The sequence below is a fragment of the Homo sapiens genome, chromosome 1, assembly GCF_000001405.40.
Source record: "Homo sapiens chromosome 1, GRCh38.p14 Primary Assembly".
Taxonomy (NCBI): Eukaryota; Metazoa; Chordata; class Mammalia; order Primates; family Hominidae; genus Homo; species Homo sapiens.
In genome coordinates, this window is record NC_000001.11 from 203790803 (window position 1) to 203932269 (window position 141467).

At 41.8% G+C, this 141467-nt stretch overlaps 4 protein-coding genes and 4 pseudogenes across 51 annotated transcripts, besides 9 other annotated features; 4 read left to right on the top strand and 4 right to left on the bottom strand.

The window, feature by feature from the left end:
- Positions 4522 to 4941: an enhancer, noted in NCBI's record as "active region_2357". NCBI's record gives its function as "activates an Ori minimal core promoter by ATAC-STARR-seq in GM12878 lymphoblastoid cells {active_cell/tissue: GM12878}" and the evidence as "EXISTENCE:reporter gene assay evidence [ECO:0000049][PMID:35858748]".
- ZBED6 (zinc finger BED-type containing 6) lies at positions 4821 to 63322 on the top strand. 2 transcript variants are annotated; one of them, NM_001395895.1, is made up of 17 exons: positions 4821 to 12214; positions 26124 to 26322; positions 27768 to 27887; positions 37497 to 37620; positions 38649 to 38852; positions 38978 to 39094; positions 39321 to 39401; positions 40859 to 40969; positions 42989 to 43051; positions 47164 to 47262; positions 49504 to 49572; positions 56382 to 56885; positions 57529 to 57605; positions 58909 to 59224; positions 59713 to 59879; positions 60255 to 60322; positions 61339 to 63322. In NM_001395895.1, the coding sequence occupies exon 1, from the start codon at positions 6721 to 6723 to the stop codon at positions 9658 to 9660; it is 2940 nt and encodes a 979-aa protein (NP_001382824.1). In that variant the 5' UTR covers positions 4821 to 6720; the 3' UTR covers positions 9661 to 12214; positions 26124 to 26322; positions 27768 to 27887; positions 37497 to 37620; positions 38649 to 38852; positions 38978 to 39094; positions 39321 to 39401; positions 40859 to 40969; positions 42989 to 43051; positions 47164 to 47262; positions 49504 to 49572; positions 56382 to 56885; positions 57529 to 57605; positions 58909 to 59224; positions 59713 to 59879; positions 60255 to 60322; positions 61339 to 63322. The 2 variants fall into 2 exon arrangements, with proteins under 2 accessions (NP_001382824.1, NP_001167579.1); NM_001174108.2 differs by lacking the exons at positions 26124 to 26322; positions 27768 to 27887; positions 37497 to 37620; ... (11 more) ...; positions 60255 to 60322; positions 61339 to 63322 and having other exon boundaries at positions 6721 to 10272.
- Positions 4821 to 63322, top strand: ZC3H11A (zinc finger CCCH-type containing 11A). 43 transcript variants are annotated; one of them, NM_001376356.1, is made up of 21 exons: positions 4821 to 4992; positions 5491 to 5552; positions 5649 to 5799; positions 10773 to 10826; positions 12155 to 12214; positions 26124 to 26322; positions 27768 to 27887; positions 37497 to 37620; positions 38649 to 38852; positions 38978 to 39094; positions 39321 to 39401; positions 40859 to 40969; positions 42989 to 43051; positions 47164 to 47262; positions 49504 to 49572; positions 56382 to 56885; positions 57529 to 57605; positions 58909 to 59224; positions 59713 to 59879; positions 60255 to 60322; positions 61339 to 63322. In NM_001376356.1, the coding sequence occupies exons 6-21, from the start codon at positions 26269 to 26271 to the stop codon at positions 61595 to 61597; spliced, it is 2433 nt and encodes an 810-aa protein (NP_001363285.1). In that variant the 5' UTR covers positions 4821 to 4992; positions 5491 to 5552; positions 5649 to 5799; positions 10773 to 10826; positions 12155 to 12214; positions 26124 to 26268; the 3' UTR covers positions 61598 to 63322. The 43 variants fall into 43 exon arrangements, with proteins under 43 accessions (NP_001363285.1, NP_001363291.1, NP_001306167.1 ...); NM_001376362.1 differs by lacking the exon at positions 5491 to 5552 and adding an exon at positions 11491 to 11524; NM_001319238.2 differs by having other exon boundaries at positions 5491 to 5799; positions 11850 to 12214.
- LOC128031836 (uncharacterized) lies at positions 11292 to 11390 on the top strand. The gene has a single exon (NM_001414738.1). It carries the CDS (start codon positions 11292 to 11294, stop codon positions 11388 to 11390), a length of 99 nt encoding a protein of 32 aa, NP_001401667.1.
- Positions 12423 to 12924: an enhancer, noted in NCBI's record as "H3K4me1 hESC enhancer chr1:203772353-203772854 (GRCh37/hg19 assembly coordinates)". NCBI's record gives its function as "activates a minimal SCP1, AML or CMV promoter by ChIP-STARR-seq in naive H9 embryonic stem cells {active_cell/tissue: H9 hESC(naive)}" and the evidence as "EXISTENCE:reporter gene assay evidence [ECO:0000049][PMID:30033119]".
- LOC100420338 (charged multivesicular body protein 5 pseudogene) lies at positions 14630 to 15490 on the bottom strand (annotated as a pseudogene).
- Positions 44700 to 45181, bottom strand: RPL35AP5 (ribosomal protein L35a pseudogene 5; annotated as a pseudogene).
- Positions 50525 to 50725: a silencer, noted in NCBI's record as "peak661 fragment used in MPRA reporter construct". NCBI's record gives its function as "represses an SCP1 promoter by STARR-seq MPRAs in K562 erythroleukemia cells {active_cell/tissue: K562}" and the evidence as "EXISTENCE:reporter gene assay evidence [ECO:0000049][PMID:32103011]".
- Positions 50740 to 51240: an enhancer, noted in NCBI's record as "H3K27ac hESC enhancer chr1:203810670-203811170 (GRCh37/hg19 assembly coordinates)". NCBI's record gives its function as "activates a minimal SCP1, AML or CMV promoter by ChIP-STARR-seq in primed H9 embryonic stem cells {active_cell/tissue: H9 hESC(primed)}" and the evidence as "EXISTENCE:reporter gene assay evidence [ECO:0000049][PMID:30033119]".
- Positions 70579 to 70873: an enhancer, noted in NCBI's record as "tiled region #5904; HepG2 Activating DNase unmatched - State 1:Tss, and K562 Activating DNase unmatched - State 1:Tss". NCBI's record gives its function as "activates a minimal TATA promoter and a strong SV40 promoter by Sharpr-MPRA in HepG2 and K562 cells {active_cell/tissue: HepG2 | K562}" and the evidence as "EXISTENCE:reporter gene assay evidence [ECO:0000049][PMID:27701403]".
- Positions 70579 to 70941: a biological region, named in NCBI's record as "Sharpr-MPRA regulatory region 5904".
- Positions 70682 to 70941: an enhancer, noted in NCBI's record as "active region_2358". NCBI's record gives its function as "activates an Ori minimal core promoter by ATAC-STARR-seq in GM12878 lymphoblastoid cells {active_cell/tissue: GM12878}" and the evidence as "EXISTENCE:reporter gene assay evidence [ECO:0000049][PMID:35858748]".
- On the top strand, positions 70797 to 80350 carry SNRPE (small nuclear ribonucleoprotein polypeptide E). 5 transcript variants are annotated; one of them, NM_001304464.2, is made up of 5 exons: positions 70797 to 70941; positions 71380 to 71420; positions 72861 to 72923; positions 74239 to 74317; positions 79075 to 80350. In NM_001304464.2, exons 1-5 carry the CDS (start codon positions 70926 to 70928, stop codon positions 79128 to 79130), a joined length of 255 nt encoding a protein of 84 aa, NP_001291393.1. In that variant the 5' UTR covers positions 70797 to 70925; the 3' UTR covers positions 79131 to 80350. The 5 variants fall into 5 exon arrangements, 4 of the variants coding, with proteins under 4 accessions (NP_001291393.1, NP_003085.1, NP_001315566.1 ...); NM_003094.4 differs by having other exon boundaries at positions 70797 to 70911; positions 71394 to 71420; NM_001328637.2 differs by lacking the exon at positions 70797 to 70941 and adding an exon at positions 71045 to 71153.
- Positions 71327 to 71902: an enhancer, noted in NCBI's record as "NANOG-H3K27ac-H3K4me1 hESC enhancer chr1:203831257-203831832 (GRCh37/hg19 assembly coordinates)". NCBI's record gives its function as "activates a minimal SCP1, AML or CMV promoter by ChIP-STARR-seq in primed H9 embryonic stem cells {active_cell/tissue: H9 hESC(primed)}" and the evidence as "EXISTENCE:reporter gene assay evidence [ECO:0000049][PMID:30033119]".
- KRT8P29 (keratin 8 pseudogene 29) lies at positions 82334 to 83461 on the bottom strand (annotated as a pseudogene).
- Positions 97483 to 98682: an enhancer, noted in NCBI's record as "P300/CBP strongly-dependent group 1 enhancer chr1:203857413-203858612 (GRCh37/hg19 assembly coordinates)". NCBI's record gives its function as "activates an origin of replication core promoter dependent on BRD2, BRD4, P300/CBP, MED14 and CDK7 cofactors, with strong dependence on P300/CBP, by STARR-seq in HCT116 cells {active_cell/tissue: HCT116}" and the evidence as "EXISTENCE:reporter gene assay evidence [ECO:0000049][PMID:35650434]".
- HSPE1P6 (heat shock protein family E (Hsp10) member 1 pseudogene 6) lies at positions 112799 to 113259 on the bottom strand (annotated as a pseudogene).

The window sequence follows — 141467 nt, forward strand, 5'->3', positions numbered from 1 at the left end:
CTACAGATGCATGCCACCACACCTGGCTGATTTTTGTATTTTTAGTAGAGAGGGGGTTTCACCATGTTGGCCAGGCTGGTCTTGAACTCCTGATCTCAGGTGATCCACCTGCTTTGGCCTCCCAAAGTGCTGGGAATACAGGTGTGAGCCACTGCACCTGGCCACACATCTAAAATTTTATTTTTTTTTTATTTTTTTTTTTCAGATGGAGTCTTGCTCTGTTGCTCAGGCTGGAGTGCAGTGGCATGATCTTGGCTCACTGCAACCTCTGCCTCCCGGGTTCCAGCGATTCTCCTGCCTCAGCCTCCTAGGTAGCTGGGATTACAGGCGCATGCCACTACGCCCGGCTAATTTTTGTATTTTTAGTAGAGACGGGGTTTCACCATGTTTGGCAGGCTGGCCTTGAACTCCTGATCAGGTGATCTGCCCGCCTCGGCCTCCCAAAGTGCTGGGATTACAGGCATGAGTCGCTGTGCCTGGCCATATCTAAAATTTTAAATGGACGAGTCAGTTATCACTAACAGCTGGCATGGTAGCAAGCCTCCAAGAAAGACCCCAATGATCCCTGGCTCCTGTTACCATGCCCTTGCTTAGTCCCCTCCCACATAATGCCAGTGTTAATCTGTGTGATCAATAGAATACAGAAGAAATGGTGGTATGTAATGCCCAAGGCTAGGTCATAAAAGGCATTGCAGCTTATAGTGTCTATCTTTACTATTTCTCTCGTCATTCACTCTGGGAGAAGCTTGTTGCCTATATCCTGAGCAGCCCTACGGAGAGGCCCTCAGAGTGAGAAACTGAGGTCTCATCTCCTGTTAACAGCTATATGAGTTGACTTGGAAATGTATCTTCTAGCCCCAGTCAAGCCTTCAGATGACTGCAGTCCTGGCCAACTTGATTGCAAACTCATTAGAGACTCTGAGTCAGAACCATCCAGCCAAACTGCTTCTGAATTCCTGACCCACAGACACGTGAAATAACAAATGTTTGTTCCTTAAGCCACTACATTTTTGGGTGATTTTTTACATAGCAATAAATAATAGATTTAGTAAAAATGGTAGCTCTTGCCTGGCCAAGAGGGTATTAAATAATTCAATAAAGTCTTAGTGCTTATATATATCTAAGAAACTTGATAGAAGCTGTACCAAATTTGACAATAATCATACATATATATTTTTTTTTCTTTCTTTTTTTTTTTTTTGACTGAGTCTCACTCTGTCGCCCAGGCTGAAGTGCAGTGGTACACAATCTCAGCTCACTGTAATCTCCACCTCCCGGGTTCAAGGGATTCTGCTGCCTCAGCCTCCCAAATAGCTGGGATTACAGGTGCACGCCACAACATCCAGCTAATTTTTGTATTTTTAGTAGACATGGGGTTTTACCATGTTGCCCAGGCTGGTCTTGAATTCCTGGGCTCAAGTGATCCACTGGCCTGGGCCTCCCATAGTGCTGGGATTACTGGCATGAGGCACTGTGCCCAGCCACAGTTTTTTTTTTTTTTTTAATGTGTAATTTGTTGTGATTTCCTTTTCTAGTCTAAATAAAGATTCTCTTGAACCTAATTTTGTCTCAATAATTTTGCATTTTTTCCCCAAACTTTTGCTCTCAAAGCAAAAACACACTGAACGTCCCAAAAGGTTTTGTCATTCACTGAAGAGGTCTAGATATGTTTAAAATCCATTTAGAATTTGAAGGGCAGTATGAATAGGGGGAATCTGGCATTGTGTCCTTGGTTTAGATACTTCACCCCCACTTATAACATACAAAGGGCAAGCCCAGCCCCACCCCTGAGAATTCTGTGTGTATATATGGGGGGGTGGGGAAGGTTGGCATGTGCACTCTCCTGACTCTTAGAGGGTTTCCCAACTAGTTTTCTCTCTCTGCAACAGCCTTAGGCTTTTTCTCCTGCCTTTTTTTTTTTTTTTTTCTGTGAGACAGGTTCTCTCTCTGTTGCCCAGGTTGGAGTGCAGTGGTGCAATCTTGGCTCACTGCAAACTCTGCCTCCTGGGTTCAGGTGCTTCCCTGCCTCAGACTCCTGAGTAGCTGGGATTACAGGCGGGTGCCACCACACCCGGCTAATTTTGTATTTTTAGTAGAGACAGGCTTTCGCCACGTTGGCCAGGCTGGTCTTCACCTCCTGACCTCTAGTGATCTGCTGGCCTGGGCCTCCCAAAGTGCTGGGATTACAGGCGTGAGCCCCTGCCCAGCTTGCCCTCTTCAATGTCCTTATTACCCTATTATTTTTTCTTTCCCCCCCTTGAGAGATACTAATGGAAAATGAAACATGATTGTTTCCATCAATAAGGGACTGGTGAAATAAATTGTAAAAAGAGGCTTACAGAGAGCGGGATGGGAGCTATTAAAAAGAATGTAGGCCGACGTGGGCAGATTACCTGAGGTTAGGAGTTCCAGACCAGCCTGGCCAACATGGAGAAACCCCGTCTCTACTAAAAATACAAAATTAGCCTGGCGTGGTGGTGCATTCCTGTAATCCCAGCTACTCAGGAGGCTGAGGCAGAAGAATAGCTTGAACCCGGAAGGCGGAGGTTGCATTGAGCCGAGATTGTGCCATTGCACTCCAGCTTGGGAAACAAGAGTGAAACTCTGTCTCAAAAAAAAAAAAAAAAAAAAGAATATGGTAGGCCTCTAAGTGCTGATGACCATTAAAAGATATTCAAGATATATTGTAAAGTGAAAAAAGCAAATTGCAAAACGGTATGTATAGTTTTAGCCTGTTCATATTTTCATTCATTCTAAGATGTACATCCTTTCCTAGCCTGTCACCTAGGCTGGAGTGCAATGGCGTGATCTTGGCTCACTGCAACCTCCACCTCCCAGGATCAAGCAATTCTCTTGCCTCAGCCTCCAAGTAGCTGGGATTACAGATGCGTGCCACTGTGCTGGGCTAATTTTTGTATTTTTAGTAGAGGCAGGATTTCACCATGTTGGCCAGGCTAGTCTCGAACTCCTGACCTTGTGGTTCGCCCGCCACAACCTCCCAAAGTGCTGGGATTAGAGGTGTGAGCCACCCTGCCCGGCCGGCCTGTCAGTTTAATTGGCAGTTGTTGGTTTTTTTCTTCCACTTAGAGGCTTGTAAAATAAAAGTGTATCTTACAATCAATGATACTTTAGGTTTACTGAAATATAACTATAAACTCTATATAGCACACTAGTCAGGCCAGGACTGCATCTTGGAGAGTCCTAGGTTGGAAAACCCTTAAGCTATGTGGAGAGCCCTCTGGTAAATTTTAAAAACCCTAGGTGTCGTGGCACAGACAGAAATTGGTTACCAGTAAGAGTCACACAGACCAAAAAAATGAAGACCAAAACAAAAGAAAAAGAAAAAGAAAGAAAAAAAGAAATTGGCTACCAGGAACTTGCTTATTAGGTCTGTTGACATGGCAATGCCAGAGCACTGTCACGTAAGGCAGAGATTGGAGCTAAGATTCTAAAGTTGTGGTTCTTACTTTGAAAGGAGATAAAAGCCCAGATATGAGGAGGCTCAGGACCCCTCTGCTCTGATAAATTCCTAGTCTTGGGCTGCCTGGGACTCGCACATCACCAACCCGGCAGCTGGAAGAACAAGCACACGAGGAAATAAAAGGTGCCTGAAGTCCCATCTGCTTTATCATCAAGTGTTTCCTTTCTTAGTAGCACAACTATATCCTTTACCCAAGTTAGGTAAAATGTTGCCACCTAATTAGAGTTCTGCTGAGCCACTACCCCAGGGGGACCTTGGGCTCCTATTATATGTGTAATATATTTAAGTATATTTTCAGTGTAAAAGCCAGAAAGGATATATGGTAAGTTAATGAGAGCTATTTCTCAAGAATGAGATTAATAGAGATTTTAACTTTCTACTCTCTATATTTCTGTATTGTTTCTAAAAAAACTTACGTGTATTAAGTTTTTTACTTTTTTTTTTTTTTTTTTTTTTTGAGATGGAGTCTTACTCTGTCGCCAGGTTGGAGTGCAGTGGTGCGATGTCAGCTCAATGCAACCTCTGCCTCCCAGATTCAAGCGATTCTCCTGCCTCAGCCTCTCGAGTAGTTGGGACTACAGGCGCGTGCCACCACGCCTAGCTAATTTTTGTATTTTTGGTAAAGATGAGGTTTCACCATGTTGACCAGGATGGTCTCGATCTCTTGACCTTGTGATCCGCCTGCCGAGGCCTCCCAAAGTGCTGGAATTACAGTCGTGAGCCACCGCACCGGCCACGTGTATTACTTTTATAACCGGGGGAAAAAGTAAAAACATTCAAAAGGGAAAATAAGGGACAATGTTAATAATGAAGCAGGGATGAGACTGCTGATTGCGACCTCCAACTAACTCTCCTGAATTTTGTCACGAGCATGAATTACTTTTCCAATACACAAATTTGCTTTAAGAAATCAAAGAAACACCCCCCCAAAGCCCAATCTCACTTCTTCAAGTAAAAAATAAACTAACAAATCATTCTACATTGCATGCTTAGGAAAAGTACAGTTTATTTCTAAATTAAATGTATACATGGTTTGGGAGATTTACTCATTAAGCAAACACTTTGGTAAGAATAAATTGAGCGCTTACTGAATGGCAGTCTCAGTTCCTGCGGCCCTCCCGCTTATTACCTCATTTGATTTAAAAACAAAAACAAAACGTTATGAAAGCCGGCTTCGAGGCATTCCTCTGAAGGGAAGGGACTCCCCGACCCAGCGCCTCCCCCGTCACGTGACCCTGTGACCCGGAGCAGCCATCTTAGGCATCGCCTCATAGAGGAACTACATCTTCCAGAATCCTCGCGCCCTGCGTCGTGCTGGCACTTTTACCGGCCGGGCCTTAGAGCGGAGCCTGTAGCCAGGCGCCATCTTTGACGCTGGCAGTCTTGGTTTTCTGCTAGTGCTGCTGCTGCTGGGAGGACGACGGACGGCAGCGGCCAAGCAAGAAGAAAGACGTGGCAGCAAGCGGGAGTCGGGGATAGTGTCATCGGTTCGGTAAAGTTTCTGTTCTCTGGTAACTAGACCCGTTTTTTTGATTCCCGGGTGGCTTGGGGCCGGGGAGGTGGGGGAGAGGGCGAGGGGAGTGGCAGCGGCCTCCCCTCGCCCCTGGGTCGCGGCCTATCCCGGGAAGTCAGAGCGGATCCTTCAGCTTCGCCGTAACGACCCCTCCCCCCCACCTCCCGGTCGCGGCCCTCGCCGGGGCTGGCTGGGAGCCCCAGGCTCCCGCTCACTTTTCCCATCCTCCCCACCCCCACCCCGTTCACCCCACCCCCACGGCGCCTGCTCCTTTCCCAGCCAACCTTCCTCCCCTCCCCCACATCCGGTGTTCGCTAATCTCGAGGAGCCCGGAGCAGCCCCGAAAACCGACTGTTCCCCCGAATCCCGAAGAGAGAACTGACACTAGATTGCTTTCTTCGGGGCAACAGTTTCTCTAGTTGAGCGGACCCTCACTGCCTAAATCAATCAGACTGAGTGCCGGGCGCTGAATTTACCTACTCTCATTCCTCTCCAGGGTCCCGGTACTTTGGAGCTTGTCTCAAACTCCACATACAGAAAGCCACCGACCTTATTCCGGTATCCTACACCCATTCCCCACTCTCATTACACTCCCACCCCTGGCCCTCAGCGTCGGAGTCAAGAGCAACAGGGACACTTCCGTTCTCCTTGTAGGACTGGTGAAACCGTAATGAAGAACACCCCTAAACTCCCATAATCGGTGCGGATTCCTATGGGGAAGGCCTATATTGTTGACATCTTCCAGGCCTTGGTTCTGGACCTTGAGAAAGAGGCTGTGGAACTAGAGATAGCGATGCTTTTTAGGGTAAATGTATGTAGGTATTGGGGGAAGGGGAGGGATCAATCGAAAAATGGAAGTGGTTTAAAGTTCATATTTCACTTTTTGCTATCTCTATAGCGTACAACTTGTGAGTTACTTACAGGCTGTAAAAGCTTCTCAAGTCTAAAAATATCTGAAAACTAAACTTGAATTAACTCTTAATACAAACAGTACTTTGAAAATGCAGCATTTAACCTTGTTTTAAAATTTTTTTCTCAAAGCATTTTTTTCCAGCCACTCACATTTTAAAAGGTTGTATTACTTTTAGTTAGAACTGAAAGGGCTCAACTAGCATTTGCTGTGACCAGTATGCGGAGTCTGTGTTGGCTTTCCAGAATTGACTTTTTGGGTTGTATTGGCAAATCACAGTCCTAAATGATGAATGTTGAATGATGCACTATGTTTTTGTTTAAATGAGATTTCCTGAAAATAGTTAATTTCAGAATTAAGGGAAATTGATGTCGCTATCATGAGGCATCATAAAAATATGTATTTTACAAGGTGAAGGCATTTCAAGTAGATATAGTTCTTGATGAAGCAGGAAGAACATGGATCTGGGATTTGGAAGACCTGGCTTCTAGCTGCTACTAACCAACTCTGTGACTCTGGGAAAGGGGGACTCAGTTCTTACTTCTGTAACATGAGGACACTGGACTATTTGAATTCAGAACTTAGAAAATTGGAAGGGACCTTAAAGCCCTCTAAGAAAGAGTTCGGGAATGTTCTCCATTGCTGTCAGTTTTCCTCCAAAAATAACCTGGCTTGGAAGTTATTGGTCCAGTGGGAATTTGATTCCCCATAGAAACTGGAGAAAAGGTAATGCAAGTAGAGAGGAACAGCTGTATTTCTGCTTGAGTAATAAACCCACTAACAGATTCTGGTACGAATTGTGGAGACATAAAGAGAATGAGTGTATGTACTCTAAGTGTACCAGTTTCTTCACTCTCTCCTGGCAGAAGATGCAACACTTTTAGTGATTCTGGGATTCTGGGATGTGTTCCTATTAATTCTAATACAGATGAAGAAGATGTGGTAGAGGAAAAGATGGTAGCAGAAGGAGTGAATAAAGAGGCAAAACAGCCTGCTAAAAAGAAAAGAAAGAAGGGTTTGCGAATTAAGGGGAAAAGGCGTCGAAAAAAATTGATTCTTGCCAAAAAGTTTAGTAAGGATTTGGGATCTGGGAGGCCTGTTGCAGATGCCCCTGCTTTGTTAGCTTCCAATGACCCTGAGCAGGATGAAGAAAGTCTTTTTGAGAGCAATATAGAAAAACAGATCTATCTACCTAGTACTAGAGCCAAGACCTCCATTGTGTGGCACTTCTTTCATGTTGACCCCCAGTACACCTGGCGGGCCATTTGTAACCTCTGTGAGAAAAGCGTCAGCAGGGGTAAACCAGGTAGCCATCTTGGTACATCTACTCTTCAACGACATCTGCAAGCAAGGCATTCACCTCATTGGACCAGGGCCAACAAGTTTGGAGTTGCTAGTGGAGAGGAGGACTTTACCTTGGATGTGTCTTTATCTCCCTCTTCTGGAAGCAATGGAAGCTTTGAATATATTCCTACTGATCCATTAGATGATAATAGAATGGGCAAGAAGCATGATAAATCAGCATCTGATGCCCTAAGGGCAGAAAGAGGGAGATTTCTCATCAAAAGTAACATTGTCAAGCATGCTTTAATTCCTGGAACTAGAGCCAAGACATCTGCCGTTTGGAATTTTTTTTACACTGATCCTCAGCACATCTCAAGAGCTGTGTGTAATATATGTAAAAGAAGTGTGAGCCGGGGTAGGCCAGGGTCCCACTTAGGGACTTCAACACTTCAACGACACCTGCAAGCCACACATCCTATCCATTGGGCTGTTGCCAACAAAGACAGTGGTGCTGTTGCAAATGGATTAGATGAAGCTGAGACTGAGAGAAGTGATCTCTTGAGTGATACCTTGCATGGAGAAAAGTCTACAGGCAGCCAAGATTTAACAGCTGAGGACCTTAGTGACTCTGATTCAGATGAACCTATGTTAGAGGTTGAAAACAGATCTGAAAGTCCTATTCCCGTTGCAGAGCAAGGCACTCTGATGCGTGCGCAGGAGAGAGAAACAACATGTTGTGGAAATCCAGTCTCAAGTCACATAAGTCAGGCAATTATCCAAATGATTGTGGAGGATATGCATCCTTACAACTATTTCTCAACCCCAGCCTTTCAGAGGTTCATGCAGATTGTGGCCCCTGATTATAGGTTGCCATCAGAGACTTACTTTTTCACTAAGGCTGTACCTCAGTTATATGATTGTGTCAGAGAAAAAATTTTCTTAACTTTAGAGAATGTTCAAAGCCAAAAGATACACCTGACTGTTGACATATGGACCCATGACCCATCCACTGACTATTTTATTGTGACTGTACACTGGGTTTCTTTGGAAACTGCGTCTTTTCTCAATAATGGCAGGATCCCCGATTTTAGAAAGTGGGCAGTGCTTTGTGTTACAGGTTTGGCTAAAGACTGTTTGATAACCAATATTTTACAAGAATTAAATGACCAGATTGGTCTGTGGCTTTCTCCAAATTTCCTTATCCCTAGCTTCATTGTTTCTGACAATTCCTCTAATGTGGTACATGCAATCAAAGATGGTGGTTTTACCCATGTGCCATGCTTCCTGCATTGTTTAAATATGGTCATTCAGGACTTTTTCTGCGAGCACAAAAGCATTGAGAATATGTTAGTGGCTGCCAGGAAAACTTGTCATCATTTTAGTCATTCGGTCAAGGCCCGTCAGATACTGCAAGAGTTCCAAAATGATCACCAACTTCCATGGAAGAATTTGAAGCAGGACGAAACTGGCCATTGGATTTCTACTTTTTATATGTTAAAATGGCTCTTGGAGCATTGCTACTCAGTTCACCATAGTCTTGGTAGAGCCAGTGGAGTTGTGCTCACCTCCCTTCAGTGGACTCTAATGACTTATGTTTGTGATATTCTTAAGCCATTTGAGGAGGCTACCCAGAAAGTGAGCGTGAAGACCGCAGGATTGAATCAGGTGCTACCCCTAATCCATCATCTACTCCTTTCCCTGCAGAAACTCAGAGAAGATTTTCAAGTCAGAGGTATTACTCAGGCCCTCAATCTGGTGGATAGTTTATCTCTGAAACTTGAAACAGATACCCTACTAAGTGCCATGCTTAAATCCAAGCCCTGTATCTTGGCTACTTTGTTAGATCCTTGCTTTAAAAACAGTTTGGAAGACTTTTTTCCTCAAGGTGCTGATTTAGAAACTTATAAGCAGTTCCTTGCAGAAGAGGTCTGTAATTATATGGAATCTTCACCAGAGATCTGCCAAATTCCAACTTCAGAAGCTTCTTGTCCCTCAGTTACAGTGGGAGCTGATTCATTTACCTCATCTCTAAAAGAAGGCACCTCCAGTTCAGGTTCTGTTGATAGCTCAGCTGTAGACAATGTTGCCCTTGGAAGCAAAAGCTTCATGTTCCCTTCTGCTGTAGCAGTTGTGGATGAGTACTTCAAAGAGAAGTATTCAGAGTTCTCAGGAGGTGATGACCCTTTAATTTACTGGCAGAGGAAGATAAGCATATGGCCGGCTTTGACCCAGGTTGCCATCCAGTATCTAAGTTGCCCCATGTGTAGTTGGCAATCTGAATGTATCTTTACTAAAAATAGCCACTTTCATCCAAAACAGATCATGAGCCTGGACTTTGACAATATAGAACAACTGATGTTTCTGAAAATGAACTTGAAAAATGTTAACTACGATTATTCTACGTTGGTTCTGAGCTGGGATCCTGAGCAGAATGAAGTTGTTCAAAGCAGTGAAAAAGAAATACTGCCTTAATTTCTTTTTCTCCATTTAAAATGGGCAACTTTTTGCTGTGTTACTGTATCTTAATAGCTGTAGTTGTTAAATATAATCATTATCTTTATAAACACATCTGGGGAAACCTGAAATCACACAAGGGCTGAAAATTCCTCAGAGGCAATATAATTTTGATAAAATGAAGATTAAAGATTTCATAGCTATAACTGTGGCGCTAGCACTTGAAAATTTTGCTTATACCAATGAGAGAGAAGATATTTTTAATTAAAAAAAATATAGTGCAGCATTGAAAGGCCTTAGGCTTTCTTCCTGGTAGATTGAACTAGTAATTGGTTTTAAGTAAAACTTCCCCCACCATGGGAAATTTTATTGCTCTGAAATCAACGAAATGAGAAAAAAGTACACTGGCTGGCATTCCTCCTGCCCCTGTTTTTCTGTTTCCTTAAAAACCCTGATGCTTAATTACAACTTGGCAAAAAGAAAACCCGTGAAATTGTTTTATATTTGGAAATTTCTAATTGCCTCCTCATACTGGTCAGCTTTATAATTTCAAATTGTTGAGTGTGATAGTGTTACCCTTTAGAATTGGATCTTATATAAAAGGGAAATATTAGAAAACAATTAGGAAAATATACTTTTAGTCTTTGAAATGCCTGTTTTAACCTTTATAAAATATTATAAAAATAGATTGTGTAGGTACTTTCAAATAATTTATGGGTAAAAACAGACTAAAATGTTTGCAAGAATTGGAAAAGGTTGAATGGGAATTGTAATGAGAGCCCTTTGAACATGCTTGGAAAAACCCAGTAGACATTTCCCAAAGATTGTTTCTGTAATTTTAGGTAATCTTTTTAAAAACATACTTAATGACCCATTATACTGTATTAACTGTGCGGTTGTTTTGGCCACTGAATTCTTAATGAAAACTAAGCAGTCGGTATTTTTATGTGTTAGGAATCATTGGTGAAATGAGTGAATTGATCTCATTTTAAGATCCCTTTCTACTCTGAAAGTATGTTTCTGAGATTGAGTAGGAGGCCAGAAAATGATGACTTTTAGTAAAAGTCTATTAAAAGTTTCAGACTGAATAACTAATGTGAGATCCCAATTTTTCCTTTTTTTCATTTTAGATTTGGGGATATTCCCTGCCCAAAAAATTCCTGGAAAATTGACTAGTATTAAGTGTGAGTAAAAGGTGTCCACTTTTTTTTAAGTTTTGATTTTAGTTTTGTCTTGGATAGTATTTGGCAAGATTTAGCCTAGAAATTATGTAGTATTTATTACATAAGAATCAAAATTGCTTTGTTACTGGGCTGGTTTCAAAGTTTAGAACTCATTTCTATGTATCAAAATCGGGTTTTTTTTGGTTTTGATTTTTTTTTTTTTTAAATTCTTAAATGGTAAATATGCCATTGTGAAATGAAATCTCAACTCCAAAAGTTTACCCTTTTACTAACTGGAGTAAATGTATACTTACAAAGTCTTTAGCTGTAGCCATTAGTAGTAAAGAATTTGGACCTAGGCTGCGTAAGCAAGCCTTTCCAGGGCCACTATTTAATGGCAAACCAGTGATACTGGTGTTGATACAAAATAAGAAATAAATTTTCCCTTAGATAAAGCTTTCTGTGTTTTGACAGTGCCAGTTTAGAATGGCTATAATGCTGCTCTGCCTTCTACAGCTTGCTGCACCACTCTGTAGTTACTCTATTACCATACGTTTCTATCTTTTTTGGTTAAACACTCCCTGATGACGATGATGGATATATATACATACATCCATATTATACATAATGATATATGTGTAAGGATTTACCTTCGTCTTTATTTTGTGGGCTGGGCAAAATTTAGTGTAACAATAACTTCATGATACTTTGGTATAAGAGTAAGTTCTTTATTTTTATAATGAACCCAAATCTAAAGTCTTTTATAGTGCATTTTAAAAGGGGAAACTTATCCAAATGTTATATTTCTATACATTTTTGTGTATATGTGTGTGTGTATAAGCCAGTTAGTATATATCTGTATGTATATTATATACATAAAACACTATATTTTTACATACAAGTATGCTTTTATTATACAGATAATAAAGATGGGGGAAGGTTTCTGTTTTTTTCTTAATAGGTGAAGAAATCTTGAAGACCAGAAATTGGATCTTACTGAAAAACTGATGTTTTTTTGTTTTTTTTTTAAATTATATTGTTCAGCTATGGAAGATGGAGTTTTTTTTCATGATCCTTTAACTCTCAAGTTCATCTTTAAATGAACTCTTTTTTTTTGTTTTTTTTTTGTTTTGTTTTGTTTTGTTTTTGAGGAGATAACTAACCCTAGCTGTCTCCAGTCTGACAAAGGTTATTTGAATGGACTTAATCTCCCAGTAGTTGGGAGATGTTTTAAAAACACATGCTGTGTTTGAATTGTGGCTGAGAGGTTTTCTTGGCAATGTGAGGAGGAAATTTTTTTCTGCCTCATTATTATTAATTCATGGATTGAGTGTTGGTTCGACCTACAGGCGTAATAGATTGGAACTCAGTGAAGACACAGATGTTCCTGTTCAGAGCAACCAGCTAATGTAAGTGGGGAAGCAGGCATTTTTCGCATGAAAGGAGTGAACATTCTTGTCATTTAAGGCATAATTTTCATGGATCAGTAAGAAATTAAAAGGCCATTGTTCAGACATTTTTGCTTGTACATAATTGTTTACAAATTTTTAGTTTTGGGATGGAAACATATTTTTTTCTTTCTTTTCTTTTTTTCTTTTTTGGAGACGGAGTTTTACTCTTGTCCCCTAGGCTGGAGTGCAATGGTGCCATCTTGGCTCACTGCAACCTCCTCCTCCCAGGTTCAAGCAGTTCTCCTGCCTCAGCCTCCTGGGTAGCTGGGATTACAGATGTGCACCACTACACCGGATAATTTTTGTATTATTAGTGGAGATGAAGTTTCACCATCTTGGCCAGGCTGGTCTGGAATTCCTGACCTCAGGTGATCCACCAGCCTCAGCCTCCCAAAGTGCTGGGATTACAGGCATGAGCCACCGCCTCTGGCCCATAGTTTTTCTTTCTTTGTTTTGATAATATATGTACATTGTAAAAAAGGTAAAAACAGCATAGCCAAAGTGAAATCTTCCTGTAATTCCATCTCCTTGGAGAAAAGCACTGGGTTATTTTGTTTCGTTTTGAAACAGGGTCTTGTGCTCTGTCACTGAGGCTGGAGTGCAGTGGCATGATCATAGCTCACTGCAACGTCAAACCCCTGGGCTTAAGAGATCCTATTGCCGAAGCCTCCTGAGTAGCTGGAACTACAGGTGTGCCCCACTGTACCTGGCTACTTTTTAAAACCTTTTGTAGAGATGGAGTTGCTCTGTGTTGCCCAGGCTGTTCTCAAACTCCTGGGTTCAAGCAGTCTTCCTGCCTTGGCCAACCAGTGTTGGGATTACAGGTGTGAGCCACCATGCCTGGCCTCCCATTCCTTTTTAAATAATGATTCTAGATGATTTTATAATCAAGTTCCAGTAATAAACTCTAATTGGGATTTTGACTTGAATTACATTCGATGTGTGCATTATTTTTTGGGGAGAAGTAATTTCTTTAATCCTCTATTTATTCATTATCCAGGTCTTCTGTGCCTTAGTAGTTTCATAGTGTTTTGGTTTTGTTTTTAATTTAATGTGGGTCTTGCATACTTCTTCATTTTCTTCCTGTATATGTGTTTTTTTTTTTTTTTTTGAGACAGAGTCTCGCTCTGTCGCCCAGGCTGGAGTGCAGTGGCGTGATCTCGATTCACTGCAAACTCCGCCTCCCGGGTTCACGCCATTCTCCTGCCTCAGCCTCCCGAGTAGCTGGGACTACAGGCACCCGCCACCTCGCCTGGCTAACTTTTTTGTATTTTTAGTAGAGACGGGGTTTCACCGTGTTAGACAGGATGGTCTCCATCTCCTGACCTCGTGATCCGCCCGCCTCGGCCTCCCAAAGTGCTAGGATTACAAGCATGAGCCACCACGCCCGGCCCTTCCTGTATATCTTTTTATTGTGAATGGTCTCTTCCTGTATATCTTTTTACTGTGAGTGGTACTCTGCCATCATCTGAATGATTATTGCTGGTATGAAGGAAATTTACTGCTTCTTGTAGATCTTACATTTTTATTATTTTCAATTTGTTTTAGTTGATAGATTTTCTAGTTTGCAAGCATGTAATCTGCAGGTTCTGGATTTTTTTCTTTTTTGCCTCATCTTTTTTTTTTTTTTTGATATGGAGTATTGCTCTCGTTGCCTAGGCTGGAGTGCAATGGTGCTGTCTTGGCTCATTGCAACCTCTGCCTTCCAGGTTCAAGTGATTCTTCTGTCTCAGCCTCCCAAGTAGCTGAGATTACAGGCGCATGCCACCATGCCCGGCTGATTTTTGTATTTTTAGTAGAGATGGGGTTTCATCATATTGGCCAGGCTGGTCTCAAACTCCTGACCTCAGGTGATCTGCCCAACTCGGCCTCCTAAAGTGCTGGGATTACAGGCGTGAGCTATTGTGCCCGGCCTGTCTCGTCTTTTTAATATATGTTTGTAATTTATGCCTTTTTTTCCTTTTGAAAAAATTGAGTAAATAAATGTCCTATTCATCAAATATCAAGAAATATTCATTATTGATTTCAAGATGTAGTATTAAGGAAACCACAGAATCAAAATACCCACTTCTGATACAGTAGTGATTTTTTTTTTTTTTTTTGAGACAGAGTCTTGCTCTGTCGCCCAGGCTGTGGGGTGATCTTGGCTCACTGGACCTCCGCCTCCTGGGTTCAAGCAATTCTCCTGCTTCAGTCTCCCGAGAGTAGGACTACAGGCGCCCGCCACCACACCCGGCTAATTTTTTGTATTTTTAGTAGAGATGGGGTTTCACCATGTTGGCCAGGCTGGTCTCGAACTTCTGACCTTGTGATCTGCCTGCCTCAGCCTTTCAAAGTGCTGGGATTACAGGTGTGAGCCACCGCGCCCTGCCAGAATCAAGTTTTAGTACAAAGAAAGCATTTCCCAAGCAATGAGTCTCAAAGGAAAAAAATAGAAGAGCAATGTAATTAAACTTTCCTTCAAAGAAAGGACAGAAACGTATCTGTTACGGTAAATTTGGAAAGATCAGTATTTCATAGTCCCATAATATGTTTTACATGATGTACTTAAATGCAAATGTATGAAGCAGGGATCTGTGGCAATCCAAATTCATCCACCAGAACTCCATCCTTGTTTTTGTGACAGTGGGAACACCTTCTGGAATTGCAGGTGCAGATGCTGGCTCATCTAAATAGAACTCTTGGTCAGCCACAAGCTCATCACCCAGTGTATCCAACTCTGCTTCTAGGTTGTCTTCATCTAATTCTGGGCCGCCATAACTGCGACTCAGTGCTTCTTGGATTTCATTTGCATCTTCCATCATGTCCACTAGCTGGTCTTGTAAATTCTCAATCTGGTCAGTTTTCACTTGCTTGTCTACCTTCATTTCCTTTGCTCCCAGTTTCATAGCATCAACCGTGGTCTTGGTATCCTTCAATGACTGGATGGTGTAATTAACTTGTTTCATGTTGAATGACTCTTGGGTGCGATTGTCCTGCTGCTGCTCATACATCCGCTTTTGTTTTAAAACTCGCAAGGCTTTCTGCGTAATCATATTCTTTGTAGGACCCCCTCTCATCTTGATCTGGTCCTTATACTTCACTAGCTCAGCATCCAATCTAGAAATCTTGTCAGTGGATTCTGCCCTGCTGTCCACCATGCCAATGCAGTCATTCAGGCTGGGCAGCGGAGCCTTAATTTCACTTTCCTGAAGAATCAGTTTATCTTGAGTGGCTGTAAAGGAACCCATACACCTTTTTTTCTTTTTCCTTTTTTTTTTTGAGACGGAGTCTCGCTCTGTCACTAGGCTGGAGTTCAAGTGGCATAATCTTGGCTCACTGCAGCCTCTGCCTTCCGGGTTCAAGCGATTCTCCTGCCTCAGCCTGCTGAGTAGCTGGGATTATAGGCATCTGCCATCATGCCCGGCTAATTTTTGTATTTTTTAATAGAGATTAGGTTTCACCATGTTGGCCAGGCTGGTCTTGAGCTCCTGGACTCAAGTGATCAGCCCACCTAGGCCTCCCAAAGTGCTGGGATTATAGGCATGAGCCACCGTGCCCGGCCTAACACCTTTTTTTCTTAATGCATATACTAGAACATCTGGAACAGTGTTGAAAGATGGTGAAGACTGTTGAATGGGTGTCCTTTTTTCGCTTATCTTGAGTTAGTTTACCTCTAGTGTTTTACCATATTGCATATGCTGATGATTTCTGGTGATTATGTGCATTTATGCTAGGAAGTACCTTACAATTTACCAAGTTTTTGTTGAGTGGATATTGCACCTCAGGTTCCTTTTTTTTTTTTTTTTTGCTATTTTACTTGATAAAGACTACTTCAAGTACTTTTCTTCACTTTTTAACCATTTTTTCTTTTTTGAAGTCTTTCAAAAATTACTACAGGATTTTTTTTGTTTTTTACCCCTTTTACTCTAGTAAATATAATGAGTTTCCTAATGTTAACCCATTCCTAGTCCCAGAATAAACCTTTTTGATTATGTAGTGTTATTTATTTTATTTCAATTTTTATTTAGAGATGGGGTCTCATTGTGTTGCCCAGGCTGGTCTCAAACTCCTAGCCTCAAGTCAGTAATCCTCCCAAAGCTCCGGGATTACAGGCATGAGCTACCATTCCTGACCATGTTACTATTTTAATATACAGCTGGTTCAATTTGCTAATGCTTTATTTAGGATTTTTTATCTGTGTCATAAATCAGATGTCCAAAGCAGCTGTTTTAAACATTTTTAAAATTTTTATTTATTTATTTAGAGACAGTGTCTTGCTCTTTTGCCCAGGTTGGAATACAGTGATGTGATCATAGCTCAGTGCAACCTCAAACTCCTGGGCTCAAGGCTTCCTCCAGCGTCAGCCCCCTGAGTAGCTGGGATTACAAATGTGACTCACTATGCCTGGCTATTGGTAAAAATATTATGACTGTTTTTTGGGTTTGTAATATATGTGACACAAAGTTTTGTTTTGTCTTACTGTTTTTTTTTTGTTGGTTTTTTAGAGATAGAGTCTCGCTCTGCCTCCCAGGCTGGAGTGCAGTGATGTGATCATAGCTCACTGCAGTCTCAAACTCCTGGGCTCAAGTGATCCTTCCAGCTCAGCCTCCCAAGTAGCTAGGACCACAGATGTATGGACCATGCCCAGCTAAATTTTTTTTTCTTTTGGGAGAGAGACATGGTCTCACTATGTTGCCCAGGCTTATTTATTTATTTTTTGAGAGAGGGTCTTGCTCTGTTGCGCAGACCAGAGTGCAGTGGGGCAGTCACGGCTCACTGCAGCCTCGACCTCTTGGGCTCAAGCAATCCTTCTGCCTCAGCGTCCCAAGTAGCTGGGAGTAAAGACATGTGCCACCATACCTGGCTAATTTTTTAATTTAGTGTAGAAACTAGGTCTCATTATGTTGCCCAGGCTGGTCTTGAACTCCTGGGTTCAAGCAGTCCTCCTGTCTCGGCCTCTCAAAGTGCTGGCATTACGGATGTGAGCCACCATGCCTGGCCTGTTTTGTTTTTTTTCTACTTTTATTGAGTACTTTTTTGTAAGTTCTTTTTCTTAAGTTAGAATATTTTCTTGAGTATTTTTCAAAAGTATAAGTACATAGGTGATATACTTTTTGAGAATTTTTGTATCTAAAAACTTCTAAGTTCTGAGCTATTTGTGAAATGTAGTTTGAAATTCTAAACTTAAAGGTCATAATCTCCTTTACATTCTGGATGAATAGCATTTTGTCTTTTGGCATTTAGAGATTCAGATGAGAAGTCTAATAATGTCAAGTCTGATTTTCTTTCCTTTGTTGTCAATCTGATTTTTCCTGAAAGTTTGTATGATTTTGTCTTTACCATTGGAATTCAAAAATTTTACCATGTCTGTGTATAGCAGAGATGTCTTTAAAGAAAAGTTCTGCCTGGCATTTGATGATCCCCTTTAATGTAAAGACTCAAGTCCATCAAATTTAAGGAAATGTTCTTATATTGTTTCTTTCATAATCTCTACAAATTCCATTCCTTTTTAGGATTTCTATTTATAGAAATTGAGTTTTCTGGAATTATTTTCATTTCATATACAATTTCCCTCTTAGTGACATATGTTGGCATTTTTGGTTTGGATTCGTGGAGATGTCGTGTCAGTAATCTCTTGTAATTCAGTTATTATGTTTTTCATCAGTGTTTATTCTGTTCTTTCCTCTACTGAAATCTATTTTTGAAGGTAGGGGCTGGAAATTAGAGTCTTCATCTTCGTCGTCGTCATCGCCATCTTCTTCTTTTTTTTCTTCATTATTATCATTATTTTATATATTTATTTTCTTGAGAAGGCGTTTTTCTGTTGTTGCCCAGGATGGAGTGCAATGGCACAATCTTGGCTCACTGCAACCTCCACCTCCCGGGTTCAGGTGATTCTCCTGCCTCAGCCTCCCAAGTAGCTGGGATTACAGGCATTCGCCACCACGCCCAGCTAATTTTGTATTTTTAGTAGAGACAGGATTTCACCATGTTGGTCAAGCTGGTCTCGAACTCCTGACCTCAGGTGATCCACCTGTCTCGGCCTCCCAAAGTGCTAGGATTACAGGCATGAGCCACCACACCCAGCCTGAGTTTTCTTATTATTTTTGAAGCTTTGTTTTCTTCTCACTGTTTTTTTTTTTTTTTTTTTTTGAGATGGAGTCTTGCTTTGTCTCCCAGGCTGGAGTGCAGTGGCATGATCTTGGCTCACTGCAACCTCCGCCTCCAGGGTTCAAGCGATTCTTCTGCCTCAGCCTCCCGAGTAACTGGGACAACAGGCGCACACTACCGTGCCCGGCTAATTTTTTATATTTTTAGTAGAGGCGGTGTTTCACCATATTGGCCAGGCTGGTCTCAAACTCCTGACCTCGTGATCCGCCCATCTCCGAAATCCCAGGTTGCTGGGATTACAGGCCTGAGCCACCGCACCCAGCCCCACTCTTTTTTCATAGTGGTATGTTCATTTGTAGCAATGCTATATCCTTTAAAACTTGCTGAGAGCATGAAGATTTTAAAATAATATGTCCTTTTTCCTACATTAACTTCTAGAGAGTGGGTTGAGAAAGGTCCCATTATTTTTCTTGGCTTCATATTTTCAAACGGTTATTTTCTGTTGAAAAGTAACCAGGTTAACCGGGTGCGGTGGCTCACGGCTGTAATCCTAGCACTTTGTGAGGCTGAGATGGGCAGATCACTTGAGGTCAGGAGTTCGAGACCAATCTGGCCAACATGGTGAAACCCCGTCTCTACTAAAAATACAAAAATTAGCCAGGCATGGTGGCAGGCGCCTGTAATTCCAGCTACTCGGGAGGGTGAGGCAGGAGAATTGCTTGAACCCAGGAGGTGGAGGTTGCAGTAAGTCAAGATCACGCAACTGCACTCCAGGTTTGGGCAACAGAGCGAGACTCTCTCAAAAATAACAAAACTAAACAAAAAAAAGTAACTGGGTTTTTCTTGGCAACCTAGATACTTTTTTTTTCCTTTTAAACTTAAGAAATTTATGGATGTGCATCTTTGTTTTGTGTTTTTGCATGGGATAGTATTGATTATAAAGTCATTGGAGCATCATTTAAAAGCTGGAGTGGTGTTTTTTTTGTTTTTGTTTTTTGTTTTTTTTTTAAGAGATGAGGTCTGTCTGTTGCCCAGGCTGTTCTTGAACTCCTGGTCTCAAGTGATCCTCTTGCCTTGGTCTCTCAAAGTGTTAGGATTATAGGCATGAGCCACTGCACCTGGCCTTGCCGTTTTCTTGAATGGCAATTATATTTGTTTTTATCCTAGTGAAAGTTACAGAAGCTTAGTGTATAAAGATGATATATAAAGAAACTTTTCTTTTTTTCTTTATCTCTTATTTCCTTTTTCTTGTTTTACATTGTAGCTGTTAGGTTTTTTTTTTTTTTGAGACAGAGTCTCACTCTGTCGCCCAGGCTAGAGTGCAGTGGCGCGATCTCAGCTCACTGCAACCTGCACCTCTGGGGTTCACACCATTCTCCTGCCTCAGCCTCCAGAGTAGCTGGGACCACAGGCGCCCACCACCACGCCCAGCTAATTTTTTGTATTTTTAGTAGAGATGGGGTTTCACAGTGTCAGCCAGGATGGTCTCGATCTCCTGACCTCGTGATCCACCCGCCTCGGACTCCCAAAATGCTGGGAATACAGGCGTGAGCCACCGCGCCCGGCCAGCTCTTAGATCTGACGAAGGAGTTTTTTCTGTTGAAACATTAGTAAGGGAGTGTTATCTACTCAGGATTCCATTTCTCCACACTCTGCCCAACTTTGAGGGCTCTTTGCAGAAAATGATTTGAAAATTAGTTGTGGGCCAGACGCTCACGCCTGTAATCCCAGCACTTTGAGAGGTTGAGGCGGGCAGATGACCTGAGGTCAGGAGTTTCACACCAGCCTGGCCACTATGGTGAAACTCCATCTCTACTAAAAATACAAAAAAAAAAAAAAATTAGCAGGGTATGGTGGTAGGCGCCTGTAATCCCAGTTACTTGGGAGGCTGAGGCAAGAGAATCGCTTGAAACCAGAAGGTGGAGGTTGCAATGAGCCGAGATTGCGCCACTGCACTCCAGCAGCCTGGGTAGAAGAGTGAAACTCTGTCACAAAAAAAAAAAAAAAAAAGCCAAGTGTGGTGGTGGGCACCTGTAATTCCAGCTACTTGGGAGGCTGAGGCAGGCGACTCACTTGAACCCAGGAGGTGGAGGTTGCAGTCAGCTGAGGTCGTGCCATTGCACTTCAGCCTGGGCAACAAGAGCAAAACTCGAAACTCCGTCTCCAGATAAATAAATAAATAAAATTAGTTGCCAAAAAATTGTAAATTCTGCTGTGTCTTTGCATTTCATAGCTACCATTTCATTGTTTCAATTACTTTGTTGCTGGTCTTTCTAAAACCGGTAACAGTTTCAAATATGTTCTTTGGAATATTGATTTTGTGAGTGAGATTGACCTCTAAGCCTTTTATTCCCCTTAAAAACTTTTTTTTTCTGGAGGCAGAATCTTGCTCTGTTGCCTAGTCTGGAGTGCAGTGGCAAGATTGTGGCTCACTGCAACCTCTGCCCCCTGGATTCAAGCGATTCTTGTACATTAGCCTCCCGAGTAGCTGAGACTACAGTTGTGGGCTACCACGCCTGGCTAATTTTTTGTATTTTCAGTAGAGATGGGATTTTGCCATGTTGGCCAGGCTGGTCTTGAACTCTTGACCTCAAATGACTTTTTTTATTATTAAACTTTTTCCTTTGTTGCATATATGTCTGAAAAGTATTCAGATAGCTTTGTCTTTTTCTTTTTTTTTTTTTTTAGACAGGTCTCACTGTCACCCAGGCTGGAGTGCAGTAGTGTGATCTTGGTTCACTGCAACCTCCACCTCCTGTGTTCAAGTGATTCTCACACCTCAGCCTCCTGAGTAGCTGGGACTATAGATGTGTGCCACCATGCTTGGCTAATTTTTATATTTTTTGATAGAGACGAGGTTTCACCATGTTGGCCAGGCTGGTCTTGAACTACTGACCTCAAGTGATCCACCCACCTCGGCCTCCCAAAGTGCTGGGATTACATGTATGAGTCACCACACTGGGCCTTAACTTTCATTTTAAATTCAGGGGTACATGTGCAGGATGTGCAGGTTTGTTACACAGGTAAATGTGTGTCGTGGGGGTTTGTTGTACAGATTATTTCATCACCCAGGTATTAAGCCTAGTATCTATTAGTTGTTTTTCCTGATCCTCTCCCTCCTCCCACCTTCTACCTTCTGATAGGCTCCAGTGTTTGTTGTTCCCCTCTATGTGTCCAAGTGTTCTCAGCATTTAGCTCCCACTTATAAGTGAGAACATGCTGTATTTGGTTTCCTGTTTCTGCATTAGTTTGCTAAGGATAATAGCCTCTGGCTCCATTCATGTCCCTGCAAAGGACATGATTTTGTTCCTTTTTATTGGATGCATACTATTCCATGTTTTGTGTTTTTTTCAGACTTCTGTCTTGTTGCTTCCCATCCTCACCAGCATTTAGTGCTTTCAGTATTTTGGATTTTAGCCATTCTAAATTTTTTTTTTTTTTTTTTTTTGAGACGGAGTCTCACTCTGTTGCCCAGGCTGGAGTATAGTGGCATGATCTCGGCTCACTGCAGCCTCTGCCTCCTAGGTTCAAACGATTCTCCTGTTTTTGCCTCCTGAGTAGCTGGGATTACAGGTGTGTGCTACCACGGCCAGCTAATTTTTGTATTTTTAGTAGAGATGGGGTCTCACCATGTTTGCCAAGCTCGTCTTGAACTCCTGACCTCAGATGACCCACCTGCCTCGGCCTCCCAAAGTGCTGGGATTACAAGTGTGAGCCACTGTGCCCAAATGGATTTTAGCCATTAGAAAAGGAATTTGCAATCCCTAATGATGCATGATGTTGGGCAAGATTTCAAATGCTTATTTTCCATCTGTATACCTTCTTTGGTGAGGTACCTGTTCAGATCTTTTGCCTTTTTGAATTGGGGAGTTGTTTTCTTATTTTTGAGTTTCAAGAGTTATATATTTTGTATATCAGACCTTATCAGTTATGTTTTGCAAATATTTTCTCCCAGCCTGTGGCTTTTTCATTCTTTCTTAAGCTTCTTAACAGAGCTTTCACAGAGCAGACCTTTTTAATTTTAATGAACTCCAATTTAATGTTTTTTTGTTTTTTGTTTTTTGTTTTTTTTTGGATGGAGTTTTGCTCTTGTTGCCTAGGCTGGAGTGCAGTGGTGTGATCTCAGCTCACTGCAACCTCCGCCTCCCAGGTTCAAGCAATTCTCTTGCCTCAGCCTCCTCAGTAGCTGGGATCACAGGCATTCACCACCATGCCTGGCTAAATTTTAATGGTTTTTATTGAAAACCAATTTATTGGTTTTCTTTTGTATTTAAGTTGTTATCCATGTTATTTTTTGTGAAAAGTATAAAGTCTGTGTCTAAAATTATTTTTTTATATGTGGATATCCATTTGTTCCAGTAACATATGTTGAAAAGACTATCCTTTTCCCCTTTGTCAAAGGTCATTTGACTATGCTTGTTATCTGTATTAGTTCCTAGGACTTCCATAACAAAGTATCACAAACTGGGTAGCTACAGAAGTTTGTTGTCTCACAATTCTGAAGGTGAGATGTCTAAAATGTTTTCAGCAGGGCCATTCTCCCTCTGAAGCCTGTAGAGGAATGATCCTTACCCATTCTGGCTTCTGGTGTTTGTTGGCAATCCTTGGCATTCCTTGGTTTGTAGATGCATCACTCCAGCCACATGGTCATCTTCTCCTTGTGTGTCTTCTCATCACATTCCCTCTGTACATGTCTGTCTCTTTCATTTTAAGCTGGCAACATTTTTTGCTAAGATGGTTGCCTGAATCTAGTCACACACCTAATCTCCAACAAACTGTTGCCCACCCATACCCTTTTCTCTACAGAGCATACATTCTTGTTTTTTTTTTTTGCAATATGGATAGAGTGAGAATTTTCTAAATTTTCAAGTTCAGATTCTTTATTCCTTTTTGCTTCATAGTTCTTGCCTCAATATGTCTCTCTCCTTGCATTTCACTGTAAGCAGCAGGAAAAGCCCAGGCTGTTCCTTCCACACTTTGCTTAGAAATCTCCTCAGCTAAAACCCAAGTTCATTGCTTCCAGGTTCTGCCTTCTGCCCAACACAACCCAATTCTAAGTTCTCTGCCACTTTTTAACAGGAATAACCTTTCCGGCCAGGCGCTGGCTCACACCTGTAATCCCAGCACTTTGGGAGGCTGAGGTGGGAGGATCATCTGAGGTCAGAAGTTCAAGACCAGCCTGGCCAACATGGCGAAACCCTGTCTCTACTAAAAATACAAAAATTAGCCATATGTGGTGGTGCAAGCCTGTAATTCCAGCTACTTGGGAGACTGAGGCGGGAGAATTGCTTGAACCTGGGAGGCAGAGGTTGCAGTGAGCCAAGATGGCACCATTGCATTCCAGCCTGGGTGACAGAGCAAGACTCCATCTCAAAGAAAAAAAAAAGAATAACCTTTCCTCCAGTTTCCAATAACACGATCCTAATTTCTGACTGAAACCTCACCATAAGTACCTTAAGTACCTTTAACGTTCATATGCTTTAGCAGCAGTTTCTTCTAGGCCTTTTCTATCAAGTACCTCAAAAGTCTTCCAGCCTCCACCTATGACCCAATAACAAAGCTGCTTACATATTTTTAGATTTTTTTGTTTTTGGTTTTTTACAGCAGCATTCACTTTCTGGTATGAAACTCTAATGGCTGTATATTGTCACATTACATGAATATACCGTAATTTTTTTAAATCATTTGTTTATTTTTGAGATAGAGTCTCACTCTGTTGTCCAGGATGGAGTGCAGTGCATGATCTCGGCTCACTGCAACCTCCACCTCCCGGGTTCAAGAAGTTTCCCTACCTTAGGCTCCTGAGTAGCTGGGACTACAGGTGTGTGCCACCACACCTGGGTAATTTTTGTATTTTTAGTAGAGATGGGGTTTCGCCATGTTGTCCAGGCTGTTCTCAAACTCCTGACCTCAAGTGATCCACCAGCTTCCACCTCCCAAAGTGCTGGGATTACAGGCATGAGCCACCGTGCCTGGCCATATATCATAATTTTTAAAAATAGTCTCCAGTTTTTGAACAGTTAGGTTTCTAGATGTTATTTCATTATTTTCTTCCTTTTCTTTTCTTTTTTTTTTTTTTTTGAGACAGTGTCTCGCTCTGTTGCCCAAGCTGGAGTGCAGTGGCGCAATGTCAGCTCACTGCAACCTCTGCCTCCTGGGTTCAAGTGATTCTTGTGCCTCAGCTCCCCCGTGTAGCTGGGATCACAGGAGTGTGCCACCACACCCAGCTTTTTTTTTTTTTTTTTTTTTAAGAGATGGGGTTTTGCCATGTTGTCCAGGCTGGTCTCGAACTCCTGGACTCAAGCGATCTGCCCACCTTGGCCTCCCAGAGTGCTGGGATTATAGGTATGAGCCACTGCACCCGGCCTATTTCATTATTAAAACAAGATTGTGATAACATTTATTGTGCATTGTTACCTTTAATACTTTTACATATTATAATACATTCTAGAAATGGAATTGTCGAAGGGTATGTAAACTTTAAACATTTGGGTACATGTTTAGTACCCATGTTCAGTGTCAGACTCTTAATCCAGGTTGTTAACATCAAGGTGACTTTTCATCATGGCATACCATTCTTGCATTAGGAATTATTAGTGGGAGATATGACTGAATTTGATTTAATTGATTTCAAGTTGTAGATCACTATTTCTGAAACCTGATCTTCTGGTATGTACGTTTGTGGAAACCCTTTCCATATTCTCGTATGTGCTTTTGTTATATGCTTTTGTAGAAGCTTGCTTGGACGTTTTAGTGTGGAGATCAGGGTATGCCATGGACTAGGGGAGAAAATATTTGTTGTTTTGTGGAATCACTATTATGGAAAGCCCCAAAGACTACTTTTGCGTCTTGTTTGTAATTGGTGTACACCTCTAGTCGTCTTCATTAACGTAAGCTAGATCGATAGACCTTTTCAGAAGTAATTGTTTTCATCAGTTATTCTAGCTAAACAGGGTTTTCTCACCTAGTTATGATTATATACTTTTGGAATAAAAATGCTTGTGAAAATATTTGAAGTTTTTCATTTAGATGAAACATTCTACTTTATCATATTTTGTTAGCAAGTATTTTGTGTTAGTAACCTAAGTCCCATTAATAATCTAAAATGTATGTAGTCTTTTGAGACTTTCAAATTAGTAGGCAAAAATACATATATACATACATATATACATATATGTATAATGTAGATCAGGCTGGGCGGGATGGCTCACACCTATAATCCCAGCATTTTGGGAGGCCAAGTGAGGAGGATTGCTTGAGGCAGGAGTTCAAGACCAGACTGAACAACATAGCAAGATCCTGTCTTTACAAAAATTTTTTTTAAAAAATTAGCTGGGTATAGTGGTATGTGCCTGTAGTCCTGGATACTTGGGGGAGGCTGAGGTGGGAGAATCCCTTGAGCCCAGGAGTTCAGTGTTGCTGTGAGCTGTGATCACATCATTGCACTCCAGCCTGGGCAACAGAGTGAGACACTGTCTCTAAAAAGAGTTAAAAATAAAATGTAGATCTTTAGTTAACAATGCTTATTTACAATGCTGTAACTGTGTAACAAGCATCACAGAGAATATAAAAGAAGGGCATGGCCTTTCTAGTCAAAATTTTACATTGTAGATGGGAATGTACAGTATTCGCAATCAGTGTGTTTACAAGGCTCTGTATAAGCAAGGTCGTATTAATAAAATTTGACTCTAGCAATACGATCTCATTAGCCATGGTGATTTGAAGGAGGAAGAATTTACCTGAAATATTTTAATTCATTGTCTCCTCATTTTAGGATTACAGTTTAAAGACAATTTCTGTGATCAAGTTGTCATTTGGAAGATTAAACCCATTTCACGAGGACTTGGAGCCTGGTCCTTGCTTTGAGGAAGCAGTGGCTTGTTTCAAGAAGCCACTTCTGATCTAAGAATCTACCCAGCATGCCTAATCAAGGAGAAGACTGCTATTTTTTTTTCTATTCCACATGTACCAAAGTAAGAATTGACATCTTTAAATCAGTTCTTTCTACAATTTGCTTAATAGAATTGGATAAGATTTTCCCAACATTTTAAGTTGTTTTTATTATATATATATTTTTTGCCCAACTTTATTATTGGCTGTCAGTTTTTTAAAGGATAATGTATTTAGGGTAATTCAGTGTTTTTTTCTTTTCATTTTATATATAACTAATTTTCCCATCTTGTACAAAAGTGAAAAGGCACGTGGCATGTAGTCATCATTCAGTGTTCAAAATTAATCTGTTCAGGGTGCCTTTGGAAATGGGGCCACTTTGACCTATGCCTTACTAACTTTGATTTTATATACTTCATATTAAATGAGTGAGTGAATAGTTAGTGAATTGTGTTGTACTTCCAGAAACTGTCATGGGTTGAATTTGACTTCTTTCTTCTCCCAGATTTCCTGCTGAGTACTAAGAATATAGAGTCATCATACTAAATATGCTTTTGCAGTTTTTTGGCTTAATCTTTGTCAAAACTTCTGTTTTTCTCCTTGATTCTTTTGCAGCTCTATTTACATATACCTATTGCTTTCTGTGATTTTATGACTAATTCTATAAACGTATATGTTAAAAAAATTTGTTCTTCAGTCATCTTGATTTTTTTTTTATTTTTATTTTTTGAGACGGAGTCTAGTTCTGTCACCCAGGCTGGAGTGCAGTGGTATGGTCTTGGCTTACTGTAACCTCCGCCTCCCAGGTTCAAGCCATTCTCCTGCCTCAGCCTCCCAAGTAGCTGGGATTTCTGGCGCCTGCCACCACACCCAGCTAACTGTATTTTTAGTACAGACAGGGTTTCACGTGTTGGCCAGGCTTGTCTTGAACTCCTGACCTTGTGATCTGCCCGCCTCGGCCTCCCAAAGTGCTGGGATTACAGGCGTGAGCCCCCACGCCCGGTGATATTATGTTTTAAATGATGAGTTTTGAGCAAAGCTGTGATAATTTTATCTTACCTATAGCAGTTTGCACAACAGTAGCGTTTTATTTCAGATATTACCGTTGCATAAAGTATGCAGTGGAGCACAGTTATATTGTATATATGTTAATTATATTTAAATTCTATTTACTTTCTGATTTTCCATCAAAAGCTAGAGTTACACAAGGCGAGATGTCAGTTTTGAAGATGAACTGTAAAATACATTTTTAAAGAGGACCTAACACTCCTACTTGTCTTTTTCAACTCTTTTTTTCAGCTTGTGTCACTCATGCCAGATCAAACGAAGGGTACTGTCAAGAAATAGGTTATAGGAAATAATTTGTTGCTCTCGGTTTGTTCCTGTCATTCCATGTCCATTGTTTTTTACCTTACCAGTCCTTTCTTACTCATTTGTGCTTGTCTAAATTCCAGGAGCTCTTGTTATGGATATTTTACCTAGGATGTATTTCAATGCTACAAATAGAGTGTTCTCTATTTGTTTACAGGGTGACAGCTGCCCATTCCGTCACTGTGAAGCTGCAATAGGAAATGAAACTGTTTGCACATTATGGCAAGAAGGGCGCTGTTTTCGACAGGTGTGCAGGTTTCGGCACATGGAGATTGATGTAAGTTTTTTATTTCCGTTATCATAATAAGTAGTCTGGAGACCTGGTGGGCCAATAAAAAATATAGGGACAAAAGTGACTTTTAAAAAATATATTAAGGCTGAGTGCAGTGGCTCATGCCTGTAGTTCCAGCACTTTGGGAGGCTGAGGCGGGTAGATCATGAGGTCAGGAGATTGAGACCATCCTAGCCAACGTGGTGAAACCCCATCTCTACTAAAAATACAAAAAATTAGCTCAGTGTGGTGGCATGTGCCTGTAATTCCAGCTACTCGGGAGGCTGAGGCAGGAAAATCGCTCGAACCAGGGAGTTGGAGGTTGCAGTGAGCTGAGATCGCACCACTGCACTCCAGCCTGGTGACAGAGCAACACTCCGTCTCAAAAAAAAAAATATATATATATACACACACACACACACACACACACACACACGTGTATATATACATATGTATATGTGTGTATATACACACACGTGTATATATGTGTGTGTATATATATACACAACTTTCCTCTATGCAATTTTTTTTTCTTTCTTTTTATTTTTTTTTTTTTGAAACGGAGTCTCACTCTGTCGCCCACGCTGGAGTGCAGTGGCGCAATCTCTGCTTACTGCAACCTCCACCTCCCAGGTTCAAGCGATTCTCCTGCCTCAGCCTCCTGAGTAGCTGGGATTACAGGCACCTGCCACCATGGCCTGCTAATTTTTGTATTTTTAGTAGAGACGGGGTTTTACCACGCAGGCCAGGCTGGGCTCGAACTCCTGACTTCAGGTGATTTACCCACTTTGGCCTCTGAAAGTGCTGGGATTACATGCGTGAGCCACCGTGCCCAGCTGACTCCAATTTTTTTTTTTTTTTTTTTTTTGAGACAGAGTTTTGCTCTTGTTGCCCAGGCTGGAGTGTAATAGCATGGGCTCAGCTTAGTGCAACCTCCACCTCCCTAGTTCAAGCGGTTCTCCTGCCTCAGCCTCCCGAGTAGCTAGAATTACAGGCATGCACTACCATGCCTGGCTAATTCTGTATTTTTAGTAGAGATGGGGTTTTGCCATGCTGGTCAGGCTGGTCTCGAACTCCTGATCTCTGGTGATCCACTTGCCTCGGCCTCCCAAAGTGCTGGGATTACAGGCATGAGCCACCGCGCCCAGCCGACTCCAGCAATTTTTTTAAAAAGATTAACATTGATATATTACCATCGTTTAATCCTTTGATCTCACTCAAATTTTGCCAGTTTTATTTTAATATCTTTTATTTTAGAAAGAGCAAGTCCAGGCTGGGCTCAGTGGCTCACGCCTGTAATCCCAGCACTTTACTAGGCTGAGGCGGGTGAATCATGAGATCAGGAGTTCGAGACCAGCCTGACCAACATGGTGAAAGCCCATCTCTACTAAAAATATAAAAATTAGTTGGGTGTGGTGGCACGCGTCTGTAATCCCAGCTATTCAGGAGGCTGAAGCAGGAGAATCGCTTGAACCTGGGAGGCGGAGGTTGCACTGAGCTGAGATTGCGCCACTCCATTCTGGCCTGGGTGACAGGGCGAGACTCCATCTCAAGAAAAAAAAAAAAAAAGCCCAAATTCAAGTGTTGCACATAGTTGTCACGACTAGTTTTGTCTCCTTCTGTTGAGAGCAGTTGCTCAGTCCTGCCTTGCGTTTCATTGCCCTTAACACTTATGGTAGCTATAGGGAAATTGTTTTTAAGAATGTTCTTCAATTTGGGTTTGTTTGTATTCCCCCTCATTACTAAATTAAGATTATATAGCTTTAGCAGGAATATCACAAATTATGTGTGTGTGTGTGTATATTTTGAGTTGAGACAGAGTCTCGCGCTGTTACCCAGGCTGGAGTGCAGTGGTGGGATCTCAGCTCACTGCGACCTCTGCCTCCTGAGTTCATGTGATTCTTGTGCCTCAACCTCTCGAGTAGCTGGGACAACGGGCATGCCTCACCACACCCGTCTAATTTTTTGTGTTTTTTAGTAGACACGAGGTTTCGCGATGTTGGCCAGGCTGGTCTCGAATTGTTGGCCTCAAGTTATTCACCTGCCTCAGCCTCCCAGAGTGCTGAGATTACAGGTGTGAGCCACGCCCGGCGAATGGTATTTTTGTTGCATATCATCCCGTGGCACACAGTTTTAATTTTCTCATTACTGGTGATGTTAACTTTGATCACTCAATTAAGATGGTATCTGCCAGATTGCTTCATTATAAAGGCTTTCTTTTTGTAATTAATAAATATTTTGTGGAGAGGTACTTTTAGACCCTTTACCCCGTTTCTCATCAGACTTCAACTTTTTCCCCGTTATTGATGTGAATTAATGCAAACTTGTGGTGATACGTTTGGCTCTGTATCCTCACCTGAATCTCACCTCTATCGTAATCCCCATGTGTTAAGGGAGGGACCTGATGGGAGGTGATTGGATCATGGGGGCGGTTTCCCCCACGCTATTCTCATGATAGTGAGTGCGTTCTCGTGAGATCTGATGGTTTAAAAGTGTGGGACTCCCTTTGCTCGCGCTCTCTTGCTGCCATGTAAGACTTGTTTGTGTCTTGCGTCCTGTTCACCTCCTGCCATAATTATAAGTTTCCTGAAGCCTCCCCAGCCATGCAGAACTGTGAGTTAGTTAAACCTTTTTTTTTTAAATAAATTTCCCAGTCTCAGATAGTTCTTTATAGCAATGTGAAAATGGACTAATACATGTGGTTTTCTATTTTAATCAGTGTGTCGTACTCTGTTACTATCATTACTTTTATGCTCCGATTGACCCAGATTTGGCAAGTAGGAGCCTTTCAAACTGATTTTTGTGTTCTTTTGATGTTTCCATCATTCTTTGAGCATCTCTGCTTTTTGGCCTGACAAGATTTTCCAGGCTCATCCTGTACTTTTCCTACTTCAGCCCTGTATTCGGCCATTTATCCAAGGTGCCCTGGTTTCTTTTAGTGAATAATGGTATATAGAAGTTAAGATTTGGGCTGCTCCTAGAGTGTCATCACTTTCAGGTCCTCTCAGTGGACAGAGCTGAGGAATATATAAATGTATACACTTAACAGACATTTACATCATTATGGTTTTTGGTTTTGTTTTTTTTTTTTTGAGACGGAGTCTTGCTCTATCACCCAGGCTGGAGTGCAGTGGCGCGATCTCCGCTCACTGCAAGCTCCGCCTCATTGGTTCACACCATTCTCCTGTTTCAGTCTCCCGAGTAGCTGGGATTACAGGTGCCCGCCACCACGCCCGGCTAATTTTTTGTACTTTTAGTAGAGATGGGGTTTCACCGTGTTAGCCAGGATGGTCTCGATCTGCTGACCTCGTGATCCGCCCGCCTTGGCCTCCCAAAGTCCTGGGATTACAGGTGTGAGCCACCGTGCCTGGCCCTATGTATTTAATAATAGATACATAGTATTACAAATTATGAGTTCATATAGATGCTTCCAGTTCATCAATGCCACAGGACTTAGTCTAGACTTCTCCTTTTCCATACCTGTAACTCTTCTCCAGAAGTGAGAAACTTGGTTTTCATTGTTCATAATACTTTTATTTATTTGATCAGTCTACTAGTATAAAAACCAATATTGTGTCACAGCTTTTTCCTTCCTCTCAGGCTCTGACATGACACACACAGCTTCTCCACAAGGACACCTTTCTCACCATGTTTCAACTCTAGTACTCTGTGCTAAGCCTCCCTGCTTGCTTTACCATAGGGACCTCTTTCTCACCCTGCTTGGACCCCAACATCCTACTTTTGACCCCCAACACGATCCCTATAATGGATACTGTTTTCACACCTTTGGGCTGTGATACTTTGTGCTGAGCGGCCCTCACATGTGAGATGCTGTCCTGACCCTGCGCACATACTCCAACTCTGTACCAGGTTCCCTTGGGAATACCCTGCCTTCCTAACCCCACTTGGTCTTTGATGCCATTCTAGACTGACCCTACATGAGTATATATTCTTCATCCTACATTGTGATCTCTTCTGCACAGAGACATTGCTAACCCTGCTCAGGCTCAACACTTGTCAGGGTACCCTTTCATGCACATGTCCTCTTAACCCTCCAACCCTCCGTGGGTTCCAACACCCTATGCCAGTTCCACATGGTCATGTGGATACCTTCCTATTCTCAGTCAGACTCCAATACCCTGCTCTGGGCCACCATGTCCTTCCCTTCTCCCATCTGAATGCCTGTCTCCCTCAACCCCATCTAATGACTTTGGACTGAATTGTTAGAGTGAGACTAAATATGCAGTTCATGTGCCTGGGGTCAGCTACTCCAGTCTGGTTTTGTATTTCTTGTCTCTTAACTACATTCTAAGCTACCTATCTTGCAAATAGCAGCAGATATCAAATAAATTGATAAAGGAGTACTCTGCAACTTTTATATTTTATGTTATAACATGAAAAGTCAATGTTGTAACATTTTTAGTGGAGTGTATATTGGCACAGCTCCTATGGAGGGTATGGCAGTGTCTCCAGGAGCATCTCTTCATTTAGAGATTCTCTAGGATGTATTCAGAGTTGAGATTTATTGCAGCAATAGAGTAAAGACACTGTCAGATCATAAGAGAAAAAGACACTGGAGGAATCTGGAAGAATCCGTGTGCCTGTTTTTTTATGCCCACTCCCTTTAGGGGTGACACAGAGCACACTCTTTTCCTAGTCATGAAAATGCAGCAATGCATGTGTGGTATTCCTGCCCAGGGAAATCCATTAGAGACTCAGCATCCAGGATTTTCATTGGTGCTAGCCATATAAGCACTCTTTACCAAACATGTACCCAAATTCCAGACTCCCAGAAGGAAGGCAGATGTTCAGCATTAACCATATTGTTTGTACAAACAGTCTAGGCATACTGAGCCTTCTCCCTTCCCCACTTACCAATTAACTTGGAGCGTCTAAAAGCCAAGGTCCCAGATGCTAGCCAAGAGCAAGCCTTGCAAGCAGGCATTTCTAAGGACAGTAGTCTAAGAGCTGCTATGCTAACTCTTTTCTGCACTGAGGCTTATTGGCTGTATTGCTTGAAAGAACTAAATACTTATACTTTTTACACATAGGTATTTACCTGCAAAATAAGATGTGTGCAGAATTGCTTATTGTAGCAATTTGTAATAGTAAAATACTGGAAATAACCTAACTATCCTTCATTTAAAATAAGGTTTTACTACATTCATACTGTAGAGTGCCAGGTAGCTGTTAACAAAAAATTTTAAAGGGGAAACTAATTTATTGATACGGAAATAATCAGGATATATTGTCAAGTGAAAAACCTAAGGTGAAGAGCAAGGTGGGTTAAAAAAGGAGAGGGAAGCCGGGCGCCGTGGCTCATGCCTGTAATCTCAGCACTTTGGGAGGCTGAGGCGGCTGGATCACCTGAGGTCAGGAGTTTGAGACCAGCTGGCCAACACAGTGAAACCCCGTCTCTACTCAAATTACAAAAATTAGTCGGGCGTGGTGACGCAGCCATGTAGTCCCAGCTACTCAGGAGGTTGAGGCAGGAGAATCGCTTGAACCTGGGAGGTGGAGATTGCAGTGAGCCGAGATTACACCACTGTACTCCAGCCTGGGCTACACAGTAAGACTCCCATCTCAAAATTAAAAAAAAAAAAAAAAGAGGGAAAATAATTTATATTTGTTTTTCACTTGCATATGAATTTTAAAAATCTCTGGAAGTATAAAGGTGAAACTTAACAACAGTGGCTATGGGAAGGTGTCAGGGATGAGAAGGAGTCTTTTTATCATGTACCCCTTCTGTGTGCAATTCATTTTCATTATTCATTGGTTCCATATTTGCGAATTTGCCTACTTGCTAAAATTTATAACCCCCAAATCAGTACTTGGCCATTCGTAGGCATGTTCAGAGCAGCAAAAAATTTGAGTCATCTGACATGTGTCACATTGGTTCACAAATTGAGTCACATTTCCAGGTGAGGCGGAACAGAGCTCTGCCTCCTTCTGATACTGTAAACAAGTGTCCTTTTCATGATGTATTTGGTTCCACGGCTTTTGGTTGGTGGTGGTGCTGCTTAAAATGGCTCCTAGGCCTATTGCTCAAGTGCTTTGTAGTGTTGCTGAGTAGAAGAAAGCTGTGATGTGTCTTATAGAGAAAATAGATTGTTAGGCCGGACACGGTGGCTCACGCCTGTAATCCCAGCACTTTGGGAGGCTGAGGCAGGCAGATCATCTCAGGAGTTTGAGACCAGCCTGGACAACATGGTGAAACCCTGTCTCTACTAAAAATACAAAAAAATTAGCCGGGCATGGTGACACGTGCCTATAATCCCAGCTACTCGGGAGGCTGAGGCAGGAGAATTGCTTGAACCCTGGAGGTGGAGGTTTCAGTGAGACAAGATTGTGCCACTGCACTCCAACCTGGGCAACAGAGCGAGACTCCGTCTCAAAAAAAAAAAAAAAAAAAGAAAATAGATGTTAGATAAGCTTTGTTCAAGTGTGAGTTACAGTGCTATTTGTCTTGCGTTTCATATTAATGAATGAACAATATTAAATGCACCCAAAACAAAGTTATGTATTGATTAGTTGATGAAAATGTGACCAGAGGCCCACAGGAACCCAACTCTATTTCCCTTAGGAATAATGGTTTAGTATTTACTAATTCAGTGTTCCAAGTGACTTTATAGAACATAACTACTGCAAATAATGAGAATCAACTGTTTTATCTTTGGATCATGTGCTGTATTACTGTTAAAAATGTGAAGACATAATTATGTAGGAGAAATATTACTGTGGAGGATTTTTTTTTTTTTTTTTTTTTTTTGAGGTGGAGTCTCACTCTGTCACCCAGGCTGGAGTGCAGTGGCTCCATCTTGGCTCACTGAAACTTCCACCTCCCGGGTTCAAGTGATTCTCCTGTCTCAGCCTCCCGCATAGCTGGGACTACAGGCGCCCTCCACCATGCCCAGCTAATTTTTGTATTTTTTAGTAGAGACGGGGTTTCACCATATTGGTCAGGCTCCTGACCTCAGGTGATCAACCCACCTTGGCCTCCCAAAGTGTTGAGATTACAGGCGTGAGCCACCACGCCTGGCATGTGGAGGATATTACTAAGGAAAAATGTACAGAATTACATGGAATACCTTTCTTTTTAGTATGCATATAGTCACTTGTGATTTTTTTTTTACAAGTAAAAACTCATACCAAAATAAGTGATTCTCTGGGTAATAGCATAATTGGCATTTATTTCCATTTTCCAAGTTGTCTTCGTTGCACATATATTACTTTTCAATTAGAAACAAAATCTAGCAAATGTATTAAACAGATCAAATAAATGTCATGTGACTTCTGTGTATAGAAGATACTGTTACAGAAGTCATTCAGTAATTTGAAAATTGCTTCCAGGAAAGATGTAAAATTTAAGCAAAGGTAGGCTTAGGAACAAGGAAGATTGGCATTAGGTTCTGCCTTGAGAAAGGAAGAATTGAATAATTGTTATTCCTGTCTAAAAAACAGTGGTAGCTATTACATCTACCTTTCGGGTGTGACAGAGGACTAATAAATTCTTCCTAGTTCTTTGAAAGTAACGGTATTTGCTGTACTTTTATTTTTACTTTATTTTTACTGCTCCTTGTGGAGCAGGGCCACTCTATAGGTAGTGTGCCCACAGTAGCCTATACTTTTAAAAAATATTATACTTTTAGAAAATATCAATAATATTAAAATTAATAAATAAATATTGATTAATAATAATTAATTCTTTTTAAAAATTATACTTTAAAAATATTAATAGGTAATTATGCATATGACATAAACTTAGAACATAGTTTTAAAAAACTGATTTTGCCAAATCACCTTTCAGAGATGTGGAGCAAATTTACATTTCCATTATGTGTTTGAGACTGCCTGATTCTTCCACGTCCCTGAAAACAGTGTATAATTGAATTTTATCACTCTCTCAATATAGTAGATTTTGACCTTTGCCCTTTTTGATACATTTAAGCATCTTTTTGTAATGGTTATTGTTTCTCTGTCTCTCTTCTCCATATTCTTAAATTTCAATGCTGGTGTTTTTTCCTGGAATTTTAAACCATAGGCTGTTTATGATGATTAGAGATTCGACATAATGCAGTTCATCGGAGGTTAGTTAGTTTTTGGGAGTACTTCTCATATCTTTTTTCCCCCTTTTTTGAACTATTAAAATGTATCTAGAAAAGTGCAAAATCGTAATCTTACAACTTGAAGAATTTTCATAGAGTGATTATACTTACTTGATCAGCACCTAGTTCAAGAAATAGAGTATTAGCAGTAATCTATCTTCCCCTTCATCCCCTTGTTACTAACCACATCCCCAAAGCTGATCAGCATCCCAACTACTCTACCATGGAGAAGTTTTGACTGTTTTCATCTTTTCATAAATGGAATGGTATAGTATGCACTCTTGTGTCTGGCTTCTTTCATTTCACATCTGTGGCATTGAGTATAGCAATGGTTTATTCCTTCTCATTACTAGATGATATTCTGTTGTACGAATACTTTACAGTTTCTTTATCCATTCTAGTATTGATGTACACATGGGTTTGCAAAATTATAGAGCTATTGAAAATAATATTGCTGTGAACATTGCTTATACACAGCTGTTGGAGAACTAATGTATATATTTTTCTAGGACATACATCCTATGATTCAGCAGTTTATTCTATTCTAGATGCACAGGTATTCTTTTTTTTTTTTTTTCTCCCAATTTTCCTTTATAAAAGTAAGGTGACTGGCCGGGTGCGGTGGCTCACACCTGTAATCCCAGCACTTTGGGAGGCTGAGGCGGGCGGATCACGAGGTCAGGAGATCAAGACCATCCTGGCTAACATGGTAAAACCTCTTATCTACTAAAAATACAAAAAAAATTAGCCGAGTGTGGTGGCAGGCACCTGTAGTCCCAGCTACTCTGGAGGCTGAGGCAGGAGAATGGCGTGAACCCGGGAGGCGGAGCTTGCAGTGAGCGGAGATCGCGCCACTGCACTCCAGCCTGGGTGACAGAGCAAGACTCTGTCTCAAAAAAAAAAAAAAAGTAAGGTGACTTGGGAAGGATACCTAACATCCTTAGTGTGTTGTTATAGGTGCCTTACTTTGAGAATTCATGAATGGGAAGAATTTTCTCAAACCCTTGAACTCTCAGCTTCAAGTAATAACTGCAGTTTATTGAGTTTGACCTATGTGCTTAGTGCTTTATATACATTATTTTATGTACTCTTCATAAGAAACCATTTATTCCCGTTTTATAGCTAAGGAAAGTGAGGCTTAGAGGCATGAATTATCCAAGGCCACCTGGCCAATAAGTAACATAATAGAGATTCAGACCGTTATCTTTGATTTCATAAACTTAAACTACTGTATCATCCTGCTTCTCTAAATTAAGTGTAGACATTTTAGGGGTTCCAGGATGAGGGTAAAAAGGGAAAGAATAACATAAACTACTCTCCTGCTCCATTCAGCTCTCCATCATGCCTAAGTTATGTTATTTTCAGCAATCTCTCTTCCTTCTAAAAATCATCTCATCTCACATGCCTCGGATTTTTGAACCCTGTATGAACTTTGTCTAGAAAACAAACTGCCACATGAATATACGTATCACTGTTTTATTTGAAAGCAATGTGTTTTTCCCTCTTACAGAAAAAACGCAGTGAAATTCCTTGTTATTGGGAAAATCAGCCAACAGGATGTCAAAAATTAAACTGCGCTTTCCATCACAATAGAGGACGATATGTTGATGGCCTTTTCCTACCTCCGAGCAAAAGTGAGATCAGTTTTTAATTTTAAAAGAATATCAAATGAACACCTATTATGCACACTGTACAACAGTACTTTTCAGACATTGACTCCTTTCAGTCTTGTGAAACAGCAGAATTATTTCCACTTTACAGATAAGTGAACTGAATCTTATTAAGGTTAAATGATTTATCCTTGGCCTTAGAACCATTATATATCTTGGCATGCCATTTAAGTTATTATACTTACTTCATTTCTCATATTCTTATCAGACCCATAAACGTTTTCAAAATAAATTTGATTTTCTAGGTCAAAGGTTGGCAAAACTGGTCCTCTGCCTGTTTTGTAAAATAAGTTTTATTGGAATATAGCCTTGCCCATTCATTTACATATTTTCTATTATCAGTTTTGTGCTAGTGCTATAGAATTGAGTAGTTGAGACAGAAACCATATGGCCCACAAAGCCTAAATTATTAACTGGCTCTTTACAGAAAATATTTGCCAACCCTACTCTAGACTATAATCTAAAATAAAACTAAAAAGCTAGTGGTTATTCCCAAAGTTCATTTTAAAGTAATTTAAAAGTGGAATTGGCCATTTAAAAGCCACAGTTGCTACGTGATTAAAATTTGATGGCTACATCTTTTTACCTCAATTTAAGGGAAAAAAGTAGACTTATTCCTTTCTGGTTTGGTTCAAGTAAGTGTCATATGCTTGGGTCTTAGAAGCTACTTCTTTGCTGAGCAAAAAGCCTAGAATTGCAGTATTAAAATTAAAGGTCTAGAATTTGTGAACAGGTACTATGCTTCTTCTAGTCTTCTGTTGATTCTGTTTTGAGTGCCCACTTTGTGTTTATGTACAGTGGAGAGTTAGTGGAGAGTTAATTAGGTAAAAGCACATCTTTTCCCTCCCTGGGACTTTAGAACTTAAATGAGGAAATTTAGTATAAATGCTCATAAGACAAATACACTATAGTTTTCATAGGTGGTCAGGAATTTTTGGTAAGTTGGGGTTGTATCTTCTGTTTTTAATTTATGACTGATTTTGTGCGTTTAGCTGTGTTGCCCACTGTGCCTGAGTCACCAGAAGAGGAAGTGAAGGCTAGCCAACTTTCAGTTCAGCAGAACAAATTGTCTGTCCAGTCCAATCCTTCCCCTCAGCTGCGGAGCGTTATGAAAGTAGAAAGTTCCGAAAATGTTCCTAGCCCCACGCATCCACCAGTTGTAATTAATGCTGCAGATGATGATGAAGATGATGATGGTAAGTTCTGTCTGGCTCCTTCTTTAAGGCAAATAAATAGGGTCTCATAGTGAATTGGGCAGAATCAGGATTAAAGCTATAGGCGTATTTTTAATTGTGAATTTGCCTTAAATGTTGATATATAGATCAGTTTTCTGAGGAAGGTGATGAAACCAAAACACCTACCCTGCAACCAACTCCTGAAGTTCACAATGGATTACGAGTGACTTCTGTCCGGAAACCTGCAGTCAATATAAAGCAAGGTAAGAAGAGGCTAGATTGGTGCCTCTTATAGCACTGTTGAAACTACCTTTGAAATTTAGTTCACAATCATTGACCTCCCTCTTCTTTTTCCCATGCTACACGCATACTTACCTATACTTAGTTTCTGTTGATCATTTATTCAAAAATAAATGCCTGCTATGTACAGATAAAATACAAAGATGAAAAGGCTCCCGTTCCTCATAAAATTTCTATTTGAATTTTCAGGTGAATGTTTGAATTTTGGAATAAAAACTCTTGAGGAAATTAAGTCAAAGAAAATGAAGGAAAAATCTAAGAAGCAAGGTGGTAAGTCATCACGTTTTGGCATGGATAGTTGTATGTTGCTAGGGAAGAATACTAAGGACGCTTCTAGAAGCAACAGCCAAAATGAGCAAATAGATTTTCATTTCCATGGCCTGTTTGAAGTAAAACACAGACTTATTTAAATTGTGGTTGCTTTTAATTCACTGCAGCTGTGTTTCAGTCCCTAACTTTTCAGAGCTGGGTACAATAAAGAATCTGAAAGAACTTGTATATCTTGAAAAATATAGCTCTGAAGAACATCATATAAGAACTATATTAATTCTGTAAGTTCTTATAGTGGTTAAAAAGAAATTATATTAAGAGAGGAAAGGCTGGGCGTGGTGGCTCACGCCTGTAATCCCAGCACTTTGGGAGGCCGAGGAGGGCGAATCATGAGGTTGGGAGATCCAGACCATCCTGGCCAACATGGTGAAACCCCGTCTCTACTAAAACAAAAAATTAGCCAGGCGGGGTGGCATGCACCTGTAGTCCCAGCTACTCGGGAGGCTGAGGCATGAGAATTGCTTGAACCCAGGAGGCAGAGGTTGCAGTGAGCTGAGATCGCACCATTGTATTCCAGCCTGGCGACAGATCAAGACTCTGTCTCAAAAAAGAAAAAAAAGGAAAAACGTCATTTTCTAGTAGAAGAGTTCTTCCTCAAGAGCTGCTAGGATTTTCTTCTGGAGCTTACGTCAGCCTGATTGCTCTGTATTTCCAACCCCCAATTTTTTTTTTTTTTTTTTTTTTTTTTTTTTTTTTTTTTGAGACAGAGTTTTGCTTTTGTTGCCAGGCTGGAGTGCAATGGCGCAATCTTTGCTCACCACAACCTCCACCTCCCAGTTCAAGCTATTCTGCTGCCTCAGCCTCCTGAGTAGCTGGGATTACAGGCATGCGCCACCACGCCTGGGTAATTTTGTATTTTTGGTAAAGACAGGGTTTCTCCATGTTGGTTGGGCTGGTCTCGAACTCCCAACCTCAGGTAATCCACTGCGCCCAGCCCCCAGCCTTAAAATTTATAGTGTGAAGTGTAGTATATATAGAGAGAAATGGTTCTAAAAACCTTCTTTTAAGGCTTGCTTTATAGCAACCTTGGAGTTGTGTTTTCAGATGATTAAATAGAATAGGTTGGATTGATACACCTGATGGCTAGTGTACCTCTGAGGTTAATTTTAGAATAATACTAGCTTTATTGGTAAATATTAGCCTTATTGGTAAATAAAAGTAGTTTGGGTGCCTAAGTCACTCAAAATAATTTTATATTTTGTTTTCACATCATGCCCAAGGCTCCCCTCACCACTACTCCATTTGACTGTAGGCAAACAGATACAGAAAGGCTGATTGGCTTATAGTCATAATATCAGTCTGTATTGGACTTAACTGGTTACAAAAACAAATTTTTTGACTTGGGATAGCATTATTTTCCATAAATTATTTGCTGTTCTTTGACTTGCCTTATTCAGAGGGTTCTTCAGGAGTTTCCAGTCTTTTACTCCACCCTGAGCCCGTTCCAGGTCCTGAAAAAGAAAATGTCAGGACTGTGGTGAGGACAGTAACTCTCTCCACCAAACAAGGTAAGGTATAGATAGGTCTTAGAGTTGTCAAGCCTCTACTTTTATATAATTGGGAATGCAAAATCCTTGGGTATCTTTTACCTTTGATGAATTTTCAGGAATTTGTTAGTATGCTGATGAGATAATCTAAAGATGAAAAGTTGGTACATTCAACTCTAATATTTAAAAGGTTGAAATTCTTTGTCAAGCAGCCCTCACATATATTTTTCCATTTACTGTTTATATCCACTCAATACATTTATTGGCTTCCCATGTGACTAAAGAATAATAGGTATATATAATAAAGTTTTTTATTTATTTCTTTGAGACAGAGTTGCACTCCTGTTGCCTAGGCTGGAGTGCAATGGCATGATCTCAGCTCACCGCAGCCTCCGTCTTCTGGGTTCAAGCAATTTTCGTGTCTCGGCCTCCCAAGTAGTTGGGATTATAGGCATGTGCCACCAAGCCCGGCTGATTTTTTTGTATTTTTAGTAGAGACGGGGTTTCTCCATGTTGGTCTGGCTGGTCTCAAACTCCCGACCTCAGGTGATCCGCCCGCCTTGGCCTCCCGAAGTGCTGGGATTACAGGTGTGAGCCACCGTTCTTGGCCATTAATTTTTTTTTTTTTTAGATGGAGTCTTGCTCTGTCGCCCAGGCTAAAGTGCAATGGTGCGATCTCCACTCACTGCAACCTCCGCCTCCCAGGTTCAAGTGATTCTCCTGCTTCAGCCTCCCCAGTAGCTGGGATTATAGGCACCCGCCACCACGCCTGGCTAATTTTTGTATTTTTGGTAGAAACGGGGTTTCACCATGTTGGCCACACTGGTCTTGAACTGCTGGCCTCAAATCATCTGCCTGCCTCAGCCTCCCAAATTGCTGGGATTATAGGTGTTAGCCACCACACCCGGCCTGTAACGAAGTATTTTCACTTAATAATTTTAAGCCTAATAAGGAATTATAGATATAGATATATTTAAATGTTTGTGCAATTCAAACAACAAAGAATTAGAAGAAAGAGAGCTCACTTCTTCCTGAGGTGATCAGAGATAGTTATATTGGACAGTTAACATCGGAGTAGAGTACAGTTTCATTCAACATATCAAAGTGCATAAGCAAAAGGATAGTTTCAGCTTTATAACCAATTGGTTAAGAATACAATCTGTCTTATACTCGACTGCTATTAATAATTAGTACTATTCTAGGCTGTGCGCAGTGGCTTACATGTATAATCCCAGCACTTTGGGAGGCTGAGGCGGGCGGATCGCTTGAGGCCAGGAGTTCAAGACCAGCCTGGCCAACATGGTGAAACCCTGTCTCTACTAAAAATACAAAAATTAGGCTGGGTGTGGTGGCTCACGCCTGTAATCCCGGCACTTTGGGAGGCCGAGGCGGGCAGATCACAAGGTCAGAAATTCGAGACCAGCCCGACCAACGCGGTGAAACCTTGTCTCTACTAAAAATACAAAATTTAGCTGGGCATGGTGGTGCACGCCTGTAATCCCAGCTACTCAGGCTGAGGCAGGAGAATCGCTTGAACCCGGGAGGTGGAGGTTGCAGTGAGCCGAGATCGGGCCACTGCACTCTAGCCTGGGCGACAGAGTGAGACTCTGTCTCAAAAAAAAAAAAAAAAAAAACACCAGGTGTGGTAGTGTGCGCAGTAGTCCCAGCTACTTGGGAGGCTGAGACAGGAGAATTGCTTGAACCCAGGAGGTGGAAGTTGCAATGAGCCAAGATGGCACCACTGCACTCCAGCCTGAGTGACAGAGCAAGAGTCTATTATTATTATCAAAATAATAATAATAATTAGTACTATGCTATTGCTTCTGTTTAGGCTGTATGTTTGGCTGTTTATTATTAATAGGTTTGGGTTTTTTTTTTTTTTTTTTGATATAATGGCCTTCCTTAAGACTGAGACCTGATTTTCAAGAGACTTTCTGGGTGGATTTACACTAATATCAGAACATACTTTGTACCCATTAGTAGTTACTGAATACAGAAAAATTGACTAAGGATAGAGAAATTCTGCTTTTGCCATTTCAGGAGAAGAACCCTTGGTTAGATTGAGTCTTACTGAGAGACTGGGGAAACGAAAATTTTCAGCAGGTAAGATAAGTTTTGTGTATATCTTTTCTTTTCTACTTGTTTGTGCATTAACATGATAGCTTCTCCAAACTCTTTTTATACAGATCTTTGTTATTGGTGCCCCTGTATTGGCTGAAAGCACTTATAAATTCCTCATGTTTTCATGAGTGCATTATACCTTTTATTGAAGATACAGAGATTTAAAGTGTTACAATTGAACTAGATTATGACCATGACCAGCGTTTTGGAAGGAACTAGATTTTAAAAATGGTAAAGAACACCTCTATTTCTCTGAACAAATTTAAATGTGAGTTTTTAGAGGCGAGAAAAATGATTGGTTAATATAATGTGTGTCTCTTAGAATACAGGAATCCCTAAGAAGAAAGAAGAAAGTATGTATATATAAAATTTGAGTCCTTGAGTCTATTGGTGCTTGCTTATTTATTTATTTATTTAGAGACAAGAGTCTTGTTTTGTTACCCAGGCTGGAGTGCAGTGGTGCAATCTCAGCTCACTGCAACCTCCACCTCCTGGACTCAAGTGATCCTCCTGCCCCAGCCTCTCAAGTAACTGGGACCATAGGCCTACACCACCATACCTGGCTAATTTTTGTATTTTTTATAGTGATAGGGTTTCACCATGTTGCCCAGGCTGGTCTCCAACTCCTGGGCTCAAGTGATCTGTCGGCCTTGGCCTCCCAAAGTACTGCAATTACAGGCATGAGATACCATGCTTGGCTGCTATTTTATTTTTGGGGGAGTACTTTACCATATTAGTAAATTGTTGTATAACTACCCTAACGTGTCTGACTCCAAAAAATTATTATTATCATTTGAAACGAGAGTCTTGCTCTGTCGCCCACGCTGGCGTGCACTGGCACAATCTCAGCTCACTGCAACCTCCACCTCCTGGGTTCAAGTGATTCTCCTGCCTCAGCCTCTCAAGTAGCTGGGATTACAGGCACTACCCCTGGCTAATTTTTGTATTTTTAGTAGAGATGGGGTTTCCACCATGTTGGCCAGGCTGGTCTCGAACTCCTGCCCTCAGGTGATCCACCCGCCTCTGCCTCCCAAAGTGCTGGGATTATAGGCATGAGCCACTGCTCTGGCCTTCAAAAAATTATTTTGAAAATTTTTTCTGACTTCAGAATTTTCTTCATACTGTTTTAAATGTCCTAAAAAGGAAACCTTATCTATCTCTATTTTGTGTTGTCTTTGATGCAGTTCTCACTACCCTATCTTCAGAACCGTTCTGAACTTAGTCACATTTCAAAGTTTCAGACAGTGAGAGATGGGAATGTATTGTTGAATCAGTTATGCACTTTACGCTCTAAGTAATAAAAAACTTTCAGCGATGAGATAATGCCCATGAATGAAATTAATATTTGCTGTGGCTTTGCTGTATATCAAAGAACATTATGTAAATTCTCATCGAATCCTTGGCAACCATGAGTAAACCATGCACAATGCTTGGCACTTGATATCAGTAAATATTTTCTGCACTGAGCTCAAACTCAGGAAGGGTTAAATAACTTGCCTAAGGTTATAGTCAGATGAATACATTACACGTTATACAGTCATTTACGAAAAAAGCTTAGAAGAGACAGAAATGAGGCAGTCTTTAGAAATCTCTTCTAGCTGTAAATCAAGAAACAATAACAGTTCTAGATTTTAAGAGCAGTATTTTATTTTTGTTTATTTATTTATTTACAATAGCGCAAATCCACTTTTACTGACTTTTCATTAGCTTAAACCCTTGTGGTGTACAGCGTCACTCAGATTCTGTGTCCAATAGCATTAGCAGGAAGATTGCTTTGGAATTTGGCATGAACCACACCACTGTTTCCATGGGCTTGAGTTACCTTTCCCCAGATGACTCTGGTTTTGTTTGGTTTGCCACCAGGAGTCACTGTGTTGTCCTTTGCTTTGTATACATAAGCACATCTCTTGCCCAAATAGAATTTTGTTTCATCTGGGGCATAAACACCTTCAATTTTAAGAAAAGCTATGTGCTCCCTTTTTTTCCGGAGACCCCACTTATAGCCAGCAAAAATGCCCTTGGACCACAGCCTTCCAGACATACTTCCTTTAAGAAGTCCTGTTCCCAGGAGGCCTCCACAGGATCCAAGATGGTGGGGAGAGCTAAGAGCAGTATTTTAATATCTCAGCATGTATTTAGAGTACAAACCAAACCAGGGTTCCAAATTAATAGGACTTTCAGCTTGGATAAAGCTGATCTAGAAATTTTAGGTAGAAAAAAATAATACTAAGCCAGGTATGGTGGTGCATGCCTGTCATCCCAGCTGCGTGGGCAGCTGAGGTTAGAGGATCCCTTGAGTCCAGGAGTTTGAGTCCAGTCTGGGCAACATAGCAAGACCCTGTCTCTAAAAATAATAATTAAAAGTTCTTAAAATATAGAAATGAGCTGTTTTAACATCAGCATACCTGTAAACTTTGTGATGGTTTTATATTTAAATTATAAATGAGGGGAGAGAAACAATCATACTCTGTGTAGGGTCTTTTGAAGCTTTGATACCTTGCAAACAATGTAACTTCAGTCAAGTAATCTAAAAAACCGTTTTTAAAAACTGGTGACTTTTAAACAACTTGTATTGAACAGTGTAATAAAACTAGAAGGCTGGGCGCGGTAGCTTACGCCTGTAATCCCAGCACTTTGAGAGGCTGAGGCAGGTGGATCACAAGGTCAGGAGTTCGAGACCGGCCTGATCAACATGGTGAAACTACTAAAAATACAAACATCTCTACTACAAAAAAGTCTACTAAAAATACAAAAATCAGCCAGGCATGGTGGCATGCGCCTGTAATTCCAGCTACTCGGGAGGCTGAGGTAGGAGAATCGCTTGAACCCGGGAGGTGGAGGTGGCAGTGAGCTGAGATCTTCCCACTGCACTCCAGCCTGGGCGAAAGAATGAGACTCCGTCTCAGAAAGCAGCTAGAATTAGGAAACTTGATTTAGGTCTTGGCTGTATCACTAACTAGTTGATGACTTGGGTAAGATACAGAATATTTCAGAACCTTAGATTTCTTTTCTAGAATTGGAGAGAGAGGGGTTATGTGGCTCTTAAAGTCTTCATACTAAAAAACTTAAAATTTAATAATTCTTAACCTGTCTTCCTCATCCTGTATGCATTTACTTAATTCAGCAGCTGACCAGTTAAGATTTTTGGGGGGGCCTGGCATAGTGCTGTAATCCTAGCATTTGGAGGCTGAAGTGGGCAGATCACCTGAGCTCAGGAGTTCAAGACCAGCCTGGGCAACATGGCAAACCCTTGTCTCTACTAAAAATACAAAAATTAACCAGGCATGGCATGTGCCTATAGTCCAGCTACTTGGGAGGCTGAGGTGGGAGGATCGCTTGAGCCTAGGAGGTGGAGGTTGCAGTGAGCTGAGATTGCACCACTGCACTCCAGCCTGGGTGACAGAGTGAGATCCTGTCTCAAAAAAAAAAAAAAGGGTTCTTTTGTACATGAAGATTTTTCACATTTCTAATTCTGAACTTTAATCTCAACCAGGGTTTATGACCTTTCATTTGTAGGTTTGTCAGTTAATTTATTTGGTAAATGTTTGTGTATTCTAATTTTTTGTTCTTTCCCTTGTCTCTCTTTTTTTTTTTTTCTTGAGAATGGGGCCTTGCTGTATCGCCCAGGCAGGAGTGTAGTATTATGATCATAGCTCAGTATTATGATCATAGCTCACTGTAGCCTTTCTACCTCCTGGGCTCAAGTGATCCTTCTGCTTCAGCCTCCTAAGTAGCTGGGACCACAGGTGTGTGCCACCATGCCTGACTATTTTTTATTTTAATTGTTTTAGAGACAAGGTCTTGCTGTGTTGCCCAGGCTGGTCTCGAACTCCTGGCCTTAAGTGATCCTCCTGCCTTGACCTCCCAAAGTGCTGAGATTACAGGCCTGAGCCACTGCACCTTGCCTTCCTTACCTCTTTTCTCCGACATTTTTATGTTTCTAACATTGAACTCTAAGGAAGCTGGTGAACAAACACGCCATATGTATGCAGAACACTTAACAGAATTATGCTATGTTGTCTGTTTTTGTTTGTATTTCTTGTCCTTGCTGAAGATTGACTTGAAATCTTAAACTAAGTTCTCCCTCTTTATAGGCGGTGACAGTGATCCTCCATTAAAGCGTAGCCTGGCACAGAGGCTAGGGAAGAAAGTTGAAGCTCCAGAAACTAACATTGACAAAACACCAAAGAAAGGTACCTGTGTTCTTACATACTTTGTGTGTGTATGTAATTATGACACTTGTGTCTTGTAATGCTAACAGCTATGGTTTTTCATTCTTTTGTTCAGGTAAATAGGTTATCTTGTATTTGTTATATTATTCACTCAACAAACATTTGATCCTTAGTCTGCTAGATTCTGGGTAGACACCATTGAAAAAAACACCGTCACACTCCTCAGGAGCTTATAGTATAAATGGCAGGTAGGAATACTTATAAATGCGATAAATTTTGTAACAGAGAAAAGTACACAGTGTTATGGTAACACATAGGAGAGGCATCTATTATTACCATCTGTTAGGGGAAGGTTCACAGAAGAAGTTATGTTAAAGTTTAGACCTAAGACATGAGTTAGAAATTAGCCAGGTGAAGTTCGAGAGCCAGAGACTGTGTCTCAGGCAGAGAGAATAACTCCTGCAAAGGCAGAGCTAAGAGTGGTATGCTCAAGGAACTGCATATGGCTGAAACATAGAAATGGGCTGAAGAGTGTGGTGACTAGATCATAATATAGTCTTTAAGCCATGTTAGAAAGTTTGGACTTATTCTAAGATAGTAACAACCCATTGAAAGGTTATAAACAGGCCGGGCACGGTAGGTCATGCCTGTAATCCCAGTACTTTGGGAGGCCGAGGTGGGTGGATCACCTGAGGTCAGATGTTTGAGACCAGTCTGGCCAACATGGCAAAACCCCATCTTTACTAAAAATACAAAAAAATTAGCTGGGCAGGGTGGCACGCACCTATAATCCCAGCTACTTGGGAGGCTGAGGCAGGAGAATTGTGTGAACCTGGAAGGCGGAGGTTACAGTGAGCCAAGATCAGTCACCACTGCACTCCAGCCTGGGTGACCGAGTGAGACTTCATCTCAAAAAAAAAAAAAAAAAAAAAGAAAGAAAGAAAGGTTATAAACAAGGATCACAGGCTCAAATGTGCATTTTAAAACCATTACCTTGCCTGCAATATGGAGACAGATTAGAAGGGGGCAAGCATGCTGGCGTGGAGATGAGTTGGCAGGCTGTTAAAATAATCTAGATAAGACGAGGTAGTGGCATAGATTTGGTATTTTGGAAGTTGATTTGGAGACGTGGACTAAATCAAGAGATAGCTGGGAGTTAGATTTTTGTTTTGTTTTGTTTGTTTAAAGACAAGGTTTCACAGTGTTGCCTAGGCTGGATTCAAATTTCTGGCCTCAAGCCATCCTTCTTCAGCCTCCCAAGTAGCTGGAAGTACAGGAATGCACTATTGCGCCCCTCAGGGAATTAGAATTCTTTATAGTTGAAGGAGAGCAAAAAGCCAAGGTTAGATTTATGTTTTTTCTGCTTGTATGACTTGCAGTGAAACACTGGCGTTAAATTATTAAAGAATAGGTGTTTTTTTCCTTCTCATTGTGTTTGGTTTTAACTTTCTTTGAAATAAGAAACTTCTTTTAATTTTTCCCCTTGCCCAAGGGACTTTGATGAGTAGACGTTCCTGTTTGGAGGTTTTCTTGCATTCTCAGAGCAAGCAAAAGTTACTTTCTTTGCCACATTGTTTTCCTCCTTGTGTATTGACCATGTTGAAGATTTTCATAACTAAGGAGCATATTTTAAATTTACTTGGAGGAAAAATTATTTCAATGACAGTAAGGTTTTAGAAGGCTCTACAATAACAAAATTATTTCCTTTAATTCAGTAGTTTTTGCTTTTCAGATATAAAGTACGTTTTTCTTTGTTTCTTTTGGTATTTTTGTTTTTTGAGACAGAGTCTCACTCTGTCACCCAGACTGGAGTGCAGTAGCGCTATCTCAGCTCACCCCAACCTCCACCTCCCGGGTTCAAACGATTCTCCTGTCTCAGCCTCCAGAGTATCTGAGATTACAGGCATGTGCCACCACACCCGGCTAATTTTTGTGTTTTTAGTAGAGATGGGGTTTCACCATGTTGGCCAGGCTGGTCTTGAACTCCTGACCTCAAGTGATCCACCCACCTCAGCCTCCCAAAGTGCTGGGATTACAAGCGTGAGCCACTGCGCCCAGCTAATTTTTGCAATTTTAGTAGAGATGGGGTTTCACCATGTTGGCCAGGCTGGCCTTGAAGTCCTGACCTCAAGTGATCAGCCTGCCTTGGCCTCCCAAAGTTCTGGGATTACAGGTGTATGCCACCATGCCCAGCAAACCTGTATTTAAGCTGTAAAAAGTTTCTGTTCAACTTTTGATTTTTGAAAATCTTTCTTTTCACAGCTCAAGTTTCCAAGTCTCTTAAGGAGCGATTAGGCATGTCAGCTGATCCAGATAATGAGGATGCAACAGGTAAGTAAATCCTAAGACCAGATTCTGATTATTTTTTTCTTTGCTGTAAGAGCCTTTGCTTTTTCTCAGATTTACCTGTTGCTTGCTAGGGCTTTTGATTTTTGTTCTTTTGTAGTTCTGTTTGTTTTTTAAGTAATTGATCAAGTCAGCTCAGACTCAACTGGGATCAATTCCTTTTTTGTGCTTAGAGATGGTAAAATGATTGTTCATCATAGCATTAATAGTAGGAAATTATTTATTTATTTATTTATTTATTTATTTATTTTATTTATTTTTGAGACAGAGTTTTGCTCTTGTTGCCCAGGCTGGAGTTAAATGGCAAGGTCTCAGCTCACTGCAACCTCCACCTCCTGGGTTCAAGCAATTCCCCTGCCTCAGCCTACCGAGTAGCTAGAATTACAGGCGTACGCCACCATGCCTTGCTAATATTTGTATTTTTAGTAGAGACGGGGTTTCACCATGTTGGTCAGGCTGGTCTCAAACTCCTGACCTTAGGTGATCCACCTGCCTCAGCCTCCCAAAATCCTGGGATTACAGGCACGAGCCACCGCACCCGGCTAAATAGTAGGAAATTAGAAACAACTTAAATATACAATAAAAAGGGTTTAGATAAAATTATGATAGTTATGTGCTAAAATAATTGCTGTCATGAAAAGTCAAATGCTGAACAACGATATGGAAAAATCAACTTGCATTGTATCAAGTGAAGAAAGATAACAGAGAGCACATACCACTTTTGACCTCCTGATTTAGGGCAACATAAGAATCTTTTTTTTTTTTTTATTTTTTTTTTTAGTATTTATTGATCATTCTTGGGTGTTTCTCGGAGAGGGGGATTGGCAGGGTCATAGGACAACAGTGGAGGGAAGGTCAGCAGATAAACATGTGAACAAGGGTCTGTGGTTTTCCTAGACAGAGGACCCTGCGGCCTTCTGCAGTGTTTGTGTCCCTGGGTACTTGAGATTAGGGAGTGGTGATGACTCTTAACGAGCATGCTGCCTTCAAGCATCTGTTTAACAAAGCACATCTTGCACCGCCCTTAATCAATTTAACCCTGTGTGGACACAGCACATGTTTCAGAGAGCACGGGGTTGGGAGTAAAGTTATAGATTAACAGCATCCCAAGGCAGAAGAATTTTTCTTAGTACAGAACAAAATGGAGTCTCCCATGTCTACTTCTTTCTACACAGACACAGTAACAATCTGATCTCTCTTTCTTTTCCCCACATTTCCCCGTTTTCTATTCGACAAAACCGCCTTTGTCATCATGGCCCGTTCTCAATGAGCTGTTGGGTACACCTCCCAGACGGGGTGGTGGCTGGGCAGAGGGGCTCCTCACTTCCCAGATAGGGCGGCCGGGCAGAGGCGCCCCCCACCTCCCAGACGGGGCAGTGGCCGGGTGGAGGCGCCCCCCACCTCCCTCCCGGACGGGGCGGCTGCCGGGCGGAGGGGCTCCTCACTTCGCAGACGGGGCGGCTGCCGGGCGGAGGGGCTCCTCACTTCTCAGACGGGGCGGCCGGGCAGAGACGCTCCTCACCTCCCAGATGGGGTGGCGGTCGGGCAGAGACACTCCTCAGTTCCCAGACGGGGCCGCGGCTGGGCAGAGGGGCTCCTCACATCCCAGACGGGGCGGCAGGGCAGAGGCGCTCCCCACATCTCAGACGATGGGCGGCCGGGCAGAGACACTCCTCACTTCCTAGACGGGATGGCGGCTGGGAAGAGGCGCTCCTCACTTCCCAGACTGGGCGGCTGGGCGGAAGGGCTCCTCACATCCCAGACGATGGGCGGCCAGGCAGAGACGCTCCTCACTTCCCAGACGGGGTGGCGGCCGGGCAGAGGCTGCAATCTCAGCACTTTGGGAGGCAAGGCAGGCGGCTGGGAGGTGGAGGTTGTAGCAAGCCGAGATCACGCCACTGCACTCCAGCCTGGGCAACATTGAGCACTGAGTGAGCGAGACTCCGTCTGCAATCCCGGCACCTCGGGAGGCTGAGGCAGGCAGATCACTCGCGGTCAGGAGCTGGAGACCAGCCCGGCCAACACGGCGAAACCCCGTCTCCACCAAAACATGCAAACACCAGTCAAGTGTGGCGGCGCGCGCCTGCAATCCCAGGCACTCTGCAGGCTGAGGCAGGAGAATCAGGCAGGGAGGTTGCAGTGAGCCGAGATGGCAGCAGTACAGTCCAGCCTTGGCTTTCACAACTTTGGTGGCATCAGAGGGAGACCGGGGAGAGGGGGAGGGGGAGGGGGAATCTTTTTTTTTTTTTTTTAAGTTTATTTTCTTATTATAGAAACTTATTCTCAGGAGAAACATGCATATGTATGAGATTATTCTAATTTTGTAAAGATATAAACATATACCTTTAAAAAAATCTTCAAAAATACACGAGAATATAAATAAAATTGGTGTCATCTGGGTATTGAGGTTTTCTTTATATTCTTTCTGTGTTATAATTTTTAAATTTTTTAAATTATGAAATATAACTACATAAGTATATATATGTACAGTTTAAGGAATAATAAAATGAACATCCATGTATTCAGCCTTCCGTCTTTTTTTTTTTAATACCTTGCTGAATTCAGTTTGAGGCTTTTAAAAATTTTATATTTTTACATCTCTATTTATGAATGCTGTTAGCCACCTTAGGTTACTTTTTATCCCCCATCCTTATCTCATTTGGATGTTAAAGTTATATTAGCATCATAAAAAGGGAGTCCGATGTTGGACATTCTTATTCTGTTGTATGCAACCTGAATTATTCAGAGATTTCTAGGGTTTTATCTCTCCCTAGTATGCTGCAGGTTCACTGTTGTGGATCAAACATGGATCATTTTTGTTCATTCTGCTAAATCAGTATTTATGATAATCAGTATTTATCATAAATACTGATTCAGTAAATACATAAATACTGATTCAGTGGGCCCTTGAATCTAAAGATTTGTCTTTAGCTCTAGAAAACATTAATTTCTTTTGAGTATGACTGCCCCACATTTCTTTTTGTTTTCTCCTTGTGAAATTTGTATTAGATAGATGTTGGAACTTTGGGACATATGCCTGCATGTCTCTGTATACTTTTTGTTTCTTTGTTTTTGGCTAACCTTCTGTGAGCTTTGTTCAACTTTATTTTTTAGACAAGGAATTGACAATTTTTTTCCTGTAAAGGGTCGGATATAAATAACTTTGCAGTCCACAGTATTGCAGCTACCCCACTCTGCCATTGTAGAATGAAAGCAGCCATATGCATATGTATGCAATATGTAAATGAATGACTGCTGGTGTGTTCTAGCAAAACTTCATTTACAAAATTAGGTGGTGGCCATATGGGCTATATATAGTTTGCCTATGCCTTTTTAAATGGCTGATTTGGGGCCAGCCTTATCTTTATTATCCAGTCCTTCATATGAATTTATTTTGGCACTTGGTGTTTTTATTTTTCAAGAACTTTCTTTGTTCTCTTATTTTTTTTTCTTTATTCTCGGCCTGGGATTTCTTCTTTTTTTTTGAGATGGAGTTTCGCTCTTGTTGCCCAGTCTGGAGTGCAATGGTGCGATCTCGGCTCACTGCAACCTCTGCCTCCCAGGTTCAAGTGATTCTCCTGCCTCACCCTTCCGAGTAGCTGGGATTACAGGCATGCGCTACCACGCCCGGCTAATTTTGTATTTTTAGTAGAAACGGGGCTTCTCCATGTTGGTCAGGCTGGTCTCGAACTCCCGACCTCAGATGATCTGCCCACTTTGGCCTCCCAAAGTGCTGGGATTACAGGCGTGAGCCACTGTGCCCGCCTTTATTTTTTATTTTTATTTTTGTTTGAGACAGAGTCTCACTCTCATCCAGGCTGGAGTGCAGTGGCGTGATCTCAGCTCACTGCAACCTCTGCCTCCCAGGTTAAAGCGATTCTCCTGTCTCAGCCTCCCGAGTAAATGGGATTACAGGCATGTGCAATCACGCCTGGCTAACTTGTATTTTTAGTAGAGACGGGGTTTCACCCTGTTGGCCAGGCTAGTCTCCAACTCCTGATCTGCCTCACCTCAAGTGATCTGCCTGCCTTGGCCTCCCAAAGTGCTGGGATTACAGGTGTGAGTCACTGCGCCTGGCCTGCTCTGGGATTTCTAATTCAAATCTTTATTTTTATTTTTAAAAGTTTGTGTATTATTTTGGCTTCTTAACCACTTCTTTTTATTTATTTTGGTTTATCTTAAATATTGTTGTTTTTCCATAGTTGTAAGTACCTGGCTTGGGTTTCCTTTCATTTTAAAGACCCTTTCCCCAAGTTGTCCTCTCTCCTGACTGGGAGACTCCATTTATGTCTGGCTAAGTGGAGAGGGTGTACTAACAGGCAGCTTGTATGGACTGAAGATGGGAGGTCTGGGGGCTCATACAATTGCCACAGTAAGACTTTATTTTCTGAGTGGAAACAACTTCTTTCCTTTTTCAGATTTGCTGTTTACTTTTATCCCTCCTCCCTCCCCTTTTTCTGCTTGGTATTGTGAAAGCTTGGGATTTTCATGCTCTACTTCTCTCCAGCCCCAACATCTTCATAATGTGCTCTTCGTGGGCAAACTTGCCTCTTTTTAGGGAGCAGTTCTCAGGAGGAGGTCATGACTGGCCCAACTGTTCTATAGGCAGTCCTTAAATTTCTACCCTAATGGTTATGTCAGATCCCACCGTTGCTTTTAATATTAGTTAACCCAAGTTTGACAGTTTCCTTTGACTGTATTGGGAGGAACAGAACTCACGCCTATGGTTTTAACTATTATTTTTCCATTTTTCTGTAAATTCAGACATCTGCTTTCTGTTTTAGAAATTCTTCAAGATGTATGCTCTGCCAGTGACATCCTTATTTCTCATTGCTGGTGTGGATTTATTTTATTTTTAATGTTTTATCATTTCAATGAAATTTTGGTAGGGGAGGGAAACAGGGCCTCTATGTCACCATTCATGTTGTACTTTCTTGGAGTGGTAATTTTGAAATGTTTGCCACCTTGGATTGAAAGAATTTGTGATTTTTTATTAAAGAACTTGAAGAACTAATTCAGTAAGTGAGTGCTTCCTTTGCAATATTACAGGTACCTAAATACAGTCGTTGTTCTCATGAAGTCTTTAGTGTGGTTGAAGATGCAATTACAGTGTACTGAGTGTTCAGTGCTTTGATCAGAAAAACTAAATTGGAGGGTATCAGGTTTTAAGCTGAATTCAGTTGAAACTAACCAGGCCTGGCGTGGTGGCTCACGCCTGTAATCCCAGCACTTTGGGAGGCCAGGCAGGTAAATCTCTTGAGACCAGGAGTTTTGAGACCAGCCTGGCCAACATGGCAAAACCCTGTCTCTACAAAAAATACAAAAATTAGCCAGGCGTGGTCGTGGGCACCTGTAGGCCCAGCTACTTGGGAGGCTGAGGCAGAGAATCACTTGAACCCAGGAGATGTAGGTTGCGGTGAGTCAAGATGACACCACTGCACACTCCAGCCTGGGCAACAGAGCAAAACTCTGTCTCAAAAAACAAGCAAACAAAAAACACAGGTAGCAAGAGAAATGAGAACAGCACGGAATACTCCAAGTAGAGGGAATAGTATACTCAGGAGTTTGGAAAGTGAGACAGAACACAGTATATTTTAAGATTTCAGACTGGGTATGGTGGCTCACACCTGTAATCCCAGCACTTTGATTGGCTGAGGCAGAAGGATCACTTGAAGCCAGGAGTTTGGAGACCAGCCTGGGCCACATAACAAGACCTCGTCTTTACCAAAAAAAAAAAAAAAAAAAAGATTTTGAAAAGATATAATTTTTTTGGGGGGGGGGTTCATTAAAAGCTGTTATTCAGTGATTACATATATATGTGTATGATCTCCAAATTATCATTTATTTCATAGCACTATCTCTTTTCATTATTTATTTTCTTAGCCCTTCAGTAATGAGAATGGTTCTATCTGTGAAGTGTGACATTTGGTCTTCAGTTTAGACAGATATAGAACGATTAATGTATCATTGAAAATAGCTCTTCAGTGGCATGCCAATTTCTGGGCCTTCTGCATTTTTCTTCTATCTTGTCACCTGTTTTACCTTCTTTTTATCCTTTAAATTTAATATCATTTCCTTGTAGACAAGTGTAGGTGTTCCTGCTGTGTCCTTTTATAGCATTATACCTACCTTATCAAAGCAGTTATCATTACCATACTCTGCTATAGCTAGTTTAATTATTGATCTGTTAGACTGTAAATTACATGTGGACAGAGATTTTATTTTGCTTACCATTGTATTTCTAGCCCAGTGTTCATTACATGTTTATAGCCATAAGTTAATGAAGAATTTATTGCTATTTTTGTTAAGATTTATAATGACAAATTTATCCAACTAGTAAATGGCTTTCAGTTTCTGAAGAATAAGCTTCTGAATAGAAATACAAATCAATTTTTGCCTCCAAAGAGTTTTCCTTGAGGACCACTGCCTGGAACTTGCAGTAATCTAAAATTGAAATAGAAACAATTAGCCGGGCTTGGTGGTGGGTACCTGTAGTCCCAGCTACTTGGGAGGCTGAGGCAGGAGAATCACTTGAACCCTGGGAGGCAGAGGTTGCAGTGAGCTGAGATTATACCACTGCACTCCAGCCTGGGTAACAGAGTGAGACTCTGTCTTAAAAAAAAAAAGAAAAAGAAAAAAAGGAAAAGAAATAAATGTTACCCTTTTGATCCTTTTAATTGCCTGCTTAAATGATAGCTCTCTGTTGGACTGTCTTGATCCAAGAATAGAGAGATCATAAGTCAGTAAGAGATGAACTTCAAGTATAATGACATGTTTTTCTCCTGTGAAAACAGATAAAGTTAATAAAGTTGGTGAGATCCATGTGAAGACATTAGAAGAAATTCTTCTTGAAAGAGCCAGTCAGAAACGTGGAGAATTGCAAACTAAACTCAAGACAGAAGGACCTTCAAAAACTGATGATTCTACTTCAGGAGCAAGAAGCTCCTCCACTATCCGTATCAAAACCTTCTCTGAGGTCCTGGCTGAAAAAAAACATCGGCAGCAGGAAGCAGAGAGACAAAAAAGCAAAAAGGATACAACTTGCATCAAGCTAAAGATTGATAGTGAAATTAAAAAAACAGTAGTTTTGCCACCCATTGTTGCCAGCAGAGGACAATCAGAGGAGCCTGCAGGTAAAACAAAGTCTATGCAGGAGGTGCACATCAAGACGCTGGAAGAAATTAAACTGGAGAAGGCACTGAGGGTGCAGCAGAGCTCTGAGAGCAGCACCAGCTCCCCGTCTCAACACGAGGCCACTCCAGGGGCAAGGCGGCTGCTGCGAATCACCAAAAGAACAGGTAACAAGAGAACTTGGTCTCTAGTACCACGTCCCCACATAATATTCCAGAGGAGTGTTCCGTGGGATCTTCCTAGGAGTTGTTTGACAACCTTTCTTTACTCAGATAACGTTGAAAACACTGAATTAAATGAAGTTTTTCAGTAGTGCTATGTAGACCTATGCTATTTTGTTTTATTTTATTTTTGAGACAGAGTCTCACTCTGTCACCCAGGCTGCAGTGCAGTGGCATGACCTTGGCTCACTGTAGCCTCCACCTCCTAGGTTCAAGTGATTCTCCTGCCTCAGCCTCCCAAGTAGCTGGGGCTACAGACATGTGCCACCACACCCCGCTAATTTTTGTATTTTTAATAGAGATGGGGTTTCAGCATGTTGGCCAGGCTGGTCTCAAACTCCTCACCTCAAGTGTGATCTGCTTGCTTCAGTCTCCCAAAGTGCTGGGGTTACAGGTGTGAGCCACCATGCCCGGCCAACCTTTGCTATTTTAATGTGTATTTTGAGACTTTAGGAGCACAGATGGGCTTTATCTGTAATTTTATTTGTCCTGTCTTACTACTTTCATTAAATAAAGTTTTGTTTAACATATCTATCATGAAGTTGCAGCTTAAATAAAATAACTAATGATGTCTTTAATGTGAATACAGGGATGAAAGAAGAGAAGAACCTTCAGGAAGGAAATGAAGTTGATTCTCAGAGCAGTATTAGAACAGAAGCTAAAGAGGTAAATTTAAGATTATTGTATGGTTTTGTTCATGGCAAACAAAGGCTAGATAATTGGTAGTTTTACCTTACAATAAATTTCTAAGTACTTCATTCATATATTAGGTAAACAGTCTTTCTTTTTACTTATAATTTCTTATGAGAATTTCCTGTAGTTCTATGTATATCAGTATTCGCTGCCCTTTTAAAGTTTTTTGTTTGCCGGGCGCGGTGGCTCACGCCTGTAATCCCAGCACTTTGGGAGGCTGAGGCGGGCGGATCACGAGGTCAGGAGATTGAGACCGTCCTGGCTAACACGGTGAAACCCCGTCTCTACTAAAAATACAAAAAATAAAGTTTTTTGTTTAATTGGCCATTACTTTTTTTTAACTGAGTTTTTTCTAATGCTATGCATCATACAAAAGTTGGAAATTTTATTTTTTTTAAAACTGAACAAACCCTAAAAATATACAGCTCAGATGTAACCATCATTATCTTTTCCATGGATTTCTTCGAGCTTTTTCAGTCTTGCTCTGTTGCCCAGGCTGGAGTGCAGTGGCATGATCTCGGTTCACTGCAACCTTTGCCTCCTGGGTTCAAGCGATTCTTGTGCCTCAGCCTCCCATGTAGCTGGGATCAAAGGCATGCACCACCAAGCCTGACTAATTTTTGTATTTTTAGTAGAGACAGAGTTTCTCCATGTTGTCCAGAGTGGTCTCGAACTTCTGGCTTCAAGTGATCTGCCTGCCTTGGCCTCCCAACGTGTTGGGATTACATGTGTGAGCCACCACACTTGGCCTTCTTCGACCTTTTTGTTTATATATGCATGCATGTGAATTTGTTTAATGTTAAACCCATGTTTAGAACATAATGGAGAACTCTACAGTGTATCATTTTACAGCCTGCTTTAACTTTACCATGTTAATAATTCTTCAAGAAGTTTGTTTTTACTGACCACATGATTCTCCATTATACAAATACAGTCTTTTTCTGGACATTCAGATTTTGTTTTACACAATTTAAAGTAATATATTTGTACATAAATCTTTGTGCAGGTATTTGATTATTTAGGAATCATTAGTATTTGACTTAGAGTCATGGTTGTCTAGCCTGTGGAATCTGGGTTTTTTATTATTCCATACATCTGTAATTCTAATCTTTCATCTTTAACAGGGTATTGTCTATTTAACATCAAATAAAGAGCTTTTCTCTCAGATTCTGGATCATGTGAGATTCTGCTTAACTTAGATGTTAGCCTGGTACTTACATCATACAGGTTATTAGAGGTACCAGATTTTAATTCTGTCATTCAAATTTATCCACAGGCTTCAGGTGAGACCACAGGAGTTGACATCACTAAAATTCAAGTCAAGAGATGTGAGACCATGAGAGAGAAGCACATGCAGAAACAGCAGGAGAGGGAAAAATCAGTCTTGACACCTCTTCGGGGAGATGTAGCCTCTTGCAATACCCAAGTGGCAGAGAAACCAGTGCTCACTGCTGTGCCAGGAATCACACGGCACCTGACCAAGCGGCTTCCCACAAAGTCATCCCAGAAGGTGGAGGTAGAAACCTCAGGGATTGGAGACTCATTATTGAATGTGAAATGTGCAGCACAGACCTTGGAAAAAAGGGGTAAAGGCAAGTATTTCTATACTGTGTATTGCTTTAGGTTATCAAAATTACCAAATTCAACCCAATTGTTGCCAGTAACTTCCTGGCAACAATTGGGTTGAATTTCATTTGCCTTCTATCCACAGGTAGATAGTAATATTTCTGATATTTTTATACAGAGGCAAAACGAGATGAATTCTTTTCTCAGAATTTAAAATTGCTATTTAAAAAGCTTTGTGTAAAACTTTCTATGGTGCATCTTTCCTCTGGTATTGAATAAAAACAAGGAATAGAGGAATGGTAACAAATTTAAGTGGTATTGTATCTACATGGTGACCACCTGTAGTGACCACCATGTGACCACAAATTGCCTTTGAATCGTTTTCAGTCTCTTTTTAAATGAATTATTTGTGGTATTTCTAGTACTGAAGGAGTTTTGATATTTTATTCTGAATTATTCCCCATTTAAAAGAGTCTATTCTCACTGCTTATCAGATATTTTCTGCCCTTTGTAGCTAAACCCAAAGTGAACGTGAAGCCATCTGTGGTTAAAGTTGTGTCATCCCCCAAATTGGCCCCAAAACGTAAGGCAGTGGAGATGCACGCTGCTGTCATTGCCGCTGTGAAGCCACTCAGCTCCAGCAGTGTCCTACAGGAACCCCCAGCCAAAAAGGCAGCTGTGGTAAGAAGTATATTCACTTTGTGGTGCTTTATTCTGTGTGGTAGGAAAGCAGGAAAGACTAACTCTCCACTAGCATTCTATCTTGAGTATATCACTTCCTGGCATTTCCTAGCATTTTAGTAATTTGGGTTACTACTGTATTTTATACTTACAGTTTGATATTTGTGAAGTAGCAGGACAGGATTTTTTAAAAGCTAATTTTTAGGTGGCAAGATATTTTGCTTATTTATATACTCAACCTTTAGATTATCGATTCTTAGATTCACAGGCTTAAAGAATCATAGCCACAATTCTAAGAAGGCAGCAAAAGAAAATGAATATGCTCAAATTAAAAAGCCTGACTCTCACTGAATTACCTGACTCTTCCTTTTGTAGGCTGTTGTCCCGCTTGTCTCTGAGGACAAATCAGTCACTGTGCCTGAAGCAGAAAATCCTAGAGACAGGTAATACTTTGTAATTCTTTCTAAACAAACTCCAGGCCCCTGTTACTGTTTAGGCTCTCTAGAGAATAACACTGATAAATAACTTTAGCAACATTCAAATAAATCTGTTGCACTTCAAATTAATTGCAAGAAAGTATGAAAATCTAGGGTTGCTGTTCTTCTTTGGTGCCATTGTTTACATTTTGCTATATTACCTAAAAGATGTTTTTTTGTTTTTTTGTTTGAGGCAGCGTCTCACTGTGTCACCCAGACTGGAGTGCAGTGGCACAATCTCTGCTCACTGCAACCTCCACTTCCCGGGTTCAAGCAATTCTCCTGCCTCAGCTTCCCAAGTAGCTGGGATTACAGGTGCCTGCCACAAGGCCTAGCTAATTTTTGTATTTTTAGTAGTGACAGGGTTTTGCCACATTGTCCAGGGTGGTCTCAAACTCCTGACGTCAAGTGATCCACCTTCCTCGTCTTCCCAAAGTGCTGGGATTACAGGCATGAGCTACCATGCCCGGCCCCTGAAAGATGTCTTTAACACCTACTTTGAGTTATAAAAATGCTTGGTGCTGGCCAGGCAAGGCGGCTTATGCCTGTAATCCCAACATTTTGGGAGACTGGGGCTGGAGAATCACTTGAGCTCAGGAGTTCAAGACCAGCCTGGACAACATAGTGAGGTCTTGTCTCTAATAAAAATCAAAGAAATAAAAAAAAAATCACATGGTGACACACACCTGTAGACCCAGCTACTTGGGAGGCGGAGGCAAAATGATCGCTTGAGCCCAGGAGGTCGAGGCTGCAGTGAGCCATGATTGTACCACTACACTCCAGCCTGGGTGACAAAGGGAGACTCTGCCTCAAAAAAAAAAAAAAAAAAAAAAAAAAAGCTTGATCCCAAATCAGTAAAAGAATTATTTCTTTATGTATGTTCTTAAAAACAAATTTTTGCTCACTTTGTGTCCGTGAGACTAGGTGATTCAGCCAACTATTTTTAAAACGGCAGTTTTCTAATAATCTTTTTTTTCTTACAGTCTTGTGCTGCCTCCAACCCAGTCCTCTTCAGATTCCTCACCCCCGGAGGTGTCTGGCCCTTCCTCATCCCAAATGAGCATGAAAACTCGCCGACTCAGCTCTGCCTCAACAGGAAAGCCCCCACTCTCTGTGGAGGATGATTTTGAGAAACTAATATGGGAGATTTCAGGAGGCAAATTGGAAGCTGAGATTGACCTGGATCCTGGGAAAGATGAAGATGACCTTCTGCTTGAGCTATCAGAAATGATTGATAGCTGAAGGTGGTAGTGAGGACACTTTAAAAAAAAAATCGCCAAAAAACTGGACTTAGTTTCATCTATTGTAACATTTACCTGAGATGATCATTTCTTTAGTCTAGAATTTGCCCCAAATCAGAAGTATACCTCTGAATTATCTGTATGTGTCCTGGATTCCTTGGGGTCAGATTTTTAAAGTTACTTTATAACCATTTTGTCCATTTGATGCCATTGTTTATCATCTTTTGAGAAAAAAGTTCTGTCATACCCTTCTCTCCACAAAAAAGAGACTGAGAGGGAGATCAAGTGAAAGGGTGCAAGCGAACTTAGTGACTCCTTGAGGTGTTTGTCAGTTTTGGCTTTTTTCTTCTTTGTTGTATTCTTTATGTATTGTCTTGATGTACTTAATATTACCTGAGTTTGAAATGGATGAAGACAGCTGCTACCATTAAGGACCAAATTTTATGCTACCACTAAACAAAAATACCCACTCAGTCTGTGTTAAATTGTATGTCTTTTTAAAGGTATTTAAAGATTCAACTAAGCTTTAAAGAGGGCTGAGCAGCTCAGGAAGCCTGTAATGTGGGCATAACTCTTTGGACCTGATCTTGATGCTTCTGCTGCTCTGTTAGCCTCTGAAGAGCAATATCTAATTTATTATTACTGTAATTTTTTAAAAGGCTTTAAAGTGCCTCAGGGGTCCCCTGAAACTAATTTTCTATTTCTGGGATTCCCTGGATTCATTATATGAGATGGTGACATGATTAGAGGAATTCTTTTTTAGTATGAAAATTGTCCTTTTTCTTCTTCAGTACTTGCCTCCTTGCTGGCATTGAATTAACACAGGGACAAAATTTGGTTAATTTTTTATTTCTAACTCTCCCAACAAACCCCTGTTGCCCAGTATTTGTTTGGTGGCCTTTAACCACCTGAGGGAAAAAATGAGCTTATTCAAGCTGCCAATATTTATCTATGGGCTGTAGCAGTACACTGAATTGTACTGTGCCAGGGATATTGAGATGCTCTGGGGGTGTATTGTATACCTGCCAGTTTTCTTCATTTCTGAATTGAGTTTTCTTTTCTTGATGTTGGTTTCCTTCATATCACCTCAAGGTTTAGATTTGTGAAGGAATAAGCATGATGGAAATAATAGTCTTGAAAGGAGATATGTTGTATATAATCAGGAGGAAGAGGAAGGAAGGACTTACCCATTTTGATATTTTGCTGTAGGTGGCCAGTTTTGTTTCTCATAGGGAAATCTGACCCACCTGTCATGTTGGCTCCTAAGGAACTGCTGTTGTAAGCGGCTCATCAAGAGTTGAACTTCACGTAGCCTTGTTGGGAATATGGAAAAGGAAGAAAGCCACAGGACTGCCCATTCAGTCTTGGGAAGATTGGGATGATTCTGCACAAGCAAAAATGACTGAAGTTTATGTATAGACACACCTCTACCAATCCATCTTCAGCTGACTGAATGTTGTATGATAGCCCTTCTCCAAAGCAGAGGTAGAATGTTCAGGTTTCACCATGGATTTTCTACTTATTTCGTTTTTGGAATCAGCTTACAGATTCCAGGTCCCTTTTGTATATATTCTTTATTCTTTTGCTTTTTTAAAAAATAATTTTGTTTCATATTTAAAGCACTTGTATTAGTCAATGTTTCGTGTTCCGCATTATTTGAACCATTTGCCCTTACAGAAAGAGAAATACTTGTTTGTGTTTTAAATAAAACTGATGTAGGAAAGTCTTGATGTTGTGAGCTAAGTAATCTTACATCATCATATCAGCCTGGGATCCATCTTGACAAGAGACCCCAGACAGAATGCTATTGGCCTTTCGTGTAAGTGCCCGAATTTCAGTTATTATTTGGCTTAGAAACCTTTCATCTGGATATATTGCCAAATTTACAAGTGTGCTCAATTTTAGCTGCATATGCTTTAGGTAAGAATTTATATTATTATAATGTGAGGATTTTTTTTCTGACACGGATACTTACTCCTTAGTGTTGTAACTCAAGCAATGCCATTAAGTTTTTAAAAGGAGGGAGGGTTTAAAAGTGATCTTAGGGAGTCTCTCTGGGCCTACTCTGGCTCAAGAGGCTGATAAAAAATAAATAAATGAATAAACTTGATCTTTAGAGTCAACGATTTAGAATTTTCAAGCATGAAGGTGCAGCAGATAAGAAATTTAATTTATAGAAGTCCAGGTTTCTTAATATGTGTGCCAATTTTTAAAATTGTAGGAAAGTATATGTTTGTTAGCTACCAAAGAACATAGATTTTTCCTATTAGTCTAAAAGTCGTCCCAACAAGTTGAATCAACTTTTCACAAAAAGCAAAAGACTATAGTTTTGAATGATAGTTTTTCATTTTAACAGTAAGAAAAGGGCCCAAATATTCCAGTTTGGTTATAGCCAGAAATAAGATAGTTTTATGTTTCATATATTTTATCTCAAGATAATAATTCCTAAAGTTCTAGCCTTAACCCTAAATCTCAGTGGTTCTTCTTTAAAGCTAGAACATAGTGTGTTTTCATCTTGATCAGTATTTGAAAGATGAGACTGATGTTTACTAATTACAATTGCAGTAACAAAGCTTGATCTATTAATATATTGATCAGAGTTCCATGATCCTTTTCTAAAATGGTGGCTTTATTTTGCCAGAATAATTCTGCAGGGTGTTTTTTTTAAGACAGAGTCTCACTCTGTTGCCCAGGATAGAATGCAGAGTGGCACAATCTTGGCTCACTGCAACTCTTGCCTCCCAGTTTCAAGCGATTCTCCTGCCTCAGCCTCCTCAGTAGTTGGGATTACAGGGGTGCACCACCACACCTGGCTAATTTTTATATTTTTAGTAGAGACAGGATTTCACCATGTTGGCCAGGCTGGTCTGGAACCCCTGACCTCAAGTGATAGGCCTTCCTCGGCCTTCCAAAGTGCTGGGATTACAGGTTGTGAGCCACCACGCCCAGCCAACAGTTCTGCAGTTCTGTAAAGTATTTGATTGCTTTGAATTTGGCTGTAGCACAGGAAATACATGGTCTCCAGTTGTAACTGCTTAATAGGTAAAACTTAAATTAGCTAACATTTATTGAGTACTTATTGTGTATCTTTAATTCACGTCCTCATTTTGACACTAAATTATACAGTACATTAAAGATGACTATTCCCGCACTGAAGTTTCAGGGTCAGTATGTTTATATATTATGTGCCATTGGGTTTGATTAGTAGATCTTTTCAAGAGTGTTTTTTAAAATCATGACTTTATGAAGCTGCTCAGTAACTCTGAAAATTCCTACAACCCAGACATTTAACTGCATTAATAATTAAGACTCCAAACCGCAATTTATTTTGAATTTGCAAAAAGATATTAGTTAAGGGGCATGAACACAATTAAAATCCTTGACCATTCTCTTAAGTTTGTTCAATAAAGTGGGCAAAAAATAAGTAATGACCGTAAATAAGAACAGCAATCAAGAATTTAGTTTTACATTTAAAAAAAGTAATTTTGGCTGGGCACGGTGGCTCACGCCTGTAATCCCAGCACTTTGGGAGGCCGAGGTGGGTGGATCATCTGAGGTCAGAAGTTTGAGACCAGCCTGGCCAACATGGCAAAACCCCATCTTTACTGAAAGTACAAAAAAATTAGCCAGGCGGGGTGGCATGCACCTATAATCCCAGCTACTTGGGAGGCTGAGGCAGGAGAATTGTGTGAACCTGGAAGGCGGAGGTTACAGTGAGCCGAGATCAATCACCACTGCACTCCAGCCTGAGCAACAGGGCAAGACTCCATCTCAAAAAAATTTTTTTTGGATTTATATTTACTGAGAGGGTCTGTTACTAAGGTATTTAGATTTGGTTGGATTTAACTGCTAAAATGTTGTAGAGTCTGAATCTATGGCATGGTAAAGAATAATCACAGCCATTCAGCAAGTTGTGAAGCTTCTGGTTGGGATGAAAGAAACTTCAAGCTGAGAGGAAGAATGTTCTGAAATATTTGGGAGGTTTGGCAGACTCCTTTCTCAGGGGTATGTTCATTTGGGCCAGTGATTCTGAAGCCCACTTTGCAGATATCTTAGGTGTGTCATGAAGTTTTACAAGAACATTGTGAGTAGTTGCAATAACAAAAGGAAACAAATGTTTCATATTACTTTCCATTATCCGTGTCTCAGGTATTCTTCCAGAGATACTTTAGCCATGTGTAAGTGAATACACTTCCATACAATATCATGCGTAAAACACATGACATTCTGAACCCTGCCGTTTTTATTAAAGAAAATTTCAAATGTATTTAGAATTAAAGTATAATAAACTCCACATAGTCACCCAGTTTCAACAATTGCAGATTCATGGCCAATCCTCTCTTCTTTACCTTACCAACTATCCATCACCCCCTATTCTGACCTACTTGACTGGGCTGAGGGTGAGGCAAGCAAGGTATTGGGCACAATTTAAGGAGGCACTCACTTTTCAAGGCTTGTATTTGCACATGTGATTGTGATTCCTACAATTATGCTCAATCCTTAGCCTTGCCTTATCTGAGATCTGGCCCTGCTGGCTCCACTGAGTTATTTTGAAGTAAATCTCAAGCATAGTATACCTTGCTTTTTTTTTCATCATGTATATTGGATATCGTTTCATATCGGGACACAAAGACCTTTAATCTTAGTAACAGTTGCATAGAATTGCACCCTATGAAGATGCAGTAATTTATAATAGTCCCTATTGATAGACATTTAGGTTGCTTCCCATCTTGGTATTTTAAACAATGTTGTGATGATTACATTATACCACACATGTAAGTTTGTATGGAGGATAAGTACCTAGAAATAGAGCTTAATAATTTACAGTACCACTATTTTTTCATTTCCAATCTAATAAGAGAAATAGTACTTCAGTGTAGTTTGGTGTGCCTTTCTTTTTTTTCTTTTGTGACAGACATTCTGAATGTAGCCTTTCTGTTATGAGTGAAGCTGGGCATCTTTTCATGTTTAAAGACCACTCCTATATCCTTTGCTACAAACTGATGCTCACATCCATTGCCAATTTTAATTTTGAGTCTTTTTTTGTTTTGAGACGGAGTCTTGCTCTGTCACCCAGGCTGGAGCGCAATGGCGTGATCTCCACTCACTGCAACCTCCGCCTCCTGGGTTCAAGCAATTCTGCCTCAGCCTCCCGAGTAGCTGGGATCACAGGCGCCCGCCACCACACCCAGTTAATTTTTGTATTTTTAGTAGAGATGGGGTTTCGCCATGTTGGCCAGGCTGGTCTTGAACTCCTGACCTCAGGTAATCCGCTGGCCTCAGCCTCCCAAAGTGCTGGGATTACAAGAGTGAGCCACCGTGCCCGGCCCAGGCTTGGCTTTTAAAAGTGCTGGTAGAGCAGCTGGGCGCAGTGGTTCACACCTGTAATCCCAGCACTTTGGGAGGCCAAGGCAGGTGGATCAAGAGGTCAGGAGATCAAGACCATCCTGGCCAACATGGTGAAACCCTGTCTCTACTAAAAATACAAAAATTAGCCGGGCGTGGTGGCACATGCCTGTAATCCCTGCTACTCGGGAGCCTGAGGCAGGAGAATCGCTTGAAGCCAGGAATCGGAGGTTGCAGTGAGCCAAGATTGTGCCACTGCACTCCAGCCTGGTGACAGAATGAGACTCCGTCTCAAAAAAAAAAAAAAAAAAAAAAGTGCTGGTAGCTTCAACCTTGGTTTCCTAGACCCCTAATCCCCCATATAAGAAAGCATACCACCCTTCTAGAGAAACCGTGTGGTGAGGGCTGAGACTACATAGAGATAGGGACCCAGCTGAGGCCAGTCTTCCAAAGATACACACCAAAGCCGTAGATATGTCTTGTGGAGCAGAAGAATCACTCAGCTGAGAACCTGCCCAAATTCCTGACCCATGAAGTCATGAATTATAACAAAATGGTTGTTGTTTTAAGCTACTAAGTTTTGGAATATTTCTTACACATCAGTAAAGACCAGAATAGCATTCTTTTTCAGGAACTCTACATATTAGTAAAATTAATCATTTTTCAGATGTAATGCAAACATATTTTTCCTAGATGTTTTGACTTTGTTTATTGTTTCCCTTTTTAGTCATGCATAATTTTATTTTTATGTAGTTGCATTTATCATTCTTTTTTTCCCCTAAAAACCAGCTAGAGCATACAATTGAGGAAAAGATAGAATTTTTAAGAAGAAGAGAGATGAAATAGCTAAGGTTGAACTTAAGAAATCACAAGGTCTATATGAAGACAACCAAAAACTTTTGAAAGATTCAAAGGAAAGTTTGAACAAATAAAAAGACATCATGTACTTGGATTTAAAAAAGTAATCCTGGCCAGGTTCAGCTAACACGTGTAATCCTAGCACTTTGGGAGGCCAAGGCAGGAGAATCACTTGAGGCCGGGAGTTCAAGACCAGCCTGGTCAATATAGCAAAACCCCGTCTCTACTAAAAATACAAAAAGTTAGCCAGGTGTGGTGGTGCACACCTGTGGTCCTAGCTATTCCAGAGGCTGAGGTGGGAGGATCGCATGAGCCCTGGTGGGGAGGTTGTAGTGAGCCGAGATTGTACCACTGCATGTCAGCCTGTGCCATATCAGGAGATCCTGTCTAAAAAGAAGGTGGGGGAGGGCGGTGGGGAAAAATAAATAAACACGCTGTCTTAAAGTCAGACAACATGACACTCTGTTGGGTTTGGGTGGGGGAATGATTTTTTTAAAGACTGGGTCTCACTATGTTGCCCAGGCTGGAGTGTAGTGGCTATTTATAGGTGCCATTACAGCTCACTGCACTCTTGAACTAGGCTCAAGCAGTCCTACTACGTCAGCCTCCCCTAGTTCTTGGGAATACAGGCCATGCCACAAAACCCAGCTAGGGAATCTTTTTTTTTTTTTTTTTTTTTTGACAGGGCCTGGCTCTGTTGCTCAGGCTGGAGTGCAGTGGCATGATCTCTGCTCACTGCAACCTCTGCCTCCCGGGTTCAAGAGATTCTCCTGCTTCAGCTTCCAGAGTAGCTGGGACTACAGGCAGGCACCATCAGGCTCGGCTAATTTTTAAATTTTTTGGTAGAGCCAAGGTCTCATTATGTTGCTCAGGCTGGTCTTGAACTCCTGGGTTCGAGCAAGCCTCCTGCTTCTGCTTCTCAAAATGCTGGGATTACAGGCATGAGCTCGCGCACCTGGCTGAAATTTTTTTTTTTTTTTCTTTGAGACAGAGTCTTGCTCTGTCACCCAGGCTGGAGTGCAGTGGCGCGATCTCGGCTCACTGCAACCTCTGCCTCCCAGATTCAAGCAATTCTCCTGCCTCAGCCTCCTGAGTAGATGGGACTACAGGCGCCTACCACTACGCCCAGCTAATTTTTGTATTTTTAATAGAGACGGGGTTTCACCATATTGGCCAGGCTGGTCTCAAACTCCTGACCTTGTGATCTGCCTGCCTCAGCCTCCCAAAGTGCTGGGATTTACAGGCATGAGCCACTGTGCCCAGCCCTGGCTGAAATTTTTTAAAGGAAATAGTTATCCCATGCATTTGCCAGCTTTGTGTAGTTTATTTATTTATTTATTCTTATTTATTTTTTTGAGACGGAGTCTCGCTCCGTCACCAAGGCTGGAGTGCAGTGGCATGATCTCGGCTCACTGCAACCTCTGCCTCCTGGGTTCAAGTGATTCTCCTGTCTCAGTCTCCCAAGTAGCTGGGATTACAGGCATGTGCTACCATGCATGGCTAATTTTTGTATTTTTAGTAGAGACAAGGTTTCACCATGTTGCCCAGGCTGGTCTCGAACTCCTGACCTCAGTTGATCCACCTGCCTCGGCCTCCCAAAATGCTGGGATTACAGGCGTGAGCCTGGCCGCTTTGTGTAGTTTAAAAATCACTTTCAACTCAACCCCTTTCTGAAGTCGTTATTACTATTATCCCCATTAAACAGAAGCCCTCAGAAAAGCTAATTTTGATTCTGCCATTTGCCCTAATCCGTGTTCCCTTAGGCAAGTCCTTTCAAAAGTCTAAACTTCAGTTTCCTCCTCTATAACATGTGTATGCCAATTAAGTGAAATCTCTGCCAGGCCACAAGCCATGACACAATGGAAAGGTAGGTGGACTTTGGGGTCAGGCACACCTACAAATTCCAGCTGCTCCACTTAGTAGCTGTGTTATCCAGGGAAGGACATGTTCTGACACTGGCTGACGCCTAACTGTGTGCACACATAGACAATTATTTCATTGAATCTTTAAGCCCCTGAGTAAAGTTAATCTTTACTATAATCTCCGTTTTGGAAACTAAGCCAAGACATGGCGAGGCTGAGTAATTTATCCTTGGTCACCAACTCTAAAAGAGCTGGATTTGCGCCCAGCATGTGGATTTCAGCGTCTTCCTGGTAAATCGCCACCCTCAGTTGCCACCTGAACAGTAACTCTCCACGAAATGGATGAGAATTGAATCCGTAACTGGAGGGAACCAGGCGTCTGGCTTTGGAATGCAGACCGCCTCTGGCCGACTGCCAGAGGTGGGAGGCCTGAAGTTTGGGCTCCTTGCCGCCCTACCCTTTCCACCACAACGCTGCTATCAAGCCTAAACTCCAGCAAAATAGGCTTTAGGAAAGGCACGAAATTAACTCATTTTACACATAGAGATACACACTGGGACGATTTTGGCTTTTCAAGCTAACTCAGAAAATGGAGATACAGGCCGGGCGCGGTGGCTTACGCCTGTAATCCCAGCACTTTGGGAGGCCGAGGCGGGCGGATCATGAGGTCAGGAGATCGAGACCATCCTGGCCAACATGGTGAAACCCCGTCTCTACTAAAAACACAAAAAATTAGTCGGACGTGGTGGCAGGCGCCTGTAGTCCCAGCTACTCGGGAGGCTGAGGCAGGAGAATCGCTTGAACCCTGGAGGCTGAGGTTGCAGTGAGCTGAAATCGCGCCACTGCACTCCAGCCTGGGCGACAGAGCGAGACTTCGCCTCAAAAAAAAAAAAAGAAAAGAAATTGGAGACAGGACGGCACTCCTCCTACCACGGCCACTATACAACCGAAGGCACCTCCTCCCGCCTCCCTCCAGGTGGCGCTGTAGGACCGGCCCACCTTCCACAGCGCAGACGCCTCAGTTTGGCCTCCCTCGGAGGCCATGCAGCGAAGAAACGTGACTTCATGGCTAGAGGGGCATTTCCCAGGAGCCGCCCATGCCGCCGCGTGACCTTCACACTTCCGCTTCCGGTTCTTTATTCCGGAAGTTGCTCTCAGAGGCAGCGTGCGGGTGTGCTCTTTGTGAAATTCCACCATGGCGTACCGTGGCCAGGGTCAGAAAGTGCAGAAGGTTATGGTGCAGCCCATCGTATCCTACGCAGGATGTCAGGACTAGGAGGTTCGGGTCAGAATACGGGGTGCGAAGGCGCAGGCTGAGGGCAGGCCTGGGATAGTGGAGTACGGATCCACATCCCATGAGCCCCCGGGGCTACCAAGACTGGAAGAAAGCGCGGGTAGTTGAACCGTGATGGTGGGGAGGTGGTCTTGGGGGGACCCCTGCCGTGGGGAATGCAGGAATGGACGCGGCAAAAGGAGGGAAGAGAACTTCAGGTGCGGAGTGAAAACGGGAGTTAACGGTTTTGGGAAACTCCAGGGGGATGAAAGTGGAATGGATGTTCTTTAGTCTTTAGAAGACCCGTAACGAATGCCCAGCTGGGCACTTGTTGTTTGCGTAAGCACCAGACCTCGCGTTTAGTAAACAAAGGTGAGACGGGAATAGCGTCGTCCGGTTGTTTCAGGAAGCAGAGTCTATGCTGCTTTTGTATTTTTTCCTTAGCCACTGTGGTGCAGAACCTCATCTTCAGATACTTACAAAATGTACGTAAGTTGCTTGTTTCGTAACTACTTTTTAAATAAGAGGTGAACTGATTTAGTTTTTTGTGTTAACCTGAGCGATCGCTGTGTTCTAGAATTTAAAAATAGATGTAACTGGAGATTGGAGGGTAATTGAGGGGAAGGAGTACTTAGAAAGCACTAATGTGATGAAGTGGTGTGTATCCATGCCACTTCCCAACATGCAAAGAATTGTATCCATTACTTTGCAAGATCAAAAATACTTTTTAATTCCAAAAAGTATTATTAGCAGACTTGACCATGGTATTTGGGCATCAGTAGTTTTGTTAGTAGTGATTATGGCTAGAACATTGGAACCTCTCCCCTTTAGGATGAAACATTGGAAGAAAAACCCAGCCAACTTAAACCATGTCAAGAGGTGGTGTGTTTAATACCTGTGGGAAAACTTAAAGACGAAAAAAGGAAGAGAGAAGGGGTAGCTTCAGAGGAGTTTAGTGGCAGCTGCTTTCCTTTGAGGGAAATTTTAGCAACTTAAATTTTATAGTGTGATAACACAACTGAAAAACATTAATTTCAGGTGATAATAATTCTTAACCACCTGAATTGAGGGCTCCTGTCCTAGTTGTTAGGTGTGTGACATGAGAAGGCTTTGTTTTGGAACTGGATTTTGCTGCAGGAGATAAGCCCTTGGTCATTAGAAATTACTGCTTTGTGCTATGCTGTCAAAAACTTTCACTCTTAATAGATTGAGACCAGAAGCAGTAAGAAATATTGAGTCCCAAAATCACAGGAAAATTATTAGCTTATACAGTTCCAATATAGAACTTATTAAATGAAAATTCTTTTTGAGGTTATTATTATTGGTGAATAATTCTTAGATATGGGCTAATTAGTTAAAACTTTTGACTTACATTCATTACAATTTTTTTAGGAGCCATATTTCTCTTGTCGTTTGACCAAAATGGTTAGGTTTTGTATACTTCAATTTTTTGGGGGGCGGGGGGCGGGGAGATCTTGCTTAATGTTGCGCAGGCTTATATTGAACACCTGGCCACAAAGCGAATTATTCCGCTTTGGCATCCCAAAGTATGGGAACGGTGTGAATCGAGGCACCTGGCCTGTTTTTCTTTTCTTTTTTTTGAGACGGAGTCTCACTGTGCCCAGGCTGGAGTGCAGTGGCGCGATCTCAGCTCACTGCAACCTCTGCCTCCCGGGTTCAAGCGATTCTCCTGCTTCAGCGTCCCGAGTAGCTGGGACTACAGGCGTGCGCCACCACGCCCAGCTAATTTTTTTTGTATTTTTAGTAGAGATGGGGTTTCACCATGTTAACGAGGATGGTCTCTATCTCTTGACCTTGTGATCCACCTCCCTCGGCCTCCGAAAGTGCTGGGATTACAGGCGTGAGCCACCGCGCCCGGCCCTATTTTTCTTTTTTTAACGTTTCCACTTTTATGATTATTTCAGAGATCGCGGATTCAGGTGTGGCTCTATGAGCAAGTGAATATGCGGATAGAAGGCTGTATCATTGTGAGTATCCAGGCGATTTCATCTCATAGCAGTTCGGTCGTAGAAAAAGACTTAACAGAAAGTGTCTAGCCAGAACAGTGTATAAAAAGTCAAAGATCCAACCTAAGGAAAGTTTTTCAGGTGCTGCTGTTTAGCCTTTTTTCATTGTTGATAGATAAGGATTGGGTAGTTTTTAATAGGGAAAATAACTTTTAATTCATTTTCTTTCCTCTGTCTATGTTGAGAAGAAAATTTGTATTTGATTTTTGAGAAAGGGCTTTGTTCTGTTGCTTAGGCTGGAGTGCAGTGGCACAATCATGGCTCGTTGCAGCCTCAACCTCCCGGGCTCAAGTAGTCCTCCTGCCTCAGCCTCCCAAGTAGCTAGGATCAGAAGCGTGCACCATCACAGCCTGCTAAATTTTTATTTTTTATAGAGATGAGGTCTCACTGTGTTGCCCAGGCTGGTCTCAAACTCCTAGGCTCAAGTGATTCTCCCACCTCAGCCTCTCAAAGTCTTGGGATTACAGGCATGAGCCACAACGCCTGGCTGAAAATTAACTTTTAAAAATTATTCGAAAAAAAAATATTGAGCGACAATGTTAGTATGGAGAGGGGGGACAAAATAAATGAAATTAGGGAGGGTGGGGTTATTTGTTGTGGGTTAGGTGATACCTGAATAGAGAGCTCAGTGGGGTTAGTTAAATAAGGCTTCTGGGATAGCAGGCTACCCTAAATTTTTTTTTTTAAGTTGGGGTCCGGCTCTGTCACCCAGGTGCTCTCAGCTCACTGCAATCTTGAACTCCTTGGCTCAAGTGATTTTTCCACCTCAGCCTCTAGTAGCTGGGAACTATAGGCATACACCACCAGGTCCAGCTAATTTTTAAATATTTTGCTGGGCAAGGTGGCTCACGCCTGTAATCCTAGCACTTAGGGAGGCCGAGCATGATGAATCACTTTAGCTCCAGAGTTCGAGACCAGCCTGGGCAACATGATGAAACCCTGTTTCTACCAAAAATACAAAAAGTAGCCAGGCATGGTGGTGCGCCCTGTAGTTCCAGCTACTTGGGGGGAGCTGAGGCAGAAGAATTGCTTGAACCCAGGAGGTCCAGCTGCAGTAAGCCGAGGTTGCACCACTGCACTCTAGCCTGGAAGACAAAGTGAGATCCTTTCTCAAAAAAAAAAAAAAAAAAAAAAAAACTTTGGGTGGAAGGTGGGGTGGGGCTTGAGAAGAGTGAATCTTTGAAGTTAGTTGGAGTTTTTATCTGCATAGGTATACTCATTTAAAATGGTTTGAATGTGATTTTCTTTGAAGATAACAGTTTGTTTATTTTTCTAGGGTTTTGATGAGTATATGAACCTTGTATTAGATGATGCAGAAGAGATTCATTCTAAAACAAAGTCAAGAAAACAACTGGGTAAGGATAGAAGTGGTCTTACAGAATTCTAGAAATATTTTATTCACTTGCAGAATTCAGTGACCTGCAACTCAGTTCATGTTTGAATTTATTTTGCATTTGAGAAGTTATTATTCAGAGTAGTAGTACACTTTTGAAATCATCCTCTACTACTCACTCCTCACCACACTCCATTTTGGCTTCTCCACCCAGAGAGCTCTCACCAAGGGAACCAAAGACTAGTGGTATTAAATCTAATGATCAGTACTAATCCTCATTTTATTAAACTCTCAACAGCATTTGGCACTGTTGGCTGCTCCCTCCTTAAAGCGCTTTGTTCCCGTGTCTGAGTGGCAGGAAAAACCCAAGTAGATTTTTCTGTTTCCTCAGTTGACAATAATTAACACAGAAGACTTCTGTGACCAGATGTATGGGCATATTTCCCCACACACCAAGCAAGCAATCAGTTCGGCAGTGGACATCAGCTCAGAGTCGTCAAGTTCAGTTCAGTTCTAACACTATCTACCTGAGATAGCGTCAGTTCCCAGAGGTTGAGGGCTCAATCCCCAAGATTGCCTTCCATGCCCCTCAGTCCTCCACCAGATGCTAATTGTCAGCTCCAGATTGTTTTACCTGTGCTTCTTACTGACTGGCTATAAACTGGGTCCCATGACCCCTCCGTTGGTTTGATTAATTTGCTAGAGCAGCTCACAGAACTCGGGGAAACACTTGTATTTACTGGTCTGTTATAAAGGATATTACAAAAAGTACAGATGAAGAGATGCGTAGGGCAAGGCATATAGGAAGGGATGCGAAGCTTTTGTGCCCTCTGCAAGCTCACCACTCTGGGAACCTCCACATGTTGAGCTATCAGAACCCCATTGTTTTCAGTTTTTATGTAAGCTTCATTATGTAGGCATGACTGATTAAATTGGCCGTTGGTGATCAGCTTAACCTTCAGCTCCTTTCCTCCTCCCCGGGTGGGAGGGTGGGGCTGAAAGTCCGACATCACTAATGCCTTGGTCCTTTCAGTGAGCAGCTCCCATGCTGAAACGTTGTAGGGGCTGCTGGCCATCAGTCAATCATTAGCATACAAAAAGGCAACATCTTAGAGATTCTAAGGATTTTAGGAGTTGTATGGGATTGAAGACCAAGTAAATATTTTGCAGTATCACACCTTGGCTCTACGATATTATACTTGGGTTTTTATTTTTCACTTCTGGCTATTTTTCAGACTTATATATTCATTCTTGGGACCCAATCACTAAATGAGTTGCTCCAGGCTTGGTTCTAGGCCCTCCTGTCATTCAGTATTGTCTGCCTAGGCACTGGAGTACAGCTTCAGTTACCATCTATAAATACTGACTCCCAAATTTGTTTGTCTGGGCCTATTCACCATTTCTACTTGAATGTTTCAAAGGCTTCTTAAAGTCAGCATATCAGAAAGCAAACTCAATTCCAACTCACACTGTTTAGAGCTATTGTATTATTATTTCCTGCCTTATTGAATGGCACCAGTTTCCAGTTCAGCTTACTAATTGATTTCTCTGCAGCTACCTCCAGTTTGCTTTCCAGGCCTCACTCATCTTTTAAAAACACCAGTCTGAACATATGTCATCCCTTTGCTTGAAATACTGCAATGACTTCCTGTTGCTGTTAGGATAAAAAAAAATCTAATGATTCTGCAAATCTAATGATCTTCATGATCTAGTCTTATCTCCCTCTGCTCATCTCGTATCACTGCCTCACTTTCTGAGCTTTAGCAACACTTGTCTTATTTCAGTTCTTTGAATCTGCAGATTTGCCCAACCATTAATCTTTGTATATGATATTCCTTGTGTCTGTAGAGCTCAGATCAAATATCACTTCTTTTAAGACAGCGGTCCCCTAGGCCAGGTGCAGTGGCTCACACCTGTAATCCCAGCACTTTGGGAGGCCGAGGCGGGTGGATTACGAGGTCAGGAATTCAAGACCATCCTGGCTAACATGGTGAAACCCTGTCTTTCCTGAAAAAAAAAAAAAAAAAAAAAAATTAGCTGGGCATGGTGGCGGGTGCCTGTAGTTCCAGCTACTCGGGAGGCTGAGGCAGGAGAATGGCGCGAACCTGGGAGGCGGAGCTTGCAGTGAGCTGAGATCACGCCACTGCGCTCCAGCCTGGGCGACACAGCGAGACTCTGTCTCAAAAAAAAAAAAAAAAACAGTGGTCCCCAACCATTTTGGCACCAGGGACCGGTTTTGTGGAAGACAATTTTTCTGTGGACTGGGGTGTGGGGGATGGCTTTCGGATGATTCAGGCACATTACATTTATAGTGCACTTTATTATTATTACATTGTAATATATAATGAAATAATTATACAACTCACCATCATGTAGAATCAGTGGGAGCCCTGAGCCTGTTTTCCCACAACTAGACAGTCCCATCTGGGGGTGATGGGAGACAGTGACAGATCATCAGGCATTAGGTTCTCATAAGGAGTGCGCAACCTAGATCCCTCTTTGCCCGGTTCACAATAGGTTTTGCGCTCCTATGAGAATCTAAGGCTTCCACTGATATGACAGGAGGCAGAGCCCAGGCGGGAATACTAGTGATGGGGAGTGGCTGTAAATACAGATGAAGCTCCGCCACCTCGCCCACTGCTCACCTCTTGCTGTGTGACCCAGTTTCTAACAGGGACCAGGACTGGTACTGGTCTGTGGCCCAGGGGTTAGGAAGCCCTGCTCTAAAAAGTTCAAAGTTTAATTTGGTTTTGCTGGGGATGGGGGAAGGCGGGATTATGTGCTCCCTGAGTTTGTAGTAAAACCTTTATTATTGAAATTATTTTATTAGTGTCTCTCCTGTTATCAGATGCTTCACCGTAAGTGTATGAGTCATGCCTTTTTTGATCCCAGTGTGCTCAGTACCTAACTCAATGCCTGGCACATAATAGAAACTAAAAAATATTTGAACAATGAATGGTATTTCTTTCTTTTGTTTTTGGAGACAGAGTCTCTGTCGCTCAGGCTGGAGTGTAATGACGTGATTTTGGCTCACTGCAACCTCTGCCTCCCAGGTTCAAGCAATTCTCCTGCCTTAGACTCCCAAGTAGCTGGGACTACAGGCGTGTACCACCACGCCTGGCTGATTTTTTGTGTTTTAGTAGAGACGGGGTTTCACTGTGTTGCCCAGGCTGGTCTCTAACTTCTGAGCTCAGGCAATCCACCTGCCTCGGCCTCCCAAATGCTGGGATTACATGTGTGAGCCACTAAGCCTGGCAATGAATGGTATTTCTTAACCCAGTTAATGAATGGTCTTAGGATTCACGGTTTCATCAAGACACACTGAATCATTTCTGTTAACATCCCATTCACTTGAGGTTTATTTAGGCATTTTGTCTTTATTTGTTAAATGCTCACTAATACTTTTATCAGTGGTGGGTTTCAGGTGTCTCTCTTTCAGACCCTCAGGATTCTCTTCAACCTGAACTAGATATATGGAAAGTAGATTCTGAGAAGCAGTATGGTGTTTCGCTGGCTGCTTCCTGCTTAGACTATTTTTATGAAAGCCTGGGTTTTTTAGATTTATTGTTATTTATTTATTTATTTTTTTGGAGACGGAGTCTCACTCTGTCTCCCAGGCTTGAGTGCCATGGCACAATCTCAGCTCACTGCAACCTCCACCTCCTGGGTTCAAGCGATTCTCCTGCCTCAGCCTCCCAAGTAACTGGGATTACAGGGCATGCCACCACACCTGGCTAATTTTTTGTATTTTAGTAGAAGACGGGGTGTCACCGTGTTGTCCAGGCTGGTCTCGAATCCTAAGCTCAGGCATTCCACCCACCTTGGCCTCCCAAAGTGCTGGGATTATAGGTGTGAGCCACCATACCCAGCCGGGTTTTTTAGATTTAAAGATGTCTTGCCAGGACGGGCAAGCTTAGCCTTACTGAGGTCATATTATTCATAAATTATTTACCAACTGTTGAATTCCCATGGTAGTATTTATCCTGTAGAATAGAATGTTATTAATACCTGCAGAAGCCTGGGAAAGTAGAACAGTTTAATTACTGTTGGAGTTGATCAACGTGTCTCAAACCGTTCTACCAGTGAACACCAGTGTTCCTGAAGATGTTTATAAATTTCTCAGAAAAGTATTGTCTTAAATAACCTTAGGAAATTTTGGGTAAAACAGGTTTGTTTATTGTAGGATGGAGTCTTTTTTTTTTTTTTTTTTTTTTTTTTTTTTTTTTGGAGATGAATTTTGCTCTTGTTGCCCAGGCTGGAGTGCAATGGTGCCATCTTGGCTCACTGCAACCTCCGCCTCCCGGATTCAAGCAATTCTCCTGCCTCAGCCTCCCAAGTAGCTGGGATTACAGGCACGCGCCACCAGGCTCTGCTAATTTTGTATTTTTAGTAGAGATAGGGTGGAGTCTTTAATATACTAACAGCTTTAAGAATGGAGTTATAATATGCTGTATTTCCCAAACTTGACATACGACTCATTTCCAAACTTTTATTACAAATTCAGCATTGGGAAATGTTGTATGAGGCCTATTGAGTTGACTTAGTCCATAGAAATGATATTTGTCATGAAATGTCATCTACCTATGTTAGTCTCTTGAAAAGATAAATGTATTCTAATGGAGCCAGAAAGCCTTTCACTATATGGACACTTGAAAATGTTCACATATTTTTATAAGAAAGCATTTTCAAAATATTGTTCAAAAACTGGATACAAAATTCTGAGAGTAAAACATCTGAGTGTGTGGCTATTAATAGCTTTTTGTTGTTTTTGTGTTGCAGGTCGGATCATGCTAAAAGGAGATAATATTACTCTGCTACAAAGTGTCTCCAACTAGAAATGATCAATGAAGTGAGAAATTGTTGAGAAGGATACAGTTTGTTTTTAGATGTCCTTTGTCCAATGTGAACATTTATTCATATTGTTTTGATTACCCTCGTGTTACTACAAGATGGCAATAAATACTATGGGATTGTTTGTATTAAAAAATTTACATTGCTTCTTACTATTCAGCAGTAGAAACTTTTTACACAGTAACACCATTCGTTGCTGGTATTTAGTTTTCTGAAGGGTCGCAGTTGCCTTGAGCACTTGGTATTCGCAGAGCTTGGACCTGTAGATTTTGAGGCAGATTAGGAATTCTGCCTGATGGGTAAGCTTCCAGTATTGGGAGGTGGAGAAGGGGAGGGTTCAGAAAAATAAATAAGAGTTATTGCACTAACAAAAGTCTTCATCACTTGTAGTTCTGGATGCTGGAATACCAGAGTTTCTAACCTAAATATGTTGGGTACATTATTTAATGGGGTCAGTATTGCTCAACACTCTCATTGAGTCACTGTGAGGTCTTTGTGAATTTTATCGCTAAGATCAGAATGTGAGAAGTATTTGGATATAGGGAAAGAATGAAGTGCCTTTCAAGTACATTAAAAATCAGTTAAGAGTTTACAGGAAAGAGACTGAGATTGGTAATCTGAAAAGGACCACAAGCATAGCTGGTAGGCAAATTGTTAGGCAGAATAATGGTATGTTGGAGAAATACACCTGTCTCTTATTCTTATCTCTTAAGAATTTTGGTTCTTCCCCCAGTGATTGCTGGTTGAATTCTTATATGGACAGGTTTCCCTTCCCCCAGTATCGCACATGGTTCTAGTTAGAATCCTGTTAGATAGTGAGCATCTGCTGTTAGCTAGACACTGTTGAATCAATACAGTGAAACAGACAGGTAAGCAGGTGGTTTTAATGCCTCATTCTAAGTGCTATTTAAATTGGATCTTGAAAGATGAATAAGGCCTGCCTTAAGTTCTGCTAAAGGCCATGTTGTTATTAAGGACGGGTGAGGAAGGACCAAGAAGTCTGGCTCCTGCTTTTCTACATGCCTGTGAAGGAGACTTTTCATGAAACTGAATAAAAGAAATCCTTTCCGAGATAGAGGAGATTTGTAGGTGAATGCAGAAGTGTATCCAGCTTTGAACCATGCATTCCATCTATATTCCTCCTGTCTGAACTCATGCTCTTTTGATTATGTTTTGAAATAAAGGGCTGCATTAGTTCTTTTAACATTTGAGTTTGAAATTAATTAAACTGATCACAACATGCAAAGAAAACATTGGGCAGCAGAGGGAGTTACAGCCCTGAGACTGCTTCAGCCCTGCTGGTGAGAAGATTGAATTGAAGCTTTTTCAGAGCAGAGCAAAGACCTCCCTGCAGCTTTCTTGGCACCAGAATAGCTGGGAAGAAGGATAAAAGCCCAGAGGAGTATAATCTCTAAGAAAACCTGCTGGCTGCCTTTTCCATTTCCCTGTGTGGCCTTTCTGACCTGGCTGCCCTGTGGAAGCAGAGCTGTGCCTGCTGTGGCTTATTCTGAATGGATCAAGACATGGAAGGTTCTATTTTTGACAGAGCAAATGATGATAGTGAGAATTAAGGTACAGTGAACTCTTACAATTGAGCTCTGTATTTAGAAATCTCTGCTTGCTTTCCTGCTCTACTGGAGCCTGTGGTGTTTGCTTTTTAAGTTGTACTTTTCCACCATCTCTAGATTGTTTCTTCCAACCAGAATTTACGAGAGGCGTTGCTCTCTGCCTCGTTAAGGTTACTAAAACATCCTGCTGGGAAGCTGCTCTTGTTGGCAGCCCTGGGTTATGTCAGCTTTTCTGGAATGGCTGTTGGTTGCTGAGGGGGTCTTGATAGACACCCCTAACCCTCATAGCATTCTTGAAGCAGGGGGTGGGAGGAATAGAGAATCAGGCTCTGAAAGAAAAGTGGTGATGTGGGCCTGCTGTTCAATTAGTAGCAGGTAGGCAGAAGGAAAAGTTTGAAAATCATAGGATATTGTGCTTTGGGGTGCCAGCTCTTGCCATATCACACTTGTCAACAGTTTCAGGATTAGAGAGTGTACCTCTAATTTGGATTAAGGCATTATGGGCTGGGAAGTGTCATGGTGGGGTAAGCCTAATAGCATCTCAGGTTAACTGGATAACACAGGCATTTTCCTTAACTAAACTATCTACTCATTCATGCTTTTGTGAGGAATTGCTTGTTAGAACTTTATTGTTGAGACAGAGTCTTGCTCTGTTGCCCAGGCTGGAGTGCAATGGCACAATCACAGTTCACTGTGACCTTGACCTCCTGGGCTCAAGTGATTCTCCCACTTAAGCGCCCCGAGTAGCTGGGACCACAGGCACACACCACCAAGCCTGGCAGTTTTTTTGTTTTTTGTTTTTTTTAATGGCAGAGGTAGTTGAGGCTTTATTTTGGAAAAAACAAAAAACAAATTGTTTTATAGCTGGAGTCATGGGCCAGGGGGGTACCCCAGGCAATAAACTCCCTCCATGAGTGGGCTGAGAGCTAGGACTGAGCCTCTCTTAGGTGAGGCTATGTTCACTTCTGTTCCCTATGCTCCCCTGCACAGTGGCCTCTTCCACAGGCTCTGGGGCATCCACAGGAAGGGATGGGCTGGGAGGGGCTGCCATGGCCATTTACTTGGGCAGGACATCAGAGGACTTGGACACCAGCTTCCCATCTCGCGTCTCTATTTTCTTTACAACTACGGCACCTGGAGGAACCCTGGAGAAGCTGGTGCGGCTGAAGGAGCTAGAGCCCCTGCCAGAGCCAAAGCTGGAGCCTAGCCATAGATGAGGCCAGGGCTTGTGAGGCCCCATAGGCCAAGCTCAGTGCACCTGAGCAGCCATTGGTGGTCTTTATATATATACTTATGTTCGGCATCCCAGACTCCAGCCTGTTCTTGTTGCCCTCCAGCAGCTTCATGTAGGTGGCAACCTCTGTGTCCAGGGCCAGCTTGACATTCCTCAGCTCCTAGTATGCCTGCTTGGGGGTGGTGTCTTTTAAAAAAAAAAATTATTTTTAAATTTTTATTTATTTTTTTGAGACTGGGTTATAAGACTAGCTAATTTTTGTATTTTTGTTAGAGGACTTTGCTGTGTTGCCCAGGCTGGTCTCGAACTCCTGGCCTCAAACAATCCATCTGCCTCGGCCTCCCAAGGTACTGGGATTAACAGAGGTGAGCCACTGCAGCCAGCCGCATTGCTGTCCTTAATGGCGGCTCCCACGCTGCTTGGCATTCGTGATGGCAGCCTCCAGGGAAGTCTTCTGGCCTTTGAGGCTCTCAGTCTCAGCCTGGAGCCAGCTGATGTTCTGGTTCATTTCAGAGATTTTTGTCTTTGTGCGACACATCATCTTCATGCTTCCCAGCCAGTGTCTGCAGTTCCTCGTACTTGATCTGGTGTGTGTTCTCAGCCTGGCCCAGCTGTGGTTGGCAATCTCGTACTGGTCCTTGACCTCAGTGGTGATGCTGTCTGTGTCCGTGGAGTGGCTGTTGTCCATGGACAGGACCACAGATGTGTCCAAGATCTAGGACTGCAGCTCCTGGATCTCCTCTTCATACAGCTGCCTGATGAAATTGATCTCGTCAATCAGCCCTTCCATGCAAGACTCCAGCTCTACATTCTTCATGTAAGCTTTGTCCGTAAACTTCTTGATGAAGACAAATGCATTGTCCATCTCTGTACACTTATTGATCTCATCCTCATGCTTATTCTTGAAGTCCTCCAGCAGCCCCTCCATGTTGCCAAGCTCTGCCTCCAGCTTCAGCTGCTCCTGGCCCAGAATGTACAGCTGCTGCTGAAGGTTGTTGATGTAGCTCTCGAGCATGTTGTCCATGTTGCTCTGTGCCGTCTTCTGCTGCTACTGGAGGCTACACTTGCTCTGCAGCATCTTGTTCTGCTGCTCCAGGAGCTGTATCGTGTCAGTGATGGAGGCAAACTTATTGTTAAGAGTCTTGATCTGCTCTTTCTCCTGGGTACACATGGCCTGGATGTTCGGTTACACCTCCAGCTTAAGGGGGCTCAGCAGGCTCTGGTTCATCATGATGGCTGTGATGCTGCCCATTACCACTGGCCCTGCTATAGCCTCCACTCAGACCCAGGCCACCCCAGAAGCACTGCTGCTACCCACTTGGGAGAGCCTTGAGGAGCTAATGCAGCATTGGGCCTATTCATTTAGAAGCAGCTGCTGAAGACCCAGGGACCAGAGGTGGATACCTTGTAGGACTTCTGGGTCACCCTGATGAACATGGTAGAGGCAAGAGTGGAGGCAGATGGTCCAAACCAGGCAGAGATTTGAGAGGGAGTAGAGAAGCTACATCTAGGTATAATTTTTAATTTTTTTTTTTGTAAAGATGGGATCGCACCTTGTTGCCCAGGCTAGTCTCAAACTCCTGAGGTCAAGCAATCCTCCTGCTTTGGCCTCCCAAAGTGCTGGGATTACAGGTGTGAGCCACTGCGCTCAGCAAAACTTTATTTTTAAGGTAGCTTGAGAACTTAAGTCTATTAGTACCTGGAGATGAACTTAAAAGTTATATCCAATGGAATTATTAAAAATTTAAAAGTATTAGCTTAGTACATTTTTATGATCAAAATCCAAACAGTATATAGAAATAGAAAAAAAATTGCTCCTTTTCCTACTAGTATTCTCCTTAGATGAGCACTGTTAAGAGTTAGATACTTATCCTTCTAAACTTCATACTAATAGGTATAGGTTGTTTTGTTTATCATTTTGGTATTTTATTCCTTTTTTAAAAAATTAGTTTTACGTTGAGTGCAGTGGCTTACACCTGTAATTCCAGCACTTTGGGAGGCTGAGGCAGGAGGATCACATGAGTTTAGGAGTTCGAGACCAGCCTAGGCAACATGGTGAGACCCCATTTCTTTTTTTCTTTTTTTTTATTTTTGAGACGGAGTTTCGCTCTCTTTGCCCAGGCTGGAGTGCAATGGCATGATCTCGGCTCACCACAACCTCCACCTCCAGGGTTCAAGCAATTCTCCTGCCTCAGCCTCCCAAGTAGCTGGGATTACAGGCATGCACCACCATGCCTGGCTAAATTTTTTTGTAATTTTAGTAGAGATGGGGTTTCTCCATGTTGGTCAGGCTGGTCTCGAACTCCCAACCTCAGGTGGTCCACTGCCTCGGCCTCCTAAAAAGTGCTGGGATTACAGGTGTGAGCCACTGCGCCTGGCCTGTGAAACCCCATTTCTATAAAAAATAAATTTTAAAAAAGCCAGTTAGGGCTGTGGTCCCAGCTACTTCAGAGGTTGAGGCAGGAGGATTACTTGTGCCTAGGAGGTTGATAGAGGCTACAGTGAGCTACGTTTATGCCACTGCATTCCAGCCTGGGTGACAGTGAGACCCTGACTCAAAAGAATAAAAAATTGTTTTGAATTGTGGTAAAGTACACATATATTTACCATCTTAACCGTTTTTAAGTGTACAGTTCAGTAGTGTTAAGTATATTCACATTGTGCAACCAATCGCCAGAACTTTTCATCTTGCAGGACTGAAACTCTGTACCTATTAACTCTACATTTTCCCTAATCCCCTGGCAATCACCATTCTTCCTTTCTCTGATTTTTTCTGTTCTAAGTACTTAATATAATAGGATCACGCAGTATTTGTCTCTTTGTGACTGGCTTATTTTATTTAGCATAATGTCCTCAAGCTTCATTCATGTTATAGAAAACGTCAGAATTTTTTTTTCCGTTTTTTTGGGGGACCATGGGATGAAGACAGAGTCTCGCTCCGTCACCCAGGCTGGAGCGCAGTGATGCGATCTCGGTTCACTGCAACTTCCACCTCCCAGGTTCAAGTGATTCTCATGCCTCAGCCTCCTGTGTAGCTTGGACTACAGGTGTGTGCCACCATGCCTGGCTAATTTTTTCATACATTTAGTAGAGGCAAGGTTTCACTGTGTTAGCCAGGCTGGTCTTGGAACTCCTGGCCTCAAGTGATCCACCCGCCTCAGCCTTCCAAGTGCTGGGATTACAGGCGTGAGCCACCATGCCCAGCCTCTTTCTTTCTTTTTAAGGCTGAATAATATTCCATTGTATCCACATTTCACATTTTGTTTATTCGTCCATTGATGCACCATCTGGGTTGCTTCCATCTTTGCCTATAGTGAATAATATTGCTATGACCATGGGTATACAAACTTCTCTTTGAGAACATGCTTTCAGTTCTTTTGGATATATACCTAGAAGTAGAATTGCTAGATCATATGCTAATTTTGTTTTTAAATTTTTGAGGAACTGCCCTATTATTTTTCATAGCAGTTTCACCATTTCACATTTTCACTAGCAGTGGATAAGGGTTCCAGTTTCACCATATTTTTGCTGACACTTTCCTGGTTGTTTTGATAGCCACCATTCTAATGGGTATGAAATGGTATCATTGTGGTTTTGATTTGTATTTCCCTAACAATTAATTGATGTTAAGTATCTTTTCATGTTTATTGGCTATTCAGATGGAGAAGTGCCTATTCAAATCCTTTGCCCATTTTAAAACAGGTTATTTCGCTTTTAGTTGTTGAGTTGTAGGAGTTCTTTGTATATTTGGGATATTAACCTCTTATCAGATATGTGATGTTTTCTCCCATTCCATAGATTGCCTTTTTTCCCTCCATTGATTGGGTCCTTTGATGCAAAGAAGTTTTTTAATTTTGATGTTCATTTTATCTATTTTTACCTCTATTGCCTTTTTGGTGTCTTAGGTATTTTTACTTTGGAGAGGGTTTTTCTTTTTTTCTTGTTTTTACAGTTGAGTATCCCAAATCCAAAATCTGACATGCTCCAAAATCTGAAGTTTTTTTGAGAGCCGACATGACACTCAAAGGAAATGCTCATTGGAGAATTTTGGATTTTGGATTTTCAGATTTGGCATGATTAATGGGTAAGTATAATGCAAATATTTCAAAATCTGAAAAAACCTGCAGTCTGAAACACTTCTGGTCCAAAACATTTTGGGTAAAGGATACTCAAACTGTAGTTTTTGTTATAAGTAGACAGTTTATAATAGTACTTTTTTTTTTTTTTTTTTGAGACAGAGTCTCGCTCTTGCCCAGACTGGAGTGCAGTGGCACGATCTCTGCTCACTGCAACCGCCACCCCTTGGGTTCAAGCAATTCTCATGTCTCAGCCTCCCTAGTAGCTGGGATTACAGGCGCCCACCACCACGCCCAACTAATTTTCATATTTTTATTAGAGATGGGGTTTTGCCACGTTGGCCAGGCTGGTTTCAAACTCCTAACCTCAAGTGATCTGCCCGCCTCAGCCTCCGAAAGTGCTGGGATTACAGGCATGAGCCGTCGCATCCGGCCTTAAAATAGTACTTATTTATGGAGCACAAAGTGATGTTACATTTATGACTACAATGTAAAATAATTAAATCAAGCTAATTAACATATTCATCACTTCAAACACCTTTTTTTATGGTGAGAACATTCGAAAGTTAGCAATTTTGAAATGTTCGATACACTGTTATGAACTACATTTGTAATGATGTATGATAGGTATCAGAGACTTACTTCTTATTTCTCTGTCTCATATCTTTTGTTTGTTTGTTTGAGACAGAGTCTCACTCTGTCACCCAGGCTGGAGTGCAGTGGTGCAATCTCAGCTCACTGCAACCTCCGCCTCCCGTGTTCAAGTGATTGTCCTGCCTCAGCCTCCCGAGTAGCTGGGATTACAGGTGTGCACCACCACATCCAGCTAATTTTTGTAATTTTAGTAGAGACAGGGTTTTGCCGTGTTGGCCAGACTGGTCTCAAAGCCCTGACCTCAAGTAATCACCCCGCCTCGGCCTTCCAAAGTGCTGGGATTATAGGCCTGAACCACTGCACACAGCCGTCTGACATCTTTTTAAAGAGACCAGTTCTCACTATATTGCCCACTGTGCCTGGCTTAACTGAGATTTTGTACCCATTTACTGTTACCACACCATTCTGCTCACTCTCCAGCCTTTGAAACCACTGTTCTCAGCCTCTATGAGTTCAATGGTTTTAAATTTCACTTGTGAGAATTTGTCTTCCTGTGCCTGGCTTATTTTTTCTTGCATAATGTTCTCCAATTCCTTCACATTGTTTCAAATGGCAGAATTTCCTTTTTTAAGGCTGAGTATTATTTCATCATCTATATATAACACATTTTCTTTATCCATTCCTCTGTTGTTTGTTTGCTTGTTTGAGACAGGGTCTTACTCTGTTGCCAAGGCTGTAGTGCAGTGGCATGACTACGGCTAACTGCAGCCTCAAACTCCTGGGCTCAGATGTTCCTTCCACCTCAGCCTTCTGAGTAGCTGGGACTACAGGTGTGTACACCACACCTGGCTAATTTTCTTTTTGTATTTTTTATAGAGACAGGGTTTTGCCATGTTGCCCAGACTGGTCCTGCAAACTCCTGGGATCAAGCCATCCTCCTGCCTTGGCCTCCCAAAATGTTGGGATTACAGGTGTGAGCCACTGCACCAGCCATTGATTCCTCTGTTGATGAGCACTTAGGTTGATTCCATCACTTGGCTATTGTGAATAGTGTTGCGATAAACATGGGAGTGTTGATATGTCTTTGACAAACTGATTTCAGATCTCCATACAGTTTTTCATAATGGCTATTCTAATTTACATTACCACCAATTATACATACGTTTTCTGTTTTCCCCACATCTTCTGCAACACTTAACCTTTTTTTGATAATAGCCATTCTGGCAAGTGTGAGATGATATCTCATTGTGGTTTAAATTTATGTTTCCCTAATGATTAGCAATATTATACATTTTTTCTTTTCTTTTTTTTTTGATACAGGGTCTCACTTTGTCACTCAGGCTGAAGTGCAGTGGCACCACCTTGGCTCACTGCAGCCTCGACCTCCTGGGGTCAAGTGATTCTCCTGCCACAGCCCTGAACAGGCAGTCTAGCTGTGTCGTTATCCCCACTGTTCCTTTTGAGGTAGGACTAGGTTGGACTTCCTGAGAAGCACTTCAGAATGCTAGGGAAGCGGTGTGACTGCCTTCAGCCCTCTTTTCTCCTGTAGAAACCATGGGCCCAAGGAAATTCTCTCCCCCTGGTGATGTGCTAGCTTGGGGAAGGGGTGGCATGGTCAAAGTGAGACTGTATCTCCCTACCCCTCTAATTCAATTTTCAATCAGTCCTTTGGACCACACATGTGTTTTAGGCTTGTTTCCAAATATTGGGGTTTTCAAAAAGATATTCTAGTCTGTGGATAGTTGCTAGTTGAACTTTCTGGAGGTGTCAGGGACTGGAGTCTGAGACTTCCTATTCTGCCATCTTGCTGGATGTCACTCCCCACATTTTTACTCTATACGCACATACTCTCTGCAGCTTGGCTCTTGCCAGTAAAACTTGGACATAATTCCATGTTAAATAGCTGTGACATTCTCCATTGTATGCTCTCCCAATTTAAGTAATCAGCCCCTTATTTATGGATATTCTAGGGTCTTTCCAATTTCTTGCTGTTACAAAGAGTTTTTGTAATGTACATCTTTATATCTGTTTGTGTCTATTTACATGTTTCTGTGAGATGAATTGTTGCAAGTGGAATTGCTAAATCAAAGGATATGTACATTTAAAAAAATTCTGTAGGTACTTCTAAATTGCCTTCTAAAGAACATATGAGAAAATTGTTTTCCTTATACCAGCCAACCATCAGGCAGCAGTTTTAATAAAAATGAAAGTCTCAATCAGGGGCCATGGCTCACGCCTGTAATCCTAGCACTTTGGGAGGCTGAGGTGGGTGGATCATCTGAGATCAGGAGTTCGAGACCAGCCTAACATGGTGAAACTCCATCTCTACTAAAACCGTAAAAAATTAGCCGGGCATGGTGGTGCACGCCTGTAGTCTCAGTTACTCGGGAGGCTGAGGCAGGAGAATCGCTTGAACCCAGGAGGCAGAGGTTGCAGTGAGCTAACATTGCTCTACTGTACTCCAGCCTGGGTGACAGAGTGAGACTCTGTCTCAAAAAAAAAAAAAAAAAACAAACCTGAAAGGCTCATTGTGATGCTAGTATGAAAGAATTGCCAACATCCTAAGGATGCTGGAGTAGAAAAAAAAAAAAAACAACCCTATTCTTTAGTGACTATTAAACCACTGAATTAATCAATACCGGAACTGCCTTAACAACAAACTTATTATGCAAGATAATAAATTTTCCTGTTGTTTAAACCAGCTTGGGTTGAATTGTGTTACTTACAGACTAATGCATTATAACTATTACAGCTTCAGACCAGGAGTCCCTCTCTTCAGTACCTTTTAATCTTAGAAGGGGATCATGTGTCCAATGAAGAATTGTTAAATGCTAAATCCTTGAAAAAGTTGGCAGTTGAAGTGATAATCTTGGACTGTATGGGGGAATACAAATGAAGAAGTGATGCAACTGATTTTACTCAGTAAACCAGTGAATATTACTCCCTCCTCTAATTAAGAAAATAATTCGGCCAGACACAATGGCTCACGCCTATAATCCCAGCACTTTGGGAGGCTGGGGCAAGCGGATCACGAGGTCAGGAGTTCCAGACCAGCCTGACCAACATGGTGAAACCCCGTCTCTACTAAAAATACAAAAATTAGCTGGGCATGGTGGTGGGCACCTGTAATCCCAGCTACTCAGGAGGCTGAGGCAGGAGAATCGCTTGAACCCAGGAGGCAGAGGTTGCCGTGAGCCGAGATCACGCCACCATTGCACTCCAGCCTGGGTGACAGAGCAAGACTCCGTCTCAAAAAAAAAAAGAATTCCTGGGAAAGATGATCTGGATTTTCATTTCATGTCCATAGAAACTGCTATCTCTGGAGTGCTAAGAGATTAGCTGTGTCCCCAGGGCCATCCTGAGATAAAGGTGTTTTGCTGGGCAGGGAAATTGCAGAGGGGAACTGGGAAGAAAGAACAAATGAATACTTCTTCCTGATGAACTGATTGCTAAATCAGAGATATGGTAGACAGTAGGAATGGAATGGGTGACGGAGTATTTTCTTTAGAAAAGCCAACTTCTTTAGATTCTGAACTTGATAGGGGACTCAGTTTTTGTGGATATATTTTAGTTCTCACCATTGTTGGCTTTTATTGGATATTATTATATGCTAGGCACAATGAAGAACATAAAATTCAGTCTGTCTTTGGAGATTTGGTGGTACAGTACAGTACAGAGGGAAAGATGACATTGAGACATTTAAACCCAGTCCAACATACCTGGGTTTAAATCCCAACTTTATAACTACCCATACCTCTCAACCTCAGTTTCATAGAGCTGTTGGAATAACGTAATGAGATAGTACATATAAAGTGCCTTATCAGGCCCCAAAAATGAAAATGATTTATAGTTTAAATGATTTATCTAGGAATATGTGTGGGGAAAAGGTAAACTCAAACTTCTGTTCCACATAGAGCAAGATAAGAAATTACAATTTTGAGGATCAGTTTTGTTTATTTAGGCAAGCTTATTAAGGTATAATTTATAGGTACCAAAACTCATGCTTTTTACCTGTATACTTTGATGATTTCTGACAAGTGTATACAGTCATGTAACCGTTACCACAGTCAAAATATACAATATTTCTATGATCTCAAATGTTGCCCTAGGCCCCTTTACAGTCAACCTGTCTCACTCACCCACAGCTCCTAGTAACCACTGACGTGATTTCCGACTCTATAGTATTATATTTTTCCAAATTTTATAAATGAAATCTTATAATATGTAACCTTTTGTATCTAGCTTCCTTCATACAATTTTTTTTTTTTTTGACAGAGTCTCACTCTGTTTCCCAGGCTGGAGTGCAGTGATGCAGTCTCGGCTCACTGAAACCTCCGTCTCCCAGGTTCAAGCAATTCTCCTGCCTCAGCCTCCTGAGGAGCTAGGATCACAGGCACATGCCACCACATCAGGCTGATTTTTGTATTTTTAGTAAAGATGGGGGTTTCACCATGTTGGCCAGGCTGGTCTTGAAATCTTGACCTCTAGTGATCCACCTGCCTCAGCCTCAGCCTTCCAAAGTGCTGGGATTATAGGCATGAGCCACCACGCTCGGCCCATACAATGCTTTTGAGATTTATTAATTTCTTGCATGTATCAATAGTTTGTTCCATTTAGTTACTGATTAATATTTCTTTGTATGGATGTACTTTTGTTGATTAAGTATTAATAGTTGACATTAGGCTGGGCACTGTGGCTCATACCTGTAAATCCTAGCACATTCTAGGAGGCCAAGGCAGGTGGATCACTTGAGGTCAGGAGTTCAAAACCAGCCTGGCCAACATGGTGAAACCCTGTCTCAACTAAAAAAAAAAAAAAAAATAGCTGGACGTGGTGGTGGGTGGCTGTAATCCCAGCTACTTGGGAGGCTGAGGCAGGAGAATCGCTTGAACTGGGGAGGCGGTGGTTGCAGTGAGCTAAGATCGTGCCACTGCACTCCAGCCTGGGGGCAACAGAGCAAGACTCCATCTCAAAAAAAAAAAAAAAAAGAAGTTGACATTAAGGATGTTTACAGCTTAGGGCAATTTTGCATAAAGTAAAATTTATGTGTAGGCCTTTTGTAAACATTTGAACTTTTTTGGATGAATATCTAGGAATGTGATGGTTAGGTCAAATGATTAGTTGTGTTTAACTTTGTGAGAGGTTCTCAGACTGTTTTTGAAAGTGGTGGCACCATTTTGCATGCCCACTAGCAATGTTTAAGAGTTCTGGTTGCGGCTAGGCACCATGGCTCACACCGGTAATCCCAGCACTTTGTGAGGCCAAGATGGGCGGATCATGAGGTCAGGAGATCGAGACCACCTGGCTAACACATTGAAACCCCGTCTCTACTAAAAATTAGCTGGGTGTGGTGGCATGTACCTGTAGTCCCAGCTACTTGGCTTGGGAGGCTGAGGCAGGAGAATCACTTGAACCTGGGAGGCAGAGGTTTCAGTGAGCCGAGATCATGCCACTGCACTTAACCTGGCAACAAAGTGAGACTCCGTCTCCAAAAAAAAAAAAAAAAAAAGTTCTAGTTGCTCTGTATCCTCACCAACACTTGGTATTGTCAGATTTATTTTTTGTTTTTGTTTTTTTCTCCATGCTAATAGATGAATAGCAGTATCTCATTGTTTTAATTGTCATTTTCCTGTGACAAATGATTTTGTGTGTCTTTTCATGTGCTTATTTGATATCACATATTTCTTTGGTGAAGTATCTCTTAAGACTTTTTGCTGATTTTTAAAAATTGGGTTGTTTGATTTCCTTTTTTATGTGTGTGTTGGGAGGGTTCTTCTGGATGAAAAGTTCCTTATCAAGTGTTTTGCAAATATTTTCTGCTGGTCTGTGGCTTGTCTTCATTTCTCTATAATATCTTTAAAGAACACAAGTTTTAGCCTGGACAACATGGTGAAACCCCATCTCTACAAAATTTAGCTGGCTGGGCATGGTGGTGCACACCTGTAGTCCCAGCTACCTGGGGGACTGAAGTCTGGGGGGCTGAGGTGGGAGATCATTTGAACCTGGAAAGTCGAGGCTACAGTGAGCTGAGATCATGCCACTGCACTCCAGCCTTAGAAACAGAGTGAGAACCTGTCTCAAAAAAAAAAGAACACAAGTTTTATGTTTGTATTTATTTATTTATTTATTTATTTATTTATTTATTTATTTTTGGAGACAGAGTCTTGGTCTGTCGCCCAGGCTGGAGTGCAGTGGCACAATTTCAGCTCACTGCAACTTCCACCTCCCTGGTTCAAGCAATTCTCCTGCCTCAGCCTCCCGAGTAGCTGGGACTACAGGTACACGCTGCCACACCTGGCTAACTTTTTATATTTTAGTAGAGACGGAGTTTTACCATGTTGCCCAGGCTACTCTCAAACTCCTAAGCTCAGGCAATCCGCCCGCATTGGCCTCCCAAAATGCTAAGATTACAGGCGTGAGCCACCACACCTGGCCTCTTTTAAAATTCTTATATTTTTACATTTATGATATATTTTGGGTTAATTTTTAAAATAATGGTGTGAGTTATGGATTATGGTTCATTTTTTTTCATATGGATGATCAGTTATTCAAGAACCATTTGTTTAAGGCTATTGGTTTTCAATGAATTGCCTTAGTACCTTTTTTCAAAACCAATTGACCATATATGTGGGTATTTTTCTGAATTCTCTTATTGTTTCGTTGACCTATAGGTCTGTTGTTTTAATGATACCACATTGTCTTGATTACTTTAGCTTTGTAGTAAACTTTGGCCTCGGGTAATTTGAATCCTCCAATTGTGTTCTTCCTTTTCAAAGTATTTTGGCTATTCTAGGGTCTTTACCTTTCCATTTAGATTTTAGAATCAGTTTATTGATTTCTTTAAAAAAAACAACAACCTGGGATTTTGGTTGAGATTGATTAACTCTATTAAGCATTTTGGGGTAAATTGTCATCCTAACAATATTGTTGGCTGGGTGCAGTGGCTCATGCCTGTAATCCCAGCACTTTGGGAGGCCGAGGCGGGTGGATCACCTGAGGTCAGGAGTTCAAGACCAGCCTGGCCAACATGGTGAAACCCCATCTCTACTAAAAATACAAAAAAATTAGTCAGGCGTGGTGGTGGTGGTGTGTGCCTGTAATCCCAGCTACTCGGGAGGCTGAGACAGGAGAATTGCTTGAACCTGGGAAGTGGAGGTTGCAGTGAGCCGAAATCGAGCTACTGCACTCCAGCCTGGGCAACAAGAGCGAAAATCTGTCTCAAAGCAAACAAATGAAAAACAATATTGTCTTCCAGTGGTGAATATGGTATATCTCCCCATTTATTTGGATTTTTCTTCTGTTTCTCTCATCAGTATTTTGTAGTTTTCAGCTTTACCACATTTTGTTAGGTTTATCCCTTCACGAGTATTTCTCTTTTTTTCTTTTTTTGAGACAGTGTCACTCTTGTTGACCAGGCTGGAGTGCAGAGGTGGGGTCATGGCGCACTGCAGCCTTGACTTCTCAGGCTCAGGTGATTCTCCCACCTCAGCCTCCCAAGTAGCTGGGACTACAGCTGCATGCCACCATGCCCAGCTAATTTTTTGTATTTTTAGTAGAGGAAGGATTTCACCATGTTGCCCAGGCTGGTCTCAAACTTCTGGGCTCAAGTGATTGCCCTGCCTTGGCCTCCCAAACTGTTGGGATTGCAGGCATGAGCCACTGTACCTGGCTGTTTTATATTTTTGATGCCACTGTAAATGGTACTGTTTTTATAATTTTGACTTCCAATTGTTTTTATTGACCTTGTATCCTATGACCTTACTAAACTCAGTTCTTTGTTGTAGTAGGTGTTTTTTTGTAGATTGCTTGGGATTTTCTTTTTTAAGTTGTCTATAAGGTATACAACACTGAAATAATTACTACAGTCAGGCAAATTAACCTGTCACCTTCCATAGTTACCTGTTTTTTTGTCTGGTAAGAGCACTTAAAATCTACGGTCTTAGCAAATTTTTCATATGTAATACAGTATTATTAACCGTTTTCCTCATGCTGCCCATTAGGTCTCTAGGCCTGCTCATCGTACACAACTGCCAGTTTTTGCCCTTTAATCTACCATTCCCCATTTCTCCCCTTCCCTGCCCCTGGTAACTGCTGTTCTCCTCTGTTTCTATGTACAGATGATCTCTAACTTACAATTTTTCAACTTTCGGATGGTGAGAAAATAATATACATTTAGTACACTCCTTGACTTACTATGGGGCTATAGCCAGATAAACCCATTGTAAGTTTAATATATAATAAGTAAAAAACAAAAGTTTCTTTTTTTTTTTCCAGATGGAGTCTCACTCTGTCACCCAGGCTGGAGTGCAGTGGTGCCATTGTGGCTCACTGCAACCTCTGCCTACCAGGTTCAAGCGATTCTCATGCCTCATCCTCTTGAGTAGTTGGGATTATAGGTACCTGCCACCATGCCCAGTTAATTTTTGTATTTTTTGTTTTAGTAGAGACAGGGTTTCACCATGTTGGCCACGCTGGTCTCAAACTCCTGACCTCAAGTGATCCACCTGTCTCGCCTCCCAAAGTGCTGGGATTACACGCATGAGCCACTACACCTGGCCTTATTTTCTTTTTTCTTTTTGAGATGGAGTCTTGCTCTTTCATGTAGGCTGGAGTGCAGTGGTGCGATCTTGGCTCACTGCAACCTCCACCTCCAGGGCTCAAGCGATTCTCCTGCCTCAACCTCCCAAGTAGCTGGGATTACAGCAGTGAGTCACTGTGCCCAGCCCTTATTTTCAATTTATGGTATTTTCAATTTAGAATGGCTTTATTAGGACATGACCCCTTCATAAGTCAAGGAGCATCTGTATTTGACTTTTTTAGAGAGTCTACATATAAAAGATTATGCAGTACATTTCTCTTTTTTTTTTCCTGAGACAAGAGTTTTGCTCTTGTTGCCCAGGCTGGAGTACAATGGCGAGATCTTGGCTTACTGCAAACTCTGCCTCCCGGGTTCAAGCGATTCTTCTGCCTCAGTCGCCCAAGTAGCTGGGATTACAGGCGCCTGCCACCAAGCCCAGCTAATTTTTTGTATTTTTAGTACAGACAGGGTTTCGCCATGTTGGCCAGGTTGATCTCGAACTCCTGACCTCAGGTGATCCGCCCACCTCGGCCTCCTAAAGTGCTGGGAGCACACAGTGAAAACGACATTTGCCTGTGCAATAGAAATTAAAATCCTTAGCATGACTTTCAATGTTTTCTATAATCTGCCTTCAACCTGCCCTTCACCCTTATCTCGCAGGACTACCCTATAAGAATACTCTGTATTCCAAACAGATACTCCAACTCCCTCCCCCTAAGTTTACCAATCTCCATGGTTTGTTTTTATGGCTTTAAATATGAATTCAATTACTTTAATAGATCTAGGACTATCCAGGTTATCTACTTCCATTTGAGTGAACTTTGAGAGTTGTGTTTTTATTCTATTGCTCCTTGCAGAGCAGAGGTACCCCATAGGCAGTGTGCCCAGAATAGCCCAGGGGAGCTGGAGTTGTGTTTTTTAAGGGATTTGTCCATTTCATCTAAGCTATTAAATTTATTGGCACAAAGTAGTTCACAATATTCCCTTATCCTTTTAATGCCTGTAGGATCTGTAGAGGTATCTTTACTTTCATTCTTCATCTATTCTGTTCTTTATTATTTCTATGTATCTCTTTATTTGGGTTTAATCTGATCTTTTTCTAGTTTCTTAAGGCAGAAGCTTTGGTTACTGATTGAAAACATGCCTTATTTTTTAAAAAAATTTTTATTATTTTTTTGAGATGGAATTTCGCTGTGTTGCCTAGGCTGAAGGGCAGTGGAGTGATCTCAGCTCACTGCAACCTCCCCTTCCCAGGTTCAAGTGATTCTCCTGCCTCAGCCTCCCAAGTAGGTGGGATTACAGGCGTGTACCACCAGAGCATGGAGCAGACATCGCATAAAAAATTTGGTTCCTCAAATTCAAGGTTTTTCTGCTCATAACACAACCCATTGCACGTGAGTATCATTTGGCCATCCTTGCATTGCCTTTGAGAATTAGGATTTGGGGAACTTGTAAGAAAATGCTGATATATTGGATATTGTCCTTGATAAGAGTAGTAAACTGTCCTCTGACTCACATTTCACATGTTTTCTACTAGCACCCATGAAACCATGCGGGGAGGGGGGCTTGCTTAGCCTGCAAGTAGGGTAAAACTAAGGATACTTAATGGTTCTTTACATCACCTTACTTGTTTTTTGTTTGTCCCATCCCCATCTCTTTTTTTCCTCAAAATTTTTGTTTTCCTTTGGATGATTTTTATGATTTCATTTTATATCTACTGTTAAACTTATTAGCTATACTCCATTTTTTAAAAGACTTTTACTTGATTACCTAGGGATTACAGTATACATCTTTCTTACTACAGTTTACTTTCAGTAGCTTTTTTTGTTTTGTTTTGTTTTTGTTTTTGTTTTTGAGATGGAGTTTTGCTTTTGTCGCCCAGGCTGGAGTGCAGTGGCACGATCCAACTCACTGCAACTTCTGCCTCCTGGGTTCAAACGATTCTCCTGCCTCAGCCTCTGGAGTAGCTGGGATTACAGGTGTCCACCACCATGCCCAGCTAATTTTTGTATTTTTGGTAGAGATGGGGTTTCACCATGTTGGCTAGGCTGGTCTTGAACTGCTGACCCCAGATGATACACCCACCTTGGCCTCCCAAAGTGTTGGGATTACAGGCATGAGCCACCGTGCCCAGTCTGCTTTCAGTAGTATTTTAACACTCCATGTATGCTATGAGACTCTTATACCTCCAATTCCTCCCTTCATTGTGCGTTTTTGTTGTTGTTGTTGTTGTTTGTTTAAGAGACAGGATCTTGCTCTGTCTCCTAGGCTGGAGTGCAATGGCACAATCATAGCTCAGTGCAGCCTTGAACTCCTGACTCAAGTGATCCTCCTGCCTTGGCCTCCCCTATAGCTAGGACTACAGGGATGCACCACCATGCCTAGCTAATTGTTTTGTTTTTTGGGTTTTTTTTTTTTTTTGCGTGTGTAGAGATAGGGTCTGTGTTTTCCAGGTTGGTCTCAATCTCCTGGGCTCAAGTGATCCTCCTGCCTCAGCCTCCCAAAGTATTGAGATTACAGGCATGAGCCACTGTGCCCAGCCCTCTTTGTACTCTTTTCGTCATACTTTTAGTTCTCAGTCCCATAATACATTGTTACTATCTTTGCTTTAGGCAGTTATTGAGATTCACATCATGTGCCTGAATATTGGGTTGGGAAGTCCCATATTTTCTCTTATGAATTTTAAAAATTTTATCAAAATTTTGGACTAGAAATAATTTTTTGGGTCATTCTTTTTGAAAAGGTGTATGGTTTTTTGCTAAGTGGATCTTTTCTTGGCTTCTAGTTGAGACCTTTCCACACATAACTTTCCCACCCACTCTTGAGGAAACCTGAAGCCTGATTCCATTTATGTATAGGATCCTTCTGAAGTCTTGGCTGGAGTTCAGTTTCAGGGAATTAGCAGCAGGAAAGGCTGGAGGGAAGGTCAGTGAGGGCATTTCATTTTCTTCTCTTATTGTTAATTTCCTTGAGACACCTAAAGAAAAGAAAAAGTACTTTCTACTCCAATCTTTCTACCTTGTTTTAACTCTAGGGTGTTTCTTTTTTTCCCCATTCCATTGTTAAGACAGGAATCAGGGTTTTTTACAATGTATCACCCATAATCATGCTTTCTACAATAGTCATTTCCTGTTGCCCTCTAAGCTTTGTTCATGGTATTCCATTGAGTTGACAAATCATAATTTATAATACATTTCTTTGTGAAGCTCAGCTTTTTCATTATTACAAATTATGCCACAGTAAACATCTTTGTGCATCTTTTATACCTCATGAAGTGTATTTCTATGAGCAGGTATCTATATTTTATAACAGCATTTTTATAGTTATTACGTATTATAAATAAGATTTAGAAAAAGAAGGACATTGGGAATGTATATACCCTGGGGGAAAAGGTCTTATGACTTTGCCTAGAGAAAAATAAATAGATTGAATTGATTATAGACTTGTTGGAGACAGGTTATTGAGAGGGAAATGTCAAAAATTTGGCTATGAATTTCAACTATGCTTTTTTCAGAGATTAGTATTTGAGGTTTAAATACCTCTTAACTGTTTTTTAAAATCAGTATGTTGAGTCCATTCCTGAGTTGAAATTTTGACATACTTCTTCCTGTTGTGAAATCTGCTTACAAAGATTTAGGCAATGTTTTAATATATATGTATGTGTGTGTGCTAGTGTGTTGTGTAGGAATAAAGCAAAATCACCACGGAAATGAGGTATTCTGTAACTCTTCATAAAGGACCTATGCCTATGCTGTTTAATATAGTTGTCACTAACCATAAGTGGCTATTGAGCACTTAAAATGTGCTAAGGCTAAGGAACGTACTTTTTGGTTTAGAAAACCTTTAAGTATGTTTGGAACAACTTGTGTACGACAGTCTACTTTTTAAACTAGACATTTGGCCAGGCACGGTGACTCACGGCTGTAACCCAGCACTTTGGGAGGCCGAGGGGGGTGGATCACCTGAAGTCAGGAGTTCCACATCAGCCTGGCCAACGTGGTAAAACCCCGTCTCTACTAAAAATACGAAATTAGCCAGGCGTTGTGGTTTATGCCTGTAATCCCAGCTACTCGGGAGGCTGAGGCAGCAGAATTGCTGCTCAGAATGAGCTGAGATCACACCATTGCACTCCAGCCTGGGCAACAAGAACAAAACTCCATGTCAACAAATATATCTATTTATATATGTTATATTATATTATATTATATTAGTATTATATTACATAATATATATTTATATATTATATGTATTTCTATTATATATTTATATGTTATATTATATATATATATATATATATATATTTTTTTTTTTTTTTTTTTTTTTTCCTGAGATGGAGTCTGGCTCTATCACCCAGGCTGGAGTGCAGTGGCATGATCTCGGCTTACTGCAACCTCCGCCTCTCGGGTTCAAGCGATTGTCCTGCCTCAGCCTCCCCAGTAGCTGGGATTACAGGCATGCGCCACCACACCCAGCTAATTTTGTATTTTTAGTAGAGACGGGGTTTCTCCACGTTGGTCAGGCTGGTCTCGAACTCCCGACCTCAAGTGATCTACCTGCCTCAGCCTCCCAAAGTGCTGGGATTACAGGCATGAGCCACCGCACCCAGCCAATAATAATTTTTATGTTTGTAACATTGAAATAGTTATATTTTAGATATAATGGATTACGTAAAACAAAATTAATTCCACCAATTACTTTTTTTTGATATTGCTTCTTTTTTGAGACAGGGTCTGGCTCTGTCAACCAGGCTGGAGTGCAGTGGCTTGATTTCAGCTCACTGGAACTTCTGCCTCCCAGGCTCAAGCCATCCTCCCACCTCAGCCTCCTGAGTAGCTGGGACTACAGGTGCATGCCACCATACCTGGCTAATTTTTGTATTTTTTTGTAGAAGTGGAGTCTCACTTTGTTGTCTAGTCTTGTCTCAAACTGCTGATTTCAAGTGATCTGCTGCTCACCTCGGCCTTCCAAAGTGCTGGGATTATAGGAGTAAGCCACCGAGCCTGGCCAATGTGGATATTAGGGAATTTAGAATTACATATGTGGCTTGTATTTCTGTTGGACGACACTGGCCTACATTGTAGGTGACATGAGTGAAGAAAACCACTGTTTTCACAGCTTCAAAATGTTGTGACTGGGCACAGTAGCTCTCGTGCCTGTAATCCTGGCACTTTGGGAAGCCAAAGTGGGAAGATCACTAAAGCTCAGGAGTTTGAGACCAGCCTGGGCAACATGGCAAAACTTTGTCTCTACAAAAAATACAAAAATTAGCCAGGCATGGTGGCACCGCCTGTAGTCCCAGCTACTAGGGAGACTGAGGCAGGAGGATTGCTTGAACCTGGGAGGTTGAGGACGCAGTGAGTTGTGATTGCATCACTGCACTTCACCCTGGGTGACAAAGTGAAACCCTGTCTCAAAAAAACAATAAATAAATAAAACATTGCAAACACAGACAACTCACTGTCTAAAGGAAGATCTGAGTTACTGAGACTAGAGTTTTCAATGTTTAGGTTGTAGAAAGGAGAACAAGGAATGCCAATGCAGGTCGACTGGTTATAGGTAAAGGGTGGGCATTGTCAGGGTTTACTGCTTAAAAGTAACTAGTGTCCCATTTAAAGTATGGGCTGACTACACAGTTATTACTGCATGACCCTGCTTTTTGTCTTCAGTGTGTAATACAAGAAGTAGTGAAACCCCATCTCTACTAAAAATACAAAATTAGCCCAGCTTGGTGGCACGTGCCTGTAATCCCAGCTACTTGGGAGGCTGAGGCAGGAGAGTCGCTTGAACCCAGGAGGTGGAGGTTGTGGTGAGCCGACATCACGCCATTGCACTCCAGCCTGGGCAACAAGAGCGAAACTCCGTCTGGAAAAAAAGAAAAAAAAAGTAAACATGAGGCTAGACATGGTGCCACATGCCTATAATCCCAGCACTTTGGAAGGCTGAGGTGGGTGGATGGAGCCCAGGAGTTCAAGACCAGCCTGGGCAATATGGCAAAAGCCTGTCTCTACAAAAAATACAAAAATTAGCCAGATGTGGTGGTGCATGCCTGTATTCCCAGCTACTCGGGAAGCTGAGGTGGGAGGATCACTTCAGCCTGGAAGGTCAAGGCTGCTGTGAGCCAAGATTGTACCACTGCACTCCTGCGTGGGGGACAGAGTGAGATCCTGTCTCAAAAAAAAAAAAAAAAACTTAAAAAGACAAAAAGGTAAACATGATGGTTGAGGAACAAGAAAAGGACAAAATTGATGAGCAAAGTGATTAAATACTAAAATGAAAGGAACAGAAGGGTAGAATTAACAGAAAGCCAACTCAAGAAAATTCAAAAGAAAAAGAAAAAACAAGAATTCTAAGTGTCGGATCCATGAGCCCTTCATACCAGATACAGGAGCCAATGAACCTACCTGAAATTACATTTAAAATAACAAGGAATGTTCATTTATGAGGGGAATGTGGTCAGTAGCTTTCATTAAATTCATAGAGGAGTTCATGTCTTTCCTCCACAACAGGCTTGTAATCATAGCTGCAACAAATAAAACAGTAGGCTTCTAGTCAAAATGGAGTAAGAGGGATCAGATTTAACAGAAACAAGTAAAAATCTGGGGCTGGGTGCAGTGGCTCGTGCCTGTAATCCCAGCACTTTGGGAGGCTAAGGCGGGTGGATCACCTGAAGTCAGGAGTTCAAGACCGGCCTGACCAACATGGAGAAACCCCGTCTCTACTAAAAATACAAAATTAGCTGGGCAAGGTGGCGCATGCCTGTAATCCCAGCTACTCAGGAGGCTGAGGCAAGAGAATCACTTGAACCCGGGAGGCGGAGGTTGTGGTGAGCCGAGATCGCACCATTGCACTCCAGTCTAGGTGACAAGAGTGAAGCTCCGTCTCAAAAAAAAAAAAAATTGAATAAGAAATATGAAACAATTAAATTTCAGACAGTAGGACACCAGGCATTCCAGGACGGTGGTTGTTCTCTCAGGTAACCATATGAAGTGAGCCTTACAATTCATCAAACTTAACATCTAAGGAGATTTTCTCAAGCCTCAGTACAGTGGGTAGGAACCTGGGTGGAACACAGGGGAGTCTCCCTGAGTTGAGATGGGATTGGGAATCTACAGCAACCCAAGGAAATAAAGTTTTCAGGGAAGAGTTCTGGAGAGGAGAGAACTGGAGATGTGCAGAGTTTCCGCCTCAAGTCTTCAGAGGGTTGACCAGCACATACATGTGAGGTAACAACCCAGGCAAGGGAAGTAAACATCAAAAAGAAGCAGAATAAACACTTCTTTTCATGCATTTTGCAAAGGACTGGGAAAAGATTTTATTCCTGCCAGCTACAGAGGAAAGACCTCATACCTCAAAAGGGGTCAGATAGAATATTTAAAGGGACATTGCAGGCCGGGTACGGTGGTTCACACCTGTAATCCTAGCACTTTGGGAGGCCAAGGCATGCAGATCACTTGAGCCTGGGAGTTGGAGACCAGCCTGGGCAACATGGTGAAATCCTTTCTCTACAAAAAAATACAAAAATTAGCCAGGTGTGGTGGCATGCACCTGTAGTCACAGCTACTCAGGAGGCTGAGGTGGAAGGATCACCTGAACTCAGGGAAGTCAAGGCTGCAATGATCTGTGATTGTGCCACTGTACTCCAGCCTGGGCAACAGAGTGAGACCCTGTCTGAAAAATAAATAGAAGAACATTGCATTAATAGTGGAAGAAAATTAGTCCTAGACTAAGCTTGCTTTGGTGTTACCTAACAAAGCTTAAATGTGAGTTTTGAGAGAAACTGGGACGAAGCTTAAGAATATTATTATATTATGCAAAAATATCTGGCACCCAACAAGGTGAAATTCAATGTCTGGTATCCAGTTGAAAATTATCAATCATGCAATAAAGCAGAAAAATGCAACCACAATGAGAAAAATACAAACACCTGGAAATGACACATGATAGAATTAATTGACAAGGATATTGAAACTAGTTAAAAGTATATTCTGTATGTTCAAGAAAGTAGAGGAATGCTTGAAACATTGAAAGATTGAAAAGACTGGCATCAGGCTGGGTGCGGTGGCACATGCCTGTAATCCCAGCACTTTGGGAGGCTGAGGCAAGTGGATCACTTGAGGTCAGGAGTTTGAGACCAGCCTTGCCAACATGGTGAAACCCCATCTCTACTAAAAATACAAAAGTTAGGTATGGTGTAGGGGTCGGGGCAGGGGGGCACCTGTAATCCCAGCTACTCGGGAGGCTGAGGCATGAGAATTGCTTGAACCCAGGAGACAGAGGTTGCAGTGAGCCAAGATTGTGCCACTGCACTCCAGCCTGGGTGACACAGTGAGACTTCATTTCAAAAAAAAAAAAGACCAGTATCAAATTTCTGAAAATGCAAACTTTAGTGTGTGATATGAAAAACACACTTGTTAGAATCAACAGCACATTAGAGAGTGTGGAATAAAAGATTAGTAAACTTGAACACATAGCACAGAAGTTATTCAAAATTAAAGAAAAAAGGCTGAAGAAAATGAATAGCATATCAGTAAACTGTGGGAGAACCTCTAGCAGTCTAATTTGTGTGTAATTGGAGTCTCCAAAGGAGAGGGGAGGAGAGAAAAAGGATTTGAAAAAATAATGGCTGAAAAATGTTCAAATTTGATGAAAACTATAAGCCCTTAACAGGTCTAATGGACCTCAAGCACAAGGAAGACAAGGAAAATAATATCATGACACATAACACTTGAAAAATTGTTCAAACCAGAAATTGAGAGGAAATATTAAAGGCAGTAGGAACTAGACATGTTACAGATAGAGAAACCAAAGGATGACAGCATATTTCTCATCAGATACAATGCAGGTGTGAAAACAATGGAGTTACATCTTTAAAGTACTGAAACAAACAAAAAATCAACCTTGAATTCTATACCCAGCCAAAATATCTCTTGAAAACAAAGGTGAGCCAGGTATGGTGGCTCATGCCTGTAATCCCAGCACTTTGGGAGGCTGAGGTGGGCAGATCACAAGGTCAGGAGTTTGAGACCAGCCTGATCAATATGGTGAAACCCTGTCTCTACTAAAAATATAAAAACTTAGCCGGGCATGGTGGCGCATGCCTGTAATCCCAGCTACTCAGGAGGCTGAGGCAGGGGAATTGCTTGAACCTGGAGGCAGAGGTTGCAGTGAGCTGAGATCGCACCACTGCACTCTAGCCTGGGTGACAGAGTGAGACTCCATCTCAAAAAAAAAAAGAAAAGAAAGGTGAAATAAAGACTATTTCAGAAATACAAAAGCTGAAAGAATTCATCACCAGCAGACTTATACTATAAGAAGTATTAAGTCCTTCAGGGACAAGGAAAAAGGTACCAGATAGAAGTCTGGATCTACAAAAAAAAATGAAGAACAAGAAGCTTTTTTTTTTTTTTTTTTTTTTTTTTTGGTAAAACAGTTACTGCTTAAAGGAAAAAGTACTACAATTAATCATGGGATTTCTTTTACATATATATATAGAGAGAGAAGTAAAATACATGACCACAATAGAATAAGGCCAAGATGGGGGAAGTGAAATCATACTGCTGTAAGATTTTTTTTTTTTTTTTTGGAGAGATGGGGTCTTACCATGTTGCCCAGGCTACTCTCAAGCTCCTGGCCTCAAGAAAGCCTCCCACATCAGCCTCTCAAAGTGCTGGAATTTCAGACATGAGTTACTGCACCTGGCATGCTGTAAGATTTTCACCTTGTACATGATAAATCCTGAAGTAATCACAAGAAAAATAGAAAAGCTAATAAGTCAACCAAGGAGATTTAATGGAGTCATTAAAAATTCTTAGTCTAAGCCAGGTGCGGTGGCTCATGCCTATAATTCCAGCACTTTTGGAAGCCGAGGTGGGTGGATCATCTGAGGTCAGGAGTTTGAGACCAGCCTGGCCAACATGATGAAACCCCATCTCTACTAAAAATACAAAAAATAGCTGGGTATGGTGGCACACGCCTGTAATCCCAGCTACTCGGGAGGCTGAGGCAGGAGAATTGCTTGAACCCAGGAGACAGAGGTTGCAGTGAGCCAAGATTGTGCCACTGCACTCCAGCCTGGGTGACAGAGTGAGACTCTCCAAAACACACACACACACACACACACACACACACACAGTCTCTTCAATCTAAAAGACTGAAAAGAAGGCAAGGAAAAAGGAAAAAAAGCTGGGACAAACAAGACAAACAGCAAGGTGGTACATTTAAAACCGACCTTTTCAATAGTTATACTCAGAATTGTCCCAACACCCCAATTAGCATCACAGACCCTACCGCATGCTGCTTGCAAGACAACCACTCTAAATATAAAGACAATCGGTTAAATGCAAATGGATATTAAATGATATGCCTGTAATAAAAAGAAATCTGATGAAACTATATTAGTATCAGACAAAGTAGATCTCAGAACATAGCATATTGCCAGGGAAAAGGGGATATTTTATGAGATCATAGGGTCAATTCAATAAGAAGTCATAACAATTCTACATGTTCATTTGCCTAAATGACAGCTTCAAAATACATAAAGAAAAACCTGATGGAACTGTGAGGAAAAACAGTTTTCACAATTACAGTCAGATTTTAGCACCTCTCAATAATTGCTAAGTAGAAAATTAATAAGAATGTAAAAGACTTGAACCACATTATCAACCAACTTGATGTAACAGATATTTACAGAGTACCTAGCAGCAAAAATAAATTATATTAAAAATGCGGGTGCAGCACACCAGCATGGCACATGTATACATATGTAACTAACCGGCACATTGTGCACATGTACCCTAAAACTTAAAGTATAATAATAATAAAAAAAATTATATTAAAAATGCTTCTTAAAATAGGGGATTTGATAAACATTTTTAAAAATAAAAACTATACAGCACTCAGCATCAACAGAAAACTTTTTTTCAAGTGCACAAGGGACTTTATCAAGATAGGCTAAGTTCTGGGCAGCAAGTATCAATGCATTTAAAAGGATTAAAATCATTCAAAGTGTGACCTCATAGCCAGGCGCAGTGGCGTACACCTGTAATCCCAGCACTTTGGGAGGTCAAGGCGGGTGGATCACCTGAGGTCAGGAGTTCACGACCAGCCTGACTAACATGGTGAAACTAAATACAAAAAAATTAGCGGGGCGTGGTGGCACATGCCTGTAATCCGAGCTACTTGGGAGGCTGAGACAGGAAGAATCACTCGAACCCGGGAGGTGGAGGTTGCGATGAGCCAAGATTGCGCCATTGCACTCCAGCCTGGGCAACAAGAACGAAACTCCATCTCAAAAAAAAAAAAAAAAAAAAAAAAAATCATTCAACGTGTGACCTCAATAAAGTTAGAAATAACCAATCTCTGGGAAATTAACAAATATTTAGAAACTAAATAATATCCTTCTATGCAGTCCATGTACCAACAAAGAAACCAAAAGGGAAGTTGGGACTCATTTTGAACTGAATGAAAAATGAAAGCACACATATCAAAATTTGTAGGATATAGTTAAAGCATGATTCAGAGCGAAATTTGTAGCATAAATACATACATTTGAAAAGAAGGAAGATCTTAAATCAATGACCTCAGCTTCTACCTTAAGAAACTAGAAAATAAAGAGCAAATAAATCACGCCTGTAATCCCAGCACTTTGGGAGGCAGAGGAGGGCGGATCACGAGGTCAGAAGATCGAGACCACGGTGAAACCCCATCTCTACTAAAAATACAAAAAATCAGCTGGGCGTGGTGGCAGGTGCCTGTAGTCCCAGCTACTAGGGAGGCTGAGGCAGGAGAATGGCGTGAACCCGGGAGGCGGAGCTTGCAGTGAGCCGAGATTGTGCCTCTGCACTCCAGCCTGGGCAACAGCGCGACTCCGTCTCAAAAAAAAAAAAAAAAAAGCAAATAAAGTAAGCAGAAAAAAGGAAATAATAAAAGATGAGGGTGGAAATCAATGAGGTATAAAACAAAAGTAATAAAGAAACTCAGTAGAAACGAAAGGGCTTTTTTAAATTAGAAGATCAATGACATTGATAAACCTCTGGCAGGATTGATCAGGAAAAAATAGAGGTGACACAAATTACATGAGAGAAGTGACATAACTACAGATATTACGTATATTAAGAGGCAATAAGGCAATATTATGAACAATTTTATGCCAATAAATCAGACAATTTAGAAGAAATACCTTGAAAGACAAACTTACCAAAATTTACTCAAGAGGAAATAGTTAACTTCAATAGCTATATAACTTATAAATAATTTGGATTTGTAGCTAGAAACCCCACAAAGACAACACCAGGCCCAGATAGCTTTATTATTATATTCTACCATACATTTAAGGAAGAAAAGCAAATACAAATTCCCCACAAAGTCTTGCTGACAGTTAAAGAGAACAGAACATTCCCCAACTCACTCTAGGCCAATCAATGCAATTTTCCACATTAACAGCATATAAAAGAAAAAAACAACAACTATGATCTCAACACTTAGAAAACATAAGTAAACTCTCAGCAAATTAAGGTTAGTTATTTATGAAAAACCTACATCGATATCGTGTTAAATGTTGAAAGATTTAATGCTTTCCCTGTACAATCAGGAAGAAGGCAATGATGTCTGCTCTCACCTATTCAGTGTTATACTGAGTGATTTAACTGCTGCAATGATGAAACAAGAAAAAGAAGCCAAGATAAAGTAAGTAATAGGAAATGGATTTACCCTTTTGACTGAAACAACTGGAAAACTAGACTAAGTACATGAAACAATGGTTTTTAAGATATTGGACATTAGGCTACTGAGTACAGTGAACCCTGATGAATGGGAAAGAAACAGAGCTCTACAATTGGCCCAGCTTACTGCCTGAAAATACTTGCTAGAATGAAGGGAGTGGGAACCTAGGTGTAACCTAAACATCTCCCTGCATTGAAGGGATGGAACTGGATTACTGGGAGGCCATGGCAACTAGAGTTCTCAGGGTAGCGTGTCAAATAGGAGAGATGCATACAAAGGCAGGACTCAAGACCAGTTGAGCACATTCTTCTAAAGAAAAAAAAATTAAGGCTAGGTGCAGTGGCTTACGCCTGTAATCCCAGCACTTTGGGAGGCCGATGTGGGTGGATCACCTGAGCTCAGGAGTTAAAGACCAGCCTGGCCAACATGGTGAAACATCTCTACTAATACAAAAATTACCCGGGCGTGGTGGCACGCGCCAGTAGTCCCAGCTACTTGCGAGGCTGAGGCAGAAGAATTGCTTGAACCCAGGAGGCGGAGTTTGCAGTAAGCCGAGATTGCTCCATTGCACTTCAGCCTGGGTGATAGAGTGAGATTCTATCTCAAAAAAAAAAAAAAAAAGAAAGAAAAAAAATTTTAAATTTAGAAATAAGCAAAAGAAAGTATAGCCTGTCTTTTCAATGTCTTACTAGAGCACTGTTTAACAGGCCCATCCGAAGATTGTTGACTTCTTTAGAATGTGTGTTTGACTTTACTATTTACCATCTGTTAAAGCCCAAATCTGTGAAGTTAAATGTTAACTTTTAGATTTCTGTCCAGTGGAAAAGATAACCCCAAAGGTTATAGTTTTATTGCCCTGGAACTCATTTACCAGTTTTGTATCTAACCTAGCAATCTTAATCCAGCATTCTTTTTAAAAATAACATGTCTATAAATATAAACTTCCTCCAATACTCTTGGAACTACTTTCATTAGTTTTGTGGTCCTATCATTAATAAGTTAATGTATTTTTGACATGGGTTCATTCTATTATTTCTGTAAAAGACATATTTTAAACCTTTTAAATATTATACTTTGTTATGGAAGTTCCAAATGGACACTTACCTGAAACAATTAAGGAGTTTTGCCCTTGAAGTGCGCCTTATAGAATATTTAAGCACAGGCATACCATTTTATTGGTCCCTGGAATGAATCCCAGGTAGAAATATAACTTTAGTCTCCATCTCTTTCTTTATTCCTACCCTGTGTTGTTATTTTTGTTTTTGGTTCTTGGCTAAACTTGGTTCTATTTCTGATTTGCAGACAGTTTACAAGCTGTTCTCAATTGATCATAGTGAGAGGTGACAGCGTGCTGGCAAGCCCTCGCAGCCCTCGCTCGCTCTCGGTGCCTTCTAGGCCTCAGCGCCCATTCTGGCCGTGCTTGAGGAGCCCTTCAGCCCGCCGCTGCACCGTGGGAGCCCTTCTCTGGGCTGGCCGAGGCCGGAGCCGGTTCCCTCGGCTTGTGGGGAGGTGTGGAGGGTGAGGCACGGGTGGGAACTGGGGCTGCGTGCAGCGCTTGCAGGCCAGCTAGAGTTCCGGGTGGGCGTGGGCTTGGCGGGCCCTGCACTCGGAGCGGCCGGCCGCCCCGCCGGCCCTGAGCACTGAGGAGCTTAGCACCCGGGCCAGCAGCTGCGAAGGGTGAGCTGGGTCCCCCAGCAGTGCTGGCCACCGGCGCTGTGCTCGATTTCTCGCCGGGCCTTAGCTGCCTCCCCAGCAGGGCTCGGACCTGCAGCCCGCCATGCCTGAACTTCCCCATCCCCCTCCACCCGCCGTGGGCTCCTGCACGGCCTGAGCCTCCCCGAGGAGTGCCGCCCCCTGCTCCACGGCGCCTGATCCCATCGACCACCCAAGGGCTGAGGAGTGCGGGCGCACGGGACGAGAAGGGCAGGCAGCTCCACCTGTGGCCCCAGTGGGGTAACCACTTGGTGAAGCCAGCTGGGCTCCTGAGTCTGGTGGGGACTTGGAGAACATTTATGTCTACCTAAGGGATTGTAAATACACCAATCAGCACTCTCTCTAGCTCAAGGTTTGTAAACACACCAATCAGCACCCTGTGTCTGGCTCACAGTTTGGGGATGCACCAATTGGCACTCTGTATCTAGCTAATCTGGTGGGGACTTGGAGAATCTTTATGTCTAGCTCAGGGATTGTAAACACACCAATCAGCACCCTGTCAAAACGGACCAATCAGCTCTCTGTAAAACAGACCAATTGGCTCTCTGTAAAATGGACCAATCAGCAGGACGTGGGTGGGGCCAGATAAGAATAAAGGCAGGCTGCCTAGCTAGCGTGGCAACCCATTGGGGTCCTCCTTCACGTTGTGGTGCTTTTGTTCTTTTGCTCTTTGCAATAAATCTTGTTGCTGCTCACTGTTTGGGTACATGCTCCCTTTATGAGCTATAACGCTCACCGCAAAGGTCTGCGGCTTCACTCCTGAGCCAGCGAGACCACGAATCGACTAGAAGGAAAAAATTCTGAACACATTGGAACACCAGAAGGAACAAACTCTGGACACGTAGCCTTTAAGAACTGTAACACTTACTGCGAGGGTCCGTGGCCTCATTCTTGAGGTCACTGAGACGAAGAACCCACCAATTCGGGACACAATAGCAACAATTGGGGGTCTGATATTATGGTCTGCCCATTTGGTTACAGATGTCAACGTGATGGGAGTTTAAATACTCTGTTAGCTAAAAGATGATAGAATATGTTTTGTGACTCTTTTTCTTTTTGTGAAACTTCGCCTATTTGTTAGTTCAAGTCAAATAAGAAAATGTTTTGTGGCCGGACGCCGGTGGGTCACGCCTATAATCCCAGCACTTTGGGAAGACGAGGCAGGCGGATCACAAGTTCAAGAGATTGAGACCATCCTGGGCAACATTGTGAAACCCCGTCTCTACTAAAAGTACAAAAATTAGCCGGCTGTGGTGGCGCACACCTGTAGTCCTAGCTACTCGGGATGGTGAGGCAGGAGAATCACTTGAACCCGGGAGGTGGAGGTTGCGGTGAGCGAAGATTGCGCCACTGCATTCCAGCCTGGGCAACAGTGCGAGACTGTCAACAAAAAAGAAAAAAAAATTGTGCACACTGGACAGGAAAATCTATTTGAGATCAGAACTAGTGAGATTTTATATTCTGTGTTTACTTTGATCCATGACTGAAGTTGTAGAACTGAAGCTGCAAACTCGGAGTCTGTGTGTATGAAAAAATTCTTCATCTCTCATTGTAGGAATTTGTCATCTTTTCCTATCTCTGAGTATGTTAATTACACTCTTCATTGACACAGTACAAAGTTATCACACTTGATAATTCCTTTTTGTCACTTCTGATGCCTTTAAGGTTATTATGTGTGTGGGTATGTATGTGGCTATGTATGTGTATGTTTGTGTTTGGTGTATAGCTACTATTTTCAGTGGGAGGGGTTACGATTGCCAGGTAAATACAGGACACCAATTAAATCTGGATTTCAGTAAACAATTATTTTTTAACATAAGTATGTCTGAAATTCAAATTTATATGGGGGTCCTGTATTTTTTCAAAATTTTTTTTTTTTTTTGAGACGGAGTTTCACTCTTGTTGCCCAGGCTGGACTGCAGTGGTGCGATCTTGGCTCACTGCAACCTCTGCCTCCTGGATTCAAGCGATTCTCCTGCCTCAGCCTCCCGAGTAACTGGGATTATAGGCACCTGCCACCATGCCCGGCTAATTTTGTACTTTTAGTAGAGATAGGGTTTCTCCATGTTGGTCAGGCTGGTTTCGAACTCCCAACTTCAGGTGATCCGGCTGCCTCAGCCTCTCAAAGTGCTGGGATTACAGGTGTGAGCCACCGCGCCTGGCCAAATTCTTTAATTGTAATAAGGTATACGTAACGTAAAATGTACTGTCTTAACCATTTTTATGTATACAGTTCAGCAGTGTTAAATGCATTTATAATGTTGTGCATCTTCATAATTCTTTTCATCTTGTAAAATTGAAACTCTGTACCCTTTAAACAACTTCCCATTCTTCTCTCCCCTTCACCCTTTGGCAAACACCATTCTACTTTCTGTCTGTGTGATTTTGACTACTCTGCCTCAAATAAGTAGAATCATACAGCATTTGTCTTTATGTGACTGACATTTCACTTAGGATAATGTTCTCAGGTTCATTCATTTTGTAGCATGTCAGAATTTCCTTTCTTTTTAAGGCTGTGTAATATTTCACTGTATGTATATACCACATTGTGTTTATCCATTCCTCTGTCAGTAGACATTTGGGGTTGCTTCTGTGTTTTAGATAGTATGAATAATGCTGCTATGAACATGGGTGTGCAGATGTCTCTTTGAGACCTGCTTTCAATTATTTTGAATACACCCCAAGTAGAATTGCTATGGTAATTTTTTTTTTTTTTTTGAGAAACCACCACAATTTTTTTTGTAGTGGCTGCACCATTTTACACAGCCACCTTGGCTGATTTTTATTTGTATCTTTTCTCTGTAAGAAACCGTAACCATGAACATAATACCTTTCAGTGAGCTCTGTGAGTCTTGTGAATTATCAAAGAAGGTAGTTTTTGGACCCCTCCAAATTTGTAGTTTGTATCAGAAGTGAGGATAGTCTTGTGGGAACTGTTCCCTCAAACTTTGTAGTTTGGTTAACTCTAGGTAGAATATATCTGTACTTTGTATTTTTATTTTTCCACCCCAACATGATGTGCAAAAATATATCTACTATAGCATACTACTAGATATAGTAAATATATCTAGTTTTAATGTGAAGGTTGTTGAATTTTATTATCGTGCATTTTCAAACTTCTATTGAAATGATTAATAAGTTTACCTCAACTGATGTTGTGTTTTTTTTTTCATTAGTTATCATTAGTTTATTATAAAAGAGAAATATGGAAATTATTTACATGATGAAAGATTTCAGAACTTCAGTGGAATGGGCAGTTTCACGTTGATGCCATTTCAATAGTGACTTATTTCAGCCTACGTACTTTCCAAGAATGTCACCATCTCTAAACAGGAAATAATCCTTGTCATCTAGAACTACTTTGGTGCCTCCATATTCTGGGAGAAGAACTTTATCTTCAACTTTCACTCTAACTGGTTGAATCTCTCCACCCTTTCCTTTAGAACACGATCCAACAGCGACTACTGTTGCTTGCAATACTTTTCCTTGAAGCATAATGCCTCCTTTGGTTACAGTTTCAGCAGTACTCCTTTCAACCAATACTTGGTCAAAGAGTGGAAGAAACTTTCTAAACGCTTGTCCTTCCTGCCATGACTCCCTCCGCCTCAGACTCATACTCCGCTCTCTTGTTTTTATAGTCATCTGTCATCAGGAGTGGAGCCAGGCTTTGTAGGACCTGAAGCTCATGTAATTTGGGGACTCTTTTTGTTAAAAAAAAAAAAAAAGAAAGAAAAAAGTGAAAATATAAATTTATAAAATCATAAGTACAAAATTATGCACAGAAGTAACTTTTCATTTAGAGTGAAAAAAGAAATCATAACAAATTAAAAAAATTTTAAATCAAGAACACAAATTATAAAATCCAGAAAAACAACATAATATTTTTATTGATTACCTGACTCACCTCTGTGATACTTTTCTTCCTGCAACTCTGATTGCTTCATCATATGACAATATTTTGTAGTATTTTTTCCTTTCTTTCTTTTTTTTTTTTTTTTTGAGACAAGGTTTCACTCTGTCTCCCGGGCTAGAGTGCAATGGCACCATCACAGCTCATTGCAGCCTTGACCTCCCGGGCTCAAGTGATTCTCCCGCCTCAGCCTCCCAAGTAGCTGGGACTGCAGATGCACACCACCAAGCCCAGCTGATTTTTGTATTTTTTGTAGAGGTGGGATCATGCCATGTTGCCCAGACTGGTCTTGAACTACTGAGCTCAAGCAATCCACCTACGCTGGCCTCCCAAAGTGCTGGGATTACAGATGTGAGTCACCGTGCCTGGTCAAGATTTTGTAGTATTTTCTCTTACACGAATAGAAAGATAAATCAATCTTTTCTCTCTTCTTCTTTGAAATTTATTTTCATTACTGATTGTTTAGAAAAGTTTCTTTCATCTTTACAACTTCCTTTTGGTAACACCATGTAATTTCTTAAGATTGTTGTCAAATTTGGTAAAACGTCTACCAAGTTTCTTTCATATATAAACTTTAAGATTTCAAAGTGTTCGGCTGGGCACGGTGGCTCATGCCTGTAATCCCAGGACTTCGGGAGGCTGAGGCGGGTGGATCACGAGGTCAGGAGTTCAAGACCAGCCTGGCCAAGATGGTGAAACCCCATCACTACTAAAACTACAAAAATTAGCCAGGCACAGTGTCAGGTGCCTGTAATCCCAGCTACCGGGAGGCTGAGGCAGAAGAATCACTTGAACCTGGGCGGCAGAGGTTGCAGTGAGCCGAGATCGCGCCACTACACTCTAGCCTGGGTGACAGAGTGAGACTCTGTCTCAGAAAAATAAAAATAAAAAAAGATTTCAGGGTGTTCAAATTTTCTTGTGCAATGACTAATCTCAAATATACTTTGCATTAATAACTCACTAATTTGTCATAGATGTCTTATTTTAGTGAGTACTATGTTGTTATAGTTAACTAAGCGAGAGACTTAAATCTATTTCCAATATGTTTATATGATTCATTTATCTTCATTTATTGGATTTTTTTTTTTAAGAGAGAGTCTCACTGTGTTGCCCCGGCTGGAGTGCAGTACTGTGGCTCACCACAGCCTCCACCTCCCAGATAAAGGTTCTGGCAGATTCAGTTTCTGGTGAGGCGCTCTTCCTAGCTTGCAGATAGCTGTTGCCCCTGTGTACTCACATGGCTTCTCTTCTGTGTTCATGAAGAGAAAGAGATGTCTAGTTTCTTTTCCTCTTATTTATTATTATTATTTTTTGAGACAAAGTCTCGCTCTTGTCCTCCAGGCTGGAGTGCAATGGCGCGATCTCGGCTCACTGCAACCTCCGTCTCCCAGGTTCAAGCGATTCTCCTGCCTCAGCCTCCTGGGTAGCTGCGATTACAGGTGCCTGCCACCATGCCTGGCTAATTTTTGTATTTTTAGTAGAAATGGGGTTTCACCACATTGGCCAGGCTGGCCTTGAACTCCTGACCTCAGGTGATCCACCCGCCTCGGCCTCCCAAAGTGCTGGGATTACAGGCGTGAGCCACTGTGCCCGGCTGAGCAAACCACACCCGGCGTCTTTTCCTCTTATAGGGACACCAGTCCTGTTGGATTTGGGCCCCACTCTTATGATCTCATTTAACCTTAAAAGCCCTATCTCCAAATATAGTCACATTGGTTAGGGCTTCAATATATAAATTTCAGTGGTGGCTGGGGAGGGGAGTAGGGAGAGGTGGTGTGCTGGGAAACACAATTCAGTCCATAACAGTAAGCATTTTAAGCTTAGCATATTACTCACTAAACAAAATCACGGTTCTGTTCCTATAAAAGACTGTTGGTGCCTGGCCCATCCTCCTGCCTCAGCCTCCCAAAGTGCTGGGATTACTGGTGTGAGCCACCACGCCTGGCCTCCTGCTGGTTCCTGGTCATGGTGCTTTGTTTCCTGGTGGTTTTGTGATTTTTTTTTTGTTTTGCTTTGTTGCTGTACTGACTTTTTAAAAAACATTTTCTTTAGAAATTCCTTGAGGCGTGGGATAGATGAGTTCCTCCAAAGGGATATGCTTCTTTTGAGCATCTGAGGGCATCATTGTACTAGGACTATTTTAATCCTAATTCTTGGTTTATGATTTTTTTTTTCTAATATGCGTTAGGTTATACGTGTTTCTGCTGCAAACCTGCATTAGGGCTTGCTTGTGGTTACAGGTTCTTGGAGGAGATAATCTCCCTTTCCTGACTTAGCACCGAATTTTGAGATGAGCAATTATTGCTGTAGTCATCTGGTGGTGATAATTGTGGTGGAGAAATGGATGATTTCTAATGTGCCTTACACTGAGAGAGTAACTCTTTGGGACCCAGTTTTATAGGGGGAAGAGGGAATCTCCTTTTAGATTCCCTATTTTAGATGGGTTTGGGCTTTGATTTCCAACCCACCTGCTGCACAGTACTATTAAACTTGAACCTGAGTTCTTCCAGTTTTGGTAGGTATCCTCTAGATTTCACTTCATTCTTACTTTAATGTATTATATTTCATTGTTTGAAATATTTTTTTCACATTTTAACATCTTTGAAATCAGTGTGTATCTTAAATTGTCTATAATCACTGTCAGCCAGTCAGCCATTACATAAATGTCATTGTTTATGCATGTATGAATATCAAAATTGCAGCATCAAAAATTGCAGAAGGAATGTCAGTGGCTTGGAAGAAAATCTTGAGACTAATAGTGGAGCATTCTTTTAACCCCGAGGCATCGAATGTTAGTGGAGAGGGGATAGCACAGTGAGTCAGACATTTCAGCAACACTCCTAAAATATGAGTCAGAAGTAGGTTAGTGCTACATAATAGCAAAGTCAGGCTTAAGAGCCCAGCATTAATTTTTTTTCATTATGTTAAGGATTGTTTTTTGAAATAATACATTTGTAATGTTCTTGATGGCACAGACAATTGTGTGGAAGAGTCAGATTAAATGTGAGGTAGTTTTAAGCACACCTTAAGCAATTTTTTCACTTACCTTTTAATATATGCTCAAAAGTAATATATGATTAAAAATAAGCTGGATCAGCCTGATGTGGTGGCTCATGCCTGTAATCTCAGCACTTTGGGAGGTTGAGGCAGGAGGATCTCTTGAGCCCAGGAGTTCAAGACCAGCTTGGGCAACATAGCAAGACCCTGTCACTACTAAAGTAAAAAAATTGGCCAGGCACGGTGGCTCACGCCTGTAATCCCAGCACCTTGGGAGGCCGAGGCAGGCCAATCACCTGAGGTCAGGAGTTTGAGACCAGTCTGACCAACATGGAGAAACCCCGTCTCTTCTAAAAATACAAAATTAGCCGAATGTGGTGGCGTATGCCTGTAATCCCAGCTACTCAGGAGGCTGAGGCTGGAGGACTGCTTGAGCCCAGGAGGTCCAGCCTGCAGTGAGCCATGATCACACCACTGCACTCCAGCCTGGGCAACAGAGTGAGACCCTGTCACAAAAAAATAAAATTACAAAAATAAGCTGGGTGCAGTAGCATTTGTCTACAGTCTCAGCTACTCAGGAGGCAGAGGCAGGAGGATTGCTTGAGGACTTCAGAAGTCTTGGGTAACATAGGAAGATCTTATCTTTAAATAAGTAAATAAATAAAAATGAAGGAAAAAATAGATGATTAGCCTACAAGATCTTCCATAAGTGTAAAATAAGTTACAAGAAAAAAGTTATAAGAAAGCATTATGTCATAGTTTGATTACATTTGTTTTCTTTCTTAGTAGTAAAGTAATGGCATATCTTTCAACCAACGATGCCTTAGATGTATAATACATTAAGTCATCTTTACTTTCTTTTTTTTTTCCTTTTTTTTTTTTGAGACAGAGTCTTGCTCTGTTGCCCAGGCTGGAGTGCAGTGACGCCATCTCGGCTCACTGCAAGCTCCGCCTCCCGGCTTCACGCCATTCTCCTGCCTCAGCCTCCCGAGTGGCTGGGACCACAGGAGCCCACCACCACGCCTGGCTAATTTTTTGTATTCTTAGTAGAGATGGCATTTCACCGTGTTAGCCAGGATGGTCTTGATTTCCTGACCTTGTGATCCGCCTGCCTCGGCCTCCCAAATTGCTGGGATTACAGGCATGAGCCACCACGTCCAGCTGTAATCTTTACTTTCTTGTCAGCTTTTGAATGCATTTAAGACTTTTTAAAATCCAGTAATTTTAGTTGATTTTACCAGGTGGTTCAGTCCTGTAGTATCTAGTCTACTATACTAAACAGAAATATTTTTGTAGTACTTTTATAATCAGAAAACATAATATTTCCAAAAAATTGTCTGGTTTAGAAGTGGTCTTTCAGGAGAAAAGAGTAAGACCTATAGTAAGAAAAAACAAGTTTTTTTTCTTTGGGATGGGAACATTTTTAGCATGTTTGTGTATTATTTGTGTGTTAATGTTTCTAATATTTTGTGTATCTCTTCTCTGTTCTTAATTAGATTTTCTGGAGGCTCGTATATTTCTTTTTTTGGAGACAGAGTCTCACCCTATCCCCCAGGCTGGAGTGCAGTGGCGTGATCTCTGCTCACTGCAACCTCCACCTGCGGGGTTCAAGCAATTCTCCTGCCTCAGCCTCCCAAGTAGCTGGGATTATAGGTGCCTGCCACCATGCCCAGTTAATTTTTGTATTTTTAGTAGAAACAGGGTGTCACCATGTTGGTCTGGCTGGTCTCAAACTCCCGACTTCAGATGATCCACCCGCCTCGGCCTCCCAAAGTGCTGGCATTACAGGTATGCATCACCACGCCCGGCCTGTCATTGCTTTTTATATAATAATTTTTCTTACTCAAAAAGTAATATAACATTTAAAACTGTGTATTTTCTTTCAAATACTGCTTTGACTTCATCACAAAGATTTAGATAGGTTGGTATTTTCATTATTATTTTTAAATGGCTAACTAATAATACTTCCTAACATTTGTCATACACTTTTATATAGCCTACCAAGCACTCTTTTTTTGTACTTTCCTTTTCTGTCTTCTTTTTTGTCCAAGTTCTCATCTGTGGGGTACTTGTTTATTTTACAGGTTATTGACGACTATTCCTAAGAAAACATTTATGCCATTAATGTTTAATTGTGTTTGTCCATTTTTTTAGTGTCTTTTTTGTTTAAAATAGAGAAGGTGTCTTGCTTTGCTGCCCAGGCTTGTCTCAAACTCCTGGCTTTAAGCAATCCTCCTGCCTCGGCCTCCCAAAGTGCTAGGATTATAGGCATGAACCACTGCACCTGGCCTAATATTTAATTGTGGATGGAAAATATAGTCCCAAAAATGTTTTCCTTTATTGTCTTTAATGAGATTTTTCTCTATAACCAGATATGTTTAATTTCTTTTTTTTTTTTTTTTTTTTTGTTTGAGACAGAGTCTCGCTCTGTCGCCCAGGCTGGAGTGCAGTGGCACAATCTCAGCTCACTGCAAGCCTCAGCCTCCCGAGTAACTGGGACAACAGGCACCCGCCACCACACCCGGCTAATTTTTTGTATTTTTAGTAGAGACGGGGTTTCACCATGTTAGCCAGGATGGTCTCAATCTCCTGACCTCGTGATCCTCCCGCCTCAGCCTCCCAAAGTGGTGGGATTACATGCGTGAGCCACTGCGCCTGGCCCGGATATGCTCAATTTCTATACATGAATGTATATAGCCATTATTTGTAGAATATAAAATCTGAAATAATGTTCTATGCTATGAATTATACTGTTTCAGTCCTTCATGCCTTTATACATATTGTCTGCTTAGTCTGTCATGGATATTAGATAATTAAAATTTCCTACTATAATTGTATTTTATATCATTTTCTCATTATAAGCCTACCAGTCTACATTATATATTTAGCTGCTATGTTAGTTCATATCAATTCCTTATTATTGTATTTTCATCTCTTACTATCCTTTATCATATGCAAGAACTCCACCTGCTTTAGTGCTTTTTTTTTTTTCTTTTTCAGCAAAAGAGTCCATTCAGCCTGGACTCTGTTGTCCAGGCTGGAATGTGCTAGTACCATCATAGCTCATTGCAGCCTCAAACTCCTGGGCTCAAGCGATCCTCCCACCTCAGTCTGCTGAGTGACTGGGACTACTGGCACAGGTTACCACATTTGGCTAATTTTTAAATGTTTTATAGGGACAGGGCCTTGCTATGTTACCTAAGCTGGTCTCAAACTCCTGGCTTCAAGTGATCCTCCTGTCTCAGCCTCCCGAAGCGTGGGGATTACAGATGTGAGCTACCGTGCCTGGCCTTTAGTGCTTTTTTGCCTGAAGTTCTAGTTTATCTCACACTAATATTGCTAATCCTGCTTTTCTTTTATATAATGATAGTTTATCTTCTCATTCTCTTATGTTTAGCCTTTCTAAACCATTTGGCTTTTAAGTAGCTATATATTAGTAGCATATTATTTAATTCTTTTTTTTTTTTTTTTTTTTTGAGGCAGAATCTTGCTCTGTCACCCAGGCTGGAGTGCAGTGGCATGATCTCAGCTCACTGCAACCTCCACCTCCTGGGTTCAAGCGATTCTCCTACCTCAGCCTCTCAAGTAGTTGGGACTACAGGTGTGTGCCACCATGCCTGGCTAATTTTTTGTATTTTTAGTAGAGACAGGGTTTCACCATATTGGCCAGGCAGTTCTTGAACTCCTGACCTCAAGTGATCTGCCTGCCTTGGTCTCCCAACGTGCTGGGATTACAGGCATGAGCCACCATGCCTGGCCTAATTAATTGACTTTTTTTTTTTTTTTTTGAGATGGAGTCTTGCTGTGTCGCCCAGGCTGGAGTGCAGTGGTGTGATCTTGGCTCACTGCAACCTCCACCTCCCAGGTTCAAGCGATTCTCAGGCCTCAGCTTCCCGAGTAGCTGGGATTACAGGCACCCGCCACAACACCTGGCAAATTTTTTTTTTTCTTATATTTTTTGTAGAGATGGGGTTTCACTGTGTTGGCCAGGCTCATCTCAAACTCCTGACTTCAAGTGATCCACCCGCCTTGGCCTCCCAAAGTGCTGGGATTACAGGTGTGAGTCACCATGACCAGCCTGATTTTTAAATAATTTATACTCCAGCCAGGAGCGGTAGCTCATGCCTGTAATCCCAGCCCTTTGAAAGGCAGAGGCGGGAGAATAGCTTGAGCCCAGGAGTTGGAGACCAGCCTGGGCGACATGGTAAAACCCTGTCTCTACAAAAAATACAAAAATTAGCCAAGTGTGGTGCTGTGTGCCTGCAGTCCCAGCTACTTGGGAGGCTGAGATGGGAGAATCATCTGGGCCTGGGAAGTCGAGGCTGCAGTGAGCTAAGATCAAGTCACTGCACTTTAGCCTGGGAAACAAGGCGAGACTCTATCTTAAAAAAAAAAAAAAAAAAAAAAAAAGTCCCTTTGCCTCTTAGTAGCAGGATTTAGACTATTTAGAATAATTTTAATTGTTACATTTGGTTTATCTTAGTTTCTATTTTATGCTTTCTCATTATTATTTCTTCAGTTCTGCCTTTCCTATGAGTTTTACTTTGTTTCTGTTATTTTTTAAATCAGTTTGGAAGGGAAACAGTAGCATGAACCACAAACATTTATTATCTCACCCGATTTCTGAAAGTCAGGAATCCAGAAGTGGTTTAACTGGGTGGTTCTGGCATAATGTCTTTCCTGAGGTTGCAATCAAGATGTTGCCTGTTGCTTTAGTCTTCTGAAGATTGGACGGGAGCTGGAAAATATGCTTCCAAGCTCACTTACACGGCTGTTGTCAAAGGACCTTGGCGTCTGTTGTCCGGAGGTCTCATTCCTTACCACACAGGCCTCTCCACAGGACAGCTATGGCATGGCAGGTGGCTTACCCAAGGGCGAATGATCCAAGAGGGAGGGAGAGAGAACAAGATAGAAGCCACAATATCTTTAATAACCCAGTTTCCCAAATGATGTACTGTCACTTTTGCTGTATTCTGTCAGTCATAGAGAACAACCCCAGTACAATATGGGAAGAGATGACGCAAGGATGTCAATGCCAGGTGGTAGGAATCATTGGGAGCTATCTTGAAGGCTGGCTACCTCAATCACCCTATTTTTATTCTGCTGGTGAATATTTTAAGTTCACAAACATCCTTAAGTGTATATTTGCCTACTTATAGCTGCCTGATAAAAAGTAACTTTGGCCATCATAAGGTAAGCAATTTTGTTTATTTTGGCTTATTTTATAACTTTCTTATACTTTCTCATTCTTTATTAATTTAGAGGTTTTATAGTGTCCAAAATCAATCTCTCTTCTACATCTCTTTCTAATATTATATTAATTAAGAAGCCTTACCAACAACTGTAGTTAATATCACTGCATTAATCAGGGTGCTAGCAGAGAAAAAGAACCAGTAGGAGATACAGTTGGCCCTTGAACGACGTAAGTATGAACCGCGTGGGTCCCCTTATACATAGATTTTTTTTCAGTAAATATATTGGAAAAGTTTTTGGAGATTTGGGACAATTTGAATAAACTTACAGCCTAGAAAAACCACGTAGTCAAGAAATATTGAAAAAAGTTAAGAAAAAGATATGTCATGAATGCATACAATGTATAGATAGTCTGTTTTATCATTTGCTATCATAAAATATACACAAATCTATTATAAAGAGTTAAAATTTATCAAAACTGACATTTATACGCTGAATATGGTAACTTTCACAGTTGTGAGCAATGTAAACAGAGGTAAAGATGCATTATTCAATCATAACTGCATAAATTAACTGTTGTACATACTGTGCTGTTCTAATCATGTTTTACCCACCTCCTGTTGCTGTTGTGGTGAGGTCAAGTGTGGTTAGTATCTGTTTAAACCACCACGTGGCTCTAATCATCTCTGCATGAACAGTTCATCTCTCTAGTAAATTGTACATCACAATAAAAAATGATCTCTTGAAGTTCTAGCATATTTTTCATCATGCTTAATGCAACACCATAAACCTTGAATAACACCATGTGTCCCGTACCAAGTGCCACTAGTGACTAGAAGTGCTTCCAAGAAGCAGGAAAAAGTCCTGACATCACAAGGAAAAGCCGAATTGCTTGATGCTTACCATAGATTGAGGGCTGCAGCTGCAGTTGCCTGCCATTACAAGATAAATGAATCCAGCACAAGGACCATTGTAAAAAAAAAAAAAAAAAAGGAAAGAAAATTCACAATGCCATGGCTTTGCTATGCCAGCAGATACAAAAACTGTGCACACTTTGTGAAATACCTTTTTGTCTGGTATTGCAAATGTAGCTTTTTTTTTTTTTTTTTTTTTTTTTTTTGAGACAGAGTCTTGCTCTGTCACCCAGGTTGGAGTGCAGTGACGTGATCTCAGCTCACTGCAACCTCCACTTCCTGGGTTCAAATGATTCTCCTGCCTCGGCCTCCCACATAGCTGGTACTACAGGTGTGTGCCACAATGCCTGGTTATTATTATTTTTTTTTTTTTGTATTTTTATTAGAGAGGGGGTTTCACCATGTTGGCCAGGCTGGTCTCAAACTCTTGATCTGTTGATCCCCATGCCAAGGCCTCCCAAAGTGCTGGGATTACAGGATTACAGGCATGAGTCATTGCACCCGGCCGAAGATGGAGCTTTTATGTGGGTACAGAATTGCTGTAAGAAAGGTATTCCTATAGACTCTAATATGATTTGAGAAAAAGTGAAGTCATTACATGACAACTTAAAGCAAAAGGAAGGTGAAGGATCTAAAGCTGGAGAATTTAATGCCAGCAAAGGATGGTTTAATAATTTTGTTTGTGTGTTTGGGTTGATAATTTTAGGAAGAGGTTGGGCTTAAAAAATATCAAGATGACAAGAGAAACAGCTTCTGCCAACCTAGAAGCCACAGATGAGTTCCCAGATGCTACTGAGAAAATCATTAAGGGGAAAGGATATCTGCCGGAACAGATTTTTAATGCAGACAAATGTGTCCTATTCTGGAAAAAAAAAATTGCCAAGAAAGACATTTATTAGTAAGGAAGAGAAGTGAACACCAGGATTTAAGACAGGAAGGAATAGTCTAACTACTGTTTTGTGCAAATGCAATCAGGTTTATGATCAGAACTGCCCTTATTTATAAAGCTCCTAACCCTCGAGCCTTGAAGGGAAAAGATAAACACAAGCTGTTAGTCTTTTGGTTGCACAACAATAAGGCCTGGAAAATGAGAATCCTTTTTCTGGAGTGATTCCATCAATACTTTGGCCCTTTCTTACCTTACCAGTATGGAACTGCCTTTTAAATTTATTTTGTTATTAGACAACGCCCCTGGCCACCCAGAACCCCATGAATTCAACACCGAAGGTATCAAAGTGGTCTACCTACTCCCAAGCACAAGATTCAGCCTTTAGACTGGGGGGTCATAAGGACCTTCAAGGCTCATTAACACAGTTCTCTATGGAAAGGATTGCCAATGCTATGGAGGAAAACCCTGATGGAGAGAACATCGTGCAAGTCTGGAAGGATTACACCACTGAAGATGCCATTGTTGTTATAGGAAAAGCTGTGAAAGCCATCATGCCTGAAACAATCAATTCCTGCTACAGAAAACTGTCCGGATGTTGTGCATAACTTCACGGGATTTATGACAGAGCCATCCAAGCAAATCATGAAAGGAAGAGATTGTGGATATAGCAAAAAAAAAAAAAAAAAAAAAAAAAAAAAGCGGGGGAGGGGTGAAGAGTTTCGAGATTTGAATCTTAGAGAAATTCAAGAGCTAATTGACACCATATTATAGGAATTAACAAAAGATGACTTAATGGAGAGGCATGCTTCTGAACCAGTGCCAGATATTGAGGAAGAAGAGGTAGAAGAAGCAGTGGCAGAAAACAGACATTAAACAATGGGGCAGAAGGGTCCTGAGTGCTCAAGACTGTTTTTGACTTCTTTTATGATATAGCACTGAAACTAAAGCAAATGGTAGAAGAAGGATTGGTACCATACAGAAACAATTATAGAGGGATGAAAAAGCAAAAAGGTCAGCAATTATGATGTATTTCTTTTTTTTTTTTTTTTGAGATGGAGTCTTGCTCTGTTGCCGGGGCTGGAGTGTAGTGGCGCAATCTCAGCTCACTGCAACCTCCGCCTCCCGAGTTCAAGTGATTCTCCTGACTCAGCCTCCCATGTAGCTGGGACTACAGGTGTGTGCCACCACGCCTGGCTAATTTTTGTACTTTTAGTAGAGACGAGGTTTCACCATGTTGGCCAGGCTGGTCTTGAACTCCTGACCTCAGGTGATCCACCCACCTCAGCCTCCCAAAGTGCTGGGATTACAGATGTGAGCCACCATACCTGGCCTATACCTTTTAAATTGTGTGACTTGATTAAGGTCATATGACTAAAACAGGATCAAGTTAGGATCAAAATTCAAATCTTTGGAAAACAGGACATTTTCTTTTCCACTCTACCATGTGCCTCCACTGTAGAGAAGAAACAGCTGCAAAATCATGGCATTGGATAGGAAATGGGCCACAGAGATTGAAATTGCTTTCTCTCCTTCTTGCCCGCCTGCCTGCCTACCTTACTTTCTCCCTTCCTTATTTCTCTCCTGCCTCCCTTCCATCTTTTCTTACACTTCAATTATAAACTGTTTCAGGCAAACAGAAAACTACAGTGACTACTTTTAAAACAATGTATCCACCACAGAATACTACAGTGACTAATTTAAAAACAACGTATCCACCACTTAGCTCATCAAATCTTAACATTTGGTCATATTTACTTCAGATGTTTTGTTTGTTTATTTTTAAGAAGTTAAACATTTACATATATAGTTGAATCCATTTTGTACCCTTCTGATAAAATCTTTTTCTTTCTCTGTAACCATGTCCGTTATCTTTTTTTTTTTTTTTTTTTTTTTTTTTTGAGACAGAGTCTTGCTCCATCACACAGGCTGGAGTACAGTGGCATGATCTCGGCTCACTGCAACCTCCGCCTCCTAGGTACAAGCGATTCTCCTGCCTCAGCCTCCCGAGTAGCTGGGACTGCAGGTGTCTGCCACCGTACCTGGCTAATTTTGTATTTTTAGTAGAGATGGAGTTTCACCATGTTGGCCAGGATTTTCTTGAACTCCTGACGTTGTGATCCGCCCACCTCGGCTTCTCAAAGTGCTCGGATTACAGGCGTGATCTTAGTATATATTATATTCTTGCATAGTTTAATACATTTGTTATATGCTATAATATATGATTGTGTTCTGCCTGTTTCTAAAGTTTATTTAAATGGTGTCATATTATAAATATTCTGAAAATTGCTTTTTCTATTCAAGATTATTTTTTAATATTTATCCATATTGGTATATGTAACTCTAGCATATTCATCTTAACTATTGACTTTTTTTATTGAACGTGCTTGAATTTATATTCATCTAGTTATCTAGTTATCTACTGATGAACGTTTAGATTATTTCTAATTTTCTCTATTACCACAATGCTGCAAAGAATATTCTTGTACATTTCTTATTGTACATACATGCAATAGTTCTCCAGAATATTTCTACTTAGGAGTAGAATTTTTGGTCATATGTTACATGCATCTTCAACTTTATTAGTTATTGCCAAATCACTCCCCAAAGTGGTTTTACCAGTTTACCTTCTACTAGCAGTGTATAAGTTTCCAATTCTTTATATGCTCACCAATATTTAGTTTTGTAAGACTTTAACTTGATTTTCAGGCCAGGCACAGTGGCTCACGCCTGTAGTTCCAGCACTTTGGGAGGCTGAGGTGGGAGGATTGCTTGGGGCCAGGAGTTCAAGACCAGCCTGGACAACATGGTGAGACCCAGTTGCTACAACAAGTTTAAAAATTAACCAAGTGTGATGACATGCACGTGAAGTCCCAGTTACTGGGGAGGTTGAGGCAGGAGGATTGCTTGAGTCCATAGGTTCGAGGCTGCAGTGAGCTATGATTGTGCCACAAGCATTCCAGCCTTGGTGACAGAGTGAGACCTTGTGCCTAACAATAACAACAACAACAACAACAACAAAAATACGATTTTTAGGCCGGGCATGGTGGCTCAAACCTGTAATCTCAGCACTTTGGGAGGCCAAGGTGGGCAGATCACCTGAGCTCAGGAGTTTGACACCAGCCTGGCCAACATGGTGAAACCCTGCCTGTACTAAAAATACAAAAATTAGCTGGGTGTGGTGGTGCACACCTGTAATCCTAGCTACTCAGGAGACTGAGGCAAGAGAATCACTTAAACCCAGGAGGCGGAGGTTGCAGTGAGTGGAGATCACGCCACTGCACTCCAGCCTGGGCAACAGAGCGAGACTCTGTCTCAAAAAAAAAACAAAAAAACATGATTTTTGATCTGAAGAATACGAATGAAACCTAACTGTTGTTTTAATTTGTATCTCTCTTACTAGTAGAGAGGTAGAGCATCTTTTCTTGTGTTTATTGGCTATTTGAGTTTTCTGTTTTGCAAATTGCTTGTTCATCTCTTTTGCCTGTTTTTTCTCTTAAGTTACTTTTCATTTTCTTATTGATTTGTATGGATTCTTTTTATATCTTAAATATTAATTCTTTGTCAGTTATATTTATTACAATTATATTATCTTAGCCTGTGGCTTGTTTAGCACCTTATTTATGGTGTCTTGTTTTACAGAAGTTTAAATCTGTGACACTGTTAAAATTTTTGGTCTCTTTCCTTAAGGTTTGTTCCCAAGATCATAAAAATATTCTCTAATATTCTCTTCTAAAAATGTTAATATTTTGATTTTGATATTTAAATCTTTATCTACGTTTTTCTTTTTGTACATGATATAAAATAGGGATTTATTATAATTTTTCAATTACGGATTTTTTTTTTTTTTTGAGACCAAGTCTCGCTCAGTCGTCCAGTCTGGAGAGCAGTGGCGCGATCTCGGCTTACTGCAAGCTCCACCTCCCGGATTCACACCATTCTTCTGCCTCAGCCTCCCGAGTAGCTGGGACTACAGGCACCTGCCACTACGCCCAGCTAATTTTTTTGTATTTTTAGTAGAGACGGGGTTTCACCATGTTAGCCAGGATGGTCTTGATCTCCTGACCTCATGATCCACCCAATTACAGATTATTGATTATTCTAATATAATGTTTTCAATAATCTATTTTTTTTGCTACAAAATTTGTAATGCCACCTTCATTATGTTTTCATGGGTCTATGCCTAGCTCTCTATTCGACTCACTGGCAGGTTTGACAATTCTTTTTTTTTTTTTTTTTTTAATTATTTTTTTATTGATCATTCTTGGGTGTTTCTCGCAGAGGGGGATTTGGCAGGGTCACAGGACAATAGTGGAGGGAAGGTCAGCAGATAAACAAGTGAACAAAGGTCTCTGGTTTTCCTAGGCAGAGGACCCCACGGCCTTCCGCAGTGTTTGTGTCCCTGGGTACTTGAGATTAGGGAGTGGTGATGACTCTTAACGAGCATGCTGCCTTCAAGCGTCTGTTCAACAAAGCACATCTTGCACCGCCCTTAATCCATTTAACCCTGAGTGGACACAGCACATGTTTCAGAGAGCACAGGGTTGGGGGTAAGGTCACAGATCAACAGGATCCCAAGGCAGAAGAATTTTTCTTAGTACAGAACAAAATGAAAAGTCTCCCATGTCTACCTCTTTCTACACAGACATGGCAACCATCCGATTTCTCAATCTTTTCCCCACCTTTCCCACCTTTCTATTCCACAAAACCGCCATTGTCATCATGGCCCGTTCTCAATGAGCTGTTGGGTACACCTCCCAGACGGGGTGGTGGCCGGGCAGAGGGGCTCCTCACTTCCCAGTAGGGGCGGCCGGGCAGAGGTGCCCCTCATCTCCCGGACGGGGTGGCTGGCCGGGCGGGGGGCTGACCCCCCCACCTCCCTCACGGACGGGGCAGCTGGCCGGGCAGAGGGGCTCCTCACTTCCCAGTAGGGGCGGCCGGGCAGAGGCGCCCCTCACCTCCCCGATGGGGCGGCTGGCCAGGCAGGGGGCTGACCCCCCCCACCTCCCTCCCGGACGGGGCAGCTGGCCGGGCAGAGGGGCTCCTCACTTCCCAGTAGGGGTGGCCGGGCAGAGGCGCCCCTCACCTCCCGGATGGGGCGGCTGGCCAGGCGGGGGGCTGACCCCCCCACCTCCCTCCCGGATGGGGCGGCTGGCCGGGCGGGGGGCTGACCCCCCCACCTCCCTCCCGGATGGGGCGGCTGGCCGGGCGGGGGGCTGATCCCCCCACCTCCCTCACGGATGGGGCGGCTGGCCGGGCAGAGGGGCTCCTCACTTCCCAGTAGGGGCGGCCAGGCAGAGGCGCCCCTCATCTCCCGGACGGGGCGGCTGGCCGGGTGGGAGGCTGTCCCCCCCACCTCCCTCCCGGACGGGGCGGCTGGCCGGGCGGGGGGCTGATCCCCCCACCTCCCTCACGGACGGGGCGGCTGGCCGGGCAGAGGGGCTCCTCACTTCCCAGTAGGGGCGGCCGGGCAGAGGCGCCCCTCACCTCCCGAGTGGCTGGCCGGGCTGGGGGCTGATCCCCCCACCTCCCTCCCGGACGGGGCGGCTGGCCAGGCGGGGGGCTGACCCCCCCATCTCCCTCCCGGACGGGGTGGCTGCCGGGCGGAGACCCTCCTCACTTCCCAGACAGGGTGGCTGCCGGGCGGAGGGGCTCCTCACTTCTCAGACGGGGCGGCTGCTGGGCGGAGGGGCTCCTCACTTCTCAGACGGGGCGGCCAGGGAGAGACGCTCCTCACATCCTGGACGGGGCGACAGGGCAGAGGCGCTCCCCACATCTCAGACGATGGGCGGCCGGGCAGAGAGGCTCCGCACCTCCTAGATGGGATGGCGGTCGGGCAGAGACGCTCCTCACTTTCCAGACTGGGCAGCCAGGCAGAGGGGCTCCTCACATCCCAGACGATGGGCGGCCAGGCAGAGACGCTCCTCACTTCCCAGACGGGGTGGCGGCCGGGCAGAGGCTGCAATCTTGGCACTTTGGGAGGCCAAGGCAGGCTGCTGGGAGGTGGATGTTGTAGCGAGCCGAGATCAGGCCACTGCACTCCAGCCTGGGCACCATTGAGCACTGAGTGAAGGAGACTCCGTCTGCAATCCCGGCACCTCGGGAGGCCGAGGCTGGCAGATCACTCGCGGTTAGGAGCTCACCTGTTTGTCTTTTAATCTCTGCATGAACAGAAAGTATAGGCACAAGCAGAGTTAGGACTTTATGGCACACATAGAGATTCTAGATGAAAGGATCAGAAGATTCATATTTTGAGAGGGCTAAAATATCTACAGTCTTGCTGTCCTATTAAAGTTTAGTGAAACTATATTGCAGATTCGCATTGCTCACTTCTTCCAGTAATCCAGTGATCTAGTAAAGCTTGATTTTGCCATTTGAATCCTCTGATAAATGAAGTCAGCCTCTACCTTGAGGTACTTTTTGGGATCAGGTTTGACAATTCTTAAACCATTACCAGGATGTTAAATATTATGTCTTAGCCATGTGCAGTGGCTCACGCCTGTAATCCCAGCACTTTGGAAGGCCAAGGTGGGTGGATCACTTGAGCTCAGGGTTTGAGACCAGCCTGGGCAACATGACAAAACCCCGTTTCTACAAAAAATACAAAAAAAAAAAAAAGTAGCCAAGCATGATGGTGTGTGCCTGTAGTCCCAGCTGCTCAGGAGGCTGAGGTGGGAGGATCACTTGAGCCCGGGAGGTTGAGGCTGCAGTAAGCTGTGATCACATCAACCTGGGAGACAGAGTGAGACCCTGTCTCAAAAAAAAAAAAAAAAAAAAAAAAAAAAACAACAACAAAAAACAGCAACAAAAAACACTTGTCTTTGTAAGACATCTTGATATCTGGTAGAATAAGTCCCTCTACCTTGTGGTTCCTCTTTAAAATTGTCCAGGCTAATCTTGGTAATTTGATCTTTCAGTTGAATCTTTTAGGTTCTGCAAAACAAACTTACTGGAATTTTTATTGTAATTTCACTGGATTCTTAGATTGATTTGGGCCTGACTTACTTTTTTTTTTTTCTTTTTTTTTTGAGACGGACTCTCACTCTGTCACCCAGGCTGGAGTGCAGTGACACGATCTCAGCTCATTGCAACCTCTGCCTCCCAAGTTCAAATGATTCTCATGCCTCAGCCTCCTGAGTAGCTGAGATTACAGTTGCATAACACCACACCCAGCTAATTTTTGTAGTCTTTTAGAGATAAGGTTTTGCCATGTTGGTCAGGCTGGTCTCAAGCTCCTAGCCTCAAGTGATCTGCCTGCCTCGGCCTCCCAAAGTGCTGGGATTACACATGTGAGCCACTGTGCCCAGACCTGACTTACTTTTTCAAATTAACTTTTAATATTAAGAGTTTTCACACATGAACATAGTATATTTTTAAAATTTTACTTAGTTTTATCTTCTGTATGTCTTAAAATTTTAGAATATTCTCTATAAGGATTTTTGAAGATGCTTTTTCAGTAGCTTTTTCCTAGCCTGATAATAGCAGCAAGTATAGTAGCAGGGAGCTCAGGGATGAATACCCAAAAGAAAAAAGATTCTGAAGAATTAGGGAAGAGAAATTTGACCTGGCGTTGTCCAGTTGTGTATTGATTCTATATATATATATTTTTTTGAGACAGAGTTTCACTCTTATTGCTCAGGCTGGAGTGCAATGGTATGATCTCAGCTCACTGCAACCTCTGCCTCTCGGGTTCAAGTGACTCTCCTGCCTCAGCCTCCCAAGTAGCTGGGATTACAGGCGCCCGCCACCACGCCCAGCTAATTTTGTATTTTTAGTAGAGATGGGGTTTCTCCATGTTGGTCAGGCTGGTCTCAAACTCCTGACCTCAGGTGATCTGCCCCCCTCGGCCTCCCAAAGTGCTGGGATTACAGGCGTGAGCCATCGCGCCCGGTCTGTGAATTACAGGAGTGAGCCACCTAGCCTGGCCTGCATGTATTGATTCTTATGCTGGCTTTGTATTGTGTCAATATAGCTAAGCTGTAACTATATTTCCCATAATTTTCTTTCCTATATATTTCTTGGAATTATCCACAAGAGAAAATTGCATAAGATTTTGAAGGTGGAAATGAAGTAGTAGCCAGTTTTATGCTCTGAAAGTCAGCATAGGGCAGGCGCAGTTATGTAGCTCACGTGTTGTCGGTTATCTACTGGCTCATTTTGCTGGTTTTAGGGCAGGATCCATTTCCCACTGGATCTCCTCTTTCATCTTGTTGAAATCCTATACCAAGTGCATGTACAGCTCTATGTTGAGGAATACCAGCTTATCCTGGAGATAAATCCCATTACCTAGAGTAGAGGGAGTGAGAGAAAGACCCGTACAGTTCCAGTTTGTCCTCATGGATTCTACTTTGTCTGTTGTCTCTCCCACATCTTCCCTTTTCAATAAATGACCTTGCTCACTTCAGGACCAGCAGCAGATGCAGAAGCAATAAATGTGCATAGACTGCTTAACCAGCTCCCATGATTGCATGAGATCTAATCCCTATAATAAATCCCTATAGTAAATTCTATGTTACTCATAGTGGTCTGCTTTCCTGATCAGATCCTAACTGATGTAATTGCCATTTCCCTAAAGGTTCCAGAGGAAACATCTGAAAAATAGAATGAGAATATGATTAATTGCATATAGGCTCTGAGGGAGTGAGAGAATATCTCTGAGAATTCAGGGATAAGACATACTTCTTGCAATAAAATGCACGAAGACTGATGCTGTGGAAACTACAAAGTTCAGTATCAACAGAGAGGAGTCTGAGACATACTTCCATACTACTGCACACAAGCAAAATCAACGAGCAGTAGGCAAAATTAGGAACGTAGGGCTTATTTGGTAATTAGCTTTACTTTTTATTGCTGATTTATTTTAGAAGCCCCTTACTGTAATGTCTGGCACAGTATGCACTTAACAAATGTTTGTAAAATGAATTGAAATTAGACTATCTATCTTGAAAATATTACAAGACTCACCTTTGCTAAAATACTATTAATTAGGCCAAAGAGAAATACTATTGCCCTGTGTTTGAGAGAGATAATAGATAAAGGGATAGTACAATATTGTCTCTTTTTATGGGAAAATATGGACCGGATAATAGAATCCCTGGCTTTTGGAAGAGGAAGTAAGTTTAGTGTAGCCCTCCCATTTTCAAAATGAGTTCAAGAGAAGTTAATTGACTTGCCCAAAGTCACTGGCAAAGTTTGTGTCAGAATCATGTTTATAGGAATATATTCACCCCATTGGTCCATTCACTAAATTATACTCTCTTCCTTGCAAAACAGTTGGGCAAAATATAGTACTGACAAAATCCATCTTAATTTGGTGAGAGATCTCTAAAGGCCAGGCCTTACCTCATTCAACATTTTCTTTAACATCTTGGATAAAGACCTATGAAAAATACAACATTTTCTTTTTTGAAATTTTTATTTTAGGTTTCAGGGGTACATGTGAAGGTTTGTTACATGGGTAAAATTGTGTCACAGGGAGAAATACTTATAACATTTTCTTTTTCTTTTTTTTTTTTTGAGATGGAGTCTCACTCTGTCGCCCAGCCTGGAATGCAATGGCGTGATCTCAATTCACGGCAACCTCTGCCTCCTGGGTTCAAGCAATTCCTCTGCCTCAGCCTCCTGAGAAGCTGGGATTACAGGCACCTGCCACCACGCCCAACTAATTTTTTGTATTTTTAATTGAGATGGGGTTTCACCATGTTGTCCAGGCTGGTCTTGAACTCCTGACCTCAGGTGATCCACCCACCTCGGCCTCCCAAAGTGCTGGGATTACAGGCATGAGCCATCACACCCGGCTTACTTATAACATTTTCAAGTGACATAACCTGTGGTAATTATAACCTATTACATTGACCTAGAGAGTTAGCATTCCAAATCCTAATTAAATAGGCTATATGTTTGGCTGAAAAAAAAAAAGTACAGGGGCATTGGAAAACCCAACATATATATTAAATATATAATAAGCATAGGAAGGGAAAGACTTGGTTTGGTAGCAGTTCATGAGAAAAAAGGCCTGGAGTTTTATAGGAGCCAATGAGTGACACAAACTTTTTTTTTTTTTTGAGGCATGGTGTCGCTCTGTCACCTAGGCTGGAGTGTAGTGGTGCAATCATGGCTCACTGCAGCCTCCACATCCTGGACTCAATCAGTCCTCCCATCTGAGCCTCCTGAGTAGCTGGGACTACAGGTGCACACCACTATGCATGGCTAATTTTTAGAAACTTTAAAAAAATATTTATGGTCAGGCATGATGTCTCACGTCTGTAATTCCAGCAATTTGGGAGGCTGAGGTGGGAAGATTGTTTGAGCCTAGGAGTTTGAGACGAGCCAGGGTAACATGGCAAGGCCCCGTCTCTACAGAAAGTACAGGCCGGGTGTGGTGGCTCACGCCTGTAATCCCAGCACTTTGAGAGGCCGAGGCGGGTGGATTGCTTGAGGTCAGGAGTTCGAGACCAGCCTGACCAAAATGGTGAAACCCCATGTCTACTAAAAATTCAAAAATTAGCCGGGTGTGGTGGCGGGTGCTTGTAATCCCAGCTACTTGGGAGGCTGAGATAGGAGAATCACTTGAACCTGGGAGACAGAGGTTGCACTGAGCTGAGATTGTGCCATTGCACTCCAGCCTGGGCAACAGAGCAAGACTCTGTCTCAAAAAAAAAAGTACAAAAAATTAGCCGGGTGTGGTGGCATGTGCCTGTAGTCCCAGCTACTTGAAAGGCTGAGGTGGGAGATTGAGCCCAGGAGGGAGAGGCTGTAGTGAGCAGTGAAACCCTGTTACAAAAAAAAAAAAAAAAAAAAAAAAAAAGCCAGGCGTGGTGGCTCACGCCTGTAATCCCAGCACTTTGGGAGGCCGAGGCAGGCAGATCACGAGGTCAGGAGATCGAGACCATCCTGGCTAACACGGTGAAACCCTGTCTCTACTAAAAATACAAAAAATTAGCCAGGCATGGTGGTGGGCGCCTGTAGTCCCAGCTACTCAGGAGGCTGAGGCAGGAGAATGGCGTGAACCCGGGAGGTGGAGCTTGCAGTGAGCCAAGATCGTGCCACTGCACTCCACCTGGGTGACAGAGCAAGATTCTGTCTCAAAAACAAAGAAAAAGAAAAAGAAAAGAAAAATGTTTATAAGGTCTTCAGGTGCAAGAAAATGGAGGAAACAAGATGAGTTGAGCATATAGACATGGGTACGATTTGGAGAAAGGCCTGAGAGAAAGCTTCAAGCTATGGGATCTATATCTTTTCCTAGGAAGCAAGAGAAGTGCTAGTAGATAATTTGTTATTATCCCTACTAAACTGAACTTTTCTTATTTCTGGTTATTTCACCTCCCCACCATATAGATGTAGTGTTCTGTTTTTACGTGTGTAAAGTGTATACCACCTTTCCTCACTACTCATCTTAATTCTATCTTTCATTGAAACCTAGCTGAAGTCCTTTTCAGTTTTCAGCCCTGTTCATGATGAACTCTCCCTTCTGAACTTCTCTAGCATTTATTTAGCCTAAATCCTGTGTACTACCTTTTAGCTTGTTACTTTTATTAATGATAATTATGGTGATGATACAGGCAACATTAATGACATATGGCATTGACAATATATATGAGTTATCTGAGAGGCCAGGCACAGTGGCCCATGCCTGTAATCCCAGCACTTTGGGAGGCCAAGGGGGATTGGATCATCTGAGGGCAGGAGTTCAAGACCAGCCTGACTAACATGGTGAAATTCCGTCTCTGCTAAATACAAAAAAATTAGTCAGGGTGATGGTGGGCATCTGTAATCCCAGCTACCCAGGAGGCTGAGACAGGAGAATTGTTTGAATTCGGGAGGCAGAGGTTGCAGTGAGTCGAGATTGCACCACTGCACTCCAGCTTAGGTGACAGTGCGAGACTCCGTCTCAAAAAAAAAAAAAGAATTATCTGAGAATGATGAAACTTTGAGCAAGGTGACTCATTTCTAAGAAGAGATACGATAAAAGCCAACTATAGAAGCTAAAGAATGAAGTGCAGCCATGTATTGCTTAATGATGGGGATACTTTCTGAGAAGTGCATTGTTAGATGATTTTGTTGTTGTATGAACATCATAGAATATACTGGCATAAACCTAGATGGCATGGCCTACTACACATCTAGGCTGTGTGATATAGTTTATTGCTCCTAAGATACAAACCTACAGAATACTGTAGGCAGTTGTAATAGGATGGTATGTATTTGTGTATTTAAATGTATCTAAACATAGGAAAGTACAGTAAAAACATAGTATAAAAGATTAAAAATCGTATAGGGCACTTACCAAGAATGGAGCTTGCAGGATTGGAAGTTGCTCTGGGTGAGTCAGTGAGTGAGTGAGTGGTGAGTGAATGTGAAGGCCTAGGACATTACTGTACACTGCTGTAGACTTTGTAAACACTGCACACTAGGCTGGGCATGGTGGCTCACGCCTGTAATCCCAGCACTTTGGGAGGCTGAGGCAGGTGGATCACCTGAGGTCAGGAGTTCGAGACCAGCCTGGCCAACATGGTGAGACCTTATCGCTACTAAAAATACAAAACTTAGCCGGGTGTGGTGGCTCATACCTGTAGTCCCAGCTACTTGGAAGGCTGAGGCATGAGAATCGCTTGAACTCGGTCGGTGGAGGCTACAGTGAGCCGAGATCATGCCACTGCACTCTAGCCAGACAGAGAGAGTGACAGAGGGAGACTCTGTCTCAAAAAAATAAATAAATAAAAATAAACACTGCACACTTAGTCTACACTAAATGTATTTAAAATTTTTCTTTCTTCAATAATAAATTAACCTTAACCTACTATAACTTTTTTACTTTATAAAATTATTATTATTATTATTTTTCTGACACAGGGTTCCACTTTGTCCCCCAGGCTGGAGTGCAGTGGCGCTATCTCAGGTCACTGTAGCCTCCCAGTTTCATGTGATCCTCCCACCTCAGCCTTCCTAGTAGCTGGGACTATAGGCATGCACCACCATGCCCAGCTAATTTTTGTATTTTTTTGTAGAGACAGGGTTTCACCATGTTGCCCAGGCTGGTCTTGAACTCCTAAGCTCAAGCGATCTGCCTGCCTTGGCCTCCCAAAGTGCTGGGATTATAGGCATGAACCACCACACCCAGCCTGAAAATTTCCTTTTCTTTTTTTTTTTTTTTTACTTTTTGACTCTTTCATATTAACACTTTACTTAAAACACAAACATATTATACACCTACACGAAAAATTTCTTCTTTATATCTTTATTCTATATGCTTTTTTCTATTTAAATGTTTTCTTTTTAAACATTTTTGTTAACAATGAAGACAGAAGCACACATATTGGCCTAGGCCTACACAGGATCGGGGTCATTTGTATCACTGTCTTCCCTTCCACATCTTGTCCTCCTGGAAGGTCTCCAGTTGCCACAATATGCCTGGAGCTGTCACCTCCAATGATACCAATGCCTCCTTCTGGAATTCCTCCTGAAGGACCTGCCTGAGACTGTTTTACAGTTAACTTTTTAAATATATAAATAGAAGGGGTACATTCTAAAATAACAATAAAAAGTATAGTATAGTATGTACATAAACCAGTAACATACTTATTTATCAATATCAAGTTTTTTTTATTATCAGTATTACGTATTCTCACTTATAGGTGAGAGCTAAACAATGGCTACATAGAGATATAGACAGCGGAATAACAGATATTGGAGACTCCATAAGGTAGAAAATGGGAGGGGGGTGAGGGATAAAATCCTACCTATTGTGCACAATGTATACTGTTTGTGGGATGGGTACACTAAAAGCCCAGATTTCCCCGCTATACAATATATCTATGTAAAACAACTGTACATGCACCCCTAAATATTTGAAAATAATAAGACAAAATAAAACATATTATGTACTGTACATAATTGTATGTGCTATGACTGGCAGCACAATAGATTGGTTTAGCCCAGCGTTACCACAGACATAAGAGTAATGCATTGTGCTATGACAACGGCTACAATGTGATGAGGGCCACCATGTCACTAGGTGATAGGGATTTTTCAGCTCCGTTCTAATCTTATGGAACCACCATGGTACATGGGGTCTGTCATTACCAAAATGTCATTATATGACTGTATATACTTTGGAAAAACCATTATTCTATTGTGGCTTTGAAATATGACATTTTGGCCAGGTGCAGTGGCTCACACCTATAATCCTAGCACTTTGGAAGGCCAAGGTGGGAGGATCACTTGAGGTCAGGAGTTTGAGACCCACCTGGCCAACATGGTGAAACCCCATCTCTAGTAAAAATACAAAAATTAGCTGGGCGTGGTGGTGCATGCCTGTAGTCCCAGCTATTTGGGAGGCTGAGGCAGGAGAATTGCTTGAATCTGGGAGGGGAAGTTTGCAGTGAGCTGAAATCATGCCACTGCACTCGAGCCTGGGTGACAGAGTGAGACTCTGTCTCAAAAAAAAAAAAAAAAAAGACATATGGCATTGTAAAAAATTGTAAAATTATCTTATAGCAAAGAGGGGCAATATATAAAGAAACTGAGACCCAGAGTGCTAAGTGACTTTGCCCAAAGTCACTAAATGAGAGAAAAATTTGATTCCCAGTGTCTTACATGTCTCTCAGATAAGGTTCTTAGCATGTTAAGTTGCAAGAAACAGAAATCAACTATGGCAGATTTAAACAGAAATGAAATTTATTTGGTGAATACATCTACCTAATGTATATTTACAGAGTGCTCACTAGGTACTATGTACTCTTTTAGGCACTGGGGATATGGCAGAAAGCAAATGGACAAAGTCCCTACTCTCAGGGAGCTTACATCCTAGTGGTGGAGACAGACAAACAAATGCATACACATATGCAGTTGAAGAAAAAAAATAAGGAGGAATGGTTCAGATGTTAGCAAAGAAAAATAGAGGTGAACTGGCAGGAGAGAGGAGTGCAATTTTATTTTATTTATTTATTTTATTTTTATTTATTTATTTACTCAGGCTGGAGTGCAATGGCACCATCTCAGCTCACTGCAACCTCTGCCTCCTGGGTTCAAGTGATTCTCCTGCCTCAGCCTCCCGAGTAGCTGGGATTACAGGTGCCCGCCACCACGCCTCGCTAATTTTTGTATTTTTAGTAGAGATGGGATTTCACCATGTTAGCCAGGCTGGTCTCGATCTCCTGACCTCGTGATCCACCTGCCTCGGCCTCCCAAAGTGCTGGGATTACAGGTGTGAGCCACCGTGCCCGGCCAGGGGTGCAATTTTAGATAGGGTGGTCAAGGAAGCCTATCTGGTAAAGTAGCATTTAAGTAGAGACCTGACTGAAGTGAGGAAGCAAGTCATATAGGTATCTTGGAGAAGAGCATTCTAGGCAGAGGGAATAGCAAGACCAAGAGTCCAGCATCAGGAGTGTGCTTGGCATTTTGAGGAATTGAAGAGAGACTGGTGCAGCTGGGAGGAGTGAGCAAGTAAGGGAGTGAGAGGAGATGAGATTAGAAAGGTAGCAAGCAAGAGACCAATCACATAGATCTTGACAAGCATTTTGCATTTTATTTTGAGTAATGAGAAGCTGTGGGGTGACTTTGAGCAGAGGAGTGACATGATCTCAGTTATGATTGTAAAAGATAACAGACTACGGTGTGGAGACAGGTCTGTATGGGAACAAAGTGAAAGCAGAGAAACCAGTTGAGGCTGTTGCACGGGCAACAAAAGTGAAAACAGACAAATGGGATTGTAACAAACTGGAAAGCTCCTGCACAGCCAAGGAAACAATCAACAGAGTGAAGAGACAACTTGTGGAATGGGAGAAAATATTTGCAAACCATACATCTAATAAGGGGTTAGTATCCGAAACACATAAGGAATCCAAACAATCCAATAGCAAGAAAATAACCCAATTAAAAAATGGGCAAGGGACCCACATAGCCATTTCTCAAACAAAGACATGCAAATGGCCAACAGGTGTATGATGGCCAAGGGGTATATGAAAACGTAATGTCACTAATCATCAGAGAAAAGCAAATTAAAACCACAAGCAGCTATCACCTCACACCTCTTAGAATGGCTGTTAATCAAAAAGCGAAATGATAAGTGTTAGTAGGATGTGAAGAAAAGGAAACCATTGCACAATCTTGGGGAGTATGTAAATTAGTATAGCCATTGTGGAAAACAGTGTGGAGGTTCCTCAAAAAAATTAAAGCTAGAATTACCATATGATCCAGCAATCTCACTACTGGGCATATATCCAAAGAAAATAACATTAGTGTGTTGAAGAGATATCTGCGCTCCATGTTCATTGCATCATTACTCACAATAGCAAAGATATGGAATCAACCTGAATGTCCATTAATGGATGAATAAATAAAATATGGTGCGTATACACAATGGAATACTATTCAGCCTTTAAAAAGAAGGAAATTCTGTCATTTGCAACAACATGGATGAACCTGGAAAACATCCATTATTTGCTTTGATTGCTGAAGGAATCAAATGTACTTGAAATCAAAGGGCTGGAGGACATTATGTTAAGTGAAATAAGCTACACACAAAAAGACAAATAGTGGCCAGGAGCAGTGGCTCACTCCTGTAACCCAGCACTTTGGGAGGTCGAGGCAGGCGAATTGCTTGAGGTCAAGAGTTCAAGACCAGCCTGACCAACATGGTGAAACCCTGTCTCTACTGAAAATACAAAAGTTAGCCGGGCATGGTTGTGCAAGCCTGTAATCCCAGCTACTCAGGAGGCTGAGGCAGGAGAACCGCTTGAACCCGGGAGGCAGAGGTTGCAGTGAGCCGAGATCGCGCCATTGCACTGTAGCATGGGTGACAGAGCAAGACTCCATCTCAAAAAAAAAAAAAAATTGTGTATGATCTCACTTATATGTGGAATCTAAAAAAGTGAACTCATAGAAGCAGAAAGTAGTATGGTGATTACCAGAGTCTGGGTGTTGGCGGTGGAGATATTGGTCACAGGATACAAATTTTCAGTTAGAAGGAATATGTTCAAGAGATTTGTTGTAAAACATGGTGACTAGAATTAATAACAATGTGTTGGGCAACGCGCGGTGGCTCACGCCTGTAATCCCAGCACTTGGGTGGCTGACGCGGATGGATCACCCGAGGTCAGGAGTTCAAGACCAGCCTGGCCAATGTGGTGAAACCCTGTCTCTGCTAAAAATACAAAAATTAGCTGGGCATGGTGGCGGGTGCCTGTAATCCCAGCTACTCAGGAGGCTGAGGCAGGAGAATCACTTGAACCCAGTATGCAGAGGTTGCAGTGAGCCAAGATTGCGCCATTGCACTCAAGCCTGGGACAACAAGAGTGAAACTCCATCTCAAAAAACACATTCACACACACAAAAACAATCTGTTGTATTCTTCAAAATCACAAAAACAGTAGATTTTAAGCCTTCTCACTATAAAAAAAGAAACGTGAGGTTAAGCATATGATATTTAGCTTGATTTAGCCATTCCACAGTGTACACATATTTCAAAACATTATGTTGTACGTAATAAATACATAAAATTTTTGGCAATAAAAAATGTTTGATCTAATTTTTTTTAAAGGAGTCTATTTCAGTAATTCAGGTGAGAGATAATGGTGGTTTAGGCCAGGGAGTACTAGCAGAGGAAATGGGCCACTTCCGGAATTTCCTATTGGATTAGATATAAGGTTACAGAGGAAACTCAAAGATGTCTCCCAAGTTTGTGCCTGAAGCAATCAAAAGGAGTTGGATAGTTCGCAGGATTACCTGGAGACTCAAGCTCCACAAATGGACATAAAGGGGAGGGAAAGAGTGAGACACAGCCACTGCCAAGGTCACACCATAGAACCAGTCTGACAAAGCCTTTCTTGCTGCAGGCACCAGACACCGGATGCCACCCCTGGCATGAAAACTGGATGTTACTGTTGTTGGAATAAAGTGTTTCCTGGCTTCTTTCTTTGCATTACTATTTCCTCAGTCA

Excerpts from the sequence above, each read along its gene's own strand:
- SNRPE (NM_003094.4), top strand. The coding sequence starts at position 70,858 with ATGGCGTACCGTGGCCAGGGTCAGAAAGTGCAGAAGGTTATGGTGCAG. Across the intron at positions 70,912-71,393 it reads AGGTTATGGTGCAGCCCATC|AACCTCATCTTCAGATACTT; the intron begins GTATCCTACGCA and ends ACTGTGGTGCAG. Across the intron at positions 74,318-79,074 it reads AAAGTCAAGAAAACAACTGG|GTCGGATCATGCTAAAAGGA; the intron begins GTAAGGATAGAA and ends TTTGTGTTGCAG.
- ZC3H11A (NM_001319238.2), top strand. The coding sequence starts at position 26,269 with ATGCCTAATCAAGGAGAAGACTGCTATTTTTTTTTCTATTCCACATGT. Across the intron at positions 49,573-56,381 it reads AGATAATGAGGATGCAACAG|ATAAAGTTAATAAAGTTGGT; the intron begins GTAAGTAAATCC and ends CTGTGAAAACAG. Across the intron at positions 59,880-60,254 it reads CAGCCAAAAAGGCAGCTGTG|GCTGTTGTCCCGCTTGTCTC; the intron begins GTAAGAAGTATA and ends TTCCTTTTGTAG.
- ZBED6 (NM_001395895.1), top strand. The coding sequence starts at position 6,721 with ATGAGTGTATGTACTCTAAGTGTACCAGTTTCTTCACTCTCTCCTGGC.
- LOC128031836 (NM_001414738.1), top strand. The coding sequence starts at position 11,292 with ATGGCTATAATGCTGCTCTGCCTTCTACAGCTTGCTGCACCACTCTGT.